The sequence below is a fragment of the Vanessa atalanta genome, chromosome 11 (genome assembly GCF_905147765.1).
Source record: "Vanessa atalanta chromosome 11, ilVanAtal1.2, whole genome shotgun sequence".
Taxonomy (NCBI): Eukaryota; Metazoa; Arthropoda; class Insecta; order Lepidoptera; family Nymphalidae; genus Vanessa; species Vanessa atalanta.
In genome coordinates, this window is record NC_061881.1 from 202516 (window position 1) to 338246 (window position 135731).

A 135731-nucleotide genomic window follows, 5' to 3' on the forward strand; every position below is an offset into this window, starting at 1 on the left:
AAATAAGGTCAGTTTTGGGCGCCGCCGTTACCTATTTTAATTGGTTTGAATTTTACACCCAGTACCTCAATTCGTACGTCTTTACGTTTTCGTAAAGATAAATTAAGGTACGGTCCATCTTTTTAGATGGAAAATAATTGTTCATTTACGTCTTCTAAATATACAAAGTTAATCTTTTACAAGAGCTTAATACTAATATTCTTTTAATTTTGATTTCTTTCATATTAACGCCTAATAACGCAGAATAAATGCTAAGAACTAATGTATTTGTAAATTAAAACTAGTTGAGAAAAGTATATTATGTAAAGTATGTATATTTGTGGTAAATGAAGAACTTACTGAGAAAGCGTCGTTTGCAAATTTAAATTATAGAATAAATTGAATTAGAGGTTATATTAAAGTTATTATATCTTTCTTTTAAAAATATTTATATAATTATTATTCGAGAACGATTTTTTTGTAATTGAGGTAACTATCGGAAACATAAATTATAAATATTACAATCAACAACTATAACATGTAAAGAAAAATATAACTATTTTGGGTTATATTTATACAAAAGTTTTGCAAAAATTACGTCTCAAGTTGAGAGATTTCGGATGTATGCCGCCGGAACTCGCTCCTCCGACCACTTCCGGTCGCCATCTTGTGAGCGGAAACTCTCTGTTTATGACTTCCGTTTCTTTGCGTACAAAAATATAAAGCCGTGAATAATGTTGTACGACTTTAAGTCGTTATACAGGACTACGAATAACAGTAGTTGAGGAAAATGGAAAAAACGTTAATGTAATTTCACAATGTAGACGCTGAGTGTGTTTGTTATAGATTTCGATATATTATTTTAATTCCATGCATATCCATATCGCTAAAATATAATATTATTGTTTCAGAATAATCTCCGGCGCACCATGAGCGAGCAATAAGCCCACTGAGTTACAATCAACACATACATATCAAAAAATGCACTGATAGCGTTAAGCGGTAGAGCTAATTAAGTATAATACTAGATTCATTTGTAATTAATATTAAGGATATCGAAGGCTGGCAAAATATATACAAAATTTTAAAAAGTAGTGTTCTTATTATCGCGCGCGTGGGGCAGTCGCCCCTTGGGGCTTGAAGGTGGAGGACGAGGGGGGAGCGCTGCTCGGGCGGCTGCAGGGCGCGCTGCGAGGCGGCGCCGCAGCCGCTTCGCCCTCGCGTGTCGCCAGCTCCATCAAGGGCTACCTTACTAACAAGGTCGGCTCGCTTCAACTGAAAGATACAGGTAAGGGTAGATGTGTTTTGCAACGATCTATATGTTTAATGTTCGGTGCCTGTAGTCAACGAATCGCCATTGAAAATCATTAACGGATTATTTTTGAGAATCGAGAAACGAGCCTATCTGAGATAAAGTAGTTCTTATAAGTTTTTACGACACGACTTCGAATCTCACCGAAGGTTTTTTAAGGCGCACTTTTGTCAAACGCTTCGTAGAAAATCTAACCTGCGGTAAACATGCATTCAATATGCAACTCGAATACTGTAAGCGAACATTAATATATCGATATTCCATTTAAAAATATAATGTATTATTGGTCTATTGGCGTCTATGAGACTTTATCAAATGTCAAACTTAAACTTTAAATATCGGTATTTATTATAATACAAAATATTAATTAGCAAATCAAAACAGTTAGGTACTTACAAGAAAGAGACTCATATTTGCAAAATATATCAAAATAATCGCCTGCTTAAAAAAAAAACATATATTTGATTAAACAAAAACAACTCGCCAAGAAACAAAACACTGCTCCCTAAAATATAAAAATGCAAGTAAATAAAAGCTTTACAAACTTTGACATAAGACACACAATAGCAGTCAGTGTTTGCACAGAACTAACGATTTGCAAATATTTGTTCATTATTGAATAGGAGGGGGAGATGACGTCACAACCGTGTAAATATACGAGTATCATGATGGGAATAAAATAGTTAACTCCAATTAAAGACACAAAGCAATATCTTGGTTGCAAAGCGATCGCTTCCGTACAAAACATAGGTATTTGTAAATTTACACCAAAGATTGAAACGTGACTTCAACGAAGACACTTTAACTTTTTAGCTAAATCTGAAGATCCTTTCAAAACCAATACATTCAATCGTTACATAGAATAATTTAAAAAACTGAATAAATAACCATTTATTCAAATAATTTTATTTTTGGAGTCAGTGAATCATAAATATAATTATAAAATGACTTAAAATTTAAATATATAGTTATATTGTATTTATTTACTTCTGAATTAGTCTTCTGTTAGGAAGGTTATTAAAATGAAATCACAACGACATAACCTTGTAATGAGGTTGCTTAACAATGTGCGTTGGATCAAAGGTACGCAATTTTCATCCCTCAATTGTAGACTCGCTACTGAGTTTTATTTAGTTCGCGATTTATGTATGATAAGAAGATTATCAGGTTTTGGACTTAACGTTGTATCTTGCTACTATTATTATGACCCTGAATGTCATATATATTGTGGGGAAAAAATATGGTGGAATCGGTTAAGCCTGATCTGGACTGCACACTGCCCCCCTCCCCCCCGTATGTTCTGCATGGCATTTGTGCAGCCAAAAAATATAGTGTCAAGTATACATTCTCTATTTTCCCTCTCTTATAATTCGACGAGAGCCTAGGGCAACTACTTATTTTTAAATGTTTTGACAGAAAATCTATAACAGTTTCTAGGCCCGACCTGGAATTTAATCATGGTCCACGAAATTTCTATACAGTTTTGTATTTACTACGAGGCAATCGTTATAATTGGAATACCAGAAAAATAAATTAATTATTTACAAAAATATTTTTTAAATAATCGTAAGTATAAAGTGATTATTTACGATCACGGTATATACAGTTATCAATTAAAGTATAACGCAGACCGTCTACCGCTTAACAGTACTCAAAGGTCTCGGATAATTCGCTAAATGCAGCTCCTCCGTCTCCACTAATTGCATCAATTAAGCCCCGCCGACATTACCAACTTAGCTGGTACTAAGATGTCATTAAACCGACAATTTTATGTAAGTCTCAATTCATTGCTCGTTGTAATATAGATGCTGCCAGCAATAATGGTGTGATTTTATTTCCCAGACTAACGTTAAGCATATTTTTTTGCGGTTTGGTAATTTTCCATTTCTTATACATAATACATTTTTTTTCTTAATATTTTCCATCTCGATGTTAACAAAGGTTATGTTATAGATTCCATTTTAGGAAATTAAAATATATATGATACAGAGTCCTCTATATTTGTTTAGGTGTATCTTAAAACGAAATATTTGTATATCTGAACACATATTTATCTATCTCAATTGCTTAATGGTGTTCCGAATTAGAGTCTGCCTAGAGTAGAGCCGCCTTGCCACGCTCGGCTGACGTTTGAGGCTACCAAACCACCCGGGTGCGAAGCAACGCGCTCGCGGCGATCGCTTATTGATATTCGCACGGCGCTACGTGCGATAAACAGAGTCGTATATGACAACGGGTGCTTTTATTTCAATTAAAAAATCGTTTCCACTGACGAAAATACCACGTTAATGAACTGCGACCGACGCGAAATATGCTCAGTTCCATAAAGGTGTCTATTTGAATATTCCTTCATTTGAGAAAACCGAAGCTGAACCAAGCTACCTCAGCAATTACATCCACTCCAAGTGAATAGAAATGTAATAGCAGATACCTTTGCTTCTAACGAGAACTTATTTTTTGCATTGTGGCGACAGTATTTATTCTATAGTATTATAATTCTCTGAGCAATACCAAGTGATAGGTCAGTGGACTGTAGTGAGATGCTAAAAATGGCGGATGACGACGACGGTGTTAGTGGTTGTGTTAAATTAAGATGATAGCTTGTTATATGAGCTGACTTCTGCCACTCGGCTAAGATTTCACCGAAACACATATATATTCAGTTGTTTGTCATTCTTTTTAATATTTGTAACAAGCATTTTATTTATTTCTTTAATACACAGAAGATGATAATACGTCTTGACTGTCATAGTTCTAGCTTATTGTTGGGTAGGTGGGTTCTCTAATAGGTTTTAGACTTTACCGATTCCTCAAATATTTTTTTTTAATTTCGTTTAAATACACCAGTTAAGGGGGAACTACGTTAAAACTAAATATCCAAATTTACTAGTAAAAAACGTCCCAACTTAACCACATACAGTTCCAATTCCCAGGTAGTATTTTAGTTACAAATTCGACTACATAGCAATAAGTACAGCGCTACTCGTAACATACGACGAAGCCAGCAGGGGAGAGTGGGGTGAAACGCACTTTATGAATATTTGATATTACCGCCGGGGGCACAAGTCTAAACTCATGTATCATGCAAATTTATATACATTGCACCATATTTAGATATCTAAGTCTTCTTGTTAAGCAAAACTGCAAGTTGATATTAAGGAAAAGTAGCACTTTAAAGAATATTATCGCGTACTAAGTTCAATCGTTATTATTATTTGTAGGGCGGTCATAAAATATTGAACAGCATTCTTAGTATGTGTACATTGCCATATCATTTCCATAGTACTGAAAATCGATATGAATGTACTTTGTACAAACAAAAGTGTTGTTTGTACTTTATGAAGTTTACTCGTCAGCCATTGGCCTTCAGTATCGATTATTGTATGTTTCAACCTTCGGAAAATTCCAACAGGCAACAGAATTAATAATTAATCAAGTAATTTGTTGTAGTTGTTCGTTTGTAAATTATTGTTTTGTTTTTATCGTTAATATTGTACTCGGTTTTGAAAACATCATAGATTGATGCACACGGAGTATCCCAACCAGCACTCGGAGTTCTAAGCTTGGTGAGGCATACACAGTTAAAATACTATTTTGCAGTGAATTACGAGTAAAACGAACGTAGTGGTTAGCATAAGCTAGATGATTTTATTTCTTTTGAAAATAAACGTGACGCTGACGTGGGCGCTCGTGTAAGTTATTTACAAAGGTAAATTGGATAGTACTCGCCCCGACTCCCGAGGCACTGTTTGTGATGGGCCGTCCTATTGATTTCGATTCATAGTAACAAAGCATCGGAGTTCCTTTGCGATATGGACTAAAATAGCTGTCGATTCTTGTAATTATCTAGAATTAATTTAGATATTATTAAAATAGATAAATATATTATTTATTATTATGAATGAAGTAAGGAGGCTCTTGAATAAAAGAGAAATAATGAACAAAAAAATCTATTATAACGCGAGTGGCGCTTAAATTTTATTAACCAATTACGAAAGGATGTAGTCATTAAAATCCGATTAGAAATAGTAACAGCACTCGAGTAACAATCGCGATTGCCGTCGATTGTCGCGTGGCCCTCGTTGCTTTGACGTCGCGTGACAAATGGATTTTCCGGGGCGACCCGCAGAAGGTATGTTATGTGGCAGAAATATAAATGGGGTGCGGATATGGGGCGACCTATATTAGAGTCGGGAGACTTGAAAACTAAGTTTGTTTTTCATTACTAGTTAACGTCGTCGGTAAAGTTATAACATAATATTGTAACAGTAGTTGCTAAGCTGCCTTTGAATGGAACTCTTTGAAAATGTCTGCCGTTAGCTCAGATGACTTTAACTACGAAGTCTATTAAATATAAAAAAAGGATATTATTTTCCACAAAACTGTTTTAAAATAATTAGAATTACTTAGGGACACGTAAAAAAATAAGCATTTTGTATTTCAAGCGTCCATCTTTTATCACAAACAGATGAAGCGATCGCGTCCCCGATAGAGAATGGTTGGAACGAAATTACATCGGTACAAATTCCGATCACGGAGTACTCGTTCAGGCAATCAGCGCCCTCTGCCCCGCGGCCGATTTATCTGCGTAACTAACTAATCCAGCACCCTTCGCCCGGATCTCCCCTCGCTAAGTTCCCTGTCCAGAAAACAGGTGATCAAAGAATTTCAATATTGGTGAGTCTTCGCTTAACACGAATTACGTATAGATAGATTTATTTTATCTATAATAGGATCGTGTCTAGTCGTGCAATAGTATTTTGATACTTAAGGTGAGAGATAAGTATTGAAAATATATCGCAAATCATTCAAGAGTATTCATAAAATCATCAACAGTAAACTGCGAGTGTGACAACTCTATCTCAGGATATAAAAATATTGTCGTTCATAAAATTTTCTCTTTTCGTACATCGTCCTGTCGAATGACGCCGAGAAAAACAGTGTAAAAGTTTGGACAAATCTGACTTTTAACCGACTTAAAATAGGTTCTGCTTCGTTTGATGTTTGTGTTTCTGCGTTATTTAAGCACAGTGCTGATTTATTATATCGTATGTGCTCATTAACTATCAACGAATAGCCTAAATAACTGAGTTTACAATGCTGAAATTTGGAACATCACCTACAGCATTCTAGACTCTGAATTAAAATGAAATAAATAATGTTAGTATACACTAAAAATAAAGTAATTGGTAATTTCAACTCAAGAATTGGTAGTATACAACTATTTTGAAAAGTATACAATTATTTTTAATATAATACACAATTACAAATATAATGATTGTCTGTATTGAGTGTTCACATCACTATTTATCAACCAGATAATATAAACTACATTACGATTTACGAAACCAATTATTCCTTATCTACACTATTAGCTGACTCAGTTGTTTAAATTAGTTTGAAAAATCCAATGAACTGAATAACAGAAAAAGTTAGATAAGAATCATAATAGATCATTTCACAAAGCGAGCGGACGCTAAATTACATTAACATGAAATTTTCATTCGAGAGAAATGTTTCCATTGCGGATGGAACAAAAGAACCGTCCAATAAAAATACCAGACACACTTCCAGGGTATGCTGACGTTCCACCGAACACAACTCTTCCGTGCGATATTCATCTCTTCACTACTCATAGGTTAAATAAGATATTACGAGAGGTAATGTTACTGATTCTTTTATATATTATTTAATAAATAAAGACAGACGACCAAATATAAGAGTTTGTGTTAAACAGTCTCTAGTAATCATAGAAAATAATACTGTAGGAAATATGAATAATTTTCCTTGTGCGCCTCGTAAAGTCGAAGTAAGGTATTATGACGCTTGATATTATTACACTGGGTCACTCACCATTCAGACTGGAACACAACACAACTTATTGCCATTGGTAGAATTATTGACGTGTAAATGGTAACTACCCAACATCCATAAAATCGTAAATATTAAATATAATTAAAAGATTTTGTACAAAGCGTCTTATCGCATAGAAAATTGTATTAATTATTAGGAACAAGAGTTTCAATTAAAAAATAATTGATATTTTTAAATTTTAATTATTTTTAACGAGTGTATGACTCACCTTAAATGATTATTAAAAAAATACTAATTACGTGTGATTATAACAGAAAATTCATTACTAGCTTCGCATAGCGCTATATATTTGATGAAAACCACCTTGAGCCAATGCTCCGCTAACAATATCTGCACCCTCCATCCTCCATTTTAGCTCGTATTGTTGCGGTTCGGATATAACTAAGCCGTGGTGGGGGACGCTAACAAAGGGAATGCCGTGTTTATTAAAAGAGGGATTAAGTTTGTTCCGCGCTAACTTGTTAGACCTGCGATTGACTAAACATTGTTACGAGATTGTATAGAAAAGAAGTATCTGTTTTATTTAGTAACATAATTTGTACAAAAGTAAAAGAAACCTACACTCAGCAGATATTCTACCGCCAAACAGCAATAATCGGTTGCTGTTATATCGTTCTGGTGAGAAGGGAGAGTGAGTCATTACACGATATCTTCCCGATGTAAAGATTGGTTAATATTTCTTATCACTTACAATCGGGTTTCTCATTTGCCTACCAATTTGATAATAATAATATAATATAAAAAAAAACATCATGATATTATCTGGATCCCATATAGTCAGCAAACGTTTATTAGGCTTTTGATTTAAATATAATTTGAAGATATAGTTATTTGAGTCACATTACTAAAATATTATAGCAACAGCCGTTTTCAAAGATGGCTGTTTTTGAACGCATTGAATATTTTAAATGACATTGGGACCATTCAGTGGATTCCTAAAATGGTTTTTAGCAAAATATTATCAATAATATATTTCAAGGTATAACGTAACCGTAATGCGTAACGTAAACGTAATCCACCCACAGCAACTCGTGGCTGCTAGTAATTATTGTATAGAAATATATCTAAAATATTAGCAATCGCGTAAATAAATTTAAAATATATAAATAAATAGAGTGTATCAATTCTACACCCATTTCAGAGGGTCTATGAAATACAAATAAAATAATAACGTGTCACGCTTCTCTATAACTAATGATGCGTGAAACGGAACGTATAAATATATTTTCGAAGGCGGGGACAGCGCTCGTTATGACACAATAATGTTTGTGGCGTGTCAGCCGTACGTTGTCACCGCATAAGTTATTTGCGATATTTTATAGTGCGAATTTTGGGGAAATTCTTAAAAATATTTTCTAAAATAACTATTCGAAAATGAAAAGTAGGATAACACATTTGTTTTATTTTATATTTATTTATTATGCGCATCAGCAGCTACTACACAAATTTATTTCGCCAAAAAAAAATTTTATATAACTTACGCGTCCATTAAATAATTTTACTCTAATATTGTAAACACAAAATACGACAGAGATAATTTCGCTTTATTTTTTTTAGCTTCTAAAATGTCTACTATTTGTTATCATCGTCTAGATTCATCGCGAGTCTGTCCGTCCTAACCGATACACATGTTCCTCTGTGCCCTCGTTAAATTAGCCGTCAGTAACGCGGAAGGGGAGATGATTTGTGACGATCGAGATAAGGCTCGCTAATACTCCGAACACGTTCGGGAGGAAAATTGACCGAGATTCTCATCTCGGGGGCTTGAATAATGATGATGGTGCGACCAGCATCCGGTATTAGGGTGACCTTATCGATAGCCGTTATAAACATTTGTCACATCTGTTGGAGAACTTCCAATGGAAGGATCAGATGAGATTTAAAATGGTATGTTTTGGTATTCATTCGTTAGCCACGACTAAAACGAATTGGAATTTTGTTCCATCGTAACTGAATTGATCGTGATTATTTCCTTTAAATAAAGTCATAAATAAAACCCCTGACGTATTATTAATATTTTATACTCTGCAAAGCAAAGGTGCTAGAAAAACCAATAGAATCTAAATTATAATATTTATATCAATAAAGTAAACGATAATTATTATTATGTTTTTTGTAACAAAATATATTCTTAAATAAGTAAAAGTTTTTCAAGGAATATACGAGAGTTAACACCAAAAAGAGTATAGGGGACATCAGCACGTAATGGAACATGGCCGCTCTCTGGCGGGGGATAAAAGCTTTTCGCCGTGTAAGCACAAAGATAGAATAAATGGCTAATACAGAGAACAAAGTGCCCATTGCGTTTACTGTCCGTATAAAATGGATGTCCGCGGGCCGGTCATATAAATAATATGTGACGTAGAGAGTACTGGGAGGAATCAAGCCAGCTCACCGTCAGCCCAAGTCATTAGAAAAAATTATACTCTAGAACTATTTACATATTATTCCAAAGTTGCTTTCTATTTAATTTGTCTTTGTAATCTGGCCATATAAATAATTTCAGGTAATTACTAAATTTCATATCCTTATACACGAGTTATCATAATGAATTCGAGTTCACGTAGAATAATTTATTAACGTTATTAACTGAATAAAGTATTGCATTATAAAACAAATAATAAAAATAATAGCAAGTTCGCTGTGCACATACGAAGATCATTTTCAAATAAAACATTGTTTTTGACACGACTAATAAAAATTTCCAACCTTCCTCATCCTGTGTTGTTTAAATTGCCAACCCCATTATTATTCTCCCCCTCACCACTTGACATTTCAATCCTATGTCAAAACAAACACCAAAGAATCCGTGACATTTTCGCATGCCTTTTGGAAGCGGAGACTTTAAGAGCTCATTTGCTATAAAAATATTAATATGAGAACATTTAAAAGCCGAACAAGATCAATTATTTAAAAAGTTCTCATTGTAGGAAAAGGTCAAATATTCTGACATTTAATTATTAAACATAATAATCGGGCATTATGTTCTTCCTTCTATCTTAAGGTTGTCTGGCAACGATATAAAGTTAATGGTAACAGTCTACATTGTATACAGAGTATTCTAATACAGAAAGTGTAACACAATAAATAAAAACAGAATTAATAGTATACTTAACATATTTAAGAAAAAAATAAACAAAAATATTCGAACAAAAATTCAAAAATTCAAATTCGAATTCAAAATTCGAGCGAAACACAGGCATAACGAATTTGATTTAACATCGCGATGTAAGGAATATTAATCATTCCTTACATTCAGATAAGATGTTATGTCCTGACCTGCACACTGCTACACTGGCTCAGTCATCCTTTAAACGATAATACAACAATATTAATAATTGTTGTTTGGCGGTTCGCAGACGACTTGCACAAAGGCCTAATACTTAATATTTATATTATTTTGTAAAGTGTTAAGGCATTAAAGGCCTTTGGTTATATGAATTACAATTACAATTATAGCTTACAAAATATCACCTAGGAACTGTTTGCAATATTTTCTTGAACAAAGAACTTTCTCAACACATTATCTAGCAACACTCGTCTCTTCTGATCATTATTTATGTCAAACTACACGCATTCGGAAACATTATCCTGTATCTTTAACGCTCATATAAAAATCGAACTTATCCCATTATATTAGGGTCGGAAATGATAAGATGGTCATGGTCCACGGCGTTCTCGAGAGGAATGACTTCATCCGCCCCATTCCCCTGCGTTCCGTTTTACGCAGCGCAATTATTCCACGTCTATTCTGTGGCCCGTGCAAATTTAATGGTTGTAGTGGCGCTTCCCAATTAGTGCCGTATTGTGAGTAACAATTTAACAATTTATACAGCGAATAGTCGATAAAATATTTATAAGTATATTTTGATAATGATATTGATACGAGTATCTTAAGTATTCTTATCAGAAATAGCACATTTAAAAATAGCAAAAGCATTTAGAAATAGCAAAAGTATTCGAAATAAAATATAATTATGGCCCGTGAATGTTCCCTCTAAGCCTTTTCTCCATTTAAGAAGAAGGTTGGGAGCTTATTCACCACGTTTCTCCAAAGTGAATTGGTGACATGTGGCAGATTCGACGCGAGAGATCTTCTCACATGATTATGTTTAATTTCACAGCCGAGCACGAGATGAATTATAAATACCAATTATGGACATGAAAATTCAGCAGTGCTTGCCCGAGTTTGATTACGATGCCGATGTTCTTACCACTGGGCCATCTTGACTCTGACTGATATTGGTTTAGCACCAACCGTTAGATATCGATTTTGTTTTTGAAAAGTATAGGATATACAAGTACAGTAAGAATCTTTTTAAAAGTTTTAGACTCCTGGTAGTCGAATATAAGCCTGTACCCTGAGGTCATAGATTGGAAGTTCGGTGAACTACAAATTAAAATTATAATACGTTGGCAGGGCATTTTAATTCCGCTCCCTTGCTTTATCGGATATCCGGATCCGGATATATTGCATGCATGATAATAATAACCAGTCTATATTTCCCAGGCCGGAATTGGTCAGGAGGTCGTCTATTTTAGATTTATTTAACCTAATTTCTTTCTCAAGTATTAGTTGAAACGTCAATTTACACTGTACATATGTTCAACCTTTAGGGTTTATTGAGTTTTGGGAAAGAACCAACAACAGTCATAGAATTCTATTTCTATGACTAATCCCAAATAAACACGTAGACATACAAATACAAGCAGATCTTGTTTGATCAGACTCTTCGAAAAAAAGTTAATTTTGTTTAAATATTAGTTTGGTCATATAACCTTTCTTAACTTCATCTAAAATGTATGAAATATAAAGTAGGTACCAGGAAAGGAGAAAATACGTAAATAGTAGTGAAATCTAGGTCTGTTTATATTAAAGCTAAAAGCAGAGGAACGAAAATTAAATATTCTCTAAAGAGATAGATTGAGGGCGAGGGGGCTTGAGGCTTGAGGGGGATGCGGGGGACGGAATAATGTTAGCTTGTTATACTTGGTCGCTGAGTTAGTGAATGCTCTAATGAAAATATTGTGTCGCTTGTGTTTATTTTTGTGTGCTGTTTATTTTAAGTTTAGAGTCCACTTGGATTCCTTATTTTAAACTTATACTTAAAGCGTGAATTTTCTTATTATAAAGAGCGTCGTTCCTCTGATGACTAAGTTATATGAAATATACTTTTGAAATTGCGGTTTGAGCTTGATAAGTTTTATATTTAAGCGAAGCAATACTGAAGTCTAGGTTGTTTGCGCCCACTTGCAATTTTTTCTAAAAGGAACCCAATTTAGTGGTTTATATCAAGAACGTGAATCCGAAACGATTGATGTAAGAACGCCAATTCTCACAGCGTCCATCCATCCATTTGAATAAAAAGTCTACTTAAATTGATTTGATAATATATAATTTTCATAAATACAAAAGAGTTGAGACTTAGGAATACAACCCAGCAGCCAGGTGAGCTTCATTTCCACCAATGTTTCAATAAGAGGAAAATAAAAATAAAAACCAGCTGACCTAGAATTATTTTTTTCACGACGTTGCCTACTCTTAAATTAAAAATACGTCCAAAAGGTTCCTAAGAATAAAACAAAAACGAGCAGCTGCAAGCGCTTGCAACTTCTGTACTTATATTTTAAACTTTTAACGTTTATTTAAAATGTCAGCCATATCATTTCAATGTAGAATTTTGCAAGATAGAAATAGAAATAAAAGCGTATATTCCTATATACTTTTCAAAGAATGTCCGTTACGTTTATACAAAATATGAATCTTTTATTTTATTTTCAATAAGAAAACCGTTGATACAACATCACAGCAAAATAAAAAAATTACACTTCACAATTACCTCGGCAAATGTTCTAATATTTACAAGTAGTCTCACCATGCACTATCACATTGCTCAATATGTATTAAAATTATAAATTACACATAGCCTATGATTAGAAATAAGAGTTATAATACATTTTTTAACTATTATATAATAAATAATAATAAATAATATAAGCTAAGCTATCAAGCAATCTACTTTACAAATCGCTTTTGTGAGAAAATCAAAACGAAATAAAATAAACAATAATATAAAAAACACTAAATCTAACAAAAAAGCATTTTAAATGAAAGCAAAGATAAGCAAGCCGAGGTACAGCCGACGTGAGGATAAAGTCGAACTCGTTCCGCACGCCACACTAACCCAAACTCGTCAAACGGGATTACAGTTGACTTTGCCAACTTTTCCCTCCCGCCCTGCGCTCCCCCTCTCCCCGGGGACCCTGGCGATATAATCCAGTTTTACCCATTCTCCCCTTGAAAATGGCTGAAAAAAAAGGCAATTTATTCTCTCGTTTACATTTTCGTTTCCGCTTTTAGGTCTGTATTGAAAATAATCCTTTTAGGCGTTCTGTTTTTGTTACGACTTATTCGATTCCAAAGCGCCGTTATTATTATTAGTTATTTATCTGTTGATAGCTATTTATATATTTATTTTCGGAGTTGATTTCTACGACAATATGTTCATATATTTTATAAAAAGCGTGCAGGTATTGTATTATTTGTTGATTTTTAAACGTGGAATAATAATATAGAATTAAAGATATATGTATTTTTTTATTAAAAAGAAGAGAAACTATTGAATTTATGGTCGCTATGGTGCTGGCTTTATGTTTAAGTAAATTTATTTAGATTTTTCCGTTTTTAATGTGGAATAGATTTCCTCCCGATTATAGATGCTTTTATCGTTTTCATTCCGGTTGTAATACTGATCGCTCACAAATAACTATATATTATAAAACCAAGGCCTCCCCTTCTCATCTGTCTGTCTGTCTTTGTAAACAAGATAAACTTAAAAACTGCTGAGTAGATTTTTATAAGGTTCCCATGAACGGAGTAGATCATGAGGACGATTAAGGTGTATAACTTATAAAAAGTTTTATTATTAATTGACTGAAAAATTACGATAACAAAAAGAAAAAAGTAAAATAACGAAAGTACGAAGCGTACATGCTAAACAAAGCGCCGGGGGCTGTGAAACGAAAGCACTCGAAATACAAAGGGCTTGAAGCGCCCCAGCGAGACAAAGGTCAAGTGTGTTCGTGCCCTATCGCCGGCGGACCTCGTTACACGAGGACGTGGACGAGGAGTAATGATTCTTAAAGATTCTTATCAACGTAAAGTATGCAAGATGCTTAGAGATTTATTTTCGTAACGCCTTAACGACTCAGAATTGTGAAAACGAAAAAAGTTTTTCGTTCGGCCTTGTTTTACTATTTAAAGGAAAGGGCATCGATAACATCTACGATAGTTTGCGCAAGCGCGTGTTAGAGTCCCCGGCGGTTGAGCTCCGTGCTGGCCATTTAAGGAGTACCACTCGCCATTTATTCTACCGCCAAACAGCAACCGGACGACAGCAATACTGCGGCGACGTCTGACAAGACAAGAAAAAAGAATTATTTTGAGCGAAATATACTTTTATTTAATTAAATTATGTAATACTTCATATTTTAATATTATTATATGTACTATTGTGTATATATAAATAATGTTGTAGGTATTACGAGTAGGTACTCGTGACGGCTCCGTAGGCGGCGAGGGAAGCTGTCAACAGCAGGTCGAGAGGTGAAAGAACAATCGAGACCCCCTTCGGTTAACGTCGTGTCAAAATCTCTTAAGCTGTGTACAGTATCCGACCTGTACTGTATCCATTAATAACGCGTTTAAGTTAAAATTATTTAACACAATTATTTCGATTAATATTTGAGCAAATGTTAAATATTTGAATACTCATCTTCGGAAGACGAGCACATGAGTCATCTGACGAAGTCTCCCTTGCAACTGCGCTCTGACATGTTACGAGTACACACTTTGTGCAGTAGCACAGGCTCAGACACTCTTATAATCAAGAAACATGAATACAGAGTATTCTTGTTTGGCGCTAAATTACTGTTGGGAATAATACACCCAGATACAATACATTCAGGTGTTTAACCACGACATGACATGACCCCATAATGTGTGTTTATTCCTAACGGTCTCCTAGAATAAACAAATAGAGGAATTGTTGTTTAATTTATAGTATTGTACAATGTATTATTGTATTATGTAAAACTACCCTTAACATAAAATATGATTAAATTGCGCGTAGCTATTATACCGGCACAATAAAATTTGATGAATAAAAAAAATTAACTCGACTAATTATTAACGGGAGCCCCGACTGAAAAAGCCTTTTAAAAAATTCACGACTTATTCCCTGCAAAATCCTGTCTGCAATTCTGTTTTATAACGTATTTATTCGAGAGTTGACCCTTATCTTTGTGTAGGTAAGGCTGAAAATCGCGCGAAATTGTTACTTAAATTTAAGCCTTATACTGCTTAAAATAGAGTCGAAATAGTGGTAGAGTTTTGTTGCATGGTTGAAGGTCACTCCCCTCCTGCGGAACTGTACACCCTCGTGAATTACCTCGCCCTAGCTTACCTGCCCTTTGAAGACACCGACTGTACACCCGCAGGGCACCGAGACGTAGAGAACCAAAAACAGTAATTAACAATACAACGGAGTTAAATGTAGCCGCCTATGTGCCCGAACCTATTTCTTCTGTAATGTAGTGCTACACTTGTGTTGGGAATTGATGTGAAAAAAGTTTAACGATAAGGATACTGCATGGTTTTCGATTTTGTTTCGTAATCTACAGTGACATCTAACTGAAAACTATATCAGTATTGGGTCGAGCGTACTGTTCGACCGTACTCAGTGGTCAACAATACATCTTCACGCATACCCCAAGTATTTCTTATTGAGTTTACTCATATATAGAAAATATAAAATAAAAACCTTCTTGTTCAAATTGCAAAGTGTAAAGTGTTATTAACCCGAGGTCGAATAAAAGTAAATAGTATATTCAGTGTATGTCATAAAATAATACAACGTCCTAAGACTATAACCTATCAAAATAAAGAGACGCTTTAAATAAAACAACAAAGTAGTCTTACTAAGCTGATGTTTTAATAATACAAGTTGTTTATGTCACAGTTACCTGTGTCTGTACTCAGCAGGGTGTGTCGCAGAAATTGCAATTTCATTCGATTTTAATACGTCTGTTTACCTCCGATATAATCCCGTTAGCGAGGGGGGGGCGCGCCGTAGGGGGCGAGGGCGAGTGTAATTATTTATATTCACATCACGCACCGCAGTGTTTTAGAGATTTGACGGCAACGAGATGATCGCGTGTGATAATGTTTTTACAAAGAAGTATTTATATTTCACTGTTTTTTTTAAATTATAAATAGTATGTGAATCTGTAAGTTTTATGCATTACCGTATACATTAGAGAATGTATTTAGTTCTTATAATATACGAAATTCCGCGGTTACGTAATAATAAACTACTGTAAAGAAACCTTTGTTTGCCAAAGGTTAAACGATTAGTCAGTTAATAAATGTGAACTCGCCTTGGGAATGAAACAAACTCCTAATGAACATTAAGAACAGAAAGGGATAGCAAATTAGAAACTTAAATACGAAGTGTGTTTTCCAAGCTTATTTATTTTTTATTTCAATCAGGATATCAAATTTTAATGTCTGTAAAACTATTCCATACAAATTATTTGTAACCAAAGCTAGAGGTTTGAGTATATTTGCTAGGTAGCCGAGCTTCCATCCCTTTGTAATCCGAACCTTGAATTGTAATTACGAGTATACTCCAGCCGAGTGTGTACGAGTAGTCTAAACGTTACGAGATGAGAGGTTTCGGGTATAACCGAGTTTCAAGTGTATTTATTACTGATTGGAGCGATCGAATAGAACGTACTTTTGCTATCGGGTAACTAATTTACTTAAGGGTGTAATAATTAACTGTACAAAGAAAATATATGAAATAAAAAATAAAATTATTAGTTACAGCATCGGTATAATAGATATACAAGAGATACAAATATACACGTTCAGGCATGCTAGTGTAAATGTTAAAAATGCTATTAATTTTCTGATTTTATAAAGAATATGGCTTATGTACATTTTGAATACGAAAAAAGGCCCGCGGCGTAAGGGCGTATTACCTTTCGAGCAATCTGCGCTCGGTTCGGATTGTATCATTCCATTTGATTGCGTTGCTTTATTTTTATTGCTTTAAGGAAAGGCCGCGGGTGTAGCCTTAATTATTCACGTGCAAGGCCGAGGTGGATATGGATCTGAAAACTTATATTCAAATTAATTTTTCAATATGTACAGGAATGTGTTAAATGTAAAGCTACCATCGGTTCAGTAAAGTAGATTCTACCCAGAATGGACAAGAATCTCAGTCGTTACTCTTTCTGACTAATTATGGAATAACACTAATAATATTGATAAGTTAACTAAGTACAATTGAATATATATGTATATCCTGCTTGAAATCAACATATGTGTAACTTTGTCTTCAGTAAGCCTGATTCGAACATTTTAAACATAATATTTATGAATCGGCAAAGATTAGAAATAAAGAACATTTCTACATAAACACGTACAAATATAGAAATGTCATGACCGTGTTCCAAACACGCTACACTTGCCCTTACGGTACGACATTTAATTTTCTCCAACCGGGAACTGAGAGTCACGCGATGTTCCAGCATTTTAATATCGTTTCGTTTCGTTGTAAGCTTCGTTTGAAAGCGCTAGCTTTAATTTATAGTCCTTGTTATATATACTGTTTCATGTATACTTCTGCTAATGGCGAGTCAAGTTTCGAATATAGATACACATTCATGAATATGAATTAGTTTAAATGAACAGTGGATAATTTGAGCTTCAAATTTAGCGATTATTTAAGTTTAAATTCATTCTACCGGTGGCTAAATGCGGCCTCGTGCTCGCCCGGTTAGATCGCTGCCGCCAAACAGAGTAAGCGATACAAAGTTTCTATTGATTTGTTTCGGTTTGGCGAGTGTGTGAGCCGGTGTAGTTACAAATACAAGGGACAACTTATGTTGTCCCCTGGTTGCTTCGACGTTGTAAGAAGTGTTTGTGGATTCTTACAGCAACTATGTACATATATCGCTTGGTGAAGACTTATCAACAGCTGGTAAATTTTCCCGTTTACGTGCTCCAATACTTTCTACTGCTATATGTCTATATTCAATAATAATGTTTTATACATGAATATGTCCCCGAATAAATAATTCAAATAGTCGCGAATTTAACCCGTATCAAAATCTATAGAATAGTTAAGAAGAAGTATACAAGCTTTTTGGACCGTCGCGAAATGACACTTCGGTTAATAAAGCAGTATTTAAATTTTAACAATTTGTACGTATCGTGTTTCATGTTGTCGCATGTTGTATAATTTACAATAAGCCGCTTAATAATTAAATATTATAATTTTGACGTCACGTCAAAGTGTACACACACTTTAACGAAGGGCTTAATTTAAATAAGCAATTATTACGTGCTGTCAAAATACATGTTTCAAAAATTAACTTTGTGGTTTCATATTGAATTGCGAGTAATGAATTTTGTATATTATATTTGATTTTTAGTCGATCTGATCACTAACGAAGGCGTGCCCCTAGTACGTCACTGACAGCAAATACGAATTAGATTATATTTGTGAGTTTATTTTGTCAAAACATAATTAATTTAATTTGGCGCGTCATCGTGTGTTAGTAGTGTGACTGAGACCTTTACACTTTTTCATTATTATTATAAGCTACCACATATACAAATGGATGTTGGTGTATGAGTTTGAGATTACACTTCAAAGCCGTCGGGTTAATTACCATCAAAGCTAGTTGCTTGGTTGGTATTCACAGAGGATTTATGTTATCCACTCTGTTGCAACTCGCAGCTACTTAACGCTCGCCATGATAATTTCACATGCTATCATTCAATAAATACCCACAAAAATAACAAAAATATTGAATTAAAAAAAAATGAATGAATTAAATATCGAACACGAGCAACTCTTCCATTTGCGTTTATTCAGTTAACCCGTGTACACATTTATATTCTTACCCTCCACTTATTAATTGTGTTAGCTGTGAATTTATAATGTACCTACCCTAAAAACTGTTAAATTAAGCAAAAGTAACTTTTCATATAAACAAATTGTAATATTCTTTTGAGAAATAAAATGATCTTAAGCTTCAATCGCTAAGTATACTCCGGCAGGATATGACCAAGATTTGATAATCAATACATATTATAAAATAAAGTCCTCCCGCTCGTCTGTACGTGATCAGCTCAAATACTAAGAAACCAATAGAGATGTTTATTGTGATATAAGCGTTTTATACACGAGCCTTATTCTACCCGGGACTACTAAGTCCCAAAAGTTATTACATATTGGTAACCCTAGTAAAATATGTAATATGAATATCTGTTAGTTGTTTCAGTCCCTCCAGTTTAGTTTTCCTTTCGGCTAGTATTTCACGTAATATATTGTCCGCTAGTGGCCGCGGGTACGAGCGCCCTCCAGTCGACGACACTTGACCTATTCCGCTGCCTTTGAATGTAGATGCTCAGAAATATATTCTTTATAATTCAACTTTATTTATAATATTATGTTATAAAGTACAGAATATTTTACTTCTTGCTGTATATTACTATTAAGTAATAAATAAAATACTGGCAATACATAGTAATTAATGAACTAAATATGTATGAGACTGTATTATATGTGCTTACAATCAACTAACTAAAATTACAATGTACAATCTGCTTAATTTATTTTGTAACTGATAGAGCTCCATATAAGTGACACAACTTAAAATCTAAGGAGAGAAGAGAAGGAAGGCAGCCGTTTTTGTACAACGTATGTAACAAAACATTAATATAACAAACTTATAATATAGAAAAGAATATCATCTATGTTTTTTGTGCTAGCGCAAAGCCTCCTCTTCATCGTTTGTTAAGTTTAGCACATGAAAACGGTGGCGGTCGGTGGTATTTGCCCGGGATTTGATCACATAATTTTTAGTTAGTTGTTAAGATCCACATGTTGTAGCCCCCGAGCTAAGAGGTTCTCATATAGTTTATCAGACCACAAACTTTTGTGGAAATATTGTATAGTCCGCTCATCAATTCGAATCAACGCGGACAGGGTCACCAGAATTTCCTTCACGATAAAAAATTCTTTCGTTTATAATATCGGTGTTTATACAAAATATTAAAGATCAATTTTTAAAGGTCGTTTTCCATATGAAGTACTAGTGACTCGGCCCGGCTTCGCACTCAGTAATTACGTAGCTTTCTCCCGGGGACTTTTTTAGAATTGGATTATTTTACCTTTTCGAAAACTAGTTAATACGTTTTCTATTACAACAACGGCTACATAGACTCCAATATAATTCTAGTTTATTATTTTTGTAGCCATGACCCGCTTACATGCAGCACTAGCAGCGATCGCGTGTCGTGTTCAAAGATTTTATTGCAGATAACCAAAACGATCTCAACTCGACTCGTTTTCATTTCACTTTTATGTTTCTGCTAACATTAACTATATCATTTTTATAGGTTAAGGTACGGCTGGCCTTACATGATCAATTGGACGTAAGTCTTAAAAATATGAAGTAAAAAAAAAAAAACAAAAAAACAGCGTCATATTTATAGTTAGGCAAACATAATGTGTATACTAGTCCTTGCTTTTTAAGTAGTTTTTAAATTAAGAATATTAATTTTTATAAGTTTTTTTTAATTGATTATTGTATTGCCAGAGCTGTGATTATTTAAATTTAAAATTTATTCAGTATAGAGTTAGTGATCGTAAAATAATAACCATCATCAGCTTAGACAAGAAAATACAGAGGCCTGAGAATAGCCTTAGAAGGAGTGTTTGAAATTGCTCAAAAATATTTAATATAAAGAAAAAACCCGTGATCGTTTCATACTCAAACTATTGGATAACGAATATTAAAACAATCAATCTGTTCGTATCCCATTTAAATTATTTTGTTTTTCTATTTAGAATTTCCCAGAAATACCATCGGAAAGCACTTTTACCGCTCGTGTGCCATCGGACTATGCAGTGAGGGAATATGCACTTGTTTTTTTACACACACAAAACACAGTCAACTATAACATATCTCCCGCACAGCTGGTTAGTTTTTAGAGTTTCCCGTTGCGGTCGAAATTCGGTCAAGAGAACTTGTTGCATATTCATATCATCCAAAAATCAACGAATTAACTTTAACCTTTTAATATATGTTTTAATATAGATGATTCAAGAGCTGGGAGAAAGTATTCGTTGGTTTTCATACATATTAAATGTATGTCTCTTTATATATCTATCTAATATTACACATGCAAATATAACTCTGCCTCTTTCCTCTTCACGTTTACATCGCTGATCCGATTCACATCAAATTTAGTTTGGAGTTAGTGAGTCCGGGCAAATACATAGGCTTTTTCTAATTTACCCATCGACGGGATGCTTTGGGGGTGACGGTTTGTCTGTCAAAGATATAGCTGAAACTGCTGAGTTTCTTGCCGGTTCTTCTCGGTCAGAGACACCTTTAAATAAATCCTGTAAAGTGATGTGATTCAAAAGTGCTTGAATAAACTATGTATTTTGATTTGGTATGAAGACGTCCAATAGTTTTTTAGGTACCTCACACTGTATTTTAAGTAATTAATGATATTTCTATTTTCCCCTTGGACTAAACTCTGTTAAGAGGGAGAACGATAAAAGAGCAAGGTGTAAAGATTAAACCTGCGATTTTCACATCGGTAGTCAAACCCGACACCGCACTTGAAGTCTGAGAAAAATAATCGCTTTATTTATTTTTTTAAGTAAATCGCAAATCGTGAGAACGTTCCGTAAAGGTGCAATTTATTCCGACGATGTCGACAACATCAATAGTCTCGCAAGTTCCATTGAGCGTGAAAAACCTGCGCTCCCTTCCTTGTTAACATTTTTCTTCATTGAAATTCTTTGTCCGTCCGCTTTGGGTTTCTATCCTCTTTAGGGATGTCCCTTTTCGAGAGGCACGATGCCGCGCTTGTGAGGCTTCATAAAATGAATGTAGAGATAAAGTATTATAGGAGAAATATGGTTTCTGTTTTGAAGGGGAATATATATTTATGATAAAATAATATGGATGCATAACTGCGAAGTAGAGCTTCTTATATATTCAGGTTTTAGTCTCCTCAGTCATAAGTTTGTCGCATTAATAGTGCAATGGTTTAAGGGTAGCCTAGCGATGAAGAAGTCGCAGGATGGATCCTGACCCCTTGGGCTATAGTCGTCCCCACTCCTAAAACAAGGGATAAGCTTAAAAGGAGGGCTAAAAAGGAATATTAGTAATTCCTTAATTCATTTGGGGCATTGCTACTATTATTTAAAATAAAAAGAAAAAAGAAACAAAACTATACACATTATTTCTTATTTAGAATCGAGTCAATTTTATAAATATATTACGTTTATTAAAAAAGCTGGACAAATTTGTTAAAATAATCTAATGATCCGACTATGATCAAACAAAATATAAAAAGATTTTATAAAAAGTGATTTGTCGATGAAACGAAACAGATCCGTTAACGCGAATAGGAAACGAGCCGAGCGCCCTTTGTACTTGTAATGAGGTTGCCTGACTCCGACGCTTGACGACGTAAATTGGATTTTGGCGAAACAAGTCGTTACCATCGTTCCAGAAACTGTTTGTGGGGAATTTGTAGCAAACAAGTCATCAAAATATCGTTTAAATAAGTTGTTTAATAGTATATTTAATAGTAGCAGGACCCCTGCTGGGCGAAAGCTTTCTCTCCTTTTAAGTAGAATATGGCACAATAAATATAATAAACCGAATATTTTATATATATTGTCATATTAACTAAAATGTTTTGTACATATACAATTATGTCAAAAGTTTACTAAGTGAAAAAGGCGGGATATATTAATAGATATGATATTTATATACGTGTGCTCCACAAATTGCTTTTGTACTTATTTTCTACGTTCTATATACGTTTTGGTATATTTCATATATAGAGCTTTTTTAAACAAGATTAAATTTCATCGTATGTAAATATGACTAGCACTAAAATTTTGCTCAATCGGTTTGTTAACCTCCTTGGTTATCCTCTTTTAATAGATCTCTAATACAATTCGTTACCGAAATAATCAAAATACGATACTATCTGTACGTCTAATATTGTCTCGTTACCAGCACCCAAAAATTATGCTAAACTTAAAAACAATCGTTTTGGTGAAACTACTTTAAAATTTATTTACCTACACATACTTAAGAAGTAAAATTTCTATAGATAAATAAATAAATAATCTGAAGAACATGAATACGGATCGATCGGCGCAGTAAAAATATTTTAGTTTGAGATATTAAAATATTTTAATTCCATTAAAACTGATCACTTATTTTTAAGTCTTCATAGTATTGTATTCAAAAGGACTCTGAATCGTCTTTGCCAGTTGCAGATTATGTAATATAATACACATCTGGGATAGAGGAACCATGTCAACCAACAGAAACAAAGATCGATCAAATTCCTTTTGAAAGCAAACGCCCATGTTCGGGCATTCTATTACTGTGACGAGGAAATGAAAATTAAATGATCATTTCTGTCTGTTGTCAGGTTCCGAAGTCCCAATCGAGGGTTGCGGCGAAAGGCATCAAGTTGCAAATGATCAGTAAGCGGGAAGACATCAGCATATAAATGAAGCGATGGTCGTAGTTTCTCAAGACAAATACATTTCTTAAGTCAAGTTAATTGAAAACAAATCAAGATGGCGGAGGGTCCGCAAACAATATGGCAGAAAATCGACAGTTCCGCGATTCCCGTCGTGAACCTCGAGGTGAAAGAGGTACGCGAAATAGTATGGGAGAAGATAAAGGAACCTACCTCTCAGAGAAAGATCATTCTAGTTATAGTATCCATAGCCCTTCTACTAGACAACATGCTTTACATGGTTATCGTACCGATTATACCAGATTACTTACGTTACATCGGTGCGTGGGGCGAGGCGGGATACGACCATGTCGTAACTCTAGCTCCTTACAAGGAAGGCAATAGAACCATAACACCGACAAAGATCATCCCAGCCTCACACGAAGGGCAGGATTCCGCGACAGGAGTTCTCTTCGCTTCAAAGGCGATAGTGCAGTTGATGATAAATCCATTTTCCGGTGCCTTAATCGACCGAATAGGATATGACATACCCATGATGATTGGGCTCATCATAATGTTTCTGTCAACGTCGATATTCGCATGCGGACGGAGTTACAGCATGCTATTCTTCGCGAGAAGCCTTCAAGGAGTTGGTTCCGCTTTTGCTGACACTTCTGGATTGGCAATGATAGCTGACAGGTTCACCGAGGAAAACGAACGATCAAAAGCGCTCGGTATCGCCTTAGCGTTTATCAGTTTTGGATGTCTCGTCGCGCCGCCGTTTGGCGGAGCATTATACCAATTTGCGGGAAAAGAAGTACCCTTCCTTATTCTTGCGTTGATATCACTTATGGACGGATTCATGCTGCTACTTGTAATGAAGCCGTTAAAAACTCAAATGAAGGAAGCTTCTCAGCCAAAACCTGCTAGTACACCTATTTGGAAACTTCTAATGGATCCTTACATAGCTGTGTGTGCTGGGGCCCTCATGATGTCTAACGTTGCATTAGCGTTTTTGGAACCAACGATCTCTCTTTGGATGGAAGATAACCTGACAAAGGATAATTGGAAGATTGGTATGATTTGGTTACCAGCGTTCTTCCCCCACGTTCTCGGCGTAGTGATAACTGTGAAAATGGCGAAAAAATATCCACAGCAACAATGGTTAATGGCTGCTGGAGGCTTAGCTTTGGAAGGATTGTGTTGTTTCATTATTCCATTTGCAAACTCGTATAAGATGCTGATGATACCAATATGCGGTATCTGCTTCGGTATAGCCCTCATCGACACGGCCTTACTACCTACTCTGGGCTATCTCGTAGATGTTCGATATTCGTCTGTTTATGGAAGTATCTATGCCATTGCCGATATATCATATTCCTTTGCCTACGCGGTCGGACCCATCATAGCTGGAGAAGTGGTCGAAGCAATAGGATTCACCGCACTGAATCTTTTTATAGCATTCAGTAATCTTCTTTATGCTCCTGTTCTCATGTATCTCCGGCATATTTATGATTTCAAGCCGTTCGAGAACGAAGCGAATATTCTGATGGCTGATCCGCCTGATAAGGAATATCAAACTTATAGCATGCAAGATCAGAGACCGGTAAACGGTGAATTCAAAAATCACTTAGAGTATACCAGCGTGCCGGGCGAGGGCGACTCCATGCAAGAGTCCAACGTCGACCAATCGAGGTATGACTATCAAGAAGGTTATCAAAATTATTCGCAAGGCTACGAGCAGCAAGGCTTTCAGCAAGAAGCATATAGTCAGCCACGACAGTTGCCAGCGCAACCGCAGCCAACTCCGAGCAATCCATTCAGGGCTCCAGGAACGGCACCTGCACCAGCTCCAGCTCCAGCACCTACGCCTGCACCTGCCCCAACACCGAATCCGATCAGGAACCCCTTCCGACAAGGCTTCTAGAGCAATTTAGTATTGTTGTCTATATTTTTGAACTTACTTGTTGTGTATTTATAAATGTCTCATATAGTTGATAACTTCGATCACTGAGCCGCGCCCAACCGGCGGCAATGTTTAACCTTTGATTAGATGTCTATAACTTTACTGTGCTTATAATAATCTCTACTGTAGTGTGTCTGCGCTGCCCACGAGATGACGTCGTCGTGTCTTAGATACTTTTAATTACATTAAAAATGTGTACACGCTATGAAGTCATTTTGTTGGCAGCGAGAGTTCTTGTTGATCTTGAATTGTTCAAAACTAATTGTTGCATCTTATAATATTTAGAACTAAGAGCCGATGAGGTCTCACGTTCATAATCTTTCCTTAATTTTTAAAGATTAATATAACTATGTATATTAAAGAATGAAACGACTGCAGTGCAGCTGAAAACGTATTTAAATAAACTATCAATGTGGTATTGTATACACGTTATCTATCAAATGAATATTCTCGAAGCAATTTAAGACATATTTAGAAGTATTTATATGTAGCATAGATCATAGGATTACAGATTGAAAATCATGCAAGAACGTTAATGAATTAATATTGATGTAAAGAGGTCTAACTATTTGTAAATTTTAAATGGCACTTGCATCTTTTAGTGATTTTTAACTTAAGAAATAAGCTATTGTAACGTACGTACTCGTATGCACTGTACAAACGAACTGTTCGTGCTTTCTTTAAGAGACTTTGAGAGATTGTAAACTTCGGTTTTAATCTGTTTACTAAGGAAAGCAAGAATTATTTTTAAATAAATTTAATGACTATGTTTTTTACGGATTTAATTAATATTTAAACAATGACGTTATTGAAATCATAAATTGGAAAAAAAACGATTAGAATCAAAAAGTCTGGTTCCAGATCTGTATTAACACGACAAAAACGATAAAAAACTACATCGTTTGACATATGGAATAGTTATATTTAATTCGGCGCGTCACGAAATATCGATGTTTATAGTTTAAATAAAAATTAAATTCGTAAAAATAAACGTTTTAACGAAGGAATAACGTTTACGACGTTAAATATTAGTCACGTACTTGAATGTCTAGTGCTTTAGCAATATCGGTGTTATATCTCGCTATCAATTCGTATTTAACATAATCAATTATAATATCAATTAGAGGTTTAAGATCAACTTGTGATAAAGTTGCAACCAAGGTAACGAAACATATCAGAATCTTTTGATTCACTTAGACTAAGTCGTAGTATTGTAAGTATTTTTCTCTTATTGTATAGTAGAGTTGTGCTGGTTTTAGCCGCGTAATATATCGGTGTATTGTTTAGCTGTAGCGTGTCAAGTTTGAAGAGCATTGAGGTCATTCGGTGGGTCAAAGAGTTCCTATGTGCAAAATAAGAGGCGAGTGGAAAGATAAAAGAGTATTGTTAGTGAACGGGAAATTGTGTGAAAACGTGTCTGGTCAAAGTCGTGAATGTAAATTACTTGAAAATAGAATAAAAGCCTGATGGAAACTCATCACCACCAACACAAATACGATATTTTATCAAATATTAATATAAGACTGTTCAAAAACATATCAAAATTAAAAAATCAACGAATCAATGAAGGCCGTTGAACTCCCGCCGCAATGACCTAACAAAAATATTCACAACTCGGTTATAATGGATACAAAATTAAAAATTACTATTTAATTGTACAAGAAAATGTGACGAGCCCGACATGTCAATTGAAAGAAAGTGTGTAAAGTAAAGAGATTAATGTGAATATCATTATTTAAACTAACTTCTTACAACGCTTTTGACTATATTTTCAATTGTGGATTAATGCGTACCTCCATTTAATTCAAACTCTGCGTTGTGCCTCTTTAAATATTGTGGTAAAAATATTCGAGAAGATTTCCGCTCTGTTTAATGGTATCAAGCAAACGGTAACAGCGATTTTATATCGGTTCAACTCGATTGGATGACAATTTCGTGAACGCATAAAATACGAATCAACACAAGAAGGCAATCATTTTTATTTATGAGGCTTAAAAGGAACGAGTAAATGGAATGAAAAAGGCTAAAGGAGCTACGTGATCAATGTCGTTAAATATAATTTCATATTGTAATTGTAAAACATTCGATGTTATTATAATATTTGGATAACATTTTAAATACTTTAGGTTATTCAAATTAACAAAAAAAAAATTAAAAAAATGTTGAACTTAAGAAAACGACCCAAGATTCCGGATAGAATCAAGATAAATAGCGGTAGTCATACTTTATTTTATAATGTTTTCGGAATAACAAGAACAAATGTAGCTCATGACAAATAGGTTTGAGGGAATAGTTAGAAGGTTGTCAGAAGTTTGTAGTAAAAACAAATACAGCTACGAACTTAAGTCGATTTCTGGGTCTCATCAGATCGGATTCACCGATAGTTCTGTCCCTATCTAATTTTCGGCTCCGAAATTATTATGACGTTAAGAGTATAGGTACGATATTTGTGAACAATTACAACTGACATCTTACCTAAGCCGTCTGACGAAATGTAAGCTAACATATAGATTTTTTCTCGTTACGTATATACTGGATTAAGCTTAATCGACGCATTCCGTAACTTTAATTCACAATTGAAAAAGTAGTCAATGTTATTTTGCGATTTTATTTCGAGGCAAGCGAAGATGTGTGTCTGACTATTTCCTCGTGGAGGTATCGGTAGCCTGCAAAGTACAATAGTATTCGTAGGGACGATTCAGAGCACATTATTTTAAAGCGCACGAATGTTTTCGCTCCCGACTTTTGTATGATACGTAATTGCATTTTCACGATACATATTTCATTAAATAAAACAAATCGTAATCTATCTGAGCACTAACTTTAAGATTAACTGTTTATTAAGAATATAATGCATCAAAAACCGCTAAATTCATATTATTATTTATGTTATTAAATGTTATTAACCTTTGTATTATAATCGTGGATCATTTAAATTAAATTAAAACTTGTTCTGTAAACAAAAATGGTGGTATATTGTTTATACAAAGTTTGACAGCTGGTGCAGCTATTTATATGATTTGTGAAAATGTACTTCTACGTCGGGGGCTTATTATAAGGTGGTTTTGCTAATTATAAAGTTTAAGGGATAAAATATCGATATGATCATAATTCCGATCAGATATTGTTTAATCGTAAGTTAAGTCAATTTCGTGTCAAATTCTCCCGAAATTCAATTACTTAGTAGAATATCAGCGCTGTGTGAGGCTTGCTATTAGTGGCTCGTGGTATCGTGGGTTTTTATTACTCAATAGCGGAATAACTTGCGAAAACAGTTTAGTATTACTTGATTCAAACTGATATCCTTTTAATATATATTTAATACATTAATTTAAATCCACGATGTTACGATTTTATCGAGTTGCGCTATTAAAATTTATCTCAATGAAGTATTTTAAAATATCTCTAACCGTAGAGGTATCACCAAAGAGGAGTAACATCGCGTACATATCACTAGGCTAAGATTATACATTATCTGTGAATTTTATATGTGTGTATTTATATATATTTGGATTATTATACATTTAAATTAATTATTCCTATAACGCACACGTAGATAAGCTATTTATAGCGATTAAGGACAGAGAAATTCATTGTAATTTTTTTTCATAGTTTATATTTTCTTAAAATTTTTATTTAAAAATAGTTTTTACATTTAAATTGTTTGTGGTCAGAGAAAAAAGAAATCATTCTGACTTGACTTTTCGTATGTACATATTATGTATTTTTTTCCTAGAACGATATTGCAACACAAATTAAAGCGAAGTATATCTAAAAAAATATATATTTATGTAAAAGTAACACTGTCCATCTGAAAATATTAATGCAATTTAAATATGTATGTTTTAAAGATATTAATATTTATCGTACATTTTTATTGCTTGCAACATTCTATATCGTACTACGTCGTAGGTACTTTAGGTGACTGTATGTATGTATGTATGTGTGTGTAAGTATCATAAGGAGTATTTTATTTATATAATATCAATGTATGTATAATATTATGAATATATATTGTGTGAATGTAACCTTTCTATTGAAATTTAACTGCAAATATAAATATATTTAATTAATTAACGAACATCGATAGTCCATCTTCTGAATAAAACCTTCTCGTCATATTGATGGACATTTATTAGTTTTTAATATTTTAAGAGATAAATTAAATATAATATGAATCTTCACTAGTGTGTGTGTAGTCCACGGTGTGTTTGCAGTTACTATTTCGACCTAGATCGACACCCGTCCGCTAGCTCTATGTCTTTCTAACTGTAGTTCATCTTACTTCTGAATCCATTCTAAAATTGTCTATAAATCTAATCACTAGACGTACAACATACTATTAGTCGAAAATTTATATACTTTTAACACACATTCCCTTCTCTTCTTTCGATCCCTTAATATCAATTGTATATGATAATTAATTTTAGAAAATTTTAATTCAAATTCTTCAATGCATGTACGACTAGTGAAATATTGTAACGTAATGTACGATTGATGTAACGTACTTTTCTGTAAGTATTTCCCTCGTGTGAATGATTAAATGTCATTGAGAAATTTCATTAATATCCAATTAACACTTATAACTTTAAGCTTTGTATGGATGTGTTGATGTAAGAAATATAGCTATTCGTAATTTAATAACTCACGTCTTATAGTTTCGATATAAAACATTCGTGATAAAATTATAGTCTTTAATGAGGCCACGCAAATGAAAAAATTGTATATTAACCTTTAAGTTATTAAATGTGTTGCGATGGTTTTGTTATGTACTCATTTTAAAATAACGCCTGAATGTACGATCATGATGCGCCGTTTTAAAAATTAATATTTTTAGTATTTTATGCTTACTTACTTATATTTAAGGCGTACAAATATAAAAGTAGTCGTACATTAATCGTAAGTTTGTTATTAAATTGTGTTTATTATATATATCATATATTAATTTAGTTAAAAATATTATAATTAAAAATGAACTAATTAAATATCGGGTATTGTCTGAATTTTAATTATCATTATATAGTAAATTAAACTGTATCGTGCTAGTAATACAGCAAGGGCTTTACCAATAAACATGTTGTTAAAGGGGTGGTTAGTCAAACAATGCTGGTTCTTTCTTTCTTATGTCAATTTAATTATGACAAAAGAGGTAGAATTAGCGCTTAATTAAACACCCGCTAAACGAGTTTTGTCAGTAAAGTCGTAATCAATGATTTTTTTAACTAAGAGCGATTATAAATTGACATATTACCTTAATAGCATAAGTACCTCATTCGTTTAAACTTGTGTACATATTAGTTTAGCTTCGGTAGTTTTAGCAAAATATTATAAATGACAATTACAGTCGCTTACAAAGTTTGATGCGTTAAATATAAATTTGCACTTAAACTATGTTTAAACTTAGTTTAATTCGGATTAAGGGAACAGTGAGTAAGATAGTTATGCCCATATTACTTGGGGGTTAGTTGTTTTGATCCGTGACGCGCTTTCGTATTTTTAGTTTCTTTATTTTTTTATATGATCAAAAATGTATGTATTCAAATACAAAACATGTTTGTTTAAATACAACGCGGACACGTAAATGTCACTAGAATTGTGAACAGTTAAAATTATGCGGGAATCTCATAAGAAACATCTTTCAGGTGTGATCAATATCTAAGTGTCTCTGCAACTAAGTAATACAGTCATAACTAATTTAATATAAACGCTAATTATAACATTCAATATATTAAAAACTTAACGTATAATTACATATAATCATGCATATTAGATACGTCTGTTACGTGATTAGAAGTCTCTATAGTCGAATGCTGTATAAATAATGTAGCATTTAAATTATATGATGTATATCTTAATATATATGTACTAGTAGCAATAAACATGTTAACGTCTTAATTATACATGTCAGTTAATACAAAGTATTTGGAAATCACGTGTATAATTAGGTTTTATCAAAATTGCCTGTCTTATATATTCTTGAAATTAGATTTTTAATATTATATAATTAGGTAGCTTCATTGACAAGCACATGTTACCGGTCACGTTTGAAATAAAAAACCAAATGTTATAAAATTGTTAAACGAATCTCAATCGTAATGTGGTGGGGATAGAGCGTAGTTTAGTGCGTTTGATTCGTGTTTGTCAATGCAAGCGGCCCGTAGAGTGTAATTCATTAGATTAACCAGTTAATACACTAATCGGATATTCTATCTAGTTGTATGTAACGTGATCAAAAATTATTCAGTGATCGAATATACTTGTTACATCAAATTTTGCTCGTTTTACTTATTCGAATGTCCTCAGAGACTACTGTTCTATTGTTGTACCAAATAAAATTAAACCGACACAAATATACTCGTACTTTATTGAAATTGGCACAAAGCACTATACAATATTATACTACCACCGGATACCACCGATCCGAACGATGATATGACGTCTATATAATAACTGTTACATTATGTATCCTGTATGGAAATTAAAAAATACTAACATTTTTTTTTCATAATAATAGTTTTTTATTGAGAAATATTTTGCTCTATTTAAAAATAATTTCATAACATCTGATTTTTAGTGTAAATACCTTCTCTCAGGATGTTTTGACTTCGCGGAGTCACGCGCCATTATAGAGCAAGCAAGTTGCTCTTATAAATATCAAAATACCGAGTTTGTTGGTATAATTTCTCGATAACTTATTCTGTTCTATTTAACATTAATTTATATATTATTGTTGAAGATTTTTAAATTTAAATTGAAATTAAGGCCTATATATACAGTATATGTCGAGTAAAATTAAAAAATACTGTAATACTTTGAGGAAAATCAAAATTACCTCGTGATGATGAATGAATGATCATGGATCGCACTTTTGATTCTCTAGTCGAAAAATGAACCAGCTCTCCTGTGACGAGTGGAGGCAATGTGACGAGGTGTTATACTTTTAATGAAGGTTTTTACATTATTACTTCAAAGTTCGGGTGTTTCAACTGCAAACTGAAAAAAGACATATTTTTGAACATTTGTATGAATTATATAAAACTTGTAATTTGTTGCTTTTTTTGGTGTCAGATATATACTGTCAAGTATAGTAATAGGTTTTACTATTAATATTCTTCTGAATACCAAATTGTTGCCTGCCCAGAAGCATAAACCGTTAATTAAATTTATTCAGACGAAATCTGACGGTATTTAATTTAATACACCATGTGGATGATACAACTGTCATAAGACCGAATTTATAAAGGCTGACAAAAGCTTTGGAGCTTAAATTAGAATGGCAGTGATGTCGCTTTATATTCAATCACATTCCGACACATTTCGCAAACACTGGTGCTATAATAGTTAATAGTTTCCCTGCGCCGTTACATCAAATCAAATCACCTACCACCATTAATATTCCAGAAACGTATTATCAGCAGCCGTCTATATACCTATTACTTTAAAATTTTAAAGTAATGATGTGTTGGAACAAAGTTTATACACGGTTCGAAGTTTTCTTCTTCTGCAGACTAAATATAATTTAATCACCGGCAGGCTACCTCATATTACCTTCCATATCGTTTAAAACTATAAAATTCACTAAAATGAAGTAACCGACATTGCAGTACTTATGTGTATAATATATATTACGTATTATGTTACCAGTTAATTCCTCATTATTGGCCACTAATGCTGAAACTCGGTCAGGAGGTATTCTTGCTTATACTTCACCGGTTTATTCAAAAGCATTTCAAATTATTCATAGTTCGTACCATCAATTAAATATCCTTCGCAATCCATGCAAATCAACCTATTAAGTACATCGATTTATTCGTTTTTGGCCAAACTTCAACTCTATCATCATTACCTTAAGGTATAATTTGTATTGATATAAAAGCTCTTTCATCTGAAAGTCCATTTAATCTCCCATTGAAAATTGAACATTAAGTTGTATTCCTTTAAGCACTGTTTTCTTTGTGCGATGTTTTAATTAGAGGGAAAATAATTGAATTTGAACTCTATAATTTAGGTTTAAGGCATAAATTCGATTAAGGCGATTTGATATTTGAAGATCAGACTGGGTAGGGTGCGGTGATGTTTTTGATAGTAATTAGTCTAATTGGAGGGCGCTACGTGTTATTCTGCGGGTAAAGTTATTTACTTATATTGTTATTTAATAAAATATTTGGTCTAAGAATTGTTGCAGTGTAACAATTTAGTGGCACTCGTCTCTTTCTAAAGTCTGGAAGGAAAGAAATGTCGGACAGAAGTAATGAGGCTAGTTTTTTCATATCAATTTTGATTAAATAGTTCCATATTAGCTCAGATCAGAATTTTAAAACAAACTAAACATATATATACTTTATACGCAACAAATATAAGTGTTCTCATACTTTTAATAGCCTATAAATCTTCCAAAACGCAAAGTCGTCTCCTCCTGGAAGGGTTGTCAATACTGCTTAAACTTTACTTCACGAGCTCTCCCGAGTACATGCAGAACGTCATCCAACGTATGCATCCTTGCAATGTTTTTCTGCCCAACTGAGATTAGGAGAAGTATAAATTCCCTAGATTGGTGTTTCCCTAGATTTGAAATACGATCGGTTTAATGCAGGCAGTTTGAAGGCGAAAAACGTGGCGGTGATGTAAAACGTCGAAACTGTGGGTTTTCGAAATTTATAAAATTGAAATTTATAATTAAAAAAAAAACAATATATGTATAGAGAGTATAAATATAATCACAGAGTTTCATTAATACCATAAAAATATATTTTTACTATTATAATAATTTCGCACCCGCAATATAGGTGTACACAAGGCAGTAGAGACTGGTTTTCATGGATACGCCACTCCGAGGTCCCGGGTTCGATTCCCGGCCGAGTGGATGTAGAAAAAGTTCATTAGTTTTCTATGTTGTCTTGGATCTGGGTGTATATGGTACCGTCGTTACTTCTAATTTTCCATAACACAAGTGCTTTAGCTCCTTTCATTGGGATCAGAGTAATGTATGTGATGTTGTCCAATATTTATATTTATATTTGGTATGAGAGAGGGGGCTTGAGGGCATAAGTCCGCGTCATCCCGTTTGCCGTCACAATACCTACGAGTCGATCTAACCCGTAAGGTGCGCCAATAGATGTTTTATAATATCTATATTAGATTGTTGATTTAATCATCTCATGGTTTTAATGGTTTGGAATTGTAATTTAAAAATATCTTGAGCGAAGCGTATTATTATAAATTGAAATAAATTACGCAGAGCGCAAATAAACAAGTATTCTACATTTTTAGGTAATTGAAGTCAAACAAACACTAGACTCCCCCACGCTCGCTCGGTCCTCAGCAAATAGAATCCTTTGAGGGCAGCCATCGATCCCTCTTGACTACTTTTGTATTAATTGAAATGTACCGATATATGCTGAAGAGCTGAAGTATTCATTGATTGAACGATTGAGGTCAAAACGAAAATATACCGTACAATGGTATCGTAATACGACATTATATTTTAACTGTTTCCTACTTTTGCTTTATATTCTATAAATTTGATCTTTGATACCGGCCAGTTAAGTGATTATCACTAAAGTCGTATTGGGATTTGCTTTTTGCGTCGTTCGTCTGGTTGAACTAAAACTTTGTGAATTCATTATTGCCAATTACGTTTTGCTTCCTGGCCTAGTAATATAATAATACAATAAGTATCGGGCAATAGACAACATCTAACAGGCATTTAAAATATAATTAATAATCGCTCCATACAAAATACCCTTTTAGATAAAATCGCTCCGTTTCCCCTTGATTACCATTGAAAAATCAAAAATGCTAATACCTACTATAATATTCCGCGTTTGAAAAATTAAACTTAGTTCCTTTGCTCTTTAAAATCGCCATTGCCACATATTTGTAATGTGTATTTTACTAACAATAATCGAAATGAAGTTCAAGAAGAAAGTTATAGAAGTTCTATAACTTTGTCACAGGATGACGTTAATTTATCCGATACCAGCAATCCTTTTCCTATAATCTATATAATCAATTATTTATTATGACTTCCATCACTTTTTTACATCTATTTAGTTTATTATCGAATAAACTAAAATTGGATTTAACTGATACACAATTTTTACTCTACAAAACGGTTATTCGGTTAAATAAGTCATACTTAAATTCGAAAATAATGAGAGGTGGGCATCGTGGGACCATGAAAATTTAACAAGCATCCACCCCGAGCTTCGAGCCATAAAATATTTAAACCTCCATAAAAGCGTAATAGCCGTCGGGGGCAAAGGCCCGCGTCGTCGATCGGCGAAATTTGTACCTTTTGTTTTGAAACAAAAATAAACTACAATAGAGAACAGAGTCTGAGATGTCGTTTAGGAAACGAAGTCAGACAGGCTAATGGGCTACCTTCCACTGATGGACTAAGGCCGCTTGTTCTCTTTTGAAGAAGAAGGCTTGAGTTAATCTAGTGGGTTGGTAGCAACGAATCTGGCAGATTTTAACTCGATGCACGCAGGATGACCTCAAAATGATTTCACTTGCCTACGACATGAATTATAAACACAAATTGAGCACATGACAAAATCTAGTCTGCTTGTTTTAAACCCGCAATCTCTGGTTAAGATTTCCTTGTTTTAACTACTAGGTCGTGCTGACATGGGCCTGGGTTACGATGTCGTCATTGTACTAATATTTTTTTTGAATTCTTATTATAGATGGAGATCGGTACTGTAATAATTATACACCTCTTAATATACCATCGATGCTAACCATAATATGATCTACGATGTCACATCGTTTCATTGCAATTCAAGATTCAAGAGTCCTGACGAGCAAATTGTTTCAATGTTTAGGTATTCTTTGATGTCATAAGATTGTAGTTATCACTCTGAACATCTTCTAATTTCATTATCTGGTACCAAGGAACATATTAACCTGAGAAAATTGCATTCCAATGTTTGTCGTAGCGAACGTAGCGACATCTACGTCGTAGCTTGCTGGTTCTATGTTATACTTCGGTGACGAACAGTATAAATAAAAATACCCAGATATCGATTACAGCACTTCACTATATTTAGCTATGTATAGATCATAGTCTGCCGAGTGTATATATATATATACATTTTACCCCATAGCGTACACTCATAATAATAAAAAAAAAATTATATAATTCCTTTTTAGTACACTACTAATTTAAAAGAAAAACCATACATTACTTAGTTAGACTAAAGTATATATTTTCTGTGAAAAATATAGTTATTAGTAATCTGAACAGGTTCCGTAGTTAGTGGTCCCTCGTTAGGGTGACGTTACGTGCGACGCTTCTAATTACCCACTAACTTAGTTTTGCACTTATTAACGCGGCTCCGCTTTCAACAAGATAAATTCATACGCTTCCAGCGTAGAAAGGAGAAATGAGTACTATTTTACTAATAATATACAAATAATATTAAAATAATGTATCTGGAGTTGAATTAAATCTTAAAAACAGAAAACAATATGAGTACTACAAAAAGGCTTACAAATTAAAATCGAATTACAAGACGTACGTCACGAAACACGAAAAATAATTTTAGTTATACTGTTTAAACACGTAAGTGAACATCAAGATATCTTACACAAATTAAAAATGATAATGAAGGGATGAATGAGATAAAAATAATGAATTATAAATCAACTTATTAGAGCAATTACAATTTCAGCTTTGTATTCAGTTTACCACTTTCTATTAATCTCATAGTAAAGCTAATAATATTTATAAGTGATGTTAACAAACTATCTTTTGAATAGGTAAGTAGTATTGGTACAAACTGTGTCAAAATATAACGGTCTGGTATAAAGGTCCCTAGCATTCAATGCAATAAAGATTGAGGGATATGTGCCGACGAAACACCTGCTCGATCGATCCGCGCACCTGCGTTGTCATAGCAACGACCCGCCCGAGAGTGCGACCACACTACAAGCGGACGCGATGGCGTTTCTTGCAGATATCAATGAGGAAATATTGTTTGTTGTTGCCATATACATTTTAAATATATAGCGGCCTTACTGATCTATCCACCAAGTCAAATCAGAGCGTGGAAGAATAAGCTTTCCCTTTGCTCAAAGGGGAGGTGGCTTTAACCCACAAGTGGGACATTTGCGGTCTGTTTCTTTACTTGATTTATAAATTTTACTTAACGAGTCTTGAGTTAAACACTGATATAACTCTACTCGTAATTATTTATTCGATATTCGAAAGAAAAACACACGATGTTTAAGTATTCTCTCTCTTAACAATATTAAAAGGAAAAGCCGTAAATAAATCAAACAAGTAATTACATAGCAATTATTTTTGTAATCTAATGCATTTGTAAAGCTTTGGATATTTATTAAAAATAATTTAGGTCCGCTTTGAATTTAAAAAAAGATTTTTTGTTTACGGTAGCAGATGTGCCTGATTGTCATTGAAAATTTTGTTGTAAAAACATTCTTACTCTTCATTCTTTATATAAGAGTATTTACCCTATTATACGTTGTTCGTAGCCTTATGGGCCGTAAATAGCAAACCTGTAATACTTTCTAAATGACCCCTCGCAGACATTTATAGTATCCGTCTCTAGAATATACTACTAGTTACTAACCATTCATTTTTCTTACACAAATGTTACGAATAATTGACACTTACAGCAGAATACTAATGTAGCTGTTAGTTATGTATATTATTGACAATCTGTTATCATGTTTCACGCTTTTATCGACAGTAAATCAATCGCGGGCATCATTGACATCAATGACTTCTATCATCCCAACCGTTGGTGTACCGAAAATTGTTTCGGTATTAACACACATAAATGTCACATTTTTATCATATATGAACGCGGACGGGCAATTGGGTCACCTGATGTTAAGTGGTCACCACTGCCCAAAGTCATTGGCGCTGTACGAAATAATCGCCATTCCTAATAGCGCCACCAGTCTAAGATGTTATATCCCTTGTGCCTGTAGTTACACTTACTCACTCACCCTTCAAACCGGAACATAACATACTAAGTATTGCTGCTTGGCAGTCCAATATATTTTGAAATCAAAATATACTTTATTCATGTAGGCTTTTACAAGCACTTTTGAATCGTCATTTAACAGAACTGTACCTACAGTAAAGTTATCTTCATAAGGTATGATACCTACCCAGACGGGCTTGGACAAAACCCTACAACTAAGTTAAAATCTTCTTAAGTCAAAATTTTCAAAAGTCTAAAATTTTTATGTGTGCGAAACAATATTAAGGATATGAAACTTATACTGACTAAATACATGTTAATTTATCATACCATGTTTTTATTAGCAGTTTTAACATTTGACCAATATTTTTATAAATTAAAAAATACGGAGGCCAATTTGACTATTTAAATTACTTGTTTAAAGCCTCAAGTCATCGAAATATACCGAATGCTTAAATTTATTTATAACCTATATTGATAACGAGTGCGCAGAACGTAACGTTGGATTTTAGCATTTAAAGTTTATTTTAGTTGTAAGTCGTGTGCATCTCTGCAATGGTTTCGACTTGCCTTCAATGTAAATAAAATGAATCCGCTACGCTTGTCGTTCTCACCGTCGCGGCTGCATCGACTGGGGTTGCGTAATTAAATAACCAGGAGTCCGGTCGATGTTTTCTTTTTGGACTCACATATCATGCACCACTCTGAAAGCTTTTAGGGACTCTTCAAAAGCTTTAATGTACGTCACAGTCTAAATAAAGTTACTCAATTACATTTTATTTATAAATAATGTAAAGTAAAAAAATTCCAATTGCTGGTCCAAAGATTTCTTTCTTTTATTCCTCGTTATTGATATTCTTGGCTTTTTATTAAAAATAGTAGAAAATAGATGACTTGTTCCCTATCGTAACGGTGCTGGCAAGCTAACTCACCTTTGCTACTTTATGAATACAGCTAATTTTGTTTTAAATTATTCTACAAATTTTATTCTTTTCCTCAAAAGGGAAAGGAAGCCTTAACCCAGTCGTAGGAATTTACAGGCTGTTATTATACTATACCACTGCGAGTACTTACTACTTTTATTCATTACTTTTATAAAGAAAAGGGATGTAAAAGATTTGATGTAAAAAGCTTATTCTGGACACAATAATTGTTTTTAAATTTTGACGCACGTCTCGCTTTAAATGTTTCATAAATACTCCGCGACATCAATTTCTTTAAAAATAAACAAGTAACCGGATCACAACGAAGTATGATGTGAACGTCATTCTAAAATATTTAATGTGTCTCCGAGCTCTGAAAGAGAACCGAGGTGATCCCCGTGGGAAGCGACACCTGGTGGGGTAGGGAGGGGAGTCTACGTACGCTATATTCGATGTCTAATGTTAATTTATACAATGTCTGTTATTATAAATGTTTTTAAACGAAGTAGGGGATCAATGGAAATTAATGTTTGGATTTCTATTTTGTTCTATTACGGGTTACTGTTTGGGTATTCTGTATGTGTGTGCTTTTGATAGATATAGACAAAACTCACATTGAACACAATAGTGTTGCTTACGCAGTTTGATGTTTGAATCGCAATGTTTTCCTCAAAAATTTAATCACATGAAAATTCAACTCACGGCCCGTGTGTTGTAACTCTTACTCGTACACATTGAATATTTTACTACACAAAGAACTGGCACAAATGGAAACAAGCTTAAATTCCTAAAAAACCATCAATAGAACACCGTTATATAATCTGAATGTAGAACAACGAATGAATGTAGTCGCGAACACATTATTGCTTAAACATTTACTCATTGGTTTAGAATCCTTTGACTATCATTAACATGTTTGTGACTGAATACCCCCTGAACGGCTTTGATGTATTTAGTATCTATGGTATAAATTGTCATTTTACATGTTGAAAAAGAGTAACTACTGAGTTTCATGCCGGTTCTTCTCGGTATAATCTACACTCCAAACCAGTGGGAGCTTCGCTTAATATAGTTTGTTAAATGAAGATTCAAAAGTGCTTGTTATATATTTTGATTTGATTTGACTCCGTAGGAAACGCTGCGGTCCAGATTTTATTAAAAATAAAATTATAATTTAATGAAATTCTTATTTTACTCTTAAACATCGAGACGGGAAGTTTTATTATTTAGTATAAAACGTTTGGCGTTACTATTAAAATAAAGCTGTGGAATAAAATTAATCTATCGTAATCATAGTCGAGCTGCGGTCACGCCTTTTATTGTTATGGTACATCATATTAGCATAGTAATTCTTTATCCAAATTGAACTGATCTATAACAATATATGTATTCCGAACAATATGATATATAATCCTTTTCGAACAAGGAATTTCAACTTTAAATGATATATAATCCTTTCCCTGCATGTCAGTTTAGGTGAGTTATTATTACTTTTTATAAACGAGGTTATATCGGAGATTATAGAATATACTCAATACGATCACACTATTACAAAGCCATTTTTAGTTTTCGTTTAGAATGTATATAAATCGGTTAACTAAGAAGAGCAGTAGTGTATATTTCACTATCCTACTATAAATATATGTAAATTGCGACAAACATAGACTAAATATCATCCGAGACAAACAGGTGTAGTCACTATGTTTTTCATCATCGCTAAGCACCAGCTGAGGTGGATGGGTTATATAGATTGGTGAGCATTAAATATTAGCGCATTTGATGAATACTTACACAAACACATGCAACCATTTCTACAGCGAGTAGAATGAAACTGGTAAATTCTTATCGGTAAATAAAATATAGATTTAAGCCGTTTCAGACGGAACGTGTTCACAAATTCAGTTGCAGCTGAAATTGAGTCGGAATTCAATTTTAAACTGCGCCGTACGTTTTATTGAGTTCGCTTTTAGTGCTCTAGTTTATTATTTCAAATGTTCAACTCGTATGTGTGCGTGTGTGTGAGCGCATTTGTCGGAGAACTAACGAAAGTTTTCGTTTATATGCTCGAAATATTCATAATTTAAAAAAGGAACTCATTTTACATAATATCAATGTGGTAGGGCTTCATGGAAGTCCATCCGAGTGGGTGCCTCCCACTCGTCTCATATTCTACTGTAAAACAGCATTACTTAGTATTGGTATTACTAGTGATTGGAATGATAAATATTTTATTAAATATCTATGTGCGGTGGGACGCCTTACCATCAGGTGGTTCAAGTGCACATCCTACCTAAATTATATAAAAATATACATTTAGTAAATTTCATATTGACATATGAAAGATTTTCTTCCGAAACGTACCGGTTTCCGCACGATGATATGCCTCACCGCGCGGGAAATAAATTAAACACACAAATAAAGTGCACGAAAGGTCAGTTTGCTTGCTCGGCTTGAAGCCCGCAATATTTAGTTAAGATTTACGATCTCTAATCACTGAGCCATTTCTGCTTTCGATATTTAGACTACTTCGTTGGTCTAGTGGCTAGATATGTAGGTCCTGAAGTCTTGGGTTCAAAGTGTGTCTTGTACACTCCCGTGCCCGGGGAGTGGACACACTGCCAAAGGTCGTAAAGGACGTCAAGCTGTTGGTCCAGCATTGCACCTGTGTTTGCGCACTGCACACACACCTATGCACTATAATATGTTCTGCGTAGTTGGTTGCCCTACCTTGAGTCTCTGGCAGCTCTGTCGGTCAGGACGACGTCATCGTAATTGGATACATATCTATAGACCGTCCCACCCGAAATTGTTCTAAAAGATTTAAGATGCAGATGTAAATGCAGTTGTATTTATTTCGCAAATTTAATTCTATTATTTATTTCGATTTATATTTCCTGGACATTCGGTGATATATGTTCCGAGCGTAATAAAATTTCGTCCGTCCCCGGGGAGACATCGCATGATCGTTCACTGTCAGCCGGGGGGCCCGGGGCTACAGCTAGTTGGCTAATACACTTTTTTTAGATATATAATGTTATACGTATTTTATATTTTTAATTAAATTTTTTTCTCAAGAACATATTGTAATGAAAAAGAAAACCACAATTAATGAATTCTGTAATAGTATTAAAAAGCGACCAAGACGAAGCGTCAGTGACTCGCAAACAGGACTCGTCCGCAAACAATTCGCCAGATCCACCCGCAAATAGATCTACAAGCGAGTATCTAAACAGAGCCGATGCTATTTCCCAGCGGATATTGCCACTAAGTTTTAACGTCTCCGTAATCCCGAGTGCGATGTCTATTTGCTAAGATGCAGGTATATTGGAATTCTAATTTTCTTGTTTGAAATGGATTAGCGAATACATTTGATGATTCAGCCCATTGTGGTAAACATTTAAATTTTAAGAAATCTGCCTCTATTGGGTAAAACTCGGGCCATGTGTTTAGCAGTGGAACTTTTGTTTGACTATTTACATAATAGTCTACATGTTAGCCTTGCGGTAATATGTCTTTTTACATTGAGAAGAATAAAACATAGCTTTTTCTCGTCCGCGAATATATTTGTCTCAGATTCATATGTATAGTTGAACTTGAACGAATCAATCATCAATAGTTTGCTGCTCACATCGTTTTCAGGCCAAATAGTTGGCAATGTTGAAATAATTAATATCTATGCTATAGCCAAATATTAATAAATATAAGTAATCAAGAATTATTCAAATCTCTCATTGTTTTAGGATGGGGCGAGTCGCTGCTATCACTGCCAAAGAAATGGCTCAGCACCCAGGTCTACGGCGCCGACGACGAGGAAATCCAGGTGCGTGCTTATCCTTTTTTGTTCTCGCTGGAAAAATGTTTGTCCCACAAGAAGTGGGGTATATACGGCACTCCCCGGTGCCTATTGCACCGGAACACCCATTAAGAAACCAATGACCTTCTTTTGGGGGGGTTGGGGGAGAAGTCACAAGATCACTTGCGCATACTACCATACTCGTTTCTTATTTTTAAAAGAGACTTGCCTCGAAATTTAAGAATTCGACGTTTTCGACGTAATATGCATGAGCAAGGGTTCAAACCCAAAGCAAGTGCTACGGATCTACCATGTGATTAATTTGTGTTTTTGAGCAAACCAACATATGTGTATATTTATTGATCCGTATTGGAGTAGCGTGGTAGAAGTAGCTCCTGACCTTCACAAACGAAGAGAAAGTTTTAGTCCAGTCGTGGCAAATTTACTTTAGGTACTTTTAATTTATTTAACTCACACAAAAGCAACAATAGGTAATTGCCTCTTTCTTTGTTTCTAACTTTCTCTTTTTTGTTACTTTTCAAGTTCTTACGCTTTTGATTGTCTTCAACTTTGACAAATTTGACAACGGACAAATTTGTCTTAATTTGTCTTTTAATATCTTTCCGAATGGAAGTTTTTTTATAGTAAAATAAAATAAATTGTGGTTGTCAGTATGCCCAGGTTGCCAAGCTCCCTGTGCCGGAGCTGCAAGCCACGCTCGACTCCTATCTGGACTTTGCGTCGGTGATTGTGAGTCAGCAACAGATGGAGAAAACCCAGGAGATCGTAAAGAAGTTCTCAGAGAATCTGGGGCCGAGAATGCAAAATGTCCTGGTCGAGCGGCAAAAAGAGATGATTAATTGGGTAAATAATAAGCTAATTTCACTAGAATTTGCTAGATATGCCATGATTGTTTAGTTATATATTTATATATTTGGTTATTCATGGGGTGCATGGGTGTAGTTGTACACTTTATATAAAATAGCAGCAATGTTACATACATTGCTTTGATACAATACTAATATAATTTTATTTTAAATGGGTTTTTTACACATTAAGAGGTCAATTTCAAAGTAAAAGCAGTTTTTTATTTTTATTTCTCTTCTATATTTGAAACTAAAACACAGCAATTTTTATAAAACGATTATATTACGAGTAATAAAAAAAAATCATGTATAATATTAATCATTAACATTAAATGTCTAAAGCTATAGACGTTTTTAAGGCGACTGTGGAATCTAATCGGAATTGTTCTTCGAATTCATAACAAATAACAATCTTATTGCAAAATCGACATTGTTTCTCAATTGTACTCGAAAAACCAAACATGAGGCTACAATTTGAGTTCGTAAAGCCTTTGCAATGAACTTAGAAATTAAGACATTGTACGTTTTGTTATATCTTCTAATTCAAGTTACTCAAAATAATGGTTCGGTTAATGTGAAGGCAAATAACGATAATCCATTGTTATTAAAAATATTACAGTCGCTTGATATTGCGACAAGTAATAGAAAGTTGTTTGAAGTGACGTTAAAATTATTAGACAGTGTCTGTGTGTGTATGCAAAAAGTATTAAGGAAAAGAAAATACATAAAAAATAAATACATGTTTTTTATTGAGAATAACTCATTAAATACGGAGGATGAAGACGGTCGAGGTAATAAAATAAACCTATATAAAAAGATATACAATAAAACTTGTATACATTTAAGGCAAGAATTAGAAGAAAATATAAAAAGACAACAAAATTATAGTGACGTCACACAACAAAGACAATTAGATAGAGGTACTACACAAAAATATGCCAATGCGGCAGCTGAAACTGAAAATAAATATTTCACACTTCTATTCCAGTCTCTTATAAGTACTCAAGATTATCACACATATAATATCCACAGACATAATCTGTATAGAAACAAATTAGCGCTGGATAATAATCAGGAAGGCAGTGTTATAATTATTGTAACTTTATATCCTGACAACGTAAAATTTGGATTTAAAAAAACAAAAACACTTAATGAATATTTATTAAATGAAACGCTTCATTCTCATACAGCTATAGACATAGACATAATCAGTAAGAGTAGTCTCCAGAAGAATGATGAAATACTTAAATTAGATAAAGTCGAAACATGTCACCTGTACTCTATATATCTCTTCCTTATAAAAAGCGAAAAAGAAAATTTGATTCATCTTTATAAGCTTTTATCTGTAAAGGGGACTATAAAAATGTATATAGATGTTCTGCCAAATCAACACCAAGCTGATTTTTTTTCTAAATGCTGTCATAATGACTCAGCATTAATTTCGTGTAAAAAACAAATTTTAAGCGGAGAACTTGACGAGCATTCTGTTACTAGAAAAAGTGAACCTGAAGATGTGGTAAGTTACAGGGATATTATTTCTAATATTAAAGTATTAGTGGAAGAATTTAAGAAAAAAGTTAATAACAATGATATTGCTACCACAGATAATATTGATGATTTAAACTACACAAATGACTGTAATATAGAATGCATTTATACAACAGAACAATCCGAAGTAACTTCTAATAATAAAACGAGGAAACTTTTTGAATCAGTATATCAAATTCCAATTAAACAGCCCAATATACAAGCTCATCCAATTCTTGCTATAACAACAGAATCTTTATTACCATCGACGGATATACTCTTGGTAGTAAAAACTAATAATTCCATTAAACAAATTGATAGTATACTTAAATTTGATAAAGAATATTCAAAAGCGTTAAGTAAATCTACAAGAACACCATTTCATATTGGTGATGTGTCAAATGTCACAAAAAATGAGAATTCTATTAAGCAAGTTGATTCGTTAAATAATTTAACTAATTTCATTAATACCAGTAATAGAAGTCTCCAATCAAAATACAATTTTGCGATTAAGAAATCTATTTCTCATATTGGTTCAATGTTTCATAAAATGACGCCATCATTACCTACTTCTGCCAATATATTGGCAATAATTGATAATGATTCAAGACAAAGAAATAATAGTGTATTGGAATCTGAAAAAGGATATGCAATTGTTGTAAATAAGTCAATAACAACATCTCATTCAGATGAGTTGACATTCGTAACTAAAAAATATACAAACTTATTTTCTACAACAATAAACACTGCTAAAGATGACAAAAATATTGCTCCACTTGAAAATTATTTGACTAATGTCGTTGATCTTTTTAAATCAAGGACGCAGAAGAACGGAATAATTGATCTTTTTCCTAATATTAACACAAAGGAAAATAAAAATACGTTCACAATAACGACTAACAAAAATGACTACACAAATCGCTTATTTGACAATGAAATAATAACAATAAATCCAGCCGATGTCAGACTACGTGACTTTAAAGAGAGAGATAATAGCCAACATAGAAGGAATACAGATCCTCAAAAAAACAATTATTCACCTAAAAAGTATTCAAACACATCCGAATTCGTTTTATTTTTAAATCAAAATGTGGGCTCCGTTAAACTCACCACTCAAAATAATATTGAGCAGACATCATATCAAAGCAATAATAAATCTAACGTAAACGTACAATTCATACAGCCTCATAATGACCCGAAAACTCAGATCACCTTGAAGCTAACTTCATCAATATTCAAAGCTCCTGCACAGCTGAAAAGTAAAAATGTTTATCACAAAATATTCACAAAACCAACTGTATTTTCTATGCTTGACAGGAGCGTCATTACAAAGGATTATAAAAACACTATACAAACAGAAAGCTATGATGACAAAACAAAGCAGTTTAACGTTATTAATGCCAACAGTAACAGTAAAGAAAAATTTGACAATTACAAGAGTTATACCGATATTTTTGAAAATATAGGTTCCAGAAAAACTAAGTCGCATTTACAAAATAATAAAACCAATAATCGACATTCAATCCAAGATAATGCGGAAAGTTCTTCATTGGTTCACATGACCAAAAGCAGAACAAGTGTAAATGATTTGTTTGATCCTTTAAAATTTTCACAACCTTACGAAGGTTATCGTATAATAACGCAGGATAATTTTAATAAGGCCGTTCTATCGCCACTTAAAAAAACGTCTACTATTCACTTGAAAGACACGAATGTTTATCAAGACAAATTAGGATCTACCAGATCAATTACAAAATTTAACTTACCTGTAAACAAAATAACAAATGAACAAAAAAATATTACACAACTATATACTACCAATAATACTACAATTTATACACTCGAAACTAATAATAAGGAGAAAAAAAACACGATAGTCTTTGCAGACAAAGCAAATGCGATTGTTACAGTAACAGGTGCAACTAAAAATATAAATACCACAGAAACAGAAGAAAATATTGTCACTTATTTAGAACCATTAATAGGACCAAGTGAAATATTTGATTATACTTTACCAACTTTCCGAACAGTTTTACCGTTAATTATAAGAACAATAGTAAACGATAAAACTAATTTACAAAATTTTAGTACAATTAATAAATCACAAGAATATAGTATACAAAATTTTACTAATACAGGAATTAGAAAGAATACGAAAGAAAGGGCATTATATAGCAAAACGGTTGTTTTGAATAACATTTCCTATAATGATTTAGAAACACCAAAAGTTTTAGAAAATTATGAACTCCGAAATGAGAGTCTTTTAAATCAATCGCATTCCAATACGAAATTACCTAAAAAATCCATAGAAAATCGAAGTAAGTCTTTTAAAAATACTTATTATTTGATGACAACTGAACTTATCCATAAAATTTCTAATAAAACCAACAAGATGTTGTACGAGCCTCATTCACACAATAATAACAAAAAAGTAACAAGTGCAATACAAACAATTCCATACGCAATCAGATTTAAAGGTTTGAAAAGGTCAGAGATCAGACCATCTAAAAATACTTTTAAAAAACAGAATATGACCGAAAGTCTTAACACATTTAATAATGAAATTAAAAAAGAAAACTATAAATCTACAACTACGTCTTTGAGTCAAAATGAATCCAGTAAATTTAGTACTCAATTTATAGAAAAAATTAAAACACCTTCAATATCCCAAGTTACTAAGCCAAATTACTTGGACACCACAATACCTTCGAATATTAAAAAAAATAAATATAATTCGAATTCAAGAAATAATTTTACTCATATATATCAAAAAGAAATAAAGAATTTAGGAATCTACCATAGCAATAACAAAAGTATAATTGGTTCTAATAGAAGAGTTAATTACGAAACTGCAAGTAATAACATTAATACGAATTTTGAGTTACTGGATGAAGTTTTAAATAATTTATTACCAGGTGAAAACTACACCACACCACCACCACTAACTATAACTAAAAATGTCATTCTTAACAATGAAAATACAGAATTATCTTCAGTACTCAGTAGTAACTATGAAACATTTACATTATTACCAATAGTTATTAATAAACCTGGAAATTTTGAATTAAATGAAATATTGCAAGGTTTTAACAATTCACTAAATCAAAAGGAAAATGAATTTAACAGCACGTCTTCACTTACGACTGAATCATCATTTGTAGTACTGGAGACAACAATTAATAATCCAAGAATTCATGCAAGTATCGGAAATGTTAGTAAAACAAATTTTAATCAAATAATTTTAAATAATCACACGACGTATTTGCCGCCGGAAAAAAATAAGAAACAATCTGAAAGTACACAGAAAAACTTTTTGATACCATTTCAACATGACAACAGGACACGAGAAGAAAAGACAAGGCAGAAAATTAACGAAAGTTTTACACCAAATAGTTTATCATCTTTAAATTTTCACATTGACAAATCTTCAAAAAAGTCACAGATTGGAGAGGAGTCAATAACATTAAAAAATAAGTTGAACGACACTAATTATGGCACAAAATATTCTACTATTTCCTCATATATACATAGTCTTAAACTCGAAGAAATCGATTCTCAGATTGATACATCCACGTCTGTAAGTATTGTTCATCGGTATTTACGCACATCAACCATAGGAGTAACGCCAGTCTACCTACCTTCACTGAAAAATATTACTTCAATATTAAATGCTAATGATTCTAAAAAAATATTTATTCCACGTAAAACAAATTCAAGTTTGATTCCGCTAGTTCACAGCAATAGTAACGAAAAGAATATAACTAATTGTAGTTATTTAGAAATTATTCAAAATGTGCAAAGGGACAAGAGTGAGCAAATCGTTATAACACCGAAAGAAATATATGAAGATAGTGATTCCTCAGCTATATCAAATAATGATAGAAAAGTCACCAGAGCCACATTTTCTAACAACGTGAGAAATGCAAATACAACCGTCTCCTTATCTACATCGGGAAACTTGTTGATTTCAGATCGGAACCAAAACAATTATATAACAGCGTTTAACAATGCTTCTAAAGTTATTCAAAGTGGAAAGAAAAGCAGCGACAATCTTTCGAAATTTTTTTTTACTGAAACAAGTCCATACTTTAAAAATTTTAATTTGAATAATCTACGGCAAAATCTTAATATTAAATCTGCAATTATACACGAGAAAAACAGTAACGGTAACATAAATACTTCACAAACTATACATTCTAATAATATACAATCCAATAAAACAAAAAGAAATCAAATTAACATAAATATTATTGCAAGCAAAGATTCTTCAGTCAGTTATAGTCCTGTTACCTCGATTAAAATTCCAGTACCGATGAAGAGTAAAAATGAAAGAAACTTCAAAAATATAACTCAGATAAACTCTCCGGCCTTAAAGTCAATGACTGAAGCTAATGAAAATATTAACAAGGATAAATGCCATTCTCATAGTATTACTTCTCATTATGAAACAACAAAACTTCAATCAAATCAAACTATACATCATTCAATGCATTCAACGTCATCAATACAACATACGATATATTCATTACAATATCCAAAAACAACGATACAACCTAAGATAAATGAAAAGATTTTATTGTTAAGCAAGTTTAATAAAATGATCTCTGAAAAGAATATGGAGTCAAAAATAAAACAAATAGATAACATCGATAAAATATCTCTTTTAAACGAAAATAAGTCTGAAAACATGGAAATTGGAAAATATAGAATCCAAAGTAGGAATAATCTTATACAAGAAATGCATTTAAAGAATAAAGATAAGCTAATGAATATACCTTCCACAAACACGGACACGTATTTTCTAAATATGAGTATAAACAAAAACCAAGTCAAAGAGAGCACGATTAAAATTAGAAAATCTTCAACATTGACAAATACTCCAATGGAAGATGAATATAATCTAAATAAGAATGATGCACCAAGAGTTCAATATGAGATTGTACAAAATAAGAACAACATGGAAAGAAGAAAATCAGACAGTTTCATAACACAGAAGGATAAATTATATCAAAACAAACATGTGACTCTAAAAAACTTTAGTACAAATTTAAACGACGCAAATTTTCAAAATTTTTACGAAAAAACTTACACTATTTTTAATAATACAGACCAAATATACGACGGAACAACGGCTAATAGCGCTTTGTTGAAAGCGATCATTTCAGACAATATTGATATAAAGAATTTTACGCATAAATTGAACACTAAAAGTGCTCTATATTCTGAAGAAACACACCCATTTCCAACTTCGCCTTTAAAATATACTACGCCATTGAAACAAAGTGCCAATGATAAAGAAAATACAGCGAATATCCCATTATCATATAGGAAAATGGCTGCTACGGCTATAACAGTCAAAGTTGAGTCTTTAAACGATACTGATATCAATAACGTTATGTATACATTCAGCAACAAAAGCGATTTACATTCCGAAGTAGAAAACTCTATTGTAACTACATCTTTTAAAAATACTAAGCAATTGCAAACAAGTGTCAAAGAAAATGCATCAAAAATCCCATTGACATATACGACAATACTTGGTAATAGAAATAAAATAGAAAACCAAGAAGATACAATTAAGATTAAAAAATCGTTAATATCTATAAATAATGCAATAAAAAATGTATCCAACATAAATAATAGTTATACAAGAAAGGCATTAAAAATTGATTACGAATTCGAAAAAAATAACAACAACATTAAGAAACTAAATAGTTTAACAACAACAAAGCATACGATTAATAAAAATAATTTTCAGTTTCTTCAATCGACTAATTCTATTACATCTAATTCATATCAAGACACAAAACACAACGAGCTTGATATTCCTACGACAATATCAAAGAGTTACATCGTTTCAACAAACAATAAAAGTTCGTTTCCAATAAGTCCAGTAACAAAAGCTATACCTGTTACTTTAAAGATAAAAAATAATCTAAATTTAAAAACAACATTACATAACGTAAGTTCCAAAAATGTTAACCATCATGAAATAACTGACAAAATTATCTTACATAATAGAGATAAAATAAACGATAGCACAATTGACACAAAAATATCGTCATCATTTACGACTAAGAGAACTTTCATAACTTTCAAGGCTTTAGAAGCTACCGGCTCAAAGAATGCTGAAATTGAGAATTTAAAATACAAACTAAATAATCAAAGCCGCGAAAATTCAGAAAACGAATACTCTCTTTTAATTTCATCATTAAAAAATACCACGCCATCGAAACAAAACACTAGTACCAAAATAAATTCAGTGAAATCTACGAAAATTAGTACTACGTCTAGAACGAAACAAAGTGCTAATGACAAAGGAAATACAGCGAATATCTTATTACCACTTATGAAAATGAGACCTAGGTCTAAAGTATTAAAGTCCAATATGTTAAACGATACTGACATCAAGGATAAAGTTCACAATAAAGATGTTGTATATTCAAGAGAAGGATATACTTTTCAAGCTTCAACAAAAAATAATAAACAATTGACACAGAGTGCCAATGACGAAAGAAATTCAGCTGGAAACTCTTTAACATATACGAAAAGAAGTACTTCGGTTGAAACACAGAATGCTAATATATCAAACGACATCAAGAACTCAACGTATATCTTTAGCAATAAAAGTGCAGAATATTCAAAAGATTCACGCCCTTTTATATCGTCATCATTTAAAAATTCTAAGCAATGGGAGCAAAACACCATTAGCCAAGGAAATACAACGAAAATCCCAGTAACGTATATGACGATGCTTCTAAATATTAATGAAAATCATGATGAAGCGAGCAAACTTGAGATTAAAAATTCTTTAACATTTACAAATATAAAAGTTAAAGATGAATATGACATGAACAATAATACAACAAAAGCACTACAAAGTGACTATAATATTGTAAAAAATGAGAGCAACACTGATTTTTATGATAGTGAAAGAGGCGAAAGTAAAAGAACCAAAACAAAAACTCCTATATCGTATATAACTAATATAAGGTTTAAAGCGTTTACAGCTAATTTGTTAAATGATACTTATATCAAGAATGTTATCCATCGTTTTGACAATGAGAGCACAGTGTATTCAGTAGAAACTAACCCTCTTCCATCTTCATCATTGTCTTATACTATGCTATTAAAAGAAAATGCTAATGGAAAAGAAAACACGCCACCGACCTCATCAAAATTAAAATATACGAGCAATATATTCAAAGCAATTAAGGGCAACATATCAAACAAAATGGATATCAAGAACTTAAAGTTTAATTACAGCAATAAAAACACTATACATTTAGAAGAAACCGCTCTTCCAACAACAGCTTTTAAAAATATCATACCATCGATTAAAATTGCGAATAGTCAAGAAAATAAAACAAATACAAAATTAACTAAGTCTTTGCTTAGTAAACCAATTAGGAAAAAAAATAATAGTCATAATATAAAAATGGTTACAAAAGTCGAACATTATACAAGCAGATTCAATTACGATATCAAATCTAATAATAAATCATATAAAAATAACATTAGTAGAGAAGGATTAAGAGTATCTCCTATCTTCGAGACACTACAAACAAACATTTATACAAGATCTACAGTGAAAGCGCTAAAGAAAGCTAAAACAATCAAATACAATACATATAAACCTACTGAAGACGACACCGACTTTAAAATAAGGCCGTTTACCTTCGTCTCAAACAAAGTATCTCAAAGACAATTGAAATTAAAACAAAACTCACTGACGACAAAATCAATGAAATATAAATGGAGAACAAAAAGTACTATTATGAAAATAAAAATGACAACAAGTCCGCATACTATAATTAGTCAGATAGAAACAAAAAATGCGAGAAATTCGTTTGACAAAAACCTATTAGATCCTTTTGGAAAAACAAACCGTTATCATGTAGTAAAAAAGCCTTCAATTAAACGCAGAAAGGTAATTAGAAGATTACGTTTAACAAATAAGGAGAAAGATATTCCGACGATAGTTACAAATGACTTTTTATCACTCAGAAAAAATGCGAATTTGTTTGAAAAATCGCCTCAAGGGCTTCTCAGAGACTTTATACAAAATTCAGCCATAGCAACACCAAAGGAATATGTTATTTATCCTAAGTTTAGACAAATTGATGCAGCAATTAAATCAAGAGAACAATATATTAGACCTAAGCCACTATTCCTTGCATATGACAAAGATTTTTATAGAGAAGATTATCAGACTCATCACCGTAGCAAAGCGCTCTCCTTGCGGGAGAAAGTTAATCATATCAGAGATACTTTACCCGTCCCTCCGTCTGATGAGCATGAACAACCCGTAATAGAACGACCTACGTATCTTCCTTTAAACTCTAAGCCAAAACTGTTACGAGACAGGATATACTCCATAAGGAACTATCTTCATAACAAGGACTTAGTAAAATCGACACAAATTCCCATTAAAAATTATTTGGTTGAAACCACGACCACCTATAGTCCTTTCATGGACCCCTTGTATTATTTCCGAAGAAGTGGCTGGTACGAGGTGAAGAGTTCGACTAAAGAGCCGAGCACAATCAGACCAACCAGAAGAAAAAGAAGAACTATATATTTTTTAAGTCCAACTGTACCGTATTATCGTTATTTTTAATTATATGAATTACTCACAGATTTTATGAATAAGTCGTTTTTTAATAATAAAAAGGTAAAGAAATGTATAAAAATAATGGCATTTTTATTAAATGAACCATAAAAATAGCTTCTAAAGTCATTTACATGTTACCCTTAATTTACATAAGGGTAATAATAAATAGCTGAACTTCAAGAACTTGTCATAAGAGCGAAACGAAAATTATATTTTTCAAGTGGCATAAGTATAATTTGTATGCAGTATTTAGTTTTGTGCCGAAGTGGAACAGTAGTTAAAACCCGTTAAACATGAGTCGGATGAAATATTGCCATGTGTATACACTAACCTCTATTGAAGCTGTTTGGTGGAATAAGCTCTAAACCATCTCCTCAAGAGGAGGCCAGCAGTGGGCCATTTGCGTAATTTACGTTACATCAGTAATATATTTGATTATATTATCAAGGTTACGGACTGGTGGTTGGATGATATGTACCTGAAGGTTCGGCTTCCGGTTCCCATCAACTCCAATCCTGGCATGGTGTTCCCCCGAAGGCAATTTGCGAAAATCGACGAGGTGGCTGACCTGGCTGCCCTCTATATTGATGATCTGCTGGACTACAAGGAAATGCTCGATAGGTAAATTGATACATTTATTAATTAAGAGATGCATTGATAGTTATCAATGTAGTTACAGGATCATAGTGTGTGCGTGTCATCATTCCCTATTTATTCGGCTTTGCGTAGAACAGTAAAAGGTTAATAATCTGTAATATTATATCTGTAATATATTGTATCAAAAGGTCATATTGTGTCAATTTATTTAGGGACCTAAAATATATTTTTTTGTCTTACAGTTTCCTTAAACAGGCTAAAAACTGATTTAAATTTTCAATCCGCAATAAACTCTTTTAAATCTGCTGTTCCAAACCGAGTAAACTACTGAATTTTTATACGTTTATAATTAATTTATTAAACAAGGCAAAAACAATCACCTTAAGGTAAGTGAATATCGCTGCTCGTAGACATTCCCAAATCATGGAAACTAAGATGTGATGATCCTCTTAAACCAGAACACAACAATACTAATTTTAGCTGCTTGCCTGTAGAATGTTTGATATTGCCATATATTAAAAAAAATAAACATAATTCGACATTTTACGATTAGGGGAGAATTGCCACAAGAACGGGCTACGAGTCGCGAGAAGGGTCAACCGCTATGTATGGAGCAGTTCTACAGATTGCTCGGCGTCTGCCGCATACCGGAAGTGGGCAAAGATCGCCTGGAACTGCCCGACAGACCCAGCGACCCATCGGAATGCGAAGAGTTAGTGATCGTTGCTTGTCGGAACTATGTAAGTTTTGCTATTATAATATCATATGTTAGTGCTATTTAATATTACTTCAAATGTCACTTGCGGGCTTTTAATTACGACAGACTATAAATTATTTAATTTGTAAAACGGAACATAAACTGATAACTAATTCATATATACATACATATATTGTCTTTTATAGTCAGTTAAAAAATGGTTCACATCAAATACAACATATTTAATGCCTTGTATACAATTCAATGTAATTAATAAATTAATTATTGAGATACAAATGAATGGATCCCATCCCATTTACATGGGTATACAATTTCTATCAAACATAAACTGTCTGATTAATTGTAATTTAACACAGCTTTATTCTGGAGATGACGTCATATTAATTTTAACAACCAAAGTTTTGATCTTAATAATGTTATCGTCTGAACCGTAATTAGAATTTATAATGTAACATCACACGACATATATTTTAACGTACATTGTGATTTTAGTAAGTTTATCTTCATACATTTCGTCCTTGGTATCTACACATACATATCTACCAACTTTTAATACCTAACGGCATTTATTTGAGATAAAATATTCACAACTCGATTCCACGATGCCTCGTAATATAATAAACTTGCTATAACTTCTCGTTAACTGTACCGCCTTATGTCGCGTTTAAAACTTTTGTCCAACGATCGAAATAAATAGATTGAATTGAGTGTATTATGAAGGAAAGTACTTAAGAATGTAGTTTCTTTATTGAGTTAGCTTTTACATTAATTGTTAAAACTTCAGTAAGGGATTATGGTATTAAATAGGAGAATATTATATATATTCTGCTACTTTGTACTTTGTCCATTATTAAATCCATTATAGAAGAAATTTCCTGCTAAAAATGAGTCATCCTTTTTAAAGTTTTTTTTCATAATGTATATTATATTTCTGTACATATTTTATGGTATAAGAATTCATGAATAAATTGTTAGTGATATTGTCATTTTATACGAGAAATTCTTCGCAATTACTGTCTAGTTTTACCCGATCCCGGTGAAAGCAGCAGATCGTGGCCGCCTTACGCCAGGCGAGATTCAAGCTCAGTTGCTCCACGCGATGGTGGACGCGGCGGGAGCACCACCGGCGCCCAGGGTCGGTCTGCTCACATCCATGAACAGAGACCAGTGGGCAAAGGCTAGAGAGCAACTAATTAAAGGTCTTATATTATTTTATGTCTATTTATAAAGAGTTATGTTCTCATCAAGTTTGGCAATAAATCTGCAACAAAATGCACCAATCAATCTTCGGTATACATACATATCGGTGTATATCGGATACGAATAGTCGTTGACTGTTTCTACAGATGAGAACAACAGAACTAACTTGGAGCTGATATCGCGGGCGCTCTGTATCATGTGTATCGACGAGGCGGGGGGCGATCGTCCGGAGCTGGATGCCGACACCAACGCGCTGCTGCGAGCCATGCACGGCGGTGGTACCCGCTACCATTCCGCCAACAGATGGTTCGATAAGACTGTTCAGGTTGGTTACATACATCGTTGAGTTCATTTCTTTAAAATAAATCAAAAGTTGCAAGTTGGAAGTGCATATCTATAATTATGTCGAGGGTAGTTTGATATTTACCTTGTTTAATTTTACTTTATCGTTCATAAATCCTTATTTACGTTGTGCAAATAATTATTGAAAACACAATATTATAGAGATAAGTGAGTAACGTGCGGTGACAAAGTATCTGTTTGGACTTCCATGAGACATCAAAACGTAACTTTTGCTTGACACATATGTACACATAGAGAATACTTTTAATTATTTTCTCAATAAAAAAGTCATATGATGGAATATAGTTTTACCATTATCTCGTGCAGTTAATCATATCGTCGGACGGCACAATCGGCATGTGTTACGAGCACAGCCCGGCGGAAGGCGTGGCGGTGATCCGCCTGGCGGAGCGCGCGCTGGCGCGGGCCGAGGTCGCGGACAAGCCGTCGCCGCCGCCCGCACTGCTGCCTGCGCCCCAGTTCATGAAGTGGAACCTGACCAGTGAACTGCACAGGGGTATCGAGAATGCTGCCAGAGATTTTGACAGGTTAGGATATGGATCCAAGTAATTGTAACTTTTCTTGTAGGTTTCATGTGAGAGTTTTAGTAACCTGAAGTGAACTAAAGGATTTTTCAAGTTTCAAGGAGGTTCAATAACCAAAAAAATATTATTATTTCTAGATCATGCTAATTTTTACGGTTCCAATATTCGTACCCAACTAAAATCTTACGGGACCAATTTAGTAGCTAGTGTTTAACGTTTACTTTGGGTTTTTATAATGAAATAATAAGTGAAACTCTTACAGACAAATTTCGGATCTAGATCTGAAGGTATACACTTACCGCGGCTATGGACGTGAGTTCATGAAGTCTTGTCGCACGAGTCCCGACGTGTACATCCAGCTCGCCTTGCAGTACACCTACTACAAGTGAGATAGTTTTATAACAACATTAAAAACTCCCAGAAAGCGTTCAAATATTTGTCCGATGCAAATAGTATACAAAATTTAAAAAAAAGTTAAGACGTTCCTTTTTTCGGAATTTATAGAAATCTGTATATTATACAATTAGTGGAAACCAAAAAATAGATATATTGGTGATGATTGATCGTAGTTATATTTAAAATTTTTAAACAACTATAAGATGCAACAATAATAAGGCTCTGACAGTAGTAGCTTCCTATTGAATAAAGGATATTGAATTTTGAAACAAAATATCGGGTATATTTTATTGTATTACTTGTATTGTACAATTTGTAAAAGTATTAAACGAAAAATCGGAGTATTCATCAACTTCCAATTACAATGAGGAAATATTTTGTTAAATGAAGTCGTCTCGTTTTGCAAATTAGTGAATTATAAACTTACCTTATCCTCATTCTCAATTTATTTAAACTAATTTGAAGAAATGCCAAAAGTCTGGTAAACGATTATCTGAGTATGGTTACTCTGTGTTCAGACTGTACGGCTACCTGGTGTCCACATACGAGTCCGCCTCCCTGCGCCGCTTCCACCACGGACGCGTGGACAACATCCGCAGCGCCCACAGCGCGGCGCACGCGTGGGCGGCCGCCATGTGCACCGCGGACACGCCGCCGCAAACCGACGACGACGGACCCAAGAAGGTTTCTTTCAATTTATACGGGGTCAGTATTAGCGAAAATAGCACTCGACGTAAGCCAGCTGCAATCTAGTTCCCCACACTCCAAATAGCAAAGAAACTTTAATATTTTTTGCTCGGAGCGTGGACCGCATCGGTATAAGTCATGAAATGTCTTGCTTAAAGGTGGGATTTCAAGTACTATTTGAGTTTCGTGTCCTACTCGCAAAATATCAAAGGAATTTGTTATTTTTATGTTATCGTTGCAGTCACATTTTTCACTTTCATTTCACGATCGTCTTAAGTGTAATATCTTTAATTATTTGAAAATGTTTATCATCTCGGTGCGATAAAAAAATAAACTTTGTTATCGGAAGGAATAATACTGTACCAGCACTGAAGGGGTGTGCCGTTACTATGACTAAAATCTTCCTTAATAATAATATTTTTATTCATAATGAAACAGGAACAAAAGAAGCTTGAATTATTCGAAGAAGCTGCTCGCAAGCAGACGGCTATCATGGAAGCTAACATACTGGGTCGAGGGATCGACAACCACTTGCTGGGGCTGCGTGAAGCGGCGCGAGAAACACTCGGAGAACTACCGGAAATGTTCAAAGATCCCACTTACGGACGGATGATTGAGTTCAAACTCAGTACCAGCCAGGTAGGATATGAATTATATTATTGAATAAACTATTAAATAATGCTCTGTACATTAATATTCCAACTGAATAAATCCATGACATACAGGTCGCCACAACAACTGACAATACATTCATGGGGTACGGGGCCGTGGTTCCTGACGGATACGGTTGCAGCTACAACCCCAAGAAGGATTCAGTCATATTCTGTATTTCTTCTTTCACCTCGTCCAGCGTCACCAACACGGAAGCCTTCAGGCAGTCCCTGGGAGAAGCTCTCGACTCGATGAAGTTGATGTTTCAAAATCGAAAAGCGGAAAATTAATTATTCTCCGCATATTTTCTAAATAATGAAAAAGTTTATATAAAATATTGACACGAAACATTTTATCTATCTCGAGAATTAATGTTGTCTTAGACATTATTTCTATAAAACTCTTAAGATATCAAAATTATACAACTCAATTTTAAAGTTATGCTCTCGCTTCGACGAAGCTTTTAAAAACGTTTTACATTATGGAAAACTTGAATAAAATGATTACCATTTTCATCTTTACAATATGGTAATGTAAAGCATTATATAGAATACATGAAAATTAACTATATTTATAAAAATATTAAACTGAGGGACATTTCGTCACATGAAATGTTATCTCTTAACTTAATGTAACATTTTCTGATAACTTTTAAGATTGTATCTTGAAAGAATTTTCTATAGGTATTTTACAGATGGAAGTATTCGCTATTATTATAAATAAATGTTATATATATTTTAACTCGTTATAAAGAGACCTATATCTTTGCTTTACATTTAAAATATATATATGATCTCGTATTAAATACGCACATTAATTAGTCGTTAAGTACTAATTAACTGAAACTAATACATATCACTTGAGCTGACTTAGTCTAGATGTTAGAGATGAAAATATTTAAAAGTTATTTAAAAACTAATATATAGAATTTAAATATTATATAGTAATGGAGTAGAATTATTTATATCGATATACTTAAATGTGTTTAAAGTATTAGCTTAGTTTTAGCGGTGTCTTCAAGCTTTATCTTTTAAAATTGATTTATTGGAAATTCGTTACAAACAAAATTTTAAGTCATGGACAATTTCTTATCATATTAAAATTCAATTACTCATATATTAATGTTAGTTTAATATATGTAACATATAATATATCTTATACAACAATATTTTTTTATAGTTGGAGCAAAAATCGAATTGTGTTTTTGTAGCAGAAACACAAAACATGATCTAGACGACACAAATATAGTATTTTATAGTAAAAACTCGTTATATGTCCCCATAGGTACATAATGTAATTGTTTATTTGGTCAATTAAATAACAACAATTGTACGATAAACTATAAATATCTAAAATAAATCTGTACTTATCTTTCACGACCTTAACTAATTGTTTGTAGGGTTTTAATTAGAATGTTTTTCCATTGCTCATATGACATAATTCCACCCTCATTTAAAGTTTATATAACAAAAGAAATATCGAGTATTTATATTTGTATTTATTTATTATAATTGGAAATTAATTATACGACACGATAGTTGCGTAGCTAATTTTATCAATATTTTATTGCCGTGAGTCAAGTCTTATGCGAATCGTTGAAAACCGACTAAGTCGTTATACTTTTAATTACTCTCGTACTATTATTACGAAGTGCGTTTACTGCTGTTTATGTGTTACTAGAAGATTTAGAAGTAAAAATATATTATCTCATATATATTTAGTCAATATTATGTTGACAGAATTATATATTAAAGTATCTATGATTATTATCTGTTATATATCTGTAAATATATTTGTTAATTTATAAATACGTGATTACATATTGAAGTCAACATTTCGTACGATTTAATTGGCAGTTAAACGAATGATGTGCAAATGTGGCACGATTGTAAATTCAATTGTCTGTTTAATAAATCCCACACGGCGACATTTCCTTAGTCATTTTAACTTTGACGCTAGAAGAGCAAGGAAAATATACCTGCACTTCTATAAAATAAAATTTGTCACTACGAAGTGGAGAACTGCCGGTCTCCCATAATTCCTTATATAAATCTCGTTCGATATAACTTTGAAAGGAAATCTCTGTACAGACCCAATTTCTCAATAATATTTATCTCCATTAATCAACAAAACACTGTTCTCGCAATCGTTATCCACTTAAAATTCTAATTAACCCGATTTCGAATTTGGCACGCTTGAACGTCTCTACATGGGACAATTTGATTAACAATTAGAGTAAATTGCCAATCAAATCGTGTCGCGTGGAAGAAGCATAATTTAACGTCGTTATTTAAACATAAAATTGATAAAATATATATCATATATTTATAGAAAATATAATATTTCTTTGTTTTTGGTAATAAACATACAGACTAATGTCTAAATAAATCTAAGCTTTTAAAAGATTCCTATCTATATACATACATGTTGTAGTTTTTATTGCTATAGTTGTATTTTATAATAACAAGACTTGTTTTTATATAGTTCTGCTGTTGCTATGAGCGCTATCCTTAATGCTAGTAGCGTTTTGTCATTAAAAATAATAATTGTCCACTTCCTTTTGATCTTACAAGATATTTAGATTTAAATATATATTATTGTTAAAATAAAAGTCATTTTAAATGTTATATATCAATATTATTTGAATATTTGTCAATGCTGTGGTGATAACAAAAATATTAGAATTGTAAAATAAACTTTTTTTAGTATAAGCGTAGGTTTCTAATTAGATTTTTTCGTCTTGCCAAATTATTGTTGCGTCTTGTATTCATAAAAACTCTATTTATTTTGTTACATTCTGTTTTATTAGCTGTAGGAGAAGAAAATTTATATATTTGAATATGAATTCGCTTTATTATGAATGTTTGTATATTTATTTTCGACTTTGTCTTGAACGCAAAGCGTATGATAGCAGTTGTTGACTTCTGACTTTTTTCCGATACATTTTAAACACTAACCCATTATTTTTTGGCTTTCAGCCGTTGGTTTGGTGATTAAAGAAAAAGGTTTGTCAAGTTTTAATTCATGTCTCGTAATTGACACTTGTTAGTCCGCCATTTTCTTTTATGTATTTGATATTATTTATCTAACTAATTTCTAGTAGTTTTTTAAATTATAGATTTAAAGTTAACTTCATCAACAGTTTTATGTATGTATGTGACGTCAGGTTTAAAAAAAAAAAAATTTAAATAGGTCTAAGATTAAAGTTACGGAAACTTATACATATCAAAATGTCGATCATGCGTGACATGACCAGGAATATCAAAAACATATCAATGTTAAATAAAAGAATGGTAGTTAAGTAAGTAAGTCTTAAGACATAATTATATTATTGACGTATATTACGATATATTCCTACTTTACATAGTAATTATTAACGTATACATAAATGTTGTATTATTAGAAGAAAAAAAAAACATTCGTCTTTTAATGACATATGAAACATTATATTTTACGCCTTGTATAACATATTAAAAAAAAAACAACCTAACTGTAAAGAGTCAAAAAATACATGCAAATTAATGTAGATACTAAACTCTTTATTCGGTAGATTAATATTTAAAAAAAAAAAACTTTAAAAACAAACACATATCAGATAAATATGATTATCATTTAGAAATGTTAATGATAATGTTTAGACAAATTGTTTCAAAAGCATTATGTCTTATTTATTCGCCATGTTATTATAGACAATTTAAAAAATATATTTGATGTTATAAAAAATAATGCGCACGTACTATGTTAATAAACAGGTCTACGTTGTTGCGTATTAATTATATCATACTTGAAATCTATAATAAATTATCGTATTCGTAATTAAACTCAACAACAGTCCTATCCAAATCGATAGCGTAAATACTACCGATAGTAGTAACTTATTATACGTAGTACCGTCAGATGTCGATGTTGAGAACATCAACAGAGTTATTAATTACATTTTTTGTTATAGAGCAACACTAGCTGTTCATTAGTATATGACTTGGCAACTTTTGTATTAGCAAATGTATGTTGTTTATTGTAGAATTTTCATAGTATTCTATTTCAAATTAAATGAATGTGTTCATATAATAAAGAAATGAAAATAAATCGAAAAGTGTATAACGAGATATTTGGAATAGAATTATTAAATGTAAACAATATTAAAAACTAGTATTGAAGCTGAAATTAGTTCCTCGTCTTTACTCGTGGATTTTTATCCAATCTTATATTGTATTAGTTGTAGTTGAATAATTGTGGCACAAAACATATTGGGTGTTAGTTTCGACACTGTTATTATATCTATTAAATGTTAGAACAGGGAGTGAAATGAAACATATCACTAGCGTAAGGTATCTGTGTCAATTTAATGTCTTAATAAATTTTATCTGTGGAACATGGTGTTTTATTTTTAAAGGTCGATAATTTAACATGGGCCCGGCTAAGGGGGTAAAAAAAGGATAGATGCATATGTGGACCAACGCAAACGATCCTTTATTATTCAAGAAAACCAATAAATAAATATGAAGAAAATATCTAAAGGCACTTTTTTACTGAAAATTGTGCTTGTATTTCCACTTTTTCGACGTATATCAAAATTAGTTTTTAATTGCATGCAATTTATCACAATAAAAATATAATAATGCAGTACTTATCTACAATAATAATATGAATGCCAAGTACTATTACGCTAAGGTGAAAAGAATTTGATGAGAAGGAAGGACATGGCGGGTTAATTTTTATACACCGAACACCTGACGGCCAAGAAGCAAGTAAATAATAAAATAATATTTATTATTATGATAAATCTAATTTCTTCTTTTTCACCACTAGTATCACACACGCACACATTTAAACATCCACGACGGCAATGTATAATACAATTGTCCAATAAGATAAGATGTGGAGTTGTCTACTTCGAGCAACTTCATGTAGTTTGTATGTCAGCAGATAGAGAATCTGCGCGTATCATAAAAATGACTCACACGAATCATTATCGTTGTCAATTATCCTGGTTAATATAAATATTATTGTATCATGTATCCTGTTAATAGGTACCCGCCAGTAAAGTGTAGTAATAACGAAATAACGCGTCTACATTTCTGTCTTGTCCGGGGATAACAAAATAAAAATCAATATAAAACATCAAATTATATATTCATAAATCAGTTCATACGATATATTAAATGCTAAAATATAACAAACGCGAGACGATGTTAAATTTAAAATACAATCGTTTCTAAACGACTTATCTCCGAATACCTCCGAGTAAGTCGGGCTTTAATCCCCCTCGTGGTCATATAATTCACAATTATACACGTAGCAAATTCACTATGAAAACAGGGAAACGTCTTATAAATGGACTGGCTTCCTCCTTATCTCGTACTCCAAAACTCGAATTATTTTTATTAGTCGACTAGTGATTCGAAACTGAGTCTACATTCTTTCGTATAAGCTAGTGTTGCATATCGATAGTCCACTATCGATAGACTATCGATAGACTATCGATAGTTAAGGTATAAGTGACACGTGACAATACTATCGATAGTCTATCGATACTATCGATAGTTTCCCATGAACAATACTATTGATACTATCGATAATTTTGCAAAAACCATGACTTTTAACCTAAGCTATCGATAGTATCGATAGTATCGATAGTTTTGTGCTATCGATAGCCAGTAATTTCCGATAGTATTGCTTTCTCTAGATAAGTAATTTAGTAGGCCAACTATAGTGTATATTTAAATAAATGAAATGAAATTTACCGCAACTTTTGTTTGTATTTGTTTTTAGAATAAAGACATTTTGTGCGGAATAAGGAATAATGAAAAATTTTAATGTGAAAAATTTGTCAACATTTTTTGTGTTTGATTTATGAATAAACATTATAAATAACCATAACATTAAAAAACCTTTTATTAGGTTGGTGGCATTACAATGAAACTTTTTTCTAGTAATCTTGAGTCTAGCGATTAGAAAACATTACGAATACATTACTTACATTAAAAAACCAATACTATCAAAAAATCGCTGGCTATCGATAGTCCAAAACTATCGATACTATCGATAGTAGCAATAGTATTGCTACTAAAGGCGCATTTTCTCCCGCACCCCGAATGCGGGCCGATAGTATTGCTCACGGAGAGCTATCGATAGTATCGATAGTATTGATCAAAACGATACTATCGATAGTACTATCGATATCCTGAATAGTTTTCGAGGTCAACTATCGATAGTTCTGCAACGCTGGGATAAGCGAGCCATTCGACCAACGTAGCAGTAACACTTCACACGAGGTACTGAATCATAATAAATAGCAACCATCTGACAGGACAGTTCAAATACAAATACAAAACTCCATATATAAAAAACTACCGTGTTCTTAGTCTCCTTTTGCTAAGAAAAATCTATTACATGTTTGCAAAAAATTGTCGATACTAACCGACGGAATTTTGTATACAAACTGTGTTCAAACAGTTAATACTTGGACATAGATATGTTCACTCGAGAAGAGACCCCCCCCCCTCTTAAGTTAAATTATCGGCGTGCGAGTGACATTCTTGCTGACAAGAAGTCGCCCATTGAAGTCGGATGGACGCGTCCTATATTTTCATTTAATTATGTAACAATATTCCTTTTGAACAAAGTGTATGAATTTGTTCGATTACGTTAAAACATTCTTACTAACTAGTGATCGAGTCTAAATATCACACTGACAGATTTAATTAAAATTAACAATTTCCCGCGCGATTTATTGTTACAGATTATAAAAACATATTTGTACATTAACGTAAAATCATTATTTACGTCTCGCTATTGTGACGACCACCCAACTACGTGCTTATATAAATGAATACCGTAGGCGCTTGAAACGCTCTTGCATTTTATAAAATAATAAATACTAAGAAAATTGTTCTATAATTATCGATTACAATTGACGACTAAACCGTTCAACTGTTGATTTACTTTCAAAGAAAATAACATTTGAATTTATTATAACATATATGTATCATTTATAAGTTTACAACTGGAACGCTACTCGCTTAAATTCTACCTCGCAAGATATTTAACAAACATTTCGTATAATTTCATTACTATTAAACAATTTAATTTATAATTTAGTCATTTGTATAAAAAGTGACACATCCACCTTTACTTATAACTATATATATATTCATAATTTAATATAACAAGTAACTAATGTGACTTTCACTCTTTGTCCCTAAAGGTTTCTCCAGCCGCCAGAGATATACTTGATATTAACTGCCGTGCAAAATTTCATCTCAATAGGAATGTTTGGTATACGATCGCAGGTTCTCCGTTTTGTAGAGATTACGTTATTACATTATATGTATATACAAGTTAATTTAATTGACAATGGCACGCAATTTAACTAATTATGTTTCACAATATATATAAATACTTTTCTTATAAAACTGCCATTTGTAAGCTGCAACCGTAAATGATTTTTTTTTTTCAAGGCATTTATAATAGGATATTATTTAAATATAGTAGCTAGTACATTTAAAACTTTTTGATTATCTCTAAATGAGATCTACAACATAGTTTCCTAAAAATATAGACTCAATATAATCTTTTTTTTTTTTAAATTACATTTTATCGAATATAAAAATATGACTTCGAATATAAAACTTCTTTTACTTCTATCTTTCAATAAATTTCTTCAGACGGTATACAGACGACAATAGTTACAATAAAACGTTATATAAATACAAATTCTTGCGTATGAAATGCGATTCATTGTATATTTCTTGACCAAATACAGTGAACGTTAAATGCTCTATGTGATAAGGAACGCAGTTTCACAATTACAATCCTCGTCGGATTTCACCTGAAACAATGCAAATATTAAATTAGTTAATGAATATCTTCCGTCTCTTTCATTTGGTCGTGTGACACGGGCATAATCTAACAAAAAAGCTACGTGGATACAGCCCGGTGCACTCTGAGGGGCGTTATAGGAATCCATGAACCTCCCCCTCCACATAAATCTTATTCATCAAATTGACAAGCCTACTAACGAAACACAAATTAAAAAATAATGATATGAATGTTAATAATTAATTAAGTCTTCGTAAGTTCGACTACTCATAATGTTTATCAAGAGTATTCTTGGAATTAAATTTTATATCACGAATACGACCCGCGCACCGTAAATCTTTGATTGTGATCGTTCATCGCTTCTTTTCTGTAAGAGCTCACTTCGTATCTCACTCGTGAAATTATGAAACCGACTTACATGAATTGGTGATACGCATTTTCGATCATTTAAATAAAATATTTTATTCAATGTCTCATATCATTTAAATATTTTATAAGTATAAACGCTCTGTACCATCAGGAAGTGGTGAAGGCTCAAGGCTTCAGCCCGCGGACGCAGGTCGGGGTCGTGAGTGAGGCAGCTGAGGCAGAACTGCTGGCCCTCCTCCGAGAGGGTCTCCGGTATGTGCGGACGGCCTCCCATGCCCACCACGAACATTATCTGATAGTTGCTGTCGTATTCGAAAAACGGTCGCTGGAAACAACACACATGATATTTATTCTTAGACCTATAAAAGTTAAGCGAACAGTTATTATTATAATTAAGACCTACGTTAAATATTGAGAATGTTTAATGATAGAAATAAGTTTTATTTATTAGTGAAGGACTTCGCTTTCAAGCGCAGAACTCTTCAGCTATTTTAATCATAATTAGATGAATAGTTTAGGAATTACATAAATATATATTTTTATTTTATAAATAGACTAAGGATGGAAAATACACTAAGGATAGATAAGGATAGACTCATTTACAGTCCATTCAATTCGTCTTTGGAACTCTCTTCCACTAGAAGCAAGACGTGCACCAACTATTACTTCTTTTAAAAAAATGACAAAAGAGCACTATCTTGCTTCATGAAAAAATACTGCAATTCAATATTTTATTTATTATGTAAGTATCTATAGTATGTAAATGTATATATTTATAATGTATATGTATATTATATTGTTATATAATTATATATTTATGGAATATTTATTTATGTATCGTATATATACATATATATATATATATATAGTATATATATATATATATATATATATAGTATCTATATATATATATATAGTATCTATTTTTTTTTTATGTATTAAATAATTTGTACACCCCTACCATCCTATCTCTCTCCTCTACCAAAGGTTGCCTGGAAGAGATCGCTGTTTTAGCGATAAGGCCGCCTATTGTACATTTTTCTTTTCTTTGTTTTTGTTGTACTCCTATTATTTTTGTCTATATTGGTGTGCAATAAAGAGTATATAAATAAATAAACTAAGGATTACTGTTAAATTTACATTAACTTTGTTTTAAACTCAATGCGTGCTAAAGAGATCGCCACTTAGTGACAAGGCCAACTTATTTTAAGTAAAAGCTCAACGAGGCAAGTAAGATGTAGTCAAGTTAAAACTTACACTCTGGCACAGTAACCGTTATTTGCACGCATCTCTGCGAGCGTTTTTTGTTTGAACACGCTTGTGAATTTTAAGTGTTCATATAAAGCCGATTGTTAGAAAAATATTAACGATTAATTGTCAAAGGATTCATGTAGAATCTTATAGAAATAAAGTACCTTTCCAGACGCCATTTCCGTGACGACGCAACCCAACGACCAGATGTCTGCGGCGCGACCGTGGCCGGACGACTTCATGAACACTTCGGGCGCCATGTACGCTGAAATATATCGCCGATGTTGATCTTTACATCAGGTAAAGACTAAACAAACCAGTAGCATGAGAACCATGCAGGTTTGTTCTCGATGTTTTTCACGAGATGACTTAAATTCCAAGTAATCGACGCGCAACGGCGGCGGAGGAGCTCACCCTGCGTGCCCACGAAGCCCTGCAGCTCCCCGGGCGCGGTGGTGTTGGCGCGGATCTTCACGGCGCAGCCGAAGTCGCCCAGCTTCAGGCAGTGCCCGTCGTTGGTGAGGAAGATGTTGCCACCTGCAGCATTCGTATCGTTCAGGTCGTCGTGTTCTTATAAAATATACCACAACCCAACGACCGTAACATATTTTTCACTTCTGAAAATTGAGTAGGTAATTTTGTCGCAGACACCGATCGCATCGATCGTAGAACAGGCGAGAGAGTGCGATGATAGAAATATTAGCAACGATCGTCGCGGGCGCGGGCTCACTCTTGATGTCGCGGTGCGCGATGGCGCGCGCGTGCAGCTCGGCCACGGCGCTCAGCAGCTGCTTGCTGTAGCGCCGCGTGGTGGGCTCCGCCAGCGCGCCCGACGTGGCCACCAGCGTCTCCAGCGAGCCCTCCACGCACAGCTCCATGAACAGCAGCATCTCCTCCTGCGGGCGGGCGGCGGGTCACGAGCGAGTCTCGGGTGTGGGGCGGGTGGGGCGGGCGGGGCGGGCGGGGCGTACCCGGTGCAGCTCGCAGCCGTAGTAGCGCACGAGGTGCGGGTGCAGCACGCCCTCCAGCACGCGCAGCTCGTTGGCGGCGCGCTGCAGCGCCCGCCGGTCGCCGGCCGCCACGCTCAGCTCCTTCATGGCCAGCAGCTGCCCGCTCTGCGTGTTCACCACCGTGTACACCTGCGCGGACTTCGCCATTAGCGCGGTGAATTACGACGTCGTGTGCCAGCTCTGTTTAGGCTTTCGCTTGTGGGGTTTTTTTTAAGTATTAAAAGAAATTACTACTATTTTACTACTACTTTTTCACCTTCGGACATCTCGTCAAAATTCAAAATATCACCCGCACCACCTAGATGTCCGAAAATCCACACCAGCGCGATTTTTAAGACATTTTCTGCGACGCACAACCACTCTGTGGAACCAGCTTTGCCGGCGGTTTTTCCGAACCGATACGACTTGAGAACCTTCAAGAAAAGAGCGTATTCCTTCCTGAAAGGCCGGCATCGCAAGCCCCTCGGTATTGCAGATGTCCATGGGCGGTGGTAGTCACTATCCATCAGATGAGCCTCCTGCTCGTTTGCCACCTCTAACATAAAAAATAAAAAAAATCAATGTTTATCTCAATGTAGTAGTAAAATTTGTGTCCTTGTTGTAGGAGTTGGGACGATAATAGCTAAAAGGTGAGGATTACATCGCTCGGCGATCGGTACGGCTGTTGAGCTATTAACTTTTAAGAAAAAATTTCGCCACTTCACGGATTGTTAATGCAATGCTGATTGTTTTAACGTGCGTTTAACAAAAAAAATCCCCGTCGCTTACGACACCGGTGAATTGATATTTGAACCTTGCCAAAGGTGCCGGCGCCGATCTTTAGCCCCCTCTGCCACTTGAAGGTCAACTGTCGCAGCTTCGGCTCGTAGCTCTTGATGGTCGACTCCAACACTCGGCCGACAGCTTTCGAGGTCTGAAGTTTTTCGTCGCGACACTGGTCGAGCTGCCGTATGGCTTGGACGATGCGTGTCCTGTGAGCTATAGATTTTATTTACATTTAATTATAAGCGGTATTACATAAAAAATAATGTAAAATGTACATAAACCAGGGCGTCATAAATATAACTTAAAATTGTACTAAAATTAAGTTACCGGCATCGTCAAGGCTGTGCAATACGAGTGGAGCGTCAACCTCGCTCGGCGGTGTCGGCGGGTTCGCGCCCTCCTTGCTGTTCGTACTACTCGTGCTCGATAGGGGACTCTGCAATTATTAACGGTAATTATAATAATAGGTATCATATTATTACGTTTGGAGAAAGATCAGGCGGAGGACGAACGGTCCTCCGCCTGATCTCACCTGACCTGAAACTCACGATCCAAAAAATCGCTTCCGTAGTTCCGGTTGATTATTTGGATACTTTGACAAAATGGCGCTGCAATCAGCGGTCAGTGATGTCACTTGCCTGCATTGTAATCTGTGGCACATATAATCCACATACAGTAGGCAAACGAGGTTAACAAGCAAGTGACGTCATCATAAGCCCGACCAATCAGGACCGTTTTGTGTCACGTGACAAACACGCATGACAAAAATGCACTTTTATTTATGGATTTTTGAATAAATTAATTATTATTTTCAATTTTCGTTAATAAATAACCATTTTTAAACTCATAATATATACTGATTACAAATAATTGACACTTTATTTTCGCATTGTCAAATAGCGTATTTGTTATAATAATAATTATCAAAATATTTCATTAAAGACAAGTAGCGCCTCCTCTGTTTTATTATGTTTTATCTGTCAAATAAAAACGTCAGTTGTTATTCGAAAGTGCGTGTTTTAATACTATTGCATTAAAACACAAAGTTCCAATTATGTCAACTTTACGTTTTCAGTAGCCAATCTAATGGGCGATCAGTTGACTACGCGGGCTTAGTATGGTGCACAGGCGTGTGCGCAAACACAGGTGTACTCCCTTTTCCTTCACTCTGATAATCCGATGGGCGGGAAATCCGACACGACCGGAAAGAGGTTAGGAACAACGGCTTTACGCGCTTTCCGAGGCACGGGGGGGTACACACTACCAAATTTCTGACTTCGGATTGTTACTGAGAACTTTTCGACAGCAAATCCAAAAACATTTTTTTATGGCATAGGTTGACGGAGGAGCATATGGGCCACCTGTAGGTACCACCGCCCATAGACAATGGCGCTGTATGAAATATTAACCATTCCCTACATCGCCAATGCGCCAAAAACCTTGGGAACTCAGATGTTATGTCCCCTGTGACTGTAGCTACACTGGCTCACTCATCCTTCAAACAGGAACACAACAGTATTGCTGCTCGGCAGCAGAATATCTGTTGAGGGGGTGGTACCAACCCAGACGGGCTTGCACAGAGCCCTACCAGCAAGTAAACTTTCTATCGGCCCGAGAACCTCGGCAGTGCAGTGTAAGTGTAAGTGTAAAAAGCGTCGCGCACGTGTATGCGGTGGCGCTGGCGCAGCGGCGCGGCGGGCTGGCTGGCGGCGGGCGCGCGCGACCCCACCACGTGCGAGATGCAGCCGTCCATCTGCTGCTTCAGCTCCTGCGAGGTGCCAGCACTCGTCACTCCTTTATCCAAATCTAATTTGTTATTTTGGAGTATCGTACTCTATGGCACCGTTCGTTCCATTGAGCTAACGTTTACGGGAAGGCTTCTGATATATACATGGAAGTATAGCAAGTGACAAGTGATTTGTATCGGATAATTAAAACCAAAACCTGTGTTATGTACATGAATTATTAATTTATAAGTGTTAGTTATTTTAATCCAAACTTTTCTTACCTCGAACTCCTCATCACTTAAGTGTTTCGTGTTGTAGGGATCGCAAGCTAACATTAAGAATTCCAATCCTTGGCTCGCCCATCTACGGTTAAACGATAATATATTGAGATACTAAATTAAAATGTACTCATATTATTTATTTTATTGATATTAAAATAATTAAAATTAATAGAATCTCAGCTGGACAACGGTAACTATTTCCTACTTCCGAATTCAAATTATTTATTTTTCTGATATGGGTTTACACAAAGATCGATAATTAAAAATAGGGCTCCATATCTTCTCACGGGCGGGTGAGTGTTAATATTGTACTAATGTTTTTAGAGCGGGGTCATTCTCGCGTCGCAGCAGCAACGCTCGTATAACTCCAAAGGAAGGCGTGTCGGGCTGCGCACCGGGGCCGCAGGCCGCGCCCGCGCTCGCAGCGCTCCACCACGAACGACATCCAGCAGCGCGCGAACTGCACCACCGCGCGCGCCGCCCGCCCCGCGCACGCCTCCGCGCCCGCGCCCGCCGCCGCCTCCGCCGCCGCCTCCGCCGCCGCCTCCGCCGCCGCCTGCCGGCCGCGCCGTGAAATATAACTATAATCGTATGCAGAAGTTGACTTTCTACGGGCGAACGAGCGCCGACTCCCGACTCACCCCCGTCCCGTCGAAGCCGCTCTCGTCGAGCGCGCTCGGTTCGACCTCCTCGCCGATGCTCTCGGACCTCAGGAATTTCGACTTCCGCGGCGACTCCGTGACGCTGGGTCGCGGGGCCGGCGGCCGCGGGGAGGAGCTGTTCGCGAATCGGTGTAGTTCCCTGTGAATCTGAAACGAGTGATTACGTTATTTTGAATCAAATTTACCTCCATCGATTGTAATTTCACGACAGACATGTATAGCAGTTCCAAAGTACCACCACCATAGTTAGATATAACAAACCTTGTGTTTCTAAAAAAGTCGAAGTGTTACGACATTTATACAAACTGATATTTTATGATAATTCGAAACAATCGGTACGTCACACTGGAAAGCTCCAAACCAGGCTCATATTAGTTGTTTTAAATGAAGCAGACTTTACTCTGAACAAACTGATAGAACCAATGAATAAAAATAATCCACACAGACGAAGAGTAATTACAAATAAACGAAATGATGAGGCTTAGAACACGAACACGACCAAAACCAAAGCGAAGCGGACCGATCCGACGCAATCGTTCGCCCACTCGGAGTGCGGTCATTACCGGGTTGATGGACTCGTGTATGAGCATAGTCTCCGGTCTTTTCCTCCGCAGTCGAGGGGTTTGGGGGCGGGAGGGTTGGAGGGAGGAGGGGCGCAGACGACGCGCTCGGCGCTCGAGCTGATCCTTGAAGGGGGCCTGCGCGAATTTGTGCAACTCGGTGTGCAGCTGCAACATTGCGTGCGGTTAGTGACGCTCTGCGGGCATGCGGGCGTGCGTACTTGCGTGCGTACGTGCGTGCGTAATTGCGTGCGTGCTTAATATTTTATTTGAATTATCATTATGATTTTTTAAAATATATATATATATATGCAATATATTACATATTATCTATCACTTTTAAAATTAATTACATGCAATTATATATCTTCTATCACTATTCACTGCGGTTAATAAATACGAATTTTAGTATGTTTAGCTTAAATATATTATTATTAATTATAATTTGTTATTTTTAATAAAAGTAAGTAAGTTAAATTTCCTTTTTTTTATAAAGGTTAGATCTAACTGAAAACCGTAAGATTTCTAGACAAATAAAATAAATAAAGGGCCTACGTGCGATTTCTAAATAGCCGACTATTTCTAGGTTATATGAGTATAAAAACCCAAAACAACAATATTTTTTGTCTATTTTAGGAAATGGCTGCAGCCTAATAAAAATAAAAACACAATAACTACAAGATAACAATTCCGTTCCCATTGGTTAGTATTAACACAGCAAGGATTATGCTTAAATGTTAAAAAGGAGATAACGAAAATATCGATGAAATATTAACAATATTAATTTTTTTTATTATTTCATCGACGCGAGGGATTACAAAATTCAGAAACTGTTTCAATTCCGTTGTCCGTTCCGGTGTCAACAATTGATATGTCACCTTATGAAGGACTTTTTTATGGAAATTATAAAAAAACAAACTTATTTATGTGTAAATTCATTATCTACTTGTGTGTGTCTACACAAGTGACAAACATAGTCGCGAATCTAAAGCGAGTAGGTCTCCTAAATGATCGATCTATAATGATCGGTTTATAAATTTAAGTGAATATAGATGTATCGCTACATGACATGACCCGACGTGGTCGCGGGCGGCGCTCACCTCGAAGCCCAGCTTGTAGACCTGCAGCAGCAGCTCCCGCACGCGCGCGCCCAGGCTGTCGCGGATGTCGCGCGGCAGCTCGGCCGACGACAGCGACGCCGAGCGGCTGCTCTTCAGGATCAGCGCCGTGTGGCGCACCAGGCAGTCGCGGATCGCCATGAGGCTGTTCTGTGGAGCGCACGGGCGTGAGTAGCGGCGTCGCGGGCGGCGGGCGGCGGGCGGGCCGAGGGCTACGTACGAAGATGCGCGCGCGCAGCGGCGGCGGCAGGCGGGCGGCCAGCGCGCGCGCCCAGTGCGCGGCCTGCAGCGCCGCGTCGCGCTCGCCCGCGTAGATGCACTGCGTCTCGCGGCACAGCGTGTACACCAGGTACCTGCGCCGAGCGGGAGGTTACGTCGCGGTGGAGCCGGTCCTCTCTCGTGTTCGACTTATGTTGACACGTATCAGTTGTACCGATTAATCGTATCTGTTAACCGACTACTTTTTATTATTCATTTTATATTTAGTCACCTTTGATCGTCCAGGTCGGATGGGTCGCTCTTCTCGAGTTCCATTACATGGGCAAACTTTTCCTCGAATCGGTTGAGCACTCTGTTCAGCTGATTACACGCCATATCTCTGCGGACGAAAGTAATGGTAAGAAACTAATAATAATATGTAACATCACTTTTCGGTTTGCCGAACTTAATTCGAAGCGAAAAACGCGCAAATTTAGCCAGGCGCTGCGTGAAGGCCCCCCGCCCCCCCAGTCTGCGAGCGGTACTCACGCGAAGGCGGCGGGCGCGAGCGCGGCGGCGGGCGGCGCGCGCGCGGCCAGGCGCTGCGTGAGGGCCCCCCGCCCCCCCTGTCTGCGAGCGGTACTCACGCGAAGGCGGCGGGCGCGAGCGCGGCGGCGGGCGGCGCGCGCGCGGCCAGGCGCTGCGTGAGGGCCCCCCGCCCCCCCTGTCTGCGAGCGGTACTCACGCGAAGGCGGCGGGCGCGAGCGCGGCGGCGGGCGGCGCGCGCGCGGCCAGGCGCTGCGTGAGGGCCCCCCGCCCCCCCTGTCTGCGAGCGGTACTCACGCGAAGGCGGCGGGCGCGAGCGCGGCGGCGGGCGGCGCGCGCGCGGCCAGGCGCTGCGTGAGGGCCCCCCGCCCCCCCTGTCTGCGAGCGGTACTCACGCGAAGGCGGCGGGCGCGAGCGCGGCGGCGGGCGGCGCGCGCGCGGCCAGGCGCTGCGTGAGGGCCCCCCGCCCCCCCTGTCTGCGAGCGGTACTCACGCGAAGGCGGCGGGCGCGAGCGCGGCGGCGGGCGGCGCGCGCGCGGCCAGGCGCTGCGTGAAGGCCCACTCGCCCGCCAGCTGCGCGCGGCTCAGCGACTCCTTCTCCGACATGATGCGCAGGTAGGACAGGTACTGCTGCAGCGCGGTGGCCACGGTGCCGTCGTAGGTGTGCAGCAGCTGGCGCAGCGCGGCGGGCGTGGCCCCGCACAGCGCCGCCTGCACGTTGCGGGCGAACGACGCGCGCACCTCCGCTGAGATGTCCAGTCCCTCCTTCAACTCGTGGATCAGCTGCAGATTTATTGTAAAATGTTAACTTCATCTATTTAGAATCTGACCCTTAATTTTATATGTTCGATAATCAATTTATGATAGTGAAAGTAAAATCCTATTGCGTTTGTTATTTAAACCTAAAAACATTGTCTCTAATGTATATCTCTCCATCCAGAGGGTACATGCGGCTCGGAGAGGCTGTCCCTATCTCGCCGTGACGCCGAATAAATATATTCAAATTTAAAATCATTGTCAATTGACCCGTATGCGGTCAGAGATAATCGTGGAATTATATTTTTTTTCAACACCATTTTAATAAGTATAGTAGTATCATTAACTTTGAATTACCTGTTTGATTGTGAGACAAGAGGGGTGTTCAGGTCTGCCCTCCATCCTCAGCGAGAGGTAGTCATGCACTGCTTCCATGCTGATGCTGGTCAACAGTAGGAAATGATTGCGATAGGAGGGCAAACGCATGGACAGGGTCTCCTTACTCCAGCAACCATATCTAATAAATAAATAAAAAAAAAATAAACACAAACACAATAAACATTCCAATACTTTTGTTAAATCTTGAAACAAATGAAAGCATTTAGTTGTTTATTTGTGCAAGCCCATCTGGGTAGGTACCACTCACTCATCAGGTATTTTGCCGTTTGATACCAATAAATGTATTCCTAGTTTATGGGTGAGGGAGCCAATGCAACTACATACACAAGGTAGAAAACATCTTTGTTCCCAAGGTTGATGGCGCGTTGGCGATGTAATGAATGGTTAATATTTCATACATATCAATGTCCGTGGTAGTGATGAACACTTAACATCAGGTTGCCCATTTGGCCGTCCGCCTAGCTATTACATAAATAAACCTAAGTAAAATACGTACCTGCGAAATTCGTACGTGTTGTTAATGTCGTCATTCTCGTCAGCCTTATTTTCTGTTTCTTTGGTACCTTCAAACACTTCCGACGTATCTTCTTCTCCAAAGCTGTCAGCCTGCAAAACAATGGTCATATTTTTGATATATGTATACGTTATAAATTACACGGCAAAAACTCACAAATGAAGAGAGAACTCACAAGAGAACGGTGGCCGTTAATCAGAAGGCTGATTAACGGCCACCGTTCTCTTGTAAGGCTTTAGGTGTTTATCTTTTTTCTGTAAAACTAGTAAACCCAGTGATAAACTGGGCTTTGACTAAAGTCGTCTAAGTAACTGAGTAGATAGACCCAATTAATCTATCTAAATAACAACAATTTCTCACAGTTCCAGTGTTTTTTGACGAAGGTGGAAACTATCAGGTATTATCAGGTATACATATTGATCTAAAGCTATTCACTGACGAAGGTCAAGTCTATTTGTAATAATTAAACGATCCATAATTTAAAGTGGTCATATCATAAGTAGTCTGACTCCCAAAAAAAATAATTGAACATATGAAAACTCAGTGTTGCCCGTGACGATCGCGGTATTCTATTTGTTTTCTACTATATTTTATTTATTTACGTAGAGACGACTGACCTGCGGCTCCAGCAGCGTGAGATAAACTTTATTGAGTAGTTTGCTGCACATCTTATTCATAAACATCAGACAGCGACGCACTCCTTGCGTCTTCAACATCTCGTGATGATAATCCCTGTTGAATTTATAAGCTTCGTTACTCGTAGTCGATACCAACTGTATCATTTGAATATATCGCTGAATATAATTCTTATCAGCAATAATGACAACAAAGCAATAATGAAACATTAAAATAATAGTGGACCAAAGTGTGGTTCTTGAGGTACACCAATTGAATCGGGATTAGTTTGAAGGTATTAATATAAAAAATAATTTAGTGGACTATTCTATTATACCTTTGTATTTCAATGTAATTAAATTTTAAACAGTAATATAGATAAGTGATTCGGCCCAATTAGCCGTATCAAGCTTGAGTCGATGAAATATGCACTCAAAAGCGTCAGAAAAATCATTGCTATATACGTCTACTGCAAACTTTAAGTCTAAGTTGATGATATTCTGCCACCGGTAATAACGTAACGTCCGCATGTCGTACCGGTACGCGGACACGGCGGAGCGGCCGAGCAGCCGCAGCCGCGCCACGTCCCCCAGCGGGCCCAACTCGAACACGTCGTGCGGCGCGTCGCGCTCCGCCTCCGACGTGTAGCCGCTCTCGTTGCTGGCGTACGTCTCCGCCCCGCGCGCCCCGCCCGCCGCCGCGCCTGCTCGCAGGGACCACGTCTCAGCCGGACACCAAAAATTTCAGAAGATAAACGAACTTTTGCAATAATTCCTATCAACTTTGCTCAGCTTCTTCGGTACTCACCGCCGTCTGGAACGTCGTTCCCCTCGGTCTCGACGGCGACGTCCGTCTTCGGGTCGACTTTTCCTTCCTCTCCTCTGTCTGAACTCGCATTTTCTGGATTATTCGAGGAGTCCGACGTCTGGCCGTCGACGTCTCTCCTCTCCTCCGTTACCGATCCTCTGCCCTCCGAGTGACCGCTGGTGTCGCTGTTGTTGGAGTCACTCGTGTCGTTGCTGACGTTGAATCGAACGTGACCGGGTAACCTGGTCACCGACGATTTTCTGCGAACGAAACCGGTCATTCAAATATATCGTTCGACTACATTAGCATCGTCGAAATGGACAGTCCGAGCGAGACCCCGGACGCGCCTCACCGGCTGCCGGCGTCGGCGGCGTGCGCCTTGCGGCGCGCCGTGCGCAGCATGCGGCGCACCGACAGCACCTTGAGGCGCATGTGCTGCGCCGTGTTGTACCACAGGCACATGGCGCGCAGGCGGTGCACGAGCGGCGCGGCGCCCAGCGCGGGGTGGTCGGCGGCGGCGGCGGCGGCCGACGGGTACAGCGCCAGCGCCGCGTCGTAGGCGTCCAGCAGCGCCGCCACGTCGCGCATGGCCGCGCCCACCGCGCGCGCGCAGCGCCCGCAGTCCACCGACACGCAGCCCGCACGCGCGCCCGCCTCTGCGCACGGTTGCCTCGCTTTACTGAGCTTATCACGGGTTCGACGTGGGTAAAATAAAGAGCGAGTGTAATAAATTTCCAAACAGTGAGCACGAATCGAATACGCAGCCCCGGTTTTTAGTTTATATATGATATTGAATAACATAATTTATGGACCCATAGTGTGCACCGTGTCGCGTGCAACTGAACGCGGACATTAATAATACATTAAAAAAAAAAAAAACACATAAGAATTGTTATTATATCCGGGAGAGTAATTTTCATTATCCTCCATTTTGTTCAATGTTAAGGTACCTTCGCCGTCCTCGTCTCCGGCCGTTCCGTCTGCCTGGTCGGGCAGTTCGTCGTCGGAGCCGTCTATGGCGAGCTTCTGTGATCTATTCCTGCAGGGATCTGGATTCACGAATCTGTAACCATTGTTTTATGACAAAAAAGACCGACTTCTCTTCACAGATCACTTAGCTTGGCTATACAAAGTACAATTTCTAGACTGTTCTATAATTACAAACTACCGACGAAACGATTAACATACTTGTACTCCTGAATTCTCTGCACAATGGAGGGAATAATGTTTCTTTGCGCGCAAAGATACGCGTCTTGCTGGCTGAGCGTCCGACCGGCAAGCTTCGCTTTTAATTCCAACCAGATGAGATCCTTTAGCTCGTTCTGCCAGACCTGCTCCTCCCGACTTATCTGCAACATTACCGATCTTTGTGTCAAAATCAATTGAAATATACTTTGATCAAATGTGCTCTTAGTAGATTTACAAAGATATATTAAATAGTTTTTTTTTTATATATAAATCCTAATATCAATTGCCAATTTTTGGATACTTCTTCATTTAAGTGATAAGAAAATATATTCTAAAATTATTTAAAAAACTGTCTTCAGAAAGACTGTAATACTATTTATAGACAGAGAGAAATGACAAACTTACTGTACGCCGACACCCCTTCTCAATATTCCCCATGTTAATGAGCATGCTGAATGTGTTGTGGAAGTTGACCCTGCTGGCTGGCAGCTCTTCATCCGAGCACCTCTCTTGGACCTCATTCTCGTAAGCCGCTCGACACTTGAGACGAGAGGTCAGCGACATGAAGCGGCTGCAGGATTCCACCTGAAATGAACACTATTTTTCTATAAGGGATTATATAACATAAGAATTGACGAATGCATATTTTTTCAGCTAACGTTAGTATTTCATATTATAGACTTTTATTTTACAACAATGTTACTAGTTCAAAAATAAACTACACTTAATAAATTAATAAAAGTGGTAATCATAAGAGTGTCAGTTATTCTTACCAAAGTGGGCACACCGGCCTGAGGGCTGGGTGACGGTAACGAATCCGCCCTGGATTCACGTTGCCCATCCTTCCAGTCCCGTTCCTTGGATCTGATGAGCTTTAGGCTCGAGCGCTTCTTAAGACGTTCTATCGGACAAAACTGATATCGGTTAATTATTTCTTATGGACAAAATTATTATATATTCAGGATAATGTTGCCTTGAAGCTATTTCAAATTAAACTTGCGGTGGAGCCATTTTGCTGGACCACCTATGTTTCTTTAAGTGCCCATGTTCATGTATGGTGAGAACCATGTAATTTTTTGCCTCTTGTTAAAGGATGAGGTCCATCTAGGCATACATTCAATTTCTGCGCTATTCTAGCTGAACATGTTTCAAATTGCAGATAATAAATAAAACTTTATACTTAAAACTTTGAATCAAACCTGGTGGTGAGGGGGACATTTCATCGTAATTCTTGCCTTCCACCAACGTTTTCTGTATACATAAGCCAGCGTCGAATACGTTCCTGTAATGAGTTTTCAATATAAACATTTGATAAAGAGAAAATAAATCTACGAATAATAACGTTAGTTAACCAGAGTTATTAAAAAAAAAAAAAACAAAACCAAATTATACTGCATTCGATTTGGCTTTTGAAAGCACTTTTGATTAATCATAATACAAGATAAAATTTAATAGGAAGCTGCCGACAAGAGCCTCAGTAGCTACTTTTGATCACAAATTAAATAGTTAATGAGTATTTCATTTAATAATTATATACAAACATAAATCAATAAATATCAACTCTACGCTTTCTTGTCGTCTATACGATCTTGTATTTAAGAATCGGCTACAAGTAAACTATTTAGTTTTTCTTTTCATGTATCAGTATCTGCGATCATTTGACAACTCACCGAGACCTTGAATGGACCAAAATAATCATTGATATAGAACTTTGAATATGATACTCAAGATTTTAAGAACGTGAAATTTTCAAATATTTTCAATTTATTTTAAATTAATTAAGTTACGTTTTCAATATTTGTAAAAAAAACAATGGGTCTTCAAAATCAAAATATACTTTATTCAAGTAGGCTTTTAATTTTTTTGAATCGTCTTTTTACAAAACTATATTGAGTGAAGCTACCACCGTTCCGAAATGTAGATTCAACCAGAAAGCAGAACCGGCAAGAAACTCATCAATTATATATGAATACATGTAATATATCCTGCCTAAAAGTCAACAAGTATTAGCTTAACGCTTTTGTATCATGTATATAATCTTGTATGGAATAATATGCTTTTTTTAATAAAAGGAACTCTGCTTTGGGTTATAAGCTTATCCTTACGTCCCGTGTACATAAAATGATCCTTTCAATCAGTGTTTAAGCTGTATCCACTTTAATATGTAATTGAATAACTGTTCGTGCTTCGATAGGGAATCCCTGATGCAGACGCAGTTTGCCTTATTTACAAAAGCACATTAATGAATCACTCGCAACGGAAGTAGCGATACTCACGTAGGTATTTTTGAGAATATAATTACTATACTTTATCAGTATCGCGTCGAATATTATTATCAGTCCGATAATAAACAAATAAAGGCATTTTTAACATCTTACGAAGCGATAAACTTGGATATATTATTTGTGACTCAACTATTCGCATTTACTGTACTACTAAAATAACCAAATTACTTTGCACTAATTTTATTTTATTATTTTATTATTGTATCGCCGAACGTCAATACAGTGCATTGATGTTTATCATTTTTAAGAGGAACCGAGTCAGTAGTTGATCTTTGTTTAGACGACTGACTCTTGACCATAATACTTAAAAGCATTTTTATCAAAATAACCCTTATTTGCTACCCTTAGATATTTAATTACTGGTAAAAACGTATTAATGACATATACAAATTTAGAATAGTCTACTGTGTTATAATACACAAATACTTTCGTTTTTATACAATAGGTATGACGAAATTACTTTTATTATGTTTCATGAATACTAATTATTCATTTCCTTTATTTTAAATATGTAGACAGATTGGCTCATAGGGAAGCGCGTAACGCGTTTTTCCAGAGAGAGAAAAAAGGCAGACTTGTACAAAGTTTTACCAAGTAATATACTTATCGTTACTATCACGTCGTAGCGATGTCTAGATGTAAACTTGTATGATAACATTTTATGACATTTCATGGTCGTTTTCTATTTTCGAGGTTATCCTGACAGAGGTTCTATACAGGCCGAAACTTAGGAATTCAATTAACAAAGACCTTTGCCATTCAAAAGACATTCAATATGATTTAACTTGTCGAAAGACAATGTTAAAAGTAGATCTAAGTCGATATGCTTCTTGACACCGTGATCTGGTAACTCATAGTAAATTTGGTTTATAAGAATAGAAACAGGTGTTATTGTTAATAGACGTGAATTCTCTTATCGACACTGGTTGAATACGTTTCAAGCTTACTCCTCTAGACAAGAGGGCTTTGCTCATCAGTGTATTCGTGTCAGCATCATGTCTGTCGTGCGAGAGCTGTGATGGCGCAGTGTTTTTTTTTTTTTTTAATTTATTCATTTAATAACAACCACGGGCTCACAGTTGCCCGAGCCTTTTTTTTACTCAATGTTTTTATTTGTTTGAGGCGGAATACATTATTCGTTGGGTGCTCGCCCTTCTTCTCGAATAACGTGACTCGCACTGACTTTTTTTTTATTTACAACATGCGTAAATGTAAAGGAGTAAGCTCCAAAACAAAAAGGGGAGGAGGCATTTTCCCAGCAGTAGGAAACTAACAGGCCATTAGTGTTACCACTAGACGTTAATATCTCGCTGATCGGACACCGTAGTTAATTATAAAACTAATTGTTTGCGATACCGTAGAGTATAGTCGATTACATGTGATTAGGGACAATTAGTGTCGCCGCGCGGCACTCGTGGCGTGTGATAACTTATCAGTCGTCACACAAACACCAACACTAGTGCCGTCACATAGATACGTGACTCGTCACTGAAATCAGTTTGCACATGAGAGAATTCTGTTCCTTAACAATGAAATGCTTCGGATAAACGTAATGTACCGATATAGATATGATGCAACAATCGTATTTAAATTTAGATATACACCTCTAATCCACAGAACTATTGGTAAAGATTCATTTATTTGTGTTACAATAATGATTGTTTCCAAAATAAATTGATCTTATGTTAGTTCATAGTTAACGATATGCAACTTAATGGCCGGAATATAATATTCAGGAAACGATTCGTTTTGCTTACGAATAGTATAAAATTGTCGACGTAATTCATTGGATTGATACTTATAAATAATTACTATACAACTACGATACGATACGATACTACGAAAGTAGAGGTAAAAAAAAATACGAAGATGACAGATACCAGTCTTTCTTTCAATACAAATAGTTTATTAAATAGTAAAGAAATTGCAAGTAACACGTAATTATATTTTATACTTTTTTAACAACACCAGATTCCGAAGAGAAGATTATTTAGCCTATTGCATTGATTACGGTAATTAAAATTTTCAGGATACAATCTTTGTATCTATTATAATATTGTACAGGTACCGAGCTGATATGTAAATATAAATAAACGCCCTTATGAAACATAATACTTTTATATAAATGTTGGCAGATATTGCTACAAGACTTAGGACAATTCTTCTCATGAAACTGTACGTAAGGTTGAGCCTCGACCCAGTTAAATAATTTAAATAGTTAAAAAAACAGTCATTTTGAAATACAACAATAAAAAAAAATTATTTCGTCCGTCCGTTCCGGTCCGTTCCGTTCCGTCATGAATTTCATGTAGTATGAAAATAATTTTGAAGCCACCATTTCGGAATGTAGATTCAATTGAAAATGTATTTTTAATCGATCGATTTGTAATATGTTTAGTCTAGATTTATATCTGAGCGTGTATCGAGAATCGTAATTGTATGAAATTAAAATTCTTGTTGCAAACAAAAGATGTTTCTAAAATGTATATATTAAAAAGAGTCTTACGTTAGTTATAGAACAAAAAGGATTACAGGTGTCATGTAGCAATGTTTTGGAATATCACTTGATGCGTTTCGACGTACTTTTAATGCTGATTTATTTCAGCTATTAGTTAGAAATGACTTATTTATTCCCCGTACTTATTGTATGACCTCGAACTGCATTTTTGGAAAAACCAATATTCAATATAAGTACATGTTTAATGGCACGTATGAACTGTTTTTACGAGTTTTTTACCGTTTATTATACCAGTCCAGTATCGCTTTGTCGAGCGTCGAGATCTTTATCGCCTTTTATGTATTTTATCGATTTGATTTGAGCCTAGTGGCTAAAACACTTCAATGTTAAACGATGATAGCGGGTTCAGACGAGCAAGCACCACTAAATTTTTATATGCTTAACAAATGTCTACAATCCATCTCCTGCTTGGCGGTGAAAAGAATTATTGTGAGGAAACCTGCATATGACATCGGACGAAAATCTTTTACTATATCCACCACACTGGAACAGCGTGCTGGAACAAACTTCATGTCTACTCATCAAAGGAGAGGATTCCATGTCCAGCAATAATATTACTTCAACTTACTGTTACTAGACTTATGTTATACAACGAATCTTTTTAGGAGGATTTAATGACATAGTATCATCCTGTTACTATCTACCGCAGAAGGTTGTTAAGGAGGCACGATTTGAGGCCACGCCGTTTAGATGAAAAATAATGACATTATGTAACAGGGTTGCTGTCACTGTAAAAATAGTTTTCTTTTTTAAACCCTAATTACTTTTAATAGCGCTTCTGTGGATTAGAGCATTTGCACGTGCAACACAGCACAACAATACCTTGTTAAAGCATTAGCGTAGTAAGTACTTATTATTTATACCTTTGTATTTTATTAAACATGGTGGAAAAGAGTAATAACTGAGTTGCTTGCCTGTTCTTCTTGATGGAATCTACTTTGGGTGCCGGTGGTATATTAACATTTAATTCGATACTGTAACATGACGATTCAAAAGTGAATTTATATAAGTGAGCTTACTTGAGTAAAGAATATTTCGATTTTTGAATAAGCTCGTGAAAACTCAGTGGTTGTGTTTTACCTAGATATGTATAAAGTATAAACAACAGCTCTCAAGCAATTTCTAATTAATCCTTCGTACCTTCGCTTCTCCTTATCCCTGATACGAGCTCGAGGCGGAGTCGTACCCAGCAAATCGGCTTCCGACCCGTCTCCATTCTCCTCCAGCAAGTACCTCGAGGATTGCCTCGGGTGCCTCATCACGACGTCCTTTGAGTCACTGAAAGTGAAGTAAAGTGTTTTATTAATATCTTACTTATTACTAAAAAATAATAATATCAAAATGATTTTTAAAATATTATAGGATTCTTAATTTTTCGACATCATACTACAATAGCCCCGGGCGTTAAGAGCGTCAATGTTGCGTATTAAATCATTCAAATGGCAGGATACGGTAGAGCTATTGGGGATTTAAACCGCCTCGATTAACACTAGTTAAACTTTCAGAAGTCACTACGCTAAAGAAGGAGTATTAAAAAGGGTGTTCGATGTCAAGCGATAGGACTAATATTTCAACGGATGACGTTAAGGTCATAATGGTCGTGTTGACCAGACGTGCGTATTTACTTAAAAGTAGCCATGGGGACCAATTCGAAAGTAATATATACATTGATCCTAGATTAGATATATATTTAATAGATATTAATAACTGATTTCTTAATTTATAATTACAATTTTTCTTCTTATATTATAATTGCAAAAGTAAGTTACATTGTTATGCGGCCCGTAAACCATTGCGCTATTGACGCTAGAAGATGATATTAAGACGATAATATAATTAGGAAAATATATATATTAAAGTAAAAAGTAAACTCGTTTAGTGTATCAAGCTACACGGCGGTCTCCTCTCCTTATTCCAAGGTGCCACTATGTGTGCTGGTGGAAACATATGTGAACAAGGGCAGAATATAATTCAACACGCATAGGTTTTCTCACGATATTTTTCTATGAGCGTGATATAAAAACACAAACTAAACATATGAAAAACGTGAGTCTATGGAAAGTGACTAACTAATAATATAAGCTTCGGATTCACTGGCAAAGGACAAAGTCTGAAAATCATCCACGTATAGTTAAAGAGTGTTTTTTTATTTTATCAATGATGATGCAAATTTATAGAGATGCTAAATTAACGCTCATTATTTGTCAGAGAAAGTAACGACATTATTATTTAACATTACGATACAATTTATGACCATCTTATTACCACGTTTTTTAATAACACAATAGCCTGTCAATGGCGACCAATCAAAAATCGGTTAACAAACAGAGGAGAAAATGGTACAGAACTGTTATGCCTCTGCCCATTTTCATATATGTAGACATCGTGCATCGATACAAATACATACAGACCAATTTACGTTTGAGATTTTTGCGATAAGACCGCCTTTTGTACAGTGTTTTCTATTTTGTTGTGTTGCTTCTTGTATTTTTTTTTTTTGTTTCGGTGTACAATAAAGTATATTTATCTGTATCTTATTTGTATTAAAATATTTTTTGCTTAATAGTGCATGCTGTGGTCTCCTACAATTGAAGGAGCACACAATTTGTAACCCTTATATAGTTTTATTTTAAGAATAGATATTTAGTGTGTATATTCTGTTGGAGACTCATAAATTAAATAAGCAATTGTTAAAGTTACTTATTAAATTTAACATTTACTTATTTACTTAAATAAAACAACTTATAATTTTGTTAGAATGTTAACAAAATTAGACAACAAAAAAAAGACTGAATTTCTTTAGCCGCGTCGAGGCGACACAGTACAGGGTAATTTTTTACCGAACTGAATGTAGTCTTTATTTTGACTACCAATAAATGCGTGCAATGAATTAATTAACATAGATGAAAGTAAGCTAGCAATATGAGGAATTTGCGTTCCAATTGCAATACAAAGTTTGAAATTACATAAGAGCTGATTGTGTCGCGTTATAAAGTAGCGCCTCTCAGATTCGCGTCAAATGTATACGAAAACCAGATCGGCTCAGCCTGTACCTATACGTTATCTGATTCTTAAGGTATTCATGTCACGATACTCCACAACCCTATTTTTATCGACACGGTCCAAACTATTGAACTATTTGGTATCCGTAAGGTAACATCGAAAAAATTTATACGAGGAATTTGAATATATTAAACTCTTATTCGCCGTATCAATTTATCATGACCGAATATTATGTATATATAGATAAGAGAACCTTGAAGTGAAGATAAAAACGGCATTTTGGGAATCACTGATAAGCGTTGAGGATCAACATTATGAATATATACTGAGTAAGTTTTTTACGTAACACTTTTAGTAGCAAAAGACGTTGCGTCGATCTTGTTAACGATCATCCGATACGACTCGCACACGATCCATGTACCTTGATGTTACTAAACTAGAAACCTCCATCCAAGTTACGACAGGTATGTCAAATCGTCAATACAATCAGATGAACGAAGCGTGAAATCATAGAAACGTCCAAAAACAAGCATTTTTTTTTAACTATAATATGTTCTGGACTTTAAGCGAAACATTCAAATTAAAACGGACTTTACTCTATACTACATGTAGAATCGGAACAATACTATTTGTATTGTTCTGTATTACCATCAGTTCCGAATGTAGTAACTTCTGAGAAGAACCGACAAAAAAATCAGTAGTTACTCTTATTCAATTTATTTTATGAAGCCGATTAACTGAGCCACTGGATTTTACGAGCTCATCTGTGTTCATATACCAATGTATACTTAAAGTACACGAGAATATAAAACACTTCTTAACGGTCACCGTGTCGCCAACAATGGCATCTAAGATCTAAAAGTCTCTCGTATGAAGTTTGACTGTAGAACAATTGATACATTGAGTGATAGGTGATGAACACCCGTTTCACCTCTAATAACAACCTGTTTAAAGTGACGTCGATCTTGCCTCAATCAAGAGCTTACAATAATGTTTGTGATGCGAGTCATGGATGTTCAAAAGTCAAACATTTATAAGTTCATAGTGTTAAATCTACTTTTGGCTCCCTCTGACACGAGTATGAATCATGCTCACTAGAGAGACCCATCCTTAAATATGCTATGTAAGCTGTGGTAACGAATAAAAAAAAGTATTATATTGGGTATATAAGCAATTCTGAATATGGGCCTTTTCAAAGAATTGGATAAGTAAGATTACCGTCTACCACGCTGGCCCAGACATAACTTTGTAAAGTCGCAAGGGATTAAACTTTTCCGTTGTAGTCTACTATGCGTAAAAGACGTGGTTCTGTACTGCCCAGGGGCAGTACCGACAGCATCCTGGCCACGGTTGCGGACAAACTTGATAGATCATATGTGAATCACAGCTGCACCATTGCCAACAGATATGAGCGGCTACGTTAAGAGTTGGTTTCCACTAACATAGATTAAGCAATTATTAACACAATGACTAATTTGTTCGTCTGGTTGTTTTCATGGCTAAACTACTGAACCGTATTTGATGAAATTTGGAATTAAGCAAGCTTCAATCCCAAGGGTGGACATACTTTTATATACCTAACACTATTGGCCACTAAAACGCGAACGAAGCGCGACTACTAGTAATAAACATTGAATTTATATACAAGGGTTTAAAAGACAAAGATCAAATAATTATAATCATAAATTAGCTTTCAAATACCTACAGAATGTTTCTTGCGGCATTCTGCATAGTAATATAATCAGAGATTAAATTAAACTGTGGTCCTAACTATTGTTACTTCATTTCTACTTTTAACATATATATTATTAGTACATAAAACTTAATTATAGATTTATATTGTGCCTGATTGAATAAAAAAATATTCTTAGGAACATCGAAAACAATAGAGTAGTCGTAATTAAATTTAACTTTAATACATCTTAACAACAGTTTCTTATTTCTTATTTGTTTTATTGAGCGAAAATTTCACACAGTTGTTCCCATTGTTTTCCATAGTCCATGACCTGTAGAAAGTATTTACACCCACTCGCAAAAAATACATGCAGTGTACTTGTTTTCAATAATCTATTATACCAATTCTTCCCTCCAAGAAATCGTCAAAATTTTTGGGTGAGTGTACAACAATAGACCAAGGGGGTCAGGACTAAAACTTAAGCTTACACCTCGCTGGGCGGCTTGAATAGCGTTGATCTGATGAGTCTTATATCCTGTTCGCCAAGTATTAAGTATGAAATACAATTTCTGTAGACTGAAATCGCCGTACAAAGCAAAAAAAAGGATAAGGGATCATATCATCACCATAGTATGTCATTAAACAATTGGCCAACAAACACATATTGTCAAGAAACACATATTTCTCAATAAAAAAAAACTAGAAGCAAGTTAATTAAACTACTGAAGTGAAATTTCTTTAAGCAACGATAAAACAATTTGTAAGTCGAATTTAAACAACGTTGCTGTATACGTTTAAAATAATTCTATTAATAAACTATTAATAAACTCCTATTAATGTTTTTACTTAAATAAAGGTAATAAAATAAACAATGATTATCATCGACCTCTACAACCTCAGGGCGAACCGTGACCACAGAAGCCTGACCCCGCATTGAAGTAAAGCACCCAAAATATGACTCATCTATAACAATTTACATATTATTCGTAATACTTATTTCAGAAACCAGTGGTAGGTTTACACGGAATATAATTTACAACATGTCGATTCAATTTTGTTACTTGAAAAAGTAATATTTTAATGATGTAAGTATATTTAGTTAAAGTAGTAAGGAAAATCTTTGAATAATGATAACTAAGGGTTGATGGAAAAATAGGTTTAGAATTTAAGAAATAAATAATTGAACTGAATTTTGTAGACAGCATTATCTTACAAGGATCCGTGGTTATAGTGATATCAGACTTACAGAAAAGGTACAAATGTATGCGTGAAGCATTAACACAATAACCTGAAGTTTTTTTTTTATAGGTAGGGGGACGGGCAAGTGGTCCACTCGATATCAAGTGGTCACCACCGCCCATATATAATGACGCTGTCAGAAACATTAACCATTCCTTTCATCGCCCATCCACCACCAACCTTGGGAACAAAGATGTTATGTCCCTTGTGCCTGTAGTTATATTGGCTCACTCACCCATCAAAACGGAACACAACAATACTGAGTACTGCTGTGAGTGAGTGGTATCTAACCAAACTCTTTACAGTGCTTTGGGGCATTTTCCCGTTCGACCAAACTATATGACAAAAAAAAATTGTCTGATCTTTCATTGCGCTAACATATTAGACACACAAAAACCTATAAATATAATCTATTCAATATGACGAGAAAAGAAAATGAAGAGAAAGAGAAAGAGGGGGTGATATAAATCTTAGATTTACATATTCCATTTGATTTGTTAATAGCTCTGATATATTGCACGACAATAAGTTATCGATTTATATACCGATATATATAATATGGCACTTGTACACATAACTACTTATAACCAGTTAATTTATATTCCGAACTTTCGATAACAATGTCGACGTCGATTAGGACGCAATTTTTTGGCGAATCCGTAATAAAAATACACCAGGATTATTCTGTAACAAGAAACTCGAATCTCACCGCAGAACACGAGTGTGAAATGTTAAAATGTGATAATGTGACATTTACTATAATTATTATAAAATTTGTATTTATTTTTAATTAAATCCATATGATGTTCTGAAATCATTACACTTATTTTTATAAAATAAGATACAATAGCAAAAAATGAGTTTATTAAATATATAATAATACCATAAATGTGACTGCATAAATAAGTATTTCTAAAAGTAATAAATATCATTGATTATTTAAGATCTTAACCGATATCGAGATTTGATATCGCGTCGATTCAATGTGAATGTTATTTACTTGACTTTCCTCCTCCTGCGTTTGGGATAGGCTTTATTGTATATGTATTAAATTCATATTGGTGAAAACATTGTATCTAGCTACAAAAATGTGACTCAGCGAGTGACTCATTCCATATGTGTATATCGCTCAATTATTATTTGATTTTAACATAGTTCACCCCGCTGTCGAAGCAACGGCGGATTGTAGAAATAAAATCTGAAGAGCTGTAATTTGTTATATCTCACAATTGTTTTACAACAATCAATAAATTGAAAGTAACTCCACAGCTGGACAAAATACTCTTATCCTCTTTTTATTTTTATTTTCTTTATATTGGTAGGCTGTCGACCGAACCCGATGATAAGTAGTCACTACCCAAAGGCAATGCCGCTATAAGAGATATTAACCATTCTATAGTAATATCGCCATCCTTGGAAACCAAAATAATATAGTAAACGACAAAAAAAAAAGTACTATAATTCTTTCATTGGTATGTTCACTTACGTCTTTAATTTTATGAAATAAAATTAACACAGGGTTTCAAAAAGATTTATAGAACTTGCAACTCAGTATGTAAAAAAAATATAATTATTGGTACCGCATATAAAAACGCAGCCTCATTAGACTTTGAATATATTAGAGAAGTTCCGTTATAAACATTGCCACGTCCTTAATACTTACAAATTACTGTGTATTAGACACGCATATATGTGTGTATGAGACACGCATTGGAATCAAATTCTCGTCTCTTAGCTATCAAAGATAAGTATGTAATTAACTTATGATCATCTGTGCATTTGATAAAGTGCAAAAGTGTGATGACCATTCGCTCCTTACATGTTTTACCATCAAACAGCAATACAATGTATTGTTGTTTTCCAGTTTGATGGCTAGTGAGCCAGTGTAATTACAGGCACGAGGGGCATAACATCTTAGCTCCTAAGATGGGTGGCGCTTTGGCGATGTATTTCTTACAGCGGCACCCTTCGCGAACCATATGCCGATTCGCTTAATTATATTTTAAAAAAGTATGCGGAAACTGATGTCCACTTTCTTTCTTCGCTTTTATTGATAATCCTATGATATGGCAATCCAACACCTCCAATCCTTAGAGCGATCAGCCACAGGACCAACGACTTGCTTTTAGAGACACGATTGACACTAGATTACTAGCTCAGACGACCTACTTAGAATTTTCCTAGGCAGGCCCAGGATTCGTCTAACTTGTGTTCGTGAAATTTGTGGCCCTATAAGCTAGCCACTAAGCGGATTGGCTTCCTAATTCAGGACTACTACCAAGAGTTCCTTGGCTTCTGCCAAAATTGAGTAATTCTTTACTCTATAATTTTTTTACTGGACCAGTCCCTGACTCACGAGTCACGAGATCTGCTGCTTTATAAGATACAGAATTGAAAACGTTTCTATGTGATAACAATGTTACTTACAGTAACGACATAAGCACAGCAATAATTATACAACATCCAATATTACTAACAATAAGATTTTTAGTGTCGTATATTTATATTCAGTGTTGGCGAATCGAAGCCGAGTCTCGTCTTACAATGTAACCATTGTTGAACACCTAACGGGTTATTAATTCAACCTTGGCAACTGGTGCTGTATGCTAGGCTTATTACGCGTGTTTGCACTATGCATTAAATTGGACACGACGTTACGAAATACTTACTTATGAGTAGAATCTATTATTATATGTAACCATAGTTGAAGTACATTTGACTCAATGTTGTTAATTGATAAACACATAGACAATTTAATTTTGACAGAATGATTTTTAAGATTTGGTTCTATCCTTGCAAAGTATATTTAAAAAGATTTATATATAAGTAACTAGCTGTGCCCGCGACTTCGTGCGCGTTTTAATTTAACAAAAAACAGTTATTATTGTAGCCTAAATTACTCCTTATTACATCAGCTATCTGCCAGTGAAAGTCCCGTCAAAATCGGTCCAGCCGGTCCAGAGATTAGCCGGAACAAACAGACAGACAGACAGAAAAACAAAAATTGGAAACAATGTTTTTTCGGTATATGTACCATGTACACATACATATGTATTTAGTAAAAAGTGGTTATTTTAATATTACAAACAGACACTCCAATTTTATTATATGTATATATTATCTATCAATTATTAATTCCTGTATGAATAAGATAACCAGTGATGTTGCTTTTTGCAAAGCAATCTTAGTGGTTTCTTCACCTTCAATTCACAGCTTACTCTAACATAAAATATATCAATATTACATCTGAGTTTGATGGGTGATTTGCCGGTGTAATTAAATACACAAGAAAAATAACATTGTAGATCCTGTAACTGGCTGTGCATTCACAATATTGGAAATGCTTTTTTTTTAAACAATGCCTGAGTTAAGGAGTTAACATGATTTACCAATTACCATCTCACCATCAAGTGGCCTATTTGCTCGAACATTAACAAGTTATTATTATTAATCATTTATGTTATTATGTTAACTTGCAAAGAAATAAGAACTGAAAATCCATCACACTAATTAGAGGTAGACATTATAAAACAATAGTCTTAAATACCACCGGTTATATTGTCTAGTAATGAACATTTTGGACAAATTTAGACTTTTAACAGATTTAAATTTATAAAAATCTTTCATAAATTTAATTTTTGTTATTCATTTAATTAGATATTAATTAGGTCCGTCAATTGAAGTAAAATGTAATGTAAATACTCTATTATGCTTATATCCTTGTCTTTTAAGTTCAATTAACAATATTACATATTATAGAGATTTTACTTACATTTTTTTTATCCTTTAAAGTCACTTTAAATAAGTTAGTGCTCTTTTAAAAATAAGTTTTCTAAAACATTTTCTCAACAAAAATCATTGACCACTTCACACACTAAGAGTTTTTAAATTTTAACACTATCATTAAAATAAACAGAATACAATTATTATTTATTGATACTTAAAAATTATCTAAAACTACATTTATAGTCAGAGACAATCGCCAATTACAAATCATGCATTTAGTTTGATACATTATTAGTTTGCTAGAGATAAGATAGATTGCAGAGATAGCCTGACTAACATTATATGACCGACTAATGTAACACAAACACTCAACTGGTGCGCTGTGATAATCTTTATCGCATGATCCTGCTTTTACTATAAAGTCTGATTACTGCATAATTACAGATTATTATACAAGAAGAGAGAGATGGCCCAATGGTTAGAATGTGAATCTTTACTGAAGAATATTGATTCAAATCTAGGCAATCTTGTTTGTGAGTGCTCGTTTGTTATCTCTCCTTTTTTACCTATTACCCCTATTAAAAATAATCTTAACTACTTTGCATTGAGGTCCTTTTGTCTTTGATCCAGATTTAATTTCTTAACAATAGCATTTCTTAGAATTTCCATCTAATTTTCTCCTGAGTTTATGATTGTTACTGTACTTTTTATGTACCGATGGATAGCTAAGGAAACGCAGATGTTTTTAAAATGATCCGCACGATAAGAGCCATAGTGATTTTTACAAAAAAATTGCGAGTAACTTAAAGAATCAAAATTAAAAATCGAAAAGTTGTACAGTTTTGGATCTGTAATTTAAAAATGCTTGAAGATTGTTTTTGTTTTATAACTGGTTATTATTAACTAGGATGTACCCTAGCAAGAAATACAAAAAAAATAGGGAAAATACGTTGATTTTTTTTTTATTGAATTTTAGAATCTTAAACATCCTTTAAATAAAAAAAATATTAAAAAATTAATAACTCGAGAACGATACACTTTTGCATGAGCATTTTGGGGGTCATTTGATAGCTATTGTCCTGAACTATAACCCTTTAAAAGGATCGTGACATATTACCCTGTAACCCTGTATAACGTAATTATTTATATTATACCAACTAAGCTACCTGACTTCATATAGTGAAATAACAATTATATTTTTTTAAATAATTTGGTTGAGTCTAAACTAGGTATAAACTGCATGCACAAATTTGTACAAACCAGGTCCAGTCACATAGAAGAATTAAATCTGTTTAAATTTACAGAAGAATTATTTCTATGGTTAATTCTACTATACATAAATTGTAAAAATGCCATATAGAATAGGTAGTCAACCAGATGGAATTATATTCAACTGTCTGTCATAATATTATTGTTTTTAAAACTTTTGAATTAATGACAAGATTTTGACTATACACTAGGAAGACAATTTTCCTTGGAAATTATAATCCCTAAGGTATAAGGTAGTATTAGAAGTATAGAATTATGTTATTAAAAAGAAAATATTTTTGGGGTTAAGGTTTTTGATACAGTTTTGGAAAATCAAACATCATGTTCCTTTTGATGTTATACCTGTATATAAAATGAAACCTTTTTTTAAAGCATATATATTTAGGTGGACTAACAAATAAGCCACCTACAGGTAATCGGTCACCGCTGCCTATATGCATTGTAAGAAATTATAACCATTACTTACATAATATATAAAAACAAGTTATCTACCCAGACAGGCTTGTAAAAAGATTGTCTTTTTACAAGCCTGTAAAGATTGTCTGATGAAAAGTACTGAGATCAACGATAATGATGTAAAATATCATGTAAAATATCTCATGCCTTTCATAAACGTTTTGTGGTTTAATACAATAATATCTTATATTTATATGTATTATTTTATTAGGTATAAGTATATTTACTTTTCATAGTACTTACAAACTTAAATCAGTAGCATGTAATTATATCTATTCCAATAAGAATCTACAAATATGAAATTTTACAAAACAGTCCTTGACCTTCATTGAAATGAAGCCCAAGGGCTAGCCTCCGCTATTATATAAACAAATGTAATTGTGACGAAACTTACTTATCCTCCTCTGAGCTCTGCCCTGAATCATAGTTGATTGGGAATCCCAATTTCTTTTTCCAGTCTTTCTCTTCCGAATCCATTTCACTTACGTACGAAACTAAATGGGTACAAAGTTCCCGCGTCACTTTACATGTTTTGTGTAGCACAAACTTTACATTTAAGCTTGGATCATTACACCTCGCTTTTTTCCAGTAACTCAATGCTGATACATTATTCAAAACACTGTAACATAACTAATTGCGTAAAGTTTCAATAATTTACCGGCAAATCAGATTTTTTTCAAATAAACACCACCTCATCAACGAATGATAAACGTCAAACTGGTTATTAGTTACTATATAGTATATGTATATAGATAAAAATTATAACTTACACCGTATGTTTCATTCATTTAACGGCTCTGGATACAAGTTCTTTTGCTCCTTTTATATAATATTAAAAAAAAATAGTAGTGCTACCAGTGCCATCAATTGTTGATTTTCTTTCGTATTTTATAAATCAATTCTGTTTAAAAAATAAGACGATAATTTATTCTTAATCTATATTTAGATAAAATATGGTAACCCGTTAAATGAATAAATAGTATATCTGTCGCAGCCAACTGGTTAAATCAGCGATTTAATTAACAGCCGAAATAATTTACTAAAGGGCGCGGTTAAACCAGTGGATTAAATGACACCCGCCAGTACATCTTCCATTCATAGAATAGGGCTTTCATTTAAATAAAAATAAATTGCAAAATTGTGACAAACTCGAATCTGTTAAATACAGGCACATCGATCCTGTGGCCTGTGCTTTGAAGGTGCTGCACATATTGAAGCGCCAAAGGTCACTTAGTTTCAGAATTGTTGATAAAGAACGGAGTATTTTAGGTTAGGGGTTTAGACCGAGATGACCAAACAGAGTTAGAGTGTCGGGCCTTTTTAACCAATTTTGAAAGGAGAGAGTAAAGCAAGTTACCCCATTCTATGATCAGAAGTTGAATTGGCTGAGTGTCATTCAGGCCGCTGATCTAACAGCGCGGTTTAGTAAATTGCCTAGGCGTTTAATTAGATGGCTAATTAAGCTAGTGGCCGCACTGGTTCGTATACTAACGTGACAAAATACGATAATAATAACAGCATATGAATAATGTGTCAATTCAGTCTTCTCAAAGCTTTGTTTTCTTGACACATCTTACATCTCTAGTCATAATTTTCTATATATCCTCTAATTCCTTTTCAGAAAAATTGTTCTCTAATTCTACTGTATATACGAGAAGAACCTAAGTGTCCAGCTATCGGGATATCAACATCTCTCGTAGGATTTTGGGTCTTTCAATAAGAGTGGGATACTAATTTCGTAATTCGACTTTCGACCAGTACCGTAATTGAGATTCAACTCCCAGTTTTCCCCACTATAGCTTAAACATGTCCTGACATCACCAGTACCTATATAGATATGTACCTATATAGATACGTATGACTATCCATTGTGGAACAACTGTACCAGTTTGGTTGGCTTTTTGGCGAACGTCAGTTGTTCGTTCAATGCCGATCAGGATCGATGCACTAAAGCCTAAGGATAAGTCGCAGTGATACTTTTATTATAAGATATGATTTTATTCCTTTAATCATTTTTTAGGTTAATATTGTCAATAAAATTAATGACTACTTTCCGTACACGTGTCCAAGAGGATGTACGCGACTCTTATAATCAAAATGATAGGCTGGTAGCCATGGCCAGTAATATTTTGGTCTAAATTGTAGATTCGTTTTAATGGAATTAATATAATCATGGTTCTTATATCCGATAAAAGGTTGGTGTTGTGAAAAATATGGGTATTGGGTTTCGGTAATATTAAATAGCGGTAACAAAAACAGCATGTTGTAGAGTTGCCACATCTGAAAAATAAATGTTAAAATTATTTTATTTTATTGATATGAATATTCATTAAATTGTTCATAAATTTAAGAAATGCTTATTTTAAAATAACAAACCTTTGTATCACGGTGGGGTTTGATAAGCTTTGATATTTCCTACCACGGAATACCCGCTAATCTCTAAAATTTTTAATAATCAGAATCTCCATTCAGGCGTTTTTTTAGGATTTAATTGACTCGGAGGTAGCGCCACTACTCGACTACTAATTTGCTACCCTAGTCGACGCTCTATTCGGCTTATAGAGCAATTTGCCTGTAATATTACATATAAACTAACATGAGAAAATAAATATATAATACGTTTCTAAGTTAAAAAGTTATTACGACCTAATAAAAAAAAGTTCTATTCAAGAAATGAGAAATGAATATAATAAAAAAATGTTATTAAGTAATAAAATATATTTTATTTTTTTTTGCCACACATTTATATAAATATTGTTGTTGAAGTAAAAAAATTGTAGATTATTTAAACGCTAATTATCATCTTCCATGTCATCAAAAATTTTCGATGATATTTTTTTCCCTCCCATCTCTAACCAATCACCGGCGTTCTCTTTTTTAATTTTTTTTTGGTAAACTACTCTACCATTTCTGGTTACGTAGGAGATAACCGGCGTCAGCACTTGGCGTTTTTTCTTCCTATCTCCATGTTTTCGACTTCTTAAATACTCTCTGCTGGAACGACTGTCACTATCAATTGATTCTGATTCTTCATAATACTTTTTGGGTCTTCGTTTTCTTCGCTTCATGTATTTTTTGTCGGAAGCCTTTGAATGGTATGGCATCATCATTATTGGTAAGCGTCGCTGGGGAAAAGGTTGTGGCATTTGCATTGAAGGCATCATCATGGGGGTTCCTACTTGGCCCATGGGACCTTGCATGACTCCCGGCATCGATTGCATAAATGGTGATGGTGGGTATTGGGAAACAATTTCTAACACCATATGTAAAAATAGGATTGCTTTAAATGAAACTCTTGAATCCATCTGCAAATATTATATGTATAACAAAATTATAAAATTTATGCTTCACTGAAAAACAATTGAATTTTTTTATTGGAAACACACCTTACACAAGCCCTACGGCACTCATTGTTAAAGAGAACTCTGAGTTTTGTGTCAGTAAAATCGCTTTAAATACGGTTCAGCAACAATGGCTTTTGAATTTTATGTAAGCTATTGATTTTGACAACGTGAATTGACCTTTATTGAAACTGAAATAGAATGAAAGATGAAAAGTTGTAAGCTATTTGAAATAATAAGTGTATTATGGTATTGACACATTTATAAATAAATGGAAACAATTCCAAACTACATATGGCAGTACTAAAACACTCAATTAATTAAAAATATTTTTTAAAAGGAAGAAAATACAAGAACTTATCAAAGTTCATTACGTATACATATACTTATCACTACTTTATATAACAGCATAGGTTCGATAAACAATTGCATACATTGTTTAAGGGTTATGTAGTCGTAGCTAGCGATCCAAGTGTTTCTTTTTGTATTATTTTTGCCTCATCAGTTCGTTAAACGTAACAAAAGGGGGAGTTACCCGCCCTATTTAGTCATTTCGCTGGCAGAAAGTAACCGAAGAAGGTTGGTTGAAGGAAAGTAAGTTCTTAAATATTTTGAATCATTTAAAAATATTAAAGGCTATCACAGATTATATCACGCATTAAAATAATATATCTTCTTTTCAGATAATATGCGGTATAGACTTCAGGCGGTTATTGTGTTGTTATCTTTAATAACATTAGAAGCTAAGGAACCTGAGCTACCGTTATGTCCTACCAATGTACAATTTTTTCCACAAAATTTACCAATGCATTGTCGAATGCCAGTGACTTCACCTCCAATAACAGGTAAATCAATGGAATATTTACGCATGCCTGTACCAGGATTTCCAGGTGTTCCAGGTTTACCAGGACCAATGTCAGGTATCATGCCAGGACCAATGCCAATGATGCCACCACCACCATCACATAAGCTGCCAGTTGTTGTTATGCCCATGTATTCTCCGGAAAATAAAAAGTCTCAAGGCCTACACTCATTTAGGCTACGGCATAAAAAACACAGATTTGGTTTTAAAAGAAGACCAAAGCATTATTATCATTCTGATGAAGATAGCACTGATGATGATACGTCTTCAGACGATTCCTCAGATACATCATCGGAATTTGGTCGTAGAAAAATGTCAAGAGGCGGCAGAAGGTCCAATCACCGAAGGTTTAAAAAAAAGAGACACCAGAAGAAAGATCTCCTCACACCTGTACTACAATATGTAACAAAAGATGGATATGTCATATTTGAGAAACAGATATCTAAAGACGAAGCTAAAAATTGGATAGGGAATAAAAAGGTAGAGAGTAATAGGCAAGTTGCCCAGCCCAAAAATGATGACAACCAAGAATCCAAAGAATCGAGAGATGATAACGGTGATACCAAAATATTAAAAAGAGATGAAGATAACATGGAAGTAAAAATTCAAGAGAATCCTCATGAAGGCCACCAGAAGAAAGTTTTAAAACGTAAGCTTTCAAAGAAACACGAAGCTGATTAAGCTATAATACTTATTTTGTATTATATTTTATACTTTTATATTTTAAATATATTTAAGGACGCAATAAACTGAAATTTGAAATAAAAGTAGCATATTATTTTATTTATAATTATTTACTAATTACGGATCATAAACCATTGAGTAATGAACGAAAATGTATTTATTTAGATTTACTCTGAGGTCGTTAAACAGTAAAATGCCAATCGATAATATAGAAAATATTATCGATTGGCATTTTACTGTTTACATATATAGGTAGGTGGACAATCAAATAGGCCACCTGATGCTAAGTGGTCATCACCTTACATAGACAATGGCGCTATAAGAAATATTAACCATTCCTCACACCGCCAATGCGCCACCAACCTTGGGAACTAAGATGTTATGTCCCTTGTGCCTGTAGTTACACTGGCTCACTCACCCTTTAAACCGGAACACAACAATACTAGGTATTGCTGTTTAGCGGTAGAATATCTGATGAGTGGGTGGTACCTACCCAAACGGGCTAGCACAAAGCCCTACCACCAAGATAATTTTGCCATCTATATTTAAATGCTTAACAAATTGTGGGATTTTTTGATTGCAATTTACAATAATTCCACTATTATACATTTGCAAATAAAAATAGTTTACTACTACTACTACCAAAATTAAAGTTTAAATTTTTCTGTTTTTATATCAATCAAATCAGCCAATTATAGAAGTTTATAGAAATATTTCAACATTTTTTACCTCTTATATCTTATAAAAGTTAAGACCATAGAACGAATTTAGGATAATATTTGGTGTGATTTCCCAAAATTAGTATGACTTCTATAGAAATGATATCGATCATACATTTTATGAACATCAAAGCATGGGGACGTCAATACGAGATTGGTTTCAATATCGCATTGAGGTTGAGATATTAGGTCATAATGTTCACTATAACTTTCATCAGTGAACACATCACCAAGAATTACGGTCACATTTTCATAAAATGATTTAAACAGAAGCGAGATAACACAACAAAGATAAGATGACATCACATTTATTCAAGAGAACTTTCTATTTATTCATAATTGTCAAGATTTTTAAAGAATTTGTCAATCTTTTTTCAAGATCATATTATATAGCGTACCAACAAACAGCTTAAATCAGATGTTTATAGATAGTGTCTCCAAATTCCAAATACTATGTATACTTGCATCGATGATTTAATAACTAATACTATTAGTGTAATGCAAGCTGACGTGACAGTGCTGCGTTACCGTGACTCAAAAAGCAAGAAAAGCGCTGTACCTGATCTCTCTTTGAACATTTAGTAGATACATCGATATCACGCCGTGACTTATATTCATGTTTCATCTTATTAGAGTGCTCAATTTAATTACAGTTTATAGCTATTTCTTGTTAAAAATAAAAGTAAAATTAGTCAATAAAATACCTATTACACGAAATCGATATTCAAATCGAATATCGATTTCGTTAAAAGTTTCTGCGTTTTGCTAAATAATGTGCCGAATATCGAATTTCAAAGTGGTCTTGCGGTACGACTACGAACGGACAGAACTTATTTATTAATTTTATTATGTTATTATGACAAATTTTTCATGTTGCTTAAATTGTATGTTGGCTGTTCTACAGTGTCCATTATATCCATTATTGAAAGTAACTAGCTATAATTATGCCTTATAAAATACAAGAGAACAATGTCGTCGGCGTGTGTAGTTTAAAAATATTATAAAGCAAATAATCGTGTTTTATGTTTTTAATGTAGATACATAAAAGTGGTACAAAATGAAAATTCCTTGCGCAATCTAAGCATGTTTTTCTCTTTTCCCATCTGTGGCAGCTACAATGAGCTGAGATTGTGTAAGAAAGTAGAATGCATAAAAGCAAGTTTCGAACGCAGAAACATTGCGATAATAATCAGTCTAGCGAGAATGACATGTGTAAGTTATGAAAATGTATTACTTTTTTTCAAGACTGATTAATTATCAATAGTGATTATTCAATGCTCTTCTATTAAATCAACTAATTGACTGTTATATGCAAACTTACAGACTTAAAACGAATTTACAACTTGTTTCTTATTTTGATATTGTTACAGAATCTTAAAATCATTTGGATCCTGTCTATGTTGGTCTCTGAAATACTAAAACAAGCCAATCTACAATATGCGATGTCAATGTTCGGACCACCGATGTTTCCAATGCCTATGTATCCAGTACCACCTCCAATGCCAATGATGGCTCAATCTGCTCAGCTCAGACCTTCAGTATCTTCATCATCATCCTCATCAGAAGAAAGCAAAAGTTCAACAACAACAACGACGACGACAGAGAAAAAAACTAAAAGAAAAATACATGTAGCGTTTCCTTTACCAATGCCTCAACCAATAGCGTTTCCAGCTGTTCCACCGATTATATGCCGGGGTCCATCATCTAGGACCAAAAAAACAACACCACGTCCTTCCCAATCACCAGTCAATCTTCCAATTATAGCCCCACAACCAGTCGTGATAGTTCCGTATCCTCAACCTCGACCTGTGTATGTGAATCCTCCACGACGTAGACCAAAGAAAAAATTGGTAACTATATGTTCATCGTCCTCACAGCAATCGACGGATTCGGATAGTTGTGAATCTAATCGTCCGAGACGGAAGTTCAGAAAACGTAAACGACAAAATATTTTTAGGAGAAGTCTTCGAAGTTCGGAAAGTGATAACGAGTTACTAAAACCAATGCTGAGCTACATAGCGGAAAACGGTGATGTTAAATTCGAAACTAAGATAAGCAATGACGATGTCGCTGAATTACTTCGAGGAAAAGATAAAACCAAGAGAAGACATCAAACAGTGCAAGTGTTGAGTAATACCGATGAAGCGAATAAACAACAAGTGATAGTAATATCAAATGAAAAAGAGACGCGTAGAAGTGGACCAGATCGGCATAAAAAGGTGTATTTAAGAGGTGGTGTATCCAATCACGTACTCAGTGATGGAAAAAAAGAATTAATATTTAGACCATCCGATAATAAGAAGATCAGTAATCTGTCAGTCTCATTTCAAATAAGTTAAAATATATTGTTTGTTATTTTAAATAGTGTTATAGATACACGATTAATGTATCACTCACGGATAAAATATATGCGTTACATACAAATATACAAAAAGTATATTCCATGAATTGGCTAAGAACCTAACGCAATATACTCTTTTACGAAAGCACATTAACTATTCTTTTAATTATATAATATAACTAACGAAACATAAGTGTTCACTGCTGGTCACTTGTTGTGGTGCAGATTTTTCAAAAAAAAAATATTGCTGATTTAACTTGTTTGGGTGAAATAACATCAACTTGTCACTTTTTATATTCATTTATTTTTGATAAATATTAATAATGATTTGATAATATTGAAGGGTTTTATTATTAAAAGTTAAAATCTTAGGATTTTAATAAAATTAATTTAATAAAAATAACTGTTTTGTGTAATGTTGGCTTAGGCCAACATTACACAAAACAGTTATTTTCATTTCATGTTAAACATATTAATTATTATTATGATAACGTCACAAGATGAAGAGGATTAGACACGAATGTATGTCGTGTAATTGTGTAATTTACATTGCATTTTTGTGCTTCGATAAACAAACGATCTCAATAAAACCTTAGATCCTACTGTTCGATTGTATTGGATAGCATTTTGTAGTAAGTTCACTAGAAATAATTTCAATGTGGGTATTAATTTTAAAGATTAGTTTTCCCTATAAGTAGTACACTAATCTGTGTTCGGAGTAAAAATTTCAAAGAAATAGTAATCAAACACGACAAATATAGGGATCTAACAGCTTACAAGTAAAAGTTACACCAACTAAGAATAACTAGACCATAAATTCAGTAATTCAAGTTTTTATTGGCGTGGCATCGGCTAAATCAGTAAAATTTGTGTTTATAAACAAAATAATGTAAGAGGCAATTCGGGAAATTCTAAACTATAGAATTAGATAAAGTGCGATCAACTTTCCGAATCATTATTTAAAAAATAGATTAAGAGCGTTTACGTTAAAAGAAAAATAATATTGGGTCTTAATAGGAATAAGTGTCTCTCAAGGGTCAATACTTGAGCCTTTTCTATTTGTCTTATACGTACATGAATAGTCAGCTAGAGTTTCATAATATAAGCAACACTATTTTTTATTATAAGCCATCAGATTAAATATATATTTTTTTAAACTTAGCGAACCAGAATGTTGAAAATGTATCAACTTTTACATTTTCAACATTTAGTCATTCGATGCTGATGCATGCAATGGAATGCACTAAATTTATTGTGTACCTGTTGATAAAAAATAGCAAACCAATCTATTTATTTAGTTAGCAGTTTATAATCCTATAATTCCTTGTTATTTTAATATTTTATTTTAGTAGGCAGTGTTTCGCAGTCGGAATTTGAAGTAACTAAGTTTCCTTTTAGACCGCAGAACTCAATCACTGTAGAATTACGCTACGGCAAAAGCTTTTTCAGTTGCTTATTAATATTCGGTGGTAGGGCTTTGTGCAAGCCCGTCTGGGTAGGTATCACCCACTCATCAGATATTCTACCGCCAAATAACAGTACTCTGTATTGTTGTGTTCCGGTTAGAAGGGTTAGTGAGCCAGTGTAATCACAGGCACAAGGGACATAACATCTTAGTTCCCAAGGTTGGTGGCGTATAGGTGATGTAAGGAATGGTTAATATTTCTTACAGCGCCTTTGTCTATGGGCGGTGGTGACCACTTAACATCAGGTGGCCCATATGTTCGTCCACCAACCAATGCCATAAAAAAAAATATATATAATCAATAATGGCTACATTTAGTCTATTTTGTTGCCTTTTACCTTTTTAATCTACTTTGTTTCTGTGTTTTTGCTTTTTTCCTAGAAGTAAGAAATTTATGACTTATTTAATTTTTATAGTAATATACACGTTACATAAGAAAAACACCTGAACTATTCCATTCTATGTATGAATAATTGACTGAAGGTTAAAAACTCTTATGCAACATTTTCATTCATCAGAACACAATGACTTCGGACAATCATATAAACCAAACAAAAGGTAGGTTTCTTTACTTTTAAGAAATGTTTCGAGTCTTATGGTTGTCCCTTTTTATAATGAAATCGTTCGATAGTTATCACGCAAAAGAAGAATTGTCTATGTGGAATTTAATGAAAGGTATGTTCCTCTCAAACAAAAAGAATGAAAAAGTATTCAATATTTAATAGTCTTTTTTTATGATATAGGGGGCAAACGAGCAGGAGGCTCACCTGATGGAAAGTGATTACCACCGCCCATGGACATCTGCAACACCAGGGGGGTTACAGGTGCGTTGCCGGCCTTTACTAGTCTTCTAATATCTAATTTTGTTCCAGTTTCCAATGTTACAAATTTATTTCCGCCACAACTATATATGCAGCCTTCGATAGCAGTACCAGCGCTAACATACTTTGAGCCCGTTGCTCACGACCATCCACCAGTAAATATGTTGAAGAAAATGTTAAAGACGGACAATAAGAGATGGAGGAATGAGTACCGAACTTCTGAAGAATCTTCTTCCAGTGACACATATACCGATACTGATACAGACACAGAGACAGACACAGATACCTCCGGTTCCGATTCCGATACGTATTATTAGAAGCTTAGAAATACCACCTGATAATTTTGATTTATATTTTTGATAAATAATAAAAGCAATTTAATGATATATATTAAATGGTTTTATATTTTTTTTAAATATTCTATTTTTAAAATCACAATAGATTTTCTTAATCTTAAACCAAAGTTACACAATATATTCATCTTAATAATAAGTATTAATTATTTTGTTATTGTCAATCACAAGATAAAAAGTATCAGATTCAGACGTGCATCAGAATTGATTTTGGATTTCATATACGCATTTCTTATTCGCAAGTTAGCGATATTTTGAAGCTTATTTTAATAAGTATGTCGATATTAAAACAAATTTTAAAAGAAATCAGAATGTTACGCGAAACAAATATAATAATAGGATAATATCTGTGAATGAAATATTTATGTAAGAATCGCTAGGAACATCACTATCTATTACAATAACAACTAACATTTTTGTATTTATTGTAATTGCTTCACGATAAAATTAAGCAATGTATTGTCTTTATAAGATTTTAAATTAATATGTTTATTTTTATATTATTTTAGTATTAGATATTTCGAGATTATCTACGAATGTCTTGTTCACGAGACTGTTTTACCAAAACAAAAAGCTCCACCAAATAAAAATAAAAAACATGGTAAATATCCCGTTTCAAATACTTATAATAATGTATTGTCTTATCTCATACTTTGGTTATATTATCGTATTAACACTAATATCACAAAACGATTTCTCAACAAGAAACAAAAATAAAGCCAGAACATTTAATTGTTACTAAATGTTCTGATACAACATTGATTTAAAACTAGCGAAATTTTTATGAAAATTTTTCTACTTGTTTGATCGTATAATATTACAAATAATAGATGGTAATATCTTCTCGTAAATGAAATCAGTAACCCAGCCGCATAGGATTATTATTTATAATCGAACTTTCTAGTCTAATAACTAATTTAATTCATATTTTTGAGCCCGACAATAATTAAGAGATATCATATTTTAAGAGGCTTATTTTAATTTTTGACCGACAATTTAATAAAGATCATAGAACATGTCAAACGCAGCACAAAACAAAGAAACATAGAATATTTTATCACAAAGCAACAATAAAAGATATTCTAACAAATTCAAAGTCTGGATAACAGAATATTCAAAGTACCAACTGACGGATTGACAGGTGAGCTTGTGTACAAAATCGTCATCGGATACTATTTAATCGATCTTATACTCGAAAATTACAGCTATAATATAAGGCCCATCTCAGAACCACAATAATGTTAGTTAACTCCCTTGATTACTATCTCTAGATGGTTTTTCTTTATTCAAAGTTTGGCTTCTCGTGAACCCTGTAGTTTATCATTATGCTTCTCATTATTTTCGTGGTAAGCAGAACAATGCCACTGCAGATACATCTGCCGGAGAGCGTATACCAATATTGTCAAGCCTGTTATTAACAGCAGAACTTCCACGCCATGAATTACGTATGGTAGGAGATAGTTGGACATTTTTATATCGTTCTTGTCTTCTTCAGCTAACTGAGGTTGCACCTGAAACGAATAATTAGGAAAGCTATTTACAATTTCGTTAAAAATAAGTCAATGAAACATAACAATCAAATTGAACAATTCTCCATAAAAAATATGTAAGATCTATTTATTTCACAATTGGCAGTTGAATTTACTGTTCCACCATTTTATATAAAAAATGTAAAAGACTCTTCAAAATGTTTAATTACTGTGTAATTGTTTTTCTAAATTTAATATATAGAATTCTCTATTCGATATAATACAAATAATTTAACTAATATTTACTCAAAAGTATCTTACAATTTTAAAGTAAGCGAGAGGCACGACCATTTCTGAAAATGGACGAACTCGATAGTAGTAGTTGACGTCTTTAACAACTACATTTAATTGTATAGTAAATCTTCCACTAAGAACTGCTCCCACTTTCTGAAAAACAAACAGAGTTACATTTTAGGAGATACGTAAGATTATAATCTTACCTTCAGTTCTATCAGTAAGTCACAATAATTGTCCTAAGATGATTTCTTGTTCGATTTTTAGTATTATTATGCTCAATTTCATTACAAAAAAATAATAAATGGTGGAACCATTTTTTAAAATATGTTCCATTTAACTTTTTGATTAATTAGTCTTCTCATAGTAAATTTTCCTACTATGTATTGTCCTAATAATTAGTTAAATCTATTAATCATGTGTTGCTCACTTTCGCATACACCATACCATCATACCCAGCTCAACCTTCTCCCATACCTATCACTGTAATTGTATGCCTTTCACACCTTCATATTAAAATATATACTAAGATAACATGCTACTAATCGGCATTCGTCTTCTTGAAATCAATATAAATTAATAAAAAGCACAAATATCACATTTGTATAAGTGTTATAATAATATTATCAATAATTGAGTTGATGGATTAATTATGACAATCAGTAAGACTTAAGGACTTCAACTCACTGGTTCTATTATAAATTCACTTCCATGTTCCTTCTCATCTGGCCGGATGCCCTCAATACGTTCATATACTTTGGGATTAGCATACAAGAAGTGACCATTAGATAAAGCGATAGTTAGACCTGTGAAGAAAAACAATTTAGGAAATGTATATAACATCGAAACACGAGATTTTAATGCAAGTATATTTTTGGAAAATGTTACCATATAGACATGGTGATATATTAGAAATTCCGTCGATGCATTCATTTATTTTTCCACAAAGACATTCCGTACTAGGATCTATGGAATAACTTTTATTGCTGATTTGATAGACGTAGGCTTCGGATGTGATCTCCGTGGCCGTAGTGCCGATGTAGCTAAGGTCTAACATCCTGCAGAACGAACTTCGATACAATCTGATCGAGTCGTCGCGGGTCAATCTTGGCGCATAAGCGTACCCTTCATACGTATCTACCAACGTGTTGCAACGCGTGCTGAAAATATTTAAATCGTATCAAAATTGTTAGAATTTGGTGCTAATTATTTTATGAAATTCAAATTATGTACTAATTATTACTATACCGCTTGCTTGGATTATCGTAGCCCCACACATTCAAACCAGGACTGCCGTCGATTTTCTTCACCTTGAACTTGTCCTGAGGAGCGGTGCTCACCTCCATCATAGGTACAGATGACTGATCGTACAGCTATAATGTATTCTTTTTTATAACGTATTGCGGAATCAGATAAACGAAATGTTATTTGATTATAAATAGTAAAAATATGTAACATTAAGCAAACAAACGGTATTTTACTCGATCCAAAATGCCCATTTTGCTGAAAGTAATCCAACCCGGCATCAGAGTATTAGATAAGGCTATCAAAGGCTCTTCGTAGCCCCAGAGGAGGCTGTGGACATTGATGTCTATTATGGGCTTTGATTGCAGTCGGTCCGCCAGCACGGTGAACCCGGTTTTAGTCCAGAATGGGTAAGAACTGAGCATTGATGATACTGCCTGAAATATAAATATAATAATTGTATATAAATGTAATAAAATGGGTGAGCGTAGTCCGCTCGTAATGTCTAAAATGTCCCGTCGTAAATGTGCCACCAGATGATAACTGGTCACCGTATAAATTGGTACGTTAAGAGATATTAACCAGACCTAACATCGTCAATGCTGAACGTAAGATCTTAATCTAAACAATTTGAATGTTAACAGTTCTGCGTATTAATTAAACACTCTTGTTATTGCTTTAGAAGAATCCTACCAACATTGCAGCGTTGGGCACGGTGATATTGACCCGTTCTGGGTCGTCAAAGGATTGTTCACGTCGGAACTCTGTTCTGGTATGCGGTATGTACCTCATTACACCAGCTTCTTCGTCGACCTCGAACTTATTATTCTTTTGGTATTCTCTGCAATAAATGCCATTAAATTAAAGCTTTAAATTCAGAGATCACGAGAAATTTTTTGTGAAATTTGTGGAGAGATTCTGCATATATATTCTGCGTTGTTATAGTATAAATTTATGCAAATACTTAACTGTTTAGTTTTTATCTAACTTTTGTCAGAGTAGAACTAAATCTATAAAAACGTATATATAGGTTTGTTTCTCAGCAAAAGTATCTATCTTTGAAAAATTGAGGACGATGGACCTAAAACTGAAAAAATAACAACTACAGCTAAATTTTTTTACACACAAGTATGTGTATTATATAATATATCGTTGATGTAGCTTTTAAGATTGATCTTGCTGTATAACATCAGTAAGGAGACCTAATTTTTGATATATTGAAACTCACTGGTAAGTAAAGGGGCCAACTTCCTCTAGTCGTAGTTTGTGGTCCTCGCCTGAGAGGAACGCTTCGGCGTTGGTGACGTTAAACACGTAAACTTGTAACAGGGTACCCACATTCTCACGTGTAAAGATTTTATAGAACCTAGATCCCACTGCTATTCTCGTCATCTGAAATAATAGGTAAATATTTTAAAATAATAAACGCTAAGTTGTAAAGGCTTGCAAGAGAGTAAGAAGATTACTCCTTTGGTTGGCATAGTGCCTTACTCAATCTTGATTTAAACAGATCGTATAGACGTTTTACTTGTTGAGTCGAATGCTTTATGAGTTGTATATTTGGTCTCGTATCCAGCTCATAAACCCTGAGTTCAAAGGCCGCTTCAGCCAAAAAACAAAACTTAATAAAGTTTTTCTTACATTAAATTCACAGTAGCATCTCAAAAATGTAAGTTAAAATAAATACGCGAAACCATTGTCATGAACCATGCCTTCCAGTCCGATTATGGGAGTATAATTATAATGCACAGTGGTAACTGAGCACTTAAGATAAAAATAATTCCAATTTTTGAAATTTATATAAAAGCGTCAAAGCGTCAAGCGTAGAAATATGATAAAGTGATTACGGAAAAAAAATAAGGTTAACTGTTAGAGTTCGATTAATCTGTCGCAGTATTAAATATTATCTGTTATTTAAATAAAAACTGACCTTAAACTTTGCAGTTTTGACCAGTGGCTTTCGAGATATAATATTTAAATACGAGCATAGATATGCGGGGTGCCTCTAAGAAGATAGTGCAGTAAAGGCGGATATTATAATACTTTGTATAAATATTCATTTCATATTATTGTTCATTCTTTAAAATCTATACTATTATTGTAAATGTGTAAGCAACGCTGTCTGTCTGTCGCTCTTTCACTACCAATCCAATGAACCGAATTTGACTATTGCTACTTTTTTGCTTCAGACATGACAATCGACCCCTAAAACGCGAGCAAAGCCGCGGGCGATAATTAGTATTTATACATTTAAAAAAGGACGCACGAAGGCGGGACTTCTGGCTTAATACTTACATATATCATCATTCTGTATTGAGGGTCCAATAACACCGACACTGTAGGTATAACGAGTAATGTAAACCCGACTGCTATCAACGCAAGCAACGTCCCTGAAAACGATAATGTTGTATTTTTTTCTCGTATCACCCAAATACATGAAGCTGACAGAACTTAGGGTCATGGCTTTTGATGAAGTAACTTGATCGCTAATAGATTAAGATTGTTCAACACTACGTATTTTATTCGCACATCAGTGAACGACCGGGTATTTTTTTTTTTAAATCAAATATATTATAGCAAATCCCCCATATTAAATAAGGAATTACCAATATTCCTACTAATCCACCTTTTAAGCTTATCACACGTGTGGATAGGAATGGATACGACAATAGCCCAAGTGATCAAGATAGATCTTGCAACTATTTACATCGATAGTCGGCCCCTGAATCATTGCAGTATTGACGCTTAAGTATAATAATTTAAGATTTCAATGAATTGGTTATTAACGCCATGCAGGTAGACGTAATGGTCAAATGGGCCACTTGATGGCAGGGGTCACCAATGCCCATACACATAAGTACTGTATGAAATTCTAATCATTCCTCGTATTACCACTGGCCCACCAATCTTGGGATCTAAGATGTTCCTTGTGCCTGTAGTTACACTGGCTCGCTTATATTTCAAACCAGAACACAATAATACTAAGTATTGCTGTTCGGTGGTAGAATATCTGGATGATAATTATGAGGCAGTGCTTATCCAGAAGGGCTCTAAACCCTGCCACCGAATTATCGTCCTCATCTCCAGCTCATTACTTACTCGTGCTCCGGTTTGTGTTTTCATTAGTCTTGCACTTCATGTTTAGTATGTGTGTGTACTATCATATAACACTGTCCGTGGAAGATACCTGAAAGAGTAAATTAAGAATTTAAAAAACATATAAAAATAGGATTTTTAGGAAAGAGATATATAATGTGCAAAGTTAAATGTGTAGTACTTAGATAAACCTTTTTTATTCCCGCAAAAACGCTGTCAGTCCTTTTGGTGACGTCATATTGGTAAAAACTACAGTCGTGTATGTACGACCGGCATTCGTTCAACGTTAACAGCTATAAATAATTGGTGTTTTATGGGAAAATAATGAATTGCAATGTGTATCGTTGGTGTGTAGTGTCTGATTGTACAAATACTAGCATTAAAGCTTCAGAAAAAATGTTTATCAAAGTGCCAGATGATCGCAAAATGAGTCGCAAAACGAGATTCTTATCAATTGACGATTGTATTTATGTGAGGATTATGCAAATGTTAGTAAAACCCCATTGTTAAAATCTAATAATACTTTGCCCTTTAACCTGTGTAGGTATAGATAAAGGCGATGGTAACATAACCTACAATGACTATGAAAGTTGATAGATATGTAGCTAGCTGCTTATTTACTGAACTGACAGTTTTTGCCTATATGACGTCACGCCATAGCGGCTCGTGTTTTAGGTCATGTGATATACAGATTAAAAATTACGACTTTTAATTTTAATATAATAAAACAATAATGTGCTTTTACGATTCAAAATTAGAATACACAATTAAATATATTTCTACATTATATCAGATTTTATATTTTATTTTTCACCTTTTTCACCGAAAGTACCCTATTGAGAGTGTAGGTCTGATAATAAATACGAAATATCAGGCAGTTTACTTCTGGCAGAATTATTGACTGCTGAACCCTTCGGTTATTGTATAAACTCGATCCTAATACAAGCATATTATATAAAATAGACGTTGCTAGTGATTACAATAAATACGAATGCAATTTTAAATCATTTCGTTTAAAATATAGTTGTTATCTTTAACATAGATAAGATAGATTCTTCTTCTTCTATCTCTCAAATATATTTGAAAATATTGTTGTTACCAATTGTATAAAATATTGTATTTTTTTAAATATAAAAATGACTTACCAAATTTTAGTTGTCAAAAACAATTACACTAGACGGCAACACTGTTATAAATACATATATATTGTCTGAACGTTAAAACACATAAACGGTCAGAATAAAAAAAATATAACGTACGCTCGCTTGATTCAACTGTTTCAAAATGAAAATAACTTATTGAAAACAACAAAACGTGCACTAAAATATTAAACTACAAGTTCATAGAGATATACAGTATAAATATGTTTTTTTTTAATTTATATAAACTTATCCCATTACCCGATACTATCAAAAACGTATTACAGGCACATAAATCGTCCAGGTTTCGACCCCAGTACCTCGGGATCTCCAAAACTAGCCACTCGACCAACGACGCACACGATAAACGAGACAACGAATCGTGAACAATGTCATCACGATTACTAGCGTTATTGTATATTTTGATTTGATAATTTTATTAATGGTCCTACTGCGTTATCTTATACAGTTATAGTAATCCTATCTCAAGTTCACCGGTTAAGGTTAACTTCAGATAAAAAACTAGTAAGCATACAATGTAATTAGATTTAGATCAACTATCGAATTAATTTAAACGAATGAAATCAAACTGTGATACATTCAAATTATACGTTACTCACACTGAACGCACATCAAAAACTTCAACATCATAAAAAGTAAGTTTTTAAAAAGGAAATTTAACTTCAATCGGAAGGAAGAGAATCGGTTGTGTTACTTTGAACGTTACCCGCACGAAGTCAGGACGGACAGCTAGTAATATTATATCATACCGCTATTACGGTATGTATTAATTTCTTTATTATTTGATATTAGAGATATTATTTGAGCTTAAAACTGGAAACAAAGGCGAACACCAAAATTGCAGGACTATCTTTATACTAAAGAAGTTATAAAATATTTTCCTTTCCATTTTTCGTGTGTCAGGTTAGGTACGGGCATCGAGGTTACCTTCAAAGACAATTGTCCGTGGTTGTCTAGTTCTAGTGGTGGTCTAATTTTTCGTAAAAAGTGATACTTCAAAAACTACTCATAGGTGAGCCTTCACCTCCTGGTGGAAAGCAACCTCCGCAGATAAAGAAACATAGATACAATACCAGATGACTCCCAGCTGCGTTGCTGGCCTTTAAATTGATGCGGATATGGTCCATCTCAGTGACATACAATGCATGGGAAAAATTACAAGTCTATTGTACTGTGATTTATCTGTATTATTTGATCGTGTTAACAAATATCATACACGAATTAGATTATATAGACAATGATTGCCCTAATATCATTTAAGTATGTTTAAATTTTAGTGTTCTAAATATCTAAAGGAAAAAATAACCCTCCTATGATCACTCCGCTGTTCGTCTGTCTGATTGTCCGGTAAGATCTCAGGATAGCGTAGAGGTATAAAGTTGAAATTAATACCAAATACTGAGGCCGGCGGTTCCTTAGAGCCGTGGAAAAAATATCTTTTAAATCTACCCAATCAAGTGATACGGCCGCTTGTATCGCATATCACCAAATCCCACTCAAAACCTATTTAGTACTTACTTTCCGTTGACCTAAAATCAAAGAATTTGGAAAGAAACAATGACACATATTTTTTTTTAGCATTAGCAGCCTGTAAATTTATCCCACTGCTGGGCTAAAGGCCTCCTCTCCCTTTGAGGAGAATGTTTGGAGCATATTCCACCACGCTGCTCCATTGCATTTCGTTGAAATTAGACACATGCAGGTTTCCTCACGATGTTTTCCTTCACCGCCGAACACGAGATGAATTATAAACACAAATTAAGCACATGAAAATTCAGTGTTGCCTGCCTGGGTTAAACCCGAAGTCATCGGTTAAGATGCAAGCGTTCTAACCACTGGGCCATCTCGGCTCATAACACATGTTCATTATTTATTATTCAAGAAAATCGTTGAAAAATCTTGAAATAACTTGGTAAATATTTAAGTATTGTGTGTCGTTGCTAGAACCTGAGCGCGCGTGTCCGACTTTCGTACTCGACGTGATTGACTCTCGTGTGACAAGATAACTTTAGTGTTCGTAATACGACGAATAGTAAAGACAGTAAAAAACTACAAATTATCTTAAAATGCTTAATTTTATTTTTATTAAAAGTATATGATTTGTTTTCATTTAATGTATTAATAAAAACAAATAATAATAATTCATTTTTACATAATAGTTAATTGTAAATTAAAATTCTCTGACAGGAAATTACTTCACGATAACATTTTGTTTGTCATAATATTAAGAGCTCTTCGCCTTGCTTAACAAGAATTTAAGTTGATGATCTAAGCTTATATATTTTTTTATTTTCTTATTCATTCTATATCAAGTGTAGCCCGCGGCTTCGCTCGCGTTTTAGAGGAAGGTTGTAATGTATTCCTTACGGTTTAAGCTTGCTTCACACCAAATTTTATCAAATTCGATTCAGTGGTTTAGCCACGTAAGCGTATTTAACATGCAGAGTTACTTTCGCATTTATAATAATAGTATAGATAATCTCATATTCAAATAGTTTTCCTTATCCAATACTTTAAACGAAAACATAATTATTTATTTCTAATCTTCATCGCAATTCGCAGGCATCGATACATATTGTATATGATCGCAGATGTCATTATTAGCGTGTTTAGGAAAATAAATATATAATACGTCACTAGATGGCGTTGTTCCATAATGTCGAGTTTCTACATCGCGATGGCTTGATTTTCGCGCATTGAATGACCTCCCCACAGTTCAATGATATTGTTACTCTGGTTTCCCTTCAAAACGTATAAATCTTTCGCCTTTTACTAAAGATTTCCGTGGAGGGGAACACTCAAATGAGTCTAAACGTATTTTTGAAGCCTTGCGCACTAGTGCAAGGTTAAAAATACATGTACAATTGTACATTAGCGTTGCTGGACTATCAATAGCTTGACCAGTGATAGTTGACTTTAAAGTCTATTCAAGATTGAGGATATCGAGAGCGCTCCGTGTGCAATATTATCGATAGTATTGCTCTCTGTAAGCAATACTATTGGTAGCAGCGATAGTATCGATAGTTTTGGACTATCGATATGCAACGCTAAGTAAATAAGTAATACAAGATACAAGTTATAAAATATATGTCTCAACGCTCAATAAAACTGATATGAAATTATGAATAATCAATTAAAGATTTTTGGAAGTCGGCTTAGGTTAAAGCATTATGTGTAGTGTGACTTGTGCCTTTAAAATATTAAATATGGTAATCGGAAGGATAGATTTTAAGATAAGAGAAAGTAGGAATTCAAAAATTAACTGCGACCTCAAACAAAACACATCAACTAAGATCACATTATCGATAATGGAATGCCAGACGAGCGAATGAACCGATTGAGGGTAAGTGGTCACGCAAAAACTACTGATGATATTATAATTCTTCCAAATGGTTTTAGTCTGGATATAGTCTCTATGTATGAGTTGCATATTTTAAGGTGTATATATTACGACGACTGTCTAGGCGCTATAATATAATAACAGATGGGATAAAAATGTATGGATGATAAGTAGTTCTCCAAAATATTTAAATTCTAAAAGTCAGCGGCAGTTCTATCTTTCCTTTACAACTCATAATTAATATTTTTATGTTACAATAAATATTTAAATAAGACAACGACAACAACAACTAAAGCTATACTACTCTTTCGAGATAAATATAATTGATCAACGATCAATCATTTGGTTTAGAACTTTAGATAGAGAAATAATAATAGCAAAAGCATTTCTATATCATTAAGTGATATTGCCTTTATTTTTCATAAGGCACTCACTTATTTACACTTTAAAGTATGGGTACATATTTGCTAAAGTAAGACCAAGTTCGATCCATTTAATAAAGGATATTCAAGTAATTTCATATAATTTTACAAAATTTTTAATTACAAAAAGAAATAAAATATTATAAATTAAAATTTATGCATATTATTACGTTTATTTAAACAAAAATATTAGCATGATATATATGTATATGTATTGAAGTTTTAATAAATATTATATACTGCCACGATTGTCTAAATTTTCAATTATAAAAATAACATACAATGTATTTTTATAGTGAAAATGGTATTTTATATACAAGTGACGAAGCGATACATAAAAGTGTACGTAAATTGAAAAAGTATTGCGCAACTGTAAAATGCGTTTCACTTTATTTCCATCCGTGGCTTCCACTTTTGATGCTTAAGAAATATAATGCAAAAAAGTGAATATACGATACAATATAATAAAACTCATCCTATCGACCATGACATACGTGAGCAAGTTTATTTTTTATTTCTTTAATAAAAAAGACATTTATAAAACATTTGGCAAACTATTTACTTAAGTTATATTTTCATATTGTTACAGAACGTTAAAAACATATGGATCCTGTCTATGTTCTTAGCTGAAATAATGAAACAAGTAAACCTACAATATGCACTGTCAATATTTGGGCCACCAATATTTCCAATACCGTATTACATAGTACCAGCTCCGATGCCAATGTTGGTGCCAGCTCCAACAAAAGTAACATCAACCACACCCCGAAGTCCACCTTGTCCACCTTGTGTGTGTTTGCCGTCATGTACTCCAGCATTTTTTTCATACTGCTCTCTATGCCATCAGAAATGCAGATGTAAAAGTGCAAAAGATACACCCGATCCTATGCCCAGTGATTCAAATTTTGTTTATGCCATGCCAGTACCGATGCCTCCGATTATAGGTTCACCGCCAGTCGCTATTTTGATACCAGATCAGGACTCGTCTGATGAATCCACATTAGAATACACGGATTCAAGTAGCTCTGATTCTTATTAGTTAATAAAGAGGTACATAGATACATTCATTCATTCAACAAGATTGATTAAACAATGATGATCTTGAATTCCTTAGTGGAATAGAGAGCGAAAAAAAATACTTCAAATAATGCAAGCGTTGACTGAAAGATGAAGATGTAACGAATAAGTCAAAATTGGTTATATTTTGTGAGGATGAAAGGACACGTAGGATGGGACAAGGACGAGCAAGTATTTTTCGTGGGTGGTTTGTTATATATAGTAGAAAGTGATGAAATAAATGGTACATTTGTGATACGTGATATTTACATCAGTAAACTCTTAAGGTGATGTGATGATGAGGACGAATTAAATAGGTCGTTTTACTTTTAATTTTCAAGTACTATCAATCAATACATTCATATTTTAAGCTTTTTTTAATAGCATCCTAATATTACAAATTAACTTTGTATTTATGTTAATAATGTAATTGATGCTATCATTGCTCATTTGGAAATATTGTTTCGCTAGTAATTTTCATATATTTATTTCTTATCAGGCAACATTTTAAGTCTTATTCTATAACGTAAATTATAAAATCAAAACAAAAGTATCATATAAATAAAAATAAAAAAATCCACATTCAATTTATTTAATAAAAACGTTTTTGGCAAAAATAATTATTAAAAAAATATATATTATCAACATTTTTTTATTAGCTGGTGCATTCGCTAAAGGCTAATTTGGTCGCATTATGGTTCTTCCAGATCGGCCAAATTTGCCTTCTCCTTTGAATATCACAGTTATGTCCGGAATTCTTCGAATTAAGTTATTAGGAAGTATAAAAATAATTGTACTACCAACAGGTGGGTACTACCAGCTCCAAATCCTAAGCGTTGCGACTATAAAGAATGTCTATTCTGGCCACAAAGGAATATGAACTCTCATTACTTATATTATAAACTAAATCTTCAATTGCATGTCAGTATTTATTTCAAAAGTTTTAAGTTTCTCGTCCATCAACGGTGTTTCCACCTGAGGATTATCATTATGCATCACATTATTTATTTGTACACCAAAACAACGCCACTGTTGATACATCTGACAAAGAGCGTATACCAATATTGTCAATCCAATTATGAATACCAGCACCTCCACGCCATGAACTATATACGGTAGAAAATAACTAGATATTCTTACATATCTTTTATTTTCTTCTGATAACTCGGGCTGTATCTGAAATGCATAAGGAAGGTGATATAAGAAGTGAATTTACACAATATATTTTACAAGAAGAGAGGTTATAATTAAATTCAACGTTGTGTCATGTATTTGCGATATGGATGATGCCAAGATAAGGTAACTATGGCCGATAGTAGATGTAAGTTGGTGAGTAGGTTCCACTCTCAGCCATTTAACATTGAATTATATTATATTCGAAAATTTGTTTGTTTGCCAGTGTAATTTTAATATATGTACGATTGTCATGACATCGATTTAGCAGTGGAATATATGCCTAATATTAATTTATGTTTTTTTTTTAGAAGTGTGAAATCATCAGACGTTCCAAATAACCATAGATTTATAAAAAATAAAAGTGATACATCTATACAAAATAAATGTTATTGATTTATAAATTTATCTACTATGTTAATTAAATAATCTCACAATTTTAAAGTAACTGAGGGGCACGACCATCTTTGAAAATGGTTTAACTTGAGGGTAGAAATCGACGTCTTTAATAATTACATTTACTTGAATAGTAAATCTTCCACTGAGAACTGCTCCCACTTTCTGAAAACAAATCAAAGTAAGTAAGTGGCCTCTGTCGCTCATAGACATTGATCCTGTAAGAAAAATTTAAAAGAAAAAAATAATTATTCCCTACATCGCCAAAGCGCCACCAACTTTGGGAACCAAGGTGTGATGTGTTAAAATATAAAGTAAAAACTAAAGTCATATGATATGTCCTATAATAATTGGTGTTATGACGCACCTGAACAATTCCAGAGCAATGAGAAAAGTAGGTCCTTCATTTAATGTCATTACTCACCGGTTCTATTATAAATTCACTTCCATGTTCCTTCTCATCAGGCCGGATGCCCTCAATACGTTCATACACTTTGGGATTTGCATACAAGAAGTGGGCATTAGATAAAGCGATAGTTAGACCTGTAAATAAAAACAAATTAGGAAATGTATATAACATCGAAACACCAGAAAGTAATGCTAATATATTTTTGGTAAATCTTACCATATAGACACGGCGATATATCAGATATTCCGTCGATGCATTCGTTTATTTTTCCACAAAGACATTCCGTACTAGGATTGATAGAATAACTGTAATTGCTGACTTGATAGACAAAGGCTTCAGATGAGACATCCGTTGTGGTAGTGCCGATGTAGCTAAGGTCTAACATCCTGCAGAAAGTATTCCGATACAGTCTGATTGAGTGATTTCGGGCCATTCTCGGCGCATAAGCGAACCCTTCATACGTATCTACAAAAGTGTTGCAACGCGTCCTGGAAATATTTACATGTGACAAAACTGTAGGCAAATATGTAATGTATTGGTATTTACACTAAAAAATGCAATAATGCCAAGTTAAATGTAACTTTTTTCTAATATTACCGTTTGCTTACGTCACCGTATTCCCACACATTCAAACCAGCGTAGCCATCTGATTTCTTCACCTGGAACTTGTCCAAATTGGCTATGCTCATCTCTAACACAGGTGAAGACGACTGATCGTACAACTAGAAAAAAAAAACTCAATTTTTTATATAGTTATATATTTATTACATGAATTTTTGTGTCACCCGATGATAAGTAGTTAATTTTGATGATGTTCAAGTAAGAGGCGTTGTTGTTGTTAGGTCTAAAACCTATTATATATTTGTCAGTGTACAGATGACGCCGTATCCCCTACCCTTTGTATATACATATAGATATTAACATCAACGATCTCCTTCACTACGCTTTAAATAGAAAAGCAGCCATGGAATATGTTAGCGCCTAGGCTCTGCTTAGTTATGCTACTCTGAGATGCCGATGGCGTTTATAGACCACTAGCTAAGTCTTAATGATTCCACATGAAATTTGTGAATGATATGACCTAATTATAATATATTTTGTAAATGAAACAAAAAGCAATAAGTAAATGAATTATATTTTACTCGATCCAAAATGCCCATTTTGCTGAAAGTAATCCAGCCCGGCATCAGAGTATTAGATAACGCTATCAAAGGCTCATCGTAGCCCCACAGGAGGCTGTGGACATTGATGTCTATTATGGGCTTCGATTGCAGACGGTTCGCCATAATATTGAACGCATATTTGGTCCAGTACGGGTAAGAACTGACCATAGAAGATATTGCCTGAAAAAAGAAATATGCGATATAATTATACAATGAATAAAACATGATACAGCTTGAAATGATGTAATAAGGACTTAATCTAAATAAATCTTTGTATAATTAAAAAATCATATGCAAAATCAATATACGTCAAAGCGCTTTAAAACGAGCGCTAGTATCACTAAAGAGCACTAAAAATACGAGAAAGAAACCACATTGTTATCGCGTGTAATGTGATTGTAATGACGCTCTGTATCTGAGTACACCATCGTTAGACAGTATAATAAAACTCACAGGTAATTTGTGTTTAAAATTGAGATTAAATAAAGTACAATCAAATTAATGTCAACTATTGTCATTTTGTGAGTATTTAAACTACTACTTAAGTTGTAAACTTTGCCGAACATTAAGGATAGTAACTATGAAATGATAAAATGTTTAAAAAAAAAACCGCCGCAGTATAAAATGTTTCGACACTAGGAGAACTGCACGTGGACATCATGTCCTATGAGTTTCTTTTCATTGTATTTAGTTATCCCGGCGATCCTGGTCAGGATACTGTGACAAATAACTTTTATTGTAATAAGAATAAGCTTACGGTTAACTAATAATTGTACCGATTTCTAGATATTGTTATTAAGTCCGTTCTTACCAACATTGCAGCGTTCGGGACTGTAATATTAACACGTTCTGGATCATCAATGGATTGTTCGCGTCGGAACTCTGCCCTGGTGCGTGGTATGTACCTCATTACACCAGCTTCTTCATCGACTTCGAACTTCTCATTTTTTCTGTATTCTCTGTAATAAATATAATTTAAAGGTGATGTATTAAAACTAAAGTACATAGCCAATGGATGAGTCAGACAGTCAAACATCTCATTTTGTTACAATGGTAATCAGTTTTTCTGTCTTAAGTAATAACTGGATTCGTGAAGTGACTAAATAATCATATGGCTATGTATGGGTTTGATTTAGGAATTATTATATTATACTATGACTTGGTTTTTGCCTAAATGGCAGAGGTACGTTCCAATGGCACTGTCGTATTAGATTGTTCTCAAATCGAACTTCGAAGCTGATGGATCCAGCACCCAGAAGTATCGCCGTAAAACGTGTTTGCGCACAATCTTAGTGCACTCTTTATTTTCTTTTTTAATAGTTACCCTTGAGAATAGCTGTAGTCGAATCTTTGCCAAGAGTTTCATAACATTGTGCTCACTGGTAAGTAAAAGGTCCAACTTCTTCGATGCGTAGCTTGTGGTCTTCGCCGGAGAGGAACGCTTCAGCATTGGTGACGTTAAACACGTAGACTTGTAAGAAAGGACCCGCATTTTCCCGTGCAAAAATTTCATAATACTTAGATCCCACTGCTATTCTTGTTACCTAAAGCAATAAATTTGATGTTTTGGCGGTAGAACCAATGGAAATTGAATGAAATGAAAATGGAATAGAAATTCTTACAAAAATTATTATTCGGTATTGAGTGTCCCAAAACACCGATACGGTAGGTATGACCAGTAATATGAGCCCGACTGCTATCAACACAAGCAACGTCCCTGAAAATGATAATGTTATATTTAACTGGATTTTTTGTAACTATGACAATACTTGTCCTTAAAAATATTACTGCAAAATAGTTTATAATGGCTTGACTGCACGTTAAAACGCCCCGGGGTGGAGGGGTTCTACTTTGAAGGTTCGCATAAGTGGCCCCAACGTTAAGACGTCACAGTAATTTATGAAAGCATTCCCGTGATACAACAACCCCCCTCCTTCACTGCCAAAGTACGGAGTGCACTCAGCGTTAGCAAATCCATAATCAGATGGGGAAAACGCGTAAATGCGTTTTTCCAGCGAGATAAAAAAGTAACTAGGACGATCACTCCATCAATCGCTTGCAAAAGTTAGCGAGTGCTGTCAGTGTCACATACAAACTGTTCTCAAAAGAACATGTATTAACACTCCCACCTTTAGTTACAGCCGTGTCGTTATTCGTGGTAGTTGAACATACCGATATTTTAATATTTATTTAATTTGGTCACACTGTCCAAGAGCTCAGACTCCTTGTGCATGGAGCAACATAATTTTAGTATTAAATTCGCTGTTATTGTGCCAGTATTAATAACTTACTTGTGTTATGGTCAGTATTTTTATTACTTCTGTACTTCATATTATTATTTATGTGTAATATCCAACGCTGTCATTGAAGATACCTGTGACGATATAGACGATAAGCATTTGAATAAGAAATAAATTATTTTATTTTTAAATTAGTGTAGCAACGCAAATCATTTCATTTACCGTCAGTGCACATAAATTGAGAGCTTTATTGTTTAGTCGCTACATTAATAAAAAAAAATGTTTCCTATCAACCTCGAATTCTGAAGGTACAAAAAAAAAAAAATCTATACCAATATTATAATAAAACCGCCCAAGTGCGATTCAGACTGCGAAGGGTTCCGTACCATTGACTAGGTAAATAACAACAGTAGGTACACGCAGTTCATATTGGGTACGGAACCCTAAGGAAAAGTGCACAACGCGACTCAGTAAATATAAGTAAAGTTTCCGTAAAATATTAAATAATTTGTGAATATTTCAAGCGTTAACTTGGTGCTGATTTTAATTTCGAGCAAAAAAATGGCTAAAATATCACTTTTTTGTATGAGAGTCCCCATAAATATTTTTTTATTTTAATTTTATTATTTATTATCAAGGTAAATATACAAATAAGGCGATTTTTGTATAGTTTCGTTTTTACCCTTTGGGTACGGAACCCTAAAAAGGGTAAAATTTGTTTGTTTGTATGTAGGGAGTGATGTTTGTAACTAACATACCAATTCCAAAAACAACACTACTACAAAGCTAGTAGCGTCTCGAGTGCTATAGAGCATTATCATTTTCTATGTATACTTGTACATGTATACATGTACATGTATACTTGTACATGTATACTTTTTGGGCACTATAAACCACTATTTATTTTCCCAAATAAGAAATTTTGATTTATTATCACAATGGCATTAATTTCACACAACTCAATCAACCCTTTTCTTTTCAACTCAAATCATTGGTCTTTGCTGCTAGAATGATTAGTAGGTGGGTGGAAAAAGATCTTTCATCAGCGTAATAATAAGAAAATGTCTTCATTCACCTTTGCATTATTAACAAAAAAAAAAAACATTCTTTCTTCAAATTATAATATTACAAATTAGTTTAAGATTATTTAATTTTAATGTCTTCCTATAGTAGACGCAAGCTGCTTTAAATTATTTATATTATTAAATAATAAAAACTTCTTACCAAATTGTTGGGCCTAAAAAGTTAACACTATACAGTATTGTACTTATCGTTTGTTAACAACTATTAAATGTAAAATTAGTAAAAAAATTAATAATAGATTTTTGTGTAACGTTCGCTCAGTAGAGCTGTTCCTACGTGAAAGATAATTTATCGAAGACACTAAAGTGTGCGCTTAGGTTGTTCTTTTCGCACTACTAGTTTTTTTTTCGTTATTTCAAATAGGTTGTCTGAAGGATAAATGGTCACCGGCGCCCCTAGACATTGCACTGTTATATACCACACAGTTTATCCTTGGCCAATAAGATGCCTTATGCCAGTATTTACTCTTGCTCTTTCAACCTTCAAATCGGAACACAATAATAACTGTTTGGCAGTAAAATATACAATGAGTAGTTAGTGGGTATCTACCCAGGCCAGCTCGCACAAAGCCATCAGGTTTATATACTATGTTATATATAATGTTCTTAAGACAAAAGAGGTAGTCTCTGGCTCAATTATTATTAATACTAATATTAATTTACCTAATAGTAATTTAACCTTGGATAAATTGCTAAATTTTGAAATTAGAAATAATCAAAACAATAATAATAATAAACTTGTACACCTGGTGCACCAAAACTTTCAAGAAATGACAGGAAAAGATTTAGAAATTCAGTTATTCATAAACAGTAATGCCATTGATATTTTATGTATAACAGAACATTGGCTTGTAAATTATCAGTTTATGTTTAACTTCAGTGGTCACCAGATGGCTAGTATGTTCAGTAGAAAAAAAGCTATACGTTGTGGCTCATTAATACTTATTAACAAAAGTCTAAAATTTGAAGAACGTAAGGATGTTGTGAGCTTTTCTATTGAGCAGACTATTGAAAAGCCTGTGCAGAGCTTGAGCATGTCATTGTTGTTTGCGTATACAGACCTCCTAGCGGGTTATATGAAGCATTTGAGAAAATATTGGAAAGTGCATTATTTAAATTATCTGGATCAAGTAAATATATTTTTATTTGTGGTGACTTCAACATAAATTTATTAGAAAACTATAGCACAAGTATTAGATTCAGATTATTATATTCATATAACTTATTCTTAGAGCCAACTAGAATCACTGAATCCACTGCAACATGTATTGACAACATATTTACCAACTGTGAACTGTATGAGCCGAGATGGCCCAGTGGTTAGAACGCGTGCATCTTAACCGATGATTTCGGGTTCAAACCCAGGCAGGCACCACTGAAATTTCATGTGCTTAATCTGTGTTTATAATTCATCTCGTGCTCGGCGTTAAAGGAAAACATCGTGAGGAAACCTGCATGTGTCTAATTTCAACGAAATTCTGCCACATGTGTATTCCGCCAACCCGCATTGGAGCAGCGTGGTGGAATATGCTCCAAACCTTCTCCTCAAAGGGAGAGGAGGCCTTTATCCCAGCAGTGGGACATTTACGGGCTGCTACTACTGTTACCAACTGTGTACCTAATCATAAATGTATTATAAATATGTTAAGTTCCTATCATTGTGGACAGTTGGCTTCATTTAATTCGCAAATAAAAATAATGCTAAGGATTTAAAACAGACATTTGTTCCAATCAATTTGTATCGAATTGAGAAGTTCAGAAGTAATATCATGGCAAAGCTCTCATGTTTACAATTAAATGATAATTCTAATGAGCTTTATAACATTTTTTTTAAATTAATTAAAACAGAATTTAATACCATATTTACTTCCAAGACAGTCAATTCTAGGAATTTTCTTAAATTTAATGATTGGGCGACTATCAGAATTCACAACTCGACAACTGACGCTGGTGTTGAGCTCGTTAAAAATATTTACAGGGCCTGGGAAGAGTCACAGGATGTCTTAGGGATATTTTGTGATTTATCTAAGGCCTTTGATTGAATTAGGGACACTGCACTCAGTCTTCTGATTTCGTATCTGAGCAATCGGATTCAGAGTTTTGATATAAATGGAAAGAGATCTCCTGGATCTCCAGTTACTGTGGGGGTCCCTCAAGGATCAATTATTGGACCATTTCTCTTCCTTGTTTATATAAATGACCTGCCACATCTCCTAGGTGATAAACTCGAGATAGTATTGTTTGCTGATGATACTTCTTTAATTTTTAAAATAAAAATACGTCTTTAAATATATGACGATGTGAACAATACTCTCTCTGAAATAGTAAATTGGTTTAGTGTTCATAATTTAATGTTAAATAGTAAAAAGACTAAATGTATTAAATTCACTACTCCCAATGTAAGATGTGTCAAAACGAGTGTACGTTTAAATGGGGAAGCATTAGATGTTTTAGAATCAACAGAGTTCCTTGGTATGACAATAGACTCTAAGCTCCAATGGGTCCCCCATATAAATAAATTGGCGAATAGACTCAGCTCTGCAGCCTATGCGGTAAAAAAAATTAGACTTTTGACTGATGTGGATACGGCTCGCCTTGTATACTTCATGTACACTTGATGGAATCAGTGATTATCATTGTATGCACACGAGACGGAGGGATAAGCTTATATCGCCAAGTTTGCAAACTGTGTAAAAGTCAATAAATCCTTCTTGGGACAAGATAATCGTTTTTATAATAATATTCCGAGGATATTTTTAAATTACTGCCATTATTCATATGTTTAAATTATTTGCTAAAAATACATTAATAAAAAAAAAAAATTATTCAATATACGATTATACAGATGATAAAAAAGCGTGGACCTTGATTTTGTAATTATAAGATCATGTTATGTAGGACATAAAAAGTGCTTTAAATTGTTTTCGTTTAAGTTTGTTGCCGTGTAGTCATAGAAGTCTATTTTGGTTCCTTTTTTTACTAAATGATATTATGAAGCACTTTTTTATCCACAAATACATAAGATTGCTCCCAACTAATTTAGGTATGTTCGTCATTTTGAGGGCATTACCATTTATTTCAGATTATAAGCATAAAAAATTTGGGGGGCCTAACTACTGAGACTAACAGAAACGTTCTGTTGTTATCAGGAGGAACAGTAAACAGGGTTTCAATGCATACCTAATTATAAATTAATTGTTAGTTATTTGAATTTCTCTTTGTTATAATACACTTTTAGTAGACTTTATAAATTAATTCCAATGAATATTTCCTTAAACGATAATTATATAAGTCGTTTCCTATTAAGATAATTAAATATATATATTGAATCTAATAAACAATTTGAATACTGGTATATTTTAAACATAGTACTAAATTTTACACTCAAATAAGAATTTCGCGAGATATGTTATCTGTTGTTAATATTTTTGGTTCTTACAAAAATGTTTCTAGAAATGTAGTTTAAGAAAATTAAAACATTATGTATCATCTGGTTCATTTTTTAATTATTATAGTGTTGCATGTTTGTTCCAACGCGATTTAACAGCAGGAGAATTATTAGTAAAATTTTTAGTAAGGAACATTTTTGTGAGATTTTTAGCGTGATGAGTTTGTCCAACGTGGTGCGCTTCCAAAGATCAAGACTTGTACAAATTCATACAATTGCTTACGCATGACATTTGTTTGATAGCTATTGTCGGTTAGGTCCGATTTAATTTGTTAATTTCCACCCTTTCCTCACATATTACACGGTAAGTATAAGAGGTACAAAAATAACCTATCTTCGAATTATGCGCACAAACTCACAGATGAAATAAGTTACACTGACAATTATAATGAATCGAGTACTTTTTTATGCTATAGTTGGCAAACTGGCAGGAGGGAGGAAAGTGACTACCACCGCCCATGGACATCCGCTACAACGGGGGCTTGCAGGTGCGTTGCCGGCCTATAAGAAATGTGTATGCTCTTTTTTGTAAGTTCCCAAGTCGTATCTGTTTGGGAAAACTCCCGAAAGCTGGTTCCACGATGGTTGTAATATTATTATGGAAGTTATTTCTTAGAACCAATAAAATGTTTGTGAGGCTATTTACGTACAGTTCAAAAGGTTGTGGTATCATTATCAGTACAATATTATACTGCAGCCCCAGCTTTACATGGATGGATGAAAATATTAATAAAGAATAATTTATCTTTATAATACTAGTTTAAATTCGTCATAAAAACACTCGGTTAATTAAGTCGGTAAACATAAATTAAATTTAGTTAGATTTTTTTAGCGATATTTTTCAGGAAATATTGTATGATATTTAATTTATCATATTTTTGATTTATTATTAAGTATATATTATAGTTTTTTCATTATCACATTGTCATAAACATTTATAAATAAGGATTATTTTGTTAAGTTTTTGCCAATTAACAAAAAGTAGCGCTAGTCGCGTAGATTATTTAAATGTTATTTTCCCTCACGTTTCGCTTCACGGAGACGAACAAAAAATTAAACTTATACATTTTAAATACAGTTAAATGTTAAAAACGATGTTTTTTCAAAGTTTCTTCATGAGAAGTTGTTTTTATATTATGAAATGGGAGGCAACAATAACTATTAATATATTTATATTGATATTTTATATCACAAACTCCGATGACGTTTCAAACTGAATGGATCCGGTATTCAATATCACAGGTGGGCTTGGAGGACGGTTCAGCACTAACCCATGGCATCGCTCTCCATTGGCTTGGCTCGGCGTTGCCTATGGCGTGGCGTTATAACTATCATCAGTTTGCAAACTGTATTCTTTTGACTTTTGTAACTGATATTAAAAATGAACAAGCACATGTGTAATGCCCAATTCTATTACTAGTCTCATTGACGGAAAATACACGAAGTTAATCGAGTTACCTAGACGTTCAGAAAATACTTAAAATATTTGAAAATACATTCCGAACCGGTGTAGCTTTACATTTAATATAAACCTGAAAAAGACGACTCAAACTCTTCAGGTAAATTGCGCAACACATAAACTGTAACACGCATATATGGGCGTGTCAGATTAAGTAAGAAATAAATAAATAATAAGACGATTACAAACAAGGCTTACACTATGTATTGTATGTTTTATTCAATTCTGTAATAATAATAATAAATAATTAATTATTTTAATAATTATTTATTTATTCTCTCCCACATTACAGACATTACAGTTTAAACGTATCTTAATAATAAGTACAATTGTGTGTGGGAGACAGGAGCCCCAACTAGGTTTCCCTGTGCTAAGGGTATATTAAGGGTATATTTAATTTAAGTTATTTTTGAATTGTATTGATAACATTGATATTAAATAAGAGTTTTACTAATTTTACTTTTCACTTTGATCCTGGACCAGCAAGGTGCTAACATTTAGAGTACGATATAATTTTGTGATATACTATAATCGTTATTGCTTGTTAAATTATTGACGAATATATGAATTGTGTTTTTGCAATTATCAATATACAAAGTTAGTATTGAGGTAATTGGTTTTAATGTAAATATTAATTGATACAGTATTACGATTACTACAGCCATTGTAATGGTTAAATAAATATTTGCGTTTCATATATAATCTTATATTGTCTTAAAACCTTAAAATATAATAAAGTAATAAAGAAATAGAAATTATCTTAAAATATCCTGACATAATGTATTGAGTCTCTATAAAAAAATCTAACACGCGCAACGCTTGCACGGTGCACGTTTTTTTACCTCTTTGAAGCTGTCATGACCGGAAAGAGTCAAGTGCGGGTGGTTTATGTGTTTTCCGAAACGCGGGACTGTAAACATAGCCATCATTTAACCGTAAACAGAGAAATATTTAAGTGACTCTGCAGTAGGAGTCAACCCGGACTCTAACTCTAACCCTCGGAATCTGCAGCCAAATAAACTAGCAACTTCACAAACGAGGCAGTTATAAATATAAATTTAACACGTGAAACTACCGTTTGGGTTGGACCGCATTATTTCATTTAATAACAAAATAAATTTATATCTTAAATATTATTATACATCTTTTATGAATAATGTTTTTGTCTAAGGTCGAAACAAATGAAAAGAAAAGGAAAATAATAAGAAGCATTCATTAAAATTGTAAAATTTAGTTTTTATTACGAGATTATGATAAAACATATATAAATTGGCTATTTTTTGTAGACCTTTGTGTTTGCAACTCTTTCATACAAAACACGAAATATATTCTAAAAGTTTTCAACATTAGCTTGTGTAAATTATACTTTACTGTGCAGTACCGGGTTTGATCAGTACTCACCCTCTTCTCTCTCCAGGAGGCTAATAGAGTATAGTAGAATAGAGGTAGAGTATAATGTCCTACGGTACTATGCTTTGGGGTAACGCAGCCGCTATCCATACTATATTTGTGCTGCAGAAGAGGGCTAATCTATAACCTAGGAGCCAAGGAATCTTTGAGGTATAAATTTAAAGAAATTAAGATATTGACTGTTGCTTCTCAATATATATTCTGTAATGTTTTGTATGTACGGAAAAATATTAATGTTTTTATGAGAAAATGTGATTCTCATAACATTGGTACAAGGAACAAACACAATCTTGTTACTCCTGTTACTCGACTGCATAGAGTCAGTAACTCTTTTGTGGGGCAATGTAATACGCTTCTACAACAGGATCCCAGAAAGCGTTCAAAATGCTTCTGTTGCGAAATTTAAAAAAATTGTTAAGGAACGCTTGTGTGCGAAAGGTTACTATACAATTAGTGAGTTTATGTTTGATAGCACACCTTGGGAATGAAACGATCGCCTCCTGGCTGTTTCTACTCATATACAATTATGTATATAATTAATTTGAAAAAAAAAGTTCCGCTAAGTTTCTTTCGCCGGTTCTTCTCAGGTCAGGGTGTTTTCTTTTTCCGAAACGGTGGTAGTGTTTAATTTGACCATCAATAAGAAAGTGTAATAACTTCTATATTGAATAAAGGAATTTGAGTTTGAGTTTGAAAAAATGACAACAGACATTCGCGTCAATGAAATCAGTAACAATATATCTACATCTTCCAGATTTTGACAGCGTTGACTAGTTGCGACAAAAAAGAAATAACAAATCGAATTACAAATTCAAACTCCTTCGTTCAATATAGAACAACTTTCCACCTGCGGCATCTGCGCTTTAGGAGAGCGGCAGGTTTTAGTTAGTAGATACCCAACGTCCTTACGATGGTTGTATGCTAATGATGATCGATTCATTGAAGCGCAATTTTGCTTTACAAATTATACAGATCATTATTTTGGTGATAGCAAATACGTAAACAACAACAGTGCAACAAAGGGATATGATGATGATGATGAATGTCCTATGTCCCCTAGATGGGGCAGAGGGCGTCCACAGATGTCCTCCATCGCGATCGGTCTTGGGCTTCAGCCTTCACCTCGCTCCACGTCATTCCGATGCTCGCCGCCTCTGCCAAAACGGAGCGTCGCCAGGTTTGACGGGGACGGCCACGCTTTCTTTTCCCTTGGGGATTCCAGTCCAAAGCTTGTTTGGGAATATGGTCGGGGTCCCTTCGGAGCGTGTGTCCAATCCATCTCCACTTACGACGCTTGATCTGACTGTCGATCGGGCTCTCATGGCATTTCTCCAACAGCTCTAAGTTTGAGATGGTCTCGGGCCAGTAAATACCGAGGATGCGACGAAGATAGCGGTTGACGAAAACTTGGATTTGGCGTGAGATGTTCTTTGTAACCTTCCACGTTTCGCACCCGTAGAGCAACACGGATTTCACGTTGGACCCGAATATCTTAAGTTTAATCCTTCGGGTCAGTTTCCGTGATTGCCAAACAGGTCTCAGCTGCGCGAAGGTAGTTTGGGCTTTGGCTATCCGTGAAGCGATGTCCTCTTCACATCCACCAGTCTCTGACACGACGCTCCCGAGGTATGTAAATTTGTGGACGCATTCCACTGCCTCTGTGCCAATCAGCAACGGTGAGCGATTCTTCAGACCAGTTCTCATCTCCTTGGTCTTCCGGATGTTGATTTTAAGCCCTGCTTTTGCCGCTTCCTGACTTAGATCGTTTAGCTTAGCTTGCATATCGGCGTGGGTATGACTCAGCAGGCATATGTCATCAGCGTAATCCAAGTCTTCCAAGACGTTGGATAATCCCCACTCTATGCCGCGGCGCCTGTGTTCTAAGATGCGAAGCAAAATTCCGTCTAGAACGACTAAGAAGAGTAGCGGCGATAGGACGCAGCCTTGGCGAACACCCGCGTGCACTGCAACGTCATCCGATATGAGGCCGTGAACAAAGGGATATAACTGTAACTAAATAAATGAAATAAATAAATAATTAAACTTAATATTGTCATGTTTATTACGCGGATTGCTTAGTGGACGAGCAGAAATGGTCACGTAAGGAAAAAGCGTTGTGACCAGACTGTGTGACTTAATGTATTGTCAGGATTCCTGATAATAAGGATGTCAAGAAAAGCTAAAGAATTATTTGCCTCTAATTCCATAGTAAATTGAATGTTTTTATTTATTGAATTGAGATGTACTAAGTTAGTGCCTTCTGCGTGCAACCGGAACGCTACTCAAGATACCAATTAAGAAATCGTTGGCGGTAGTTGTAAATAATATTGCTTTTTAATTCGAACAGACAAATGTCACCTTAGTCTGCCCGTGACCACGAACACTGCAAAGTGCTCGAAACGTCGGGATGTTAAAATAATTAATATACGCGATTAAATCCGTTAAAAACTAGAAACTACTGTGTTTCTTGCCGCTTCTTCTCGGCAGAATTTACATTCCGAACCGGTGGTAGCTTCACTTAATATAGTTTGTTAAATGACGATTCAAAAGTGCTTGTATAAGCCTACTTGAATAAAGTTTATTTTGATTTTCACGAAAGGGTCGATAAATCTGTTCCAAAAACATCAGAGCCATAGTATAGCACAATAAGTAGTTTCTACAACTTTTAAGCCAAAATGTAACACATTTAGTCAATAAATATGTATCTCATTGGTGTCAAAAGGTCGCTACTCTTTATGCCGGGTTTACACGATCGTCCAAATGTTCATTCAACCCGAGACATAGTTCGTGAATGTACTCCGGTCAAAAGAGTTGGCCGAATCACACGAACAAACCCTCCACACATCAGTGTCAAGTTATAGCGGAGAAGCGCCCATTACTTCAAGAACCTCCATAGAAAAAAAAGGGGTGGGAAGGTATGTATCTATGAAGAAATTGTTTTGATCGATTATGTTTTTTAACATATTGGGGTCATATTTGACAGTTAAGCGATCGAATGGAGCCAAATCTCCACTTGGCGTGCACAAAGGCCTAGGTAGCCCGTCTGATTAGTTACCACCCACTCATCAGACAGCAGTATTGTTGTGTGGTTTGGAGGGTGAGTGATACAGCGTAACTACAGGCACAAGGAACATAACATCATCACCAGGCACAGTTCTCAAGATTGGTGGTGCATTGGCGATTTAAGGATTGGTGACCACTTACCAGCAGGCCCATTTGCCCGGCCGTCTATATCATAAAACAAAAGTTGTGTTAAATGGTGATTAAAAACGAATGAAATAAAACAATAAGTAAATCGGTTAAATTTTATTAAAATTCGGTTAAATTTAATAAATTAAACAACAATAATTAGTTACAATAACAACGATTGTACTTTCGTTTCAAATTTAACTAAACTAAATATTATTGTTGTTAACTAATTTAAATAAATTAATTTATACTATCACAGTGATACTAAGTACTTCTTTATTTTACTATAAAACACATATTTTACTGACTAATGCGATTTTTTTACAATTCGTATTTTAAAGTGCACTAAACGATTGCAGCGATGTCGAGTTGTACATCTGACTTAAATATGGCGGACATAATATTGCTGTTGAAAATAAGGTAGGTGAAAAACATAGTCCGCAAATTCTACTAACGAATTGTCACTTCGCTATCGAATCGAACAATTATTGTCCTGCATTTTTCCTTTACTACCAACACCATCCAATTACGGTTCAATGTCTGATCTGAATATAATCTATTTAAATAGAATTGCCCTCAGTTACGATTAAGCTCAAGTTTATCTTTGTGAGAAATAGAATGAGCAACGTATTATAACCGTAATGTTAGTAGAATTATCTCCCTGAACTGTATACAGTCAAACGCTCCTGTAAGGGATCGTTCTTGGATCGTAAAATGTACTCTATTACTCAAATAATCATATAACTTTATATATCATCGTATAGTCTATTCCAACCATAAGATTATAACCATAGATACAGTT

At 34.4% G+C, this 135731-nt stretch overlaps 5 protein-coding genes and 1 non-coding gene across 19 annotated transcripts; 3 read left to right on the plus strand and 3 right to left on the minus strand.

Moving 5' to 3' along the window:
* Nucleotides 1–1074: 1074 nt before the first annotated feature.
* On the plus strand, nucleotides 1075–60780 carry LOC125067393 (vesicular acetylcholine transporter). 5 transcript variants are annotated; one of them, XM_047675967.1, is made up of 12 exons: nucleotides 1075–1267; nucleotides 43339–43418; nucleotides 44064–44255; nucleotides 54847–55019; nucleotides 55549–55735; nucleotides 56735–56912; nucleotides 57060–57238; nucleotides 57583–57803; nucleotides 58063–58185; nucleotides 58715–58901; nucleotides 59322–59522; nucleotides 59609–60780. In XM_047675967.1, exons 3-12 carry the CDS (start codon nucleotides 44157–44159, stop codon nucleotides 59822–59824), a joined length of 1764 nt encoding a protein of 587 aa, XP_047531923.1. In that variant the 5' UTR covers nucleotides 1075–1267; nucleotides 43339–43418; nucleotides 44064–44156; the 3' UTR covers nucleotides 59825–60780. The 5 variants fall into 5 exon arrangements, with proteins under 5 accessions (XP_047531923.1, XP_047531921.1, XP_047531922.1 ...); XM_047675966.1 differs by lacking the exons at nucleotides 1075–1267; nucleotides 43339–43418 and having other exon boundaries at nucleotides 44087–44255; nucleotides 58715–58880; XM_047675969.1 differs by lacking the exons at nucleotides 1075–1267; nucleotides 43339–43418; nucleotides 44064–44255; ... (2 more) ...; nucleotides 56735–56912; nucleotides 57060–57238 and adding an exon at nucleotides 57341–57478.
* Nucleotides 60781–65395: 4615 nt separating this feature from the next.
* LOC125067392 (mitogen-activated protein kinase kinase kinase 4) lies at nucleotides 65396–96990 on the minus strand. Of its 7 annotated transcripts, none has more exons than XM_047675960.1 (30): nucleotides 96687–96990; nucleotides 86065–86202; nucleotides 81321–81403; nucleotides 80895–81022; nucleotides 80527–80718; nucleotides 80122–80282; nucleotides 79884–79996; nucleotides 79286–79589; nucleotides 78934–79193; nucleotides 78664–78829; nucleotides 78129–78243; nucleotides 77494–77603; nucleotides 76956–77115; nucleotides 76336–76625; nucleotides 75589–75696; nucleotides 75319–75451; nucleotides 75081–75248; nucleotides 73984–74148; nucleotides 73400–73567; nucleotides 73154–73302; nucleotides 72759–72840; nucleotides 72414–72518; nucleotides 71078–71186; nucleotides 70779–70963; nucleotides 69947–70114; nucleotides 69706–69871; nucleotides 69390–69512; nucleotides 69140–69240; nucleotides 67870–68049; nucleotides 65396–67365 (listed from the first exon to the last, which is right to left on the minus strand). In XM_047675960.1, the coding sequence occupies exons 1-30, from the start codon at nucleotides 96767–96769 to the stop codon at nucleotides 67315–67317; spliced, it is 4464 nt and encodes a 1487-aa protein (XP_047531916.1). In that variant the 5' UTR covers nucleotides 96770–96990; the 3' UTR covers nucleotides 65396–67314. The 7 variants fall into 7 exon arrangements, with proteins under 7 accessions (XP_047531916.1, XP_047531913.1, XP_047531918.1 ...); XM_047675957.1 differs by having other exon boundaries at nucleotides 73154–73314; XM_047675962.1 differs by having other exon boundaries at nucleotides 73154–73314; nucleotides 80895–81035.
* Nucleotides 96991–103016: 6026 nt separating this feature from the next.
* LOC125067407 (histone H3.v1-like) lies at nucleotides 103017–104298 on the plus strand. The gene is made up of 2 exons (XM_047676004.1): nucleotides 103017–103110; nucleotides 103269–104298. The coding sequence occupies exons 1-2, from the start codon at nucleotides 103102–103104 to the stop codon at nucleotides 104235–104237; spliced, it is 978 nt and encodes a 325-aa protein (XP_047531960.1). The 5' UTR covers nucleotides 103017–103101; the 3' UTR covers nucleotides 104238–104298.
* A 2778-nt stretch (nucleotides 104299–107076) lies between these two features.
* On the minus strand, nucleotides 107077–114508 carry LOC125067252 (scavenger receptor class B member 1-like). Of its 4 annotated transcripts, none has more exons than XM_047675731.1 (11): nucleotides 114128–114508; nucleotides 112986–113073; nucleotides 112182–112276; nucleotides 111115–111278; nucleotides 110580–110727; nucleotides 110123–110323; nucleotides 109890–110014; nucleotides 109530–109801; nucleotides 109329–109447; nucleotides 108669–108794; nucleotides 107077–108389 (listed from the first exon to the last, which is right to left on the minus strand). In XM_047675731.1, the coding sequence occupies exons 2-11, from the start codon at nucleotides 113023–113025 to the stop codon at nucleotides 108165–108167; spliced, it is 1515 nt and encodes a 504-aa protein (XP_047531687.1). In that variant the 5' UTR covers nucleotides 113026–113073; nucleotides 114128–114508; the 3' UTR covers nucleotides 107077–108164. The 4 variants fall into 4 exon arrangements, with proteins under 4 accessions (XP_047531687.1, XP_047531688.1, XP_047531690.1 ...); XM_047675732.1 differs by having other exon boundaries at nucleotides 114383–114487; XM_047675734.1 differs by lacking the exon at nucleotides 114128–114508 and adding an exon at nucleotides 113519–113534.
* A 2362-nt stretch (nucleotides 114509–116870) lies between these two features.
* LOC125067557 lies at nucleotides 116871–116989 on the plus strand. The gene has a single exon (XR_007119732.1). It is a non-coding gene; the product is annotated as a U5 spliceosomal RNA (small nuclear RNA).
* Nucleotides 116990–119863: 2874 nt separating this feature from the next.
* Nucleotides 119864–124432, minus strand: LOC125067489 (scavenger receptor class B member 1-like). Its single transcript, XM_047676147.1, has 10 exons — nucleotides 124393–124432; nucleotides 123724–123818; nucleotides 123482–123645; nucleotides 122913–123060; nucleotides 122081–122281; nucleotides 121536–121660; nucleotides 121155–121426; nucleotides 120954–121072; nucleotides 120569–120694; nucleotides 119864–120136 (listed from the first exon to the last, which is right to left on the minus strand). The coding sequence occupies exons 1-10, from the start codon at nucleotides 124430–124432 to the stop codon at nucleotides 119864–119866; spliced, it is 1563 nt and encodes a 520-aa protein (XP_047532103.1).
* Nucleotides 124433–135731: the final 11299 nt, after the last annotated feature.

What these genes read in the sequence shown, in the direction of transcription:
- LOC125067393 (XM_047675965.1), top strand. Translation starts at nt 23,869, where the DNA reads ATGGCGGAGGGTCCGCAAACAATATGGCAGAAAATCGACAGTTCCGCG.
- LOC125067392 (XM_047675957.1), bottom strand. Translation starts at nt 96,769, where the DNA reads ATGGATTCGGAAGAGAAAGACTGGAAAAAGAAATTGGGATTCCCAATC. An exon ending in CGGAGACGAGGACGGCGAAG is followed by an intron (nt 79,590 to 79,883) that starts GTACCTTAACAT and finishes AACCGTGCGCAG; the next exon opens with AGGCGGGCGCGCGTGCGGGC. An exon ending in GAACGACGTTCCAGACGGCG is followed by an intron (nt 78,830 to 78,933) that starts GTGAGTACCGAA and finishes CCCTGCGAGCAG; the next exon opens with GCGCGGCGGCGGGCGGGGCG.
- LOC125067489 (XM_047676147.1), bottom strand. Translation starts at nt 124,432, where the DNA reads ATGAAGTACAGAAGTAATAAAAATACTGACCATAACACAA. An exon ending in GTTGGACCTTTTACTTACCA is followed by an intron (nt 123,061 to 123,481) that starts GTGAGCACAATG and finishes TATTTATTACAG; the next exon opens with AGAATACAGAAAAAATGAGA. An exon ending in TCCCGAACGCTGCAATGTTG is followed by an intron (nt 122,282 to 122,912) that starts GTAAGAACGGAC and finishes TTCTTTTTTCAG; the next exon opens with GCAATATCTTCTATGGTCAG.
- LOC125067252 (XM_047675731.1), bottom strand. Translation starts at nt 113,025, where the DNA reads ATGAAGTGCAAGACTAATGAAAACACAAACCGGAGCACGA. An exon ending in AAATGGGCATTTTGGATCGA is followed by an intron (nt 110,015 to 110,122) that starts GTAAAATACCGT and finishes AATACATTATAG; the next exon opens with CTGTACGATCAGTCATCTGT. An exon ending in TACGATAATCCAAGCAAGCG is followed by an intron (nt 109,802 to 109,889) that starts GTATAGTAATAA and finishes AAATATTTTCAG; the next exon opens with CACGCGTTGCAACACGTTGG.